Source organism: Channa argus, chromosome 6, assembly GCF_033026475.1.
Source record: "Channa argus isolate prfri chromosome 6, Channa argus male v1.0, whole genome shotgun sequence".
Lineage (NCBI taxonomy): Eukaryota > Metazoa > Chordata > Actinopteri > Anabantiformes > Channidae > Channa > Channa argus.
In genome coordinates, this window is record NC_090202.1 from 240,394 (window position 1) to 384,572 (window position 144,179).

Here is a 144,179-nt window from a genome sequence, read left to right on the forward strand (position 1 = left end):
TTGGCAGAGGCATGAGGGGGGAGAGGGTTAACCAGCCTATCAGCAGTATGAAATCTGGGATTTTGACGATTGGCATATACGAGTTGAGAGAAGTAAGAGGCTCTAGCATCCTTCACCATCCTATTAAAAAGTAACAAGTTTTCTTTCATTATAATAAAATGTACTGTAAGACCAGATATCTTCCATTTCTGCTTAGCCCTTCTACATACAGTTCTGTATCTTAAAGGAGCTATAACGGTCTAAGGTTGACACGCAAAGTGAGTTAAAAGAATCTAAGTTTAAACAGGAGCACTTTAAAGGAAGACAATTCACTAGATTATAACTATTTACATTTAAGGAATTTCCTTTAAGTAGAAACAAGTCCACCACATCGTCCTCTGGCTCTGGGGAAACTAAAGTAGTCATAATTGGTCCTGGCTATAACCCGGTTAAATTTAGGTCCATAGAGGTGATGAAATCATTAAGAATGTAAGTCTTATTAGAGAGAAATCTCACATTAATCAAACTCATGTCACAATCTTTATGAGGTTATTATTGCAGTTTTGTGAGTTCATCCTCATATGTTTCACAGTCCTATTAGTGATTCTAACTGGGATAACTGAGCTATGTAAATTAGCATAAAGATTATATAAAACAGAACTAGTGGGGCGAGCAAGATGAGAGGTAGAGGAGAAGAAATGACCTGGTGAGCAGGTTAAAACTGGAAGTGAACAGCAGGAGGAGCTGCTAACATAGGAAGACAGATTCATCGCAGGTTTGTTTCCCAGTGGTAATCTGGAATGAGCATGGGTGGTAGCAGGTGGTAGTGGACCTAGATCGGTAAGAAACACAAATTCACGACTGCAAAGGCGAAAAAGAGTGGAATAATTGGTGGGGGGAATAGATGTATGAAATAAACATGAAGCCGAGGAGACTGAGGATTTTAAGTGGCGAGGTAGTCAATCATGAGGGGTGGACAAAACAGAATGCTGCCCAAACTGTTAGGGTGGATCCCATCACTCCTGAGGAAGGAGGATCTTCCCCAGAAGAGATTAAAATTGTCAATATAACCAAAATCTGAGAACTGCAAGCAGACTCGAGCCAAGTGTGGAGGCTGAGGATTCTGCTGAAACGCCCTATTCCTCTATTTAATGTGGGAATAGGGCCAGAAATAAAGACAGACTTGCCACAGGTACTGAGAAAGGTGAACATGTCATTAAAATCCCTTTTTGTCAGCTCAGACTGTTGATAGGAAGTGTCACATGACCCTACATGGACAATCACTCGAATGATGGAGGATGGGAGACACTTTTCTAAGTGTAAATTTTATTTTCGTAGGAGCCAAAAATAGGAGACAACAAGGGGAGGTTTGAATTGTGAAAATGGAATTTAATAACAAAAGGGTAAACAACTCAAATTCACTCAATGAGGAGGGCAGGATTAACACATGTAGTAATAACTAAAGTAAAACAGAACATGAACTTGGGGGGAAAAGAAACTAAACAACAGTGCGAGCGAACTATAGTAATTCAGTAACTGAGGGGAGGCGGACACGTACAAACAAGCGCTGACATACTGAAGGGGACAAATGAACACTCAAACATAGAACCGTGGCCTAACAAGCGGAGATAACAAAAGACAAATCCTAGACCAGACCAAAACCTAAGTGGGAGAGTCCAAACACAAGGATCAGGTAGGGCATAGAAGTGGCATGTCCAAAAGTGTAGAATCAGCACAGGAATGTTCACAGAAGAGGAAGGAGAGACAATCTGGCAGCGAATGGTGGGGAGAGCTGGGTATAACGACAAGGGGGCACAGGTGAAAACAATCAGGGTTAATGAGAAACAAGAAGCTAAAGAAACTAACTGGGAAGTGGTGCTGAGGGTTAACAAAATAAAAGCCAGGAGAAGGAAGTAAAACTAAAGAAAACTGAAGTCCAAAAGTGGGGACTTTGACACTCAATATAACTACTCTTACCATTATAAATAATAATGGTGAGCTACCACATCCCTGCCATATACTTCTTTTAATGTCAAATCTTGAGCAAGTGGCGTGTCCTAAAGCTATAGAGCTATTGATTCCCTTATATAACAATCCAATTACATTAATAAACTCTTCATCAAAACCGAAATAGCGTAATCTTTTCAATATAAAAAGTCAAATGCTTAGATAAAAATCTAAGAATAAAATAAACCCACAAAATATTCCTTACTTTCAACCTTATTCTACATTTTGTAATAGACTGGCATTAACTTTCCCACATCCCTTATTTTTTTGGTTTTGGTTCATAGTGGGTTTTAATGCTAAATCTGTAAAGCAGCAGTCTGTTAAGTGGATAGTTTGTGTTAGTCTTTTACCTGCCATGAGCCTGTTTCTTTGTACCCTCCTGCTAGGAGCGATTTCTGTTTGTCATTAAGTTCTTATCATTAAACGCCTTTTGTTAGTTCAGTCCCTCTCACAGTCTCCTCACTTGGGTCCACCCTCGCCCTAATTGTGATAGTAGGATCTGGCCAAAAACAAGGACCTAGAGACGTGCAAGTGTTTTTTTTTTTTTTCTTTTTCCCCCTATGGATGCCACAGAGGCATTTATGTCCTTCTTGGGGTAAAGACCCCAGGCTCATAACCGGACTTGGGTCTTAACCGGTTATGAGGGGACCCATCTTGCAATCTGTCCTCTGGGCATGGGCCCCCGACGTAGGAGGTCCAAACCTCAGACCAAATCACTAGTCTCTGATACTGCCCCTGTTCCTGGGCGTATTTCTGGGCCGCTGGACGCTCATTCTGGCCCTGACACTACCCCTGAGCCTGCCACAGCACCGCCTGTCTCCAAGCCAGGCAGCTGCCGACTTGTTCCTGTTTTGTTCCCCACCAACGCCTGAGATGTCAGCTCCTGATTCTGGACTAGCTTCGTGTCCGGTCGACGCGCTCCCTCACTTGGTCCCAGAATAACAGACCAGGAACCCCCTCCATTACCACCCAAAGTCTGACACTCCAGCTCTGGACACTAACCAACCGTCTGGTGCGGCCTTAACAACCTGGAGGTCAACACGATCAAGACAGTGGAGATGATCGTAGACTTCAGGAGAACCCCCCCTGCTCTCCCCCCACTCACCATCATGGACAGCACTGTGACTGCAGTGGAGTCATTCAGGTTCCTGGGCACCACAATCTCCCAGGACCTGAAGTGGGACATTCACATTGACTCCATTGTGAAAAAGGCCCAGCAGAGGTTGTACTTTCTTCGCCAGCTGAAGAAGTTCAACCTTCCACAGGAGCTGCTGAATCAGTTTTACTCTGCAATCATAGAATCCATCCTCTGCACTGCTATATCTGTCTGGTTCAGCTCAGCTACCCAGCCTGATCTCAGAAGACTACGGAGAGTGGTCCGGACTGCTGAGCGAATCATTGGTATAGCCCTCCCCAGTCTCCAAGAACTGTACTTATCCAGAGTGAGGAAAAGGGCAAAGAAGATCACTCTGGACCCTTCACATCCAGCACACTCCCTGTTTGAACTGTTGCCTTCTGGTCGACGCTACAGAGCCCTGAGTACCAGAACGACCAGACACAGGAACAGTTTCTTCCCTCAGGCAATCATCCTCATGAACACTTGACCATCACAGAACACACACTATTGCACATAATCTAATTAAAACTCATACTCATTTACTTTTCAAGTTGCACACATAACTACTGTATTCACATTTGTCAATTTTACATTTTGTTTAGCTTTTTGCATTTATCTTTATATTGTATATTATTCTTTTATTCTTATTATTTGTTCTTGTATTGTCACTGTCATTCTGTTGCATTGTGAAGCTTTGTCATCAAAACAAATTCCTAGTATGTGTAAACATGCCTGGCAATAAAGTTCTTTCTGATTCTGATTCTGATTCTGATGTTTTGTCTTGAAGTGTTTGCAGTTATTGTCTAACAGGTGACTATCCCACAGTGTAGTGACCCAGAGTCACGGGTGCTTATCAAAGCGCTGAAAAGGGAAAAGGTTTCCATAAAATGAGAAAAGGGCTGGGGGCAGTGTCCTGAGGGTGGAGAATGTTCTGCCCAGCAACAGAAAGATATAAAACTAATGTGCGATGTATGAAGTTTAGAACTGCATACACACTACGTGTGTGAAGGAAATTTCAAAATCTATGTAACACTGTTTCACTGTTTTCACACTTCTGGCAGACCCAGTATCAAACTTGCTTACACCAAACTCACTACTGGTTGGGTAGTTGACAAGACGTTGTCTTGGTTGAACTGTTGTGCTATTGACTACTGTTGTATGCAGCGCAGTAAACTCTGAGTCGCATAAGGAAAGGTAGCACTAGGGAAGGGCAACTAGAGGACGGGTTTAGTACTTGGTACTAGAAGAGAAATAAGCGCCTGGCCTGGGCACAGTCTACCAACTGATTTGTCACCATTATGTGAAGAAATGTCAAAAAAATATAAGGGTGGTTGTAATCAATTGACTGTATGGTGGGAATTGGGGTTTCCTAAAGAGGGTAGCCTGAGTAGCAGACAGTTAGCTCAGTTAAAAGATAAACTGGAAAAGAAAGAAATAAAGAGTGCAGAGCAACACAAGTCCTTGTCCAAACGAAGTAAAAGAAAGCACAAGGTGTTATAACCTGACTGGAAGGTATTTAGCATGTGGAAGGATGAATGTCTTGTGAGGGAGAGTAGAATGTTTAGACGACAGAATATAGATGAACATGAAAGGCCAAAACAGAAAGAACCAGAAAATGGCGTTTATAGACCAAAAGATTGTTCTGACACTGAACCTCTGTATCCTGTATTGTCGGAGTTTCACTAGGTGGATCCAGATCTGGACTCTGCTCCTCCACTGCCTCCCCCACCATACCAGAGTCAAGCAGCACAGCAGGGGGAAATCCAAGCCAGCCCTCCCCCATCAGAAAATGCAGCAGCCACACAAAGAGCACAAAGGGGCAACACCTCTGAGTCATCACTCCTGGAGCCCAGCCCTGGAAGTGTGAAAGGAGACTCCATGCACACCAGATCTAAAGGACAGAACTTTCCCCCCAATCTTGAAGAACAGATAGGAGATGGTATGCATGTCCTGACTTTTCCTATGATTGAGATGGGAGGAGTTCATGGCTCCCAACTTGTTTTCCGCCCCTGGACAGAATTGGACATTAAGGAAGCCATTGAGAAAGTCACTCACCCAAAAAGAAATGCAAACAAGTTGGGAGAGGACTTCCAGAACATGGTGCAGGACTACAAACCAACCTTTCAGGAACTGGAACGACTGTTGAAGCGACAGTTGGGATGTGATTTTCACAAGGTCAGACACTTGTTTACCAATTCCAATCTCAGGCTTCGTCTGAAGCAGCAAGACTGGGAACATGAGGACAATGATTTATACAGGAACGATGTAACACTACTGGTGCAGGGTGTGCAAGCAAAGTTTCCACTTAAGCAAGACATGAGTTTGATCAGTGCCATACAGCAGGAGCCAAACGAGTCTGTGGGAGCATTTCTCGCACGGTTAACTGAGGCATATGACATACACAGTGGTCATGTTCCACCAGAAGATGGACTGGGAAGGAACCCCATGAGTTCCTATGAGGCCCATCTTAAGGATGCATTTCTAAACAGGACGAAACCAGAAATTGCAGAGGCAGTAAAATAGAGTTGTTTGACTTGGAAAATCTGTCCACTCAGAGACATTCTGCAACATGCAGAACACTTAGAAAAAACACAGAGGCGGAATGAAGAAAAAAGGAAACAGAGGCGCCAACATAAGCTTGGTTCTGCACAATACACTATGTTCAATGCCATGTCCAACATGACAGCTCATGGCCACGGACAAAGAAGCGGACGTGGCCGGGGAAGAAGACGACACCACCAGGACCCAGAAGCTTGTTACCGGTGTGGTGAGAAGGGCCACTGGGCAAGAGACTGCTCTGTGAACAAGCAACAAGCTGACTGAGTGGGAGAGCAGGGGGAGCAGACGCTGGATCAGGTGACACCTATACAGGAGCACACATCAGATCAGATGAAGCGCACCCTCACATTCACACACACAAAAACAAAACCCAGATATGATCTGCATAATTTTACAATGTATAGTCATTCTGTTAAATACAAGATATTCCCAGAGATTTGACTTTTTGTTGAAAATGATGAAGTGATCTCCTTAGTTAATTCGGGAGCTACAAGCGCTGTTCTGAAGACATGCTCATTACCAAGTCCTCCCAAATTGAGTGGTAGATCACAATAGGTGCTAGTGGAAAACCTGTGTTGTTTGGGGAAACAGACTATCAAACACTCATTCATAGTGTCACAAAACTGTCCAGTTAATTTATTAGGGAGAGATTTGATGTGTCAGTTTGGAATAGTACTTTGTTCAACACTTGATGGAATCAAAGTTTTAAAACAGGGAGATGAAGAATATCCATCACAGCTCAATCAGATGATTAACATCCATTCATAATATGCATATAAATGGCAACTTGTTGAAAACACGCCTGTTGCACAGAAGCTTACAGATTTTGCACACACACACAGCACACACGCAGAAACAATCCAACATCATAAGACACTACACTGCACAGCACACGTAAATGAAGGACCAGAAAGTGAATGTGAAAGTCAGTGGTATGGTGAAAATGGGGAATCAGAAGTGATATGTTTGACAAATGTGTATTGGACAAGGACTGCTGTGGTTGCCTCTGTCTCACTCTCCTCTAAACAGGAAGTACTATTTAAGGGGGACACTCCACATATCCCATTGGCTAAACATTCTGACTGGAGTTGGCAAGAACTGGGCCCATGGTTGCAGAGCCGGCTGCTCCTCAGAGGATTTCCAACCAACAGCAACAGATCCTAGGAAGGAATACAGTAGGAAGGGTGATGTACATCGTACACAATTTAAATCAATTGTGCAAGCTTTTAGAACAGTTGAGCTCATTGATGGCCATGACACCGCACAGGCTGCAGCCTATACCATCACAGAAACTAGTTTACCACCAGAGCTCGAGAAAATTCCAAAATCTCTTTGGGCAGCCCATAAATATGATGCAGGTCTTATGAGAGATGCAGAACCTCTGACAGTACATCCAAAATCAGAGTACAAGCCATGTCAGAAGCAATATCCTTTAAAGCAGGAAGCCATCGATGGCATAAGGCCTGTGTTCAATTCTCTGCTAAAAGCAGGTGTAATAATTCCATGTAGCAATTCCCCAGTGCGCACTCCCATATTCCCTGTTAAAAAATTAGAGACCAAGGTCAAGCAACTGAGTGGCGCTTTGTGCAAGATTTGCAGGTGGTGAACGCAGCCGTTCACCTCCGGGCGCCAGAAGTAAGTAATCCCCAAACCATTTTGTCTCTGGTACCACCAAATTCAACTTACTTTTCAGTAATAGATCTGGCCAATGCCTTCTTCTCTGTCCCTGTACACAAGGACAGCCAGTACTGGTTTGCTTTTTCATTTGAAGGGAAGGTTTATACTTGGACCCGTTGTCCTCAGGGCTATTCTGAAAGTCCAGGTTACTTTCATCAAGCTCTCAACAAAAACCTCAAAGATCTTAATTTGCCGGCTGGCTCAGCGATCTTACAGCACGTAGATGATCTGCTGATTTGTAGTCCAACTGAAGATGCATGCAGAATTGATACGGTCCACCTTTTAAAACATCTTGCAGATAATGGCCATAAAATAAGTCTTACAAAAATGCAATTTGTGCAGCATAAAGTGACGTATCTGGACTATGTGATCACCCCAGATGGCAAAACACTGTCACCAAAACGAATTCTTGCAATTCAATATATTCCTAAGCCTGTTACAAAAAAACAGATTATGAGTTTCCTTGGCATGACATCATTCTGCAGACAGTGGATCCCAAATTACTCTTTGCGCGAAGCTTCCCTTTCTGCTATGGTGCATGGTAAACAACTTTTAGTACGTGATAAATTAAGTGGACTATTGAAGGAAAAGAAGCATTTAGTGATCTTAGGGCAGCACTCACTGTAGCTCCCACTTTGGTTCTGGCTAATCCTAACATGCCTTTTACTAAGTTTGTTGATCAAAAAAAGAGTTACATGACCTCTGTGTTATGGCAATCTCACGGGGGTAAACTCCGGCCTGTTGCTTATTTTTCATCAAAGCTGGATCCAGTAGCAGCAGGTCTGCCCCTCTGTCTGAGAGCAGTTGCTGCAGCAGAAAAAGCTCTTTTATCATCATGTGATTTGGTTGGCTATTCTGATTTGATACTTATGGTTCCGCATGCTGTTACACACATATTGCACGCACAGAAAACTGCATATCTGTCAACTCAGCGTTGGTTGAGATACCAAACTGTATTGTTGGAAATGCCTAACATCACTGTGAAAAGATGTAATGTGTTGAATCCTGCTACTCTTCTTCCTACAGTGGAGGATGGAGATCGTCATAACTGCAAAGAGGATCTTGAAACCATATGTACCCCCAGACCTGATCTCACAGACACACCAATCTTGAATGCTGACTTAGAGTTATTTGTTGATGGGTCTGCTTCCCGAGATGTCATAATGTCATTTCCAGTGGTACACTACCCTCTCACCTGTCTGCTCAGGCAGCCGAGCTGATAGCCCTTACGGAAGCTTGTAAATTGGCTGAAGGAAAAACTGTCAATATTTACACTGACTCACGTTATGCATTTGGTGTCGTCCATGATTTTGGTTGTCTCTGGAGACAAAGGGGTTTTATGACATCAGCCGGAACACCCATTGCACACCACACTCTGGTTGCAGCACTCTTAAATGCTATCCTGTTACCTAAACAAATATCAGTAATAAAATGTGATGCTCATACTAAAAAAACAGATCCCATTTCTACAGGAAATTCAGCAGCAGATGCCGCAGCAAAAGCTGCAGCAAATGTTTCACCTAACTGTGCTTTCTCTTCCACAGGAACTTCAACCCACAGGCTGACCTGTCAACCATGCAATCATTGGCAACCATATCTGAAAAAACTCTATGGAGAAAATCAGGTGCAACACTACAAAATGGGGTATGGCTTGGCCCAGATGATAAACCTTGCTTACCTAAGGCTTATATCCATTTGTATGCAAAATTAGCTCATGGTAAAGATCATGCTTGCAAGGGGGGGATGTGTGCATATGTCAACACACACTGGTACACCAGGGGTTTTTCAACATATGCAGCTGAATACTGTAGAAAATGTTTAATCTGTGCCGTAAACAATCCCTCTGGTGCCATTAAAATGCCATTGCAAGGTCACCCCCCCACCTGACGGGCCTTTTGAACATTGGATGATTGACTTCATTGAATTGTCACCATGCCAAAACAAAAGATATTGCTTGACCATGGTTTGCATGTTTAGCAAGTGGGTAGAGGTTTTCCCTTCTTCCATACAGGATGCATCCACAGTGGTAAAAGCCCTAATAAAAGACATCATTGTTCACTGGGGTATTCCAAAAAAAGATCAGTAGCGACAATGGTCCTGGGTTTGCCAACAAAGTGTTGAAGGATTTGTCAAATTATTTTGGGTTTGAATTCAAATATCATTGTTCTTATCACCCTCAGATTGCAGGTGCAATAGAGCAACAAAATGGCATCCTCAAGACAAAACTAACAAAATGCTGTGAAGAAACAGGTTTGACATGGGTTGAAGCATTACCATTGGTACTATATGCGTACGAGAGTAAGAACAACACATGGGTTAAATCCATTTGAGATTATATTTGGAAAACCTCCTAGTATAGGGCTTGATCCCATCAAACAAAGTCTGATGACTGGGCATCTTGAAGATATGATGCTGGATTATTGTGCAAAACTTTCTGCCTCTCACTCAGTCCTTCGTCCCCAGGTGAAAGCAGCCCTGTCTACCCCTGCAGACACCAACCTCCACGATCTCAAACCAGGTGACTGGGTGCTCATCAAGGACCACCGGCGGAAACACTGGAGGCAGACACGTTTCACAGGACCACATCAAGTACTGCTGACTTCCAGTACAGGAGTGAAAATAGAGAGACGCACCACCTGGGTCCACGCCAGCCACTGCAAGAAGATCCCCACACCTGAACCAGAAAAGGAACTACACCCAGGACAACACCGACTAGACAAGGAAATAACCGCCGTGGAAGACGACCAGCAAGGTACAGACAGTTAAATTTGTCCCCTGAATTGTTCACCCCGGTGAGGGGGGAGAAGTGCCGATTGGGCTCAGCCCGCACTTCAAGCTCCAACAAACGTCAAGAAGGGTGAATACAGGAAGGTGACAAAGGCGACATCTGGTGCCCAACGATGGAGAAATCTGGCCATGATGACACCAGCCCCTGGGGCTGGTTTGACGTCATGTTTGGAAAATGGAAGGCCTTCATCTCGTCCCTTTTCACAGGTGTTGTTTTAGGCATTACTGCCCTAACCCTGTGTGGGTGTTGCCTTATTCCGTGTGCACGCGGACTAATAATGCGTGCAATAGACCATTCCATCTCACACCAAATGACTATACAAAGTATGCCTTTACTTAGAAACAGTGCTCCCAGCAGACCCACTATCAAACCTGGTTACACCAGTGCTTCCTCACCTTTTGCTCCCCAGCAAGACATCATGTCTCTGGCCACAAATAGAAGTGTGTTAGGTAGATATCAACTATAAAACTACCTACACCTGAACATTTGCTTCCCAGAAGGGAACCAGCACAAATCATGGATCTCAAGGACTTAAAAGACAATGAAGACAAAAGGACAAAGTAACATGAACTTGCTAATTAAGACTCCTGACCACATTGTATGAAGATATATTTGCATTGACTCATCCCTTTGTTCTTTGTGTGAACCCAGCTGTTGAGTTGTATGTATAAAAGGGCTGAAAAACTTACACATCTTGGTCAAATCTGAATCTGAATGTTCTGCTCTGCATGTTTCTCTATTTTGCTGATAAAATTCACCGTTATCATTCACTTGTAAGTTGCCTTTTTGCCTCCTAACTTGCCTTACAGTTTTTTGCCACGACAACGTGGAGGCTTGATACTCTGTTGATGTACTTCTTTGGCAAGATAATAAAACCCTAAAAGACATCCTGGATGTTGAAGCTTCTTAACGGAATACACTTGAGTTGTCTAAGACCAGATATTGTCATTTTTGCCATGACAGCAAAAATGTTACATATCATTCATATCATATCAGATGTATTTTGAATAAAATATCGGTTGATGAGATTTGCAAATCTTTGCATTCAGTTGTTATTTATGTTACACATCTTCCCACATTTTTTAAATTGGGGTTGTAGTTCCTCTCTTTTTCAGTTGCTTGCTTGGCCTTGGTAGGAGATACCACTACTCATAAAAAGAATGGTGTCCACCACTTTGGCCAAGTGCCTGGTCTGTTGCTTAAAGGAAAAGAAAAAAACACTTTAAAGAAATAACTATCCAACTTTGCTTGTTTGGAGAGCTTGCAAAAATCTCCTAATGTCTAGTGCTTGCTAAAAAACAATTTAGTGGCTCATTTTTTTCTAGAGTTTATTATGTGTAAGTTTATAGTTTCACAACTTTTTTTCGTCAAGAGTTAGACAAGACAATCAATCAATCTGTTGTCTAACAATGGTATCTGAAGCCAAAGACAGGATATTGTTTTGTCCTCTCTGTGATGTTGTCTGGCAAACTGCATAAACCCTTGAAAGTAATGATCTGGCAAACAGACAAAAACTACAACAACCACATGACAAAAGCAAAATTATGTGCCAAAAAAGACAGACTGAACATAGCCTTCTCTAAACCTTTTTAAAAATGTTGACTTTTTCAATAGCTGCTTGGCAATATTAAAGCTGTCCCACCTAACCTTCAGTGAGACAAAATGGCTGTTATGCTCCTGAGTTTGAGGAAAGCATTAAAAGTCTACAAAACAGTCGTAGAAACATTTCTTTAAACACAAACATTTGTTTTAAATATGAAATCCTCTCAACTTTAGTTCAAGCTAAATTTTCAAATGGTAGTTGACTCAATATTTATTCATTGTTGGACTTGGTTGAGAATCTGTTTATACCACGTCCAAAATCTTCATCTTCGTTATTTCTTTTTTTTAAATTCAAAATTAAATCAATTTTTTAAACAAACATTTAAAAAACATTGAATAACTGATACACTGATTATTAAAAATAACAAGTGCTTTCAATTTGGTTTTAACATTAGACATTAACGTAGTAGTTCAGTTCTATTTCAGTCACATTTCAATCGGATTTTGCTATCTGGGTGGTTACAGCAGCTTCTTGCTGGACAATGTCATGTTGCGTTGTAGAAAAAAAGGACCTTAACTATTCTACAGCAGTGGTCTCCATTGAATAAGGGAGAGTCTAGATTTTTTCCAACCTGGTTAAACCCAACGTGTAAACCCTCTTATTTTATCAAATACTGTCAAAAAAAAAAAGATAAACAAAGACAGAACATATTTTAAGACAGCATATAACAGGGAGGCAGTTATTGAGCATACTTAAGGATCCCACACAAAGAAGCAAAAGCGGGGTGGGACTATTGTGTCCTTGGTCCACTGACTCAAAACAACAGTAGAAGCATAATCACAACATTACCAACTAAGATAGCTGCAACTCATAAACTGGACATCAACACAGGTCACTGGCAATTGCTGTTGTGCATTTTAACCTTATGTTAAGACTTAACCTTCCACCCATACAATGTAGTGGTTAGAAATATATCATATACTCTAGTATTATTCCACAGTATTATTGCGATATGTAATTTTGCACATTGCTACTATATTTTATTGCTTAATATGTTGTTTCTTCAGTGCAGGGAAGATTAGTGTGCGATAGTAGATCCTGAGGTTCAGGATCACCTGGCGTTTGTCCCAGGATTAAACAGCTCCCATCAACAGTACGTGTGAGAAGACTTTTGGCAGAGAGTAGGAGAGTAACAGGATATGGTGTTTGTCCCTGGAAACTATTACTAAGGAGGAGAAAGTTGGAAGAACTGGAATAATAATAGTGTGTTGCGACGTGAAGGATCTTTTGCATAAGAGTATAAGAGTCTTGGTTTCTGTTGGGGAGGTGCTCTATTGACTGGCTCTCTCTATTTGTTCTTTTTGCTTTTTTGCTTTTTGCCTTTGTGAGTTTTCCATCCTGTCGGATACAAATTGAAACCTCTCTGTACCATTGTAAAATAAATCTATTTTGTTGATATATGAACTTGTTGTGGTCTGAGTTTATCCACGACAACAAAATCTGATACATCCTCTTATTAAAGCCGCCCTCAACCATGTGGCTGGAGAACAAATATAACTCTTCTGTTATTGTACTCTTACATTAAATTCAGCATTAAAAAGGTCTCTTCATTGCTGCAATAGCACACGTTTATGGCAATATTAATTTGTTTGCTTCTGCCAATTTTTTTTCAGTCTTCTCAAAAAGAGGAACTAAAGCAATATGCCTGCTATCAGAGGTGGAACAAAGTCATTGTTTTGTAAGGCTCAAGTCTTGGCTACAAAGCCAAGTCAAGTCCAAGTCCTGAACTTTAAATCTTGAATCATAAATAAGTAATAAGTGTGTAATTCACCAAAGAAATTAGTACATAGTTAGTACAGTAAAGTACAGTAAATGAGTAGAAGTAATAAGTAGAAATAATTGCTACTAAAATATATAATTAGTTTTTTAAAATAAAAGTTAATTTTGGAGCAACTGTGGTTCAACTGCTCAAGGTGGTCAACAATAATTACGGGGTCAGTGGTTAGATTCCCAGTTATCTCATTTTCGCTCAGGCACTAATGTCTATTAATTAAATTCAAAAGAAAGAACTGCGTATGATATGTTTACGAATGTTATCATTGTTTCATAGTTACAACTTTCCGATTTTAAAATCATACAACTTAAACTCAGAAAGTAATCACTTTTTAATTGAAAAGCTTAATTTAGTCATAAATATGGCAAACTGAAGTTGATATCCCTTGAAATATACAAATCATCAAGATATTTGCATTAATAACAATAACCTACTCTTAGTGTATAATATACATACCATGGCATCATTCATGAAATCTGAGTTTAATCATTTACAATATGTATAAGCAAAGATCTAAATCTAAGATCTAAGTTACAGGAAAACTCAGAATCAGAAGAGAGAATTTCTTTTTCAATATGATGAAATCAGTGACTACACTACATTAAAGCGGCAGGGGCATCCAAAACGTACTTTGTAGTCATGGCACTGCTGTCCCTTCTGATCTCTGTTGCGACAAACAAATCCTTCAGTCGGACTGTATCTGAAAGAACGCGGAGTAGTTTAGCGGTTCAGATTGGTCAAACAAATTCTACAAAAGATGTATAATTAATTTGTTATCCAAGTCCTGAGAAGTAGTAAACTAGACCAAGCAGCCAAAACATGCATACACACAACTGGCCAGGTCCCATTTCTTCATCAACTGTACATAGGCAACATTTCAATTTCAAATGTCCTTTCTTAATAAAAGCATTCTTTTGGGGCACTTGGTTGACCTATACACCACCCTGTTAAGCTGTGTGTAGTGGAGTTGTATCCTTAACTTATAAGAGTCATTACCAGAAGTCTGCTGCAGGGCTTTAAACAATGTTGTAATTTCAATTAAAATGATTAAGAACTGCCTTTGAACTTACATAATGATTGAATGCCCAGTAAAGGTCGCTGGGGTGTTTGTGTCAGCAGTGAAAGCGTCAATGTAGAGAGGGCTTTCACAGATTTCTCCTGGATAAACTTTCCTCAGGTTTTTCAGAAGCTCCAAATCCCCAATTCCACTGGGATTGTCCTGGTTAAACCACTTGGTCCAGCAAACTGTCCAGAAAACACAAGAGAGATAGGATAACTGAATGACGCATGAATGAATATTGTTGGAATGTTACATTTGGAAAAGGTTGTATGGACTCATGGTTACTTTTCTGTCTGCAGAAATCAGTGGGACACATAAATCGAATGCGATGCTGATGGCACATGTTCTGGTCAGCTCTAAAGAAAGGAACAAAGAAAGCACAGGACAATTTACACAGTGATCCAGCTTCATTATTGACTGAAATTTGTACATGATTTAGGCATTTGAAAATACGTCTTATTCTGCTATTAACTATACCGTCCAAATGTATATTAAAATGCCTGAAATATCTAAAAATTACTAATGACATTATATCCAGGGAGACCAGTATGTGTCAGCACGTACCTATCAATTGAATTATCTGATTCTGTGGCAGTTAGCCTAGATTTAGTTAGGACTTCAATCTGAAGTGGATTATTGCAGATCTGGATAGATGGATTTTCACTGAGCAGGGCACTGAGGGTCTCCCAAACATCTATTCCAGAAGGACCATTTCTGTCAAACCAGTCTGTCCAGCAGTCTACATATCAGTCCATTCAGGACAAGGAGATGGGAGGAGGTTAATTCAGACAACTCTTGAATGGACATAGGAAATGTGAATTGTACCAAGTAAAATATAATATGTAGATATGTAAATCCTAAAACTTCTAATCAAAAATGTTTTCAAAATGGGTTTAAACACATAGTTCCCAGCACACATCAATTTAATAGGCCTAAGACCAATTTAGCACATACACACTCCAGGAATCCACGGAACACAAAAAACAGTCTAGCCCCAAGCCTGACATAAAGAGATATGATTAGCAAAGTTTAAGATATATAAATCCATTGTAAATGTGATTAATGTTTTATGAATTTCTTAAGAGTTTCACCAGTATCATGTTTGTCAGACTGCTGATTGCATCCTGGTAACACTGGGGAATCATTTTCTGGTTGATATGGGTGCCCATTATTTCCTGATCTGCTCCTGATTAGCAGCTGGTCATTTTCAGGATTTAGTTTCTGATTGTTTTGTGCATTGGCACACTTCTGCTTGTTATCTAGATGGGTGGGATACTGGTTATTGTGTAGGTTGGTGAATTTTTCATTGTTCGGTGAATTTGAGTCCTGGTTGTTTCCTGGGTTGGTAGGTTGCTGGTTGGTCTGTGGATTTTCAGGCTGGTTATTCTGTGGGTTCGTAGGTTTTTTGTAGTTCTGTGAATTGGAGTCCTGGTTGTTCTGTGTGTTTGTAGGCTGGTTATTTTGTGGGTTGGTGGATTTTTCGTTGTTCGGTGAACAGGAGTCCTGTTTGTTTCCTGGGTTGGTTGGTTGCTGGTTGGTCTGTGGATTTGCAGGCTGGTTATTTTGTGGGTTGGTGGATTTTTCATTGTTCGGTGAACCGGAGTCCTGGTTGGTCTGCGGATTTGCAGGTTCGGTATTTCTTGGGTTAGTGGGATTTTCATTGTTCTGTGAATTGGACTCCGGGTTGTTTAGTGGATTTTCAGGCTGGTTATTTTGTGGGTTGGTGGATTTTTCGTTGTTCGGTGAACTGGAGTCCTGGTTGTTTCCTGGGTACTTGTTATGCTGGTTGTTTTGTGGGTCTGCGGGCTCATTATTTCTTGGGTTGGTGGATTTCTGTGAACAGGAGTCTTGGTCGTTTTTCTGGGTTGGTAAGTTGCTGGTTGGTTTTTGGATTTGCAGGTTGGTTATTCTGTGGATTGTTGGATTTTTTGTTGTTCGGTGAATTGGAGTCCTGGTTGTTCTGTGGGTTTGCAGGCTGGTTATTTTGTGGGTTGGTGGAGTTTTCGTTGTTCTGTGAACTGGAGTCCTGGTTGTTTCCTGGGTTGGTTGGTTGCTGGCTGGTCTGTGGATTTGCAGGTTGGTTATTCTGTGGGTTCATGGGTTTTTTGTAGTTCTGTAAATTGGACTCCTGGTTGTTTAGTGGATTTTCAGGCTGATTATTTTGTGGGTTGGTGGGATTTTCGTTGTTCTGTGAACTGGAGTCCTGGTTGTTTCCTGGGTTGGTGGGTTTCTGGCTGGTCAGTGGATTTTCAGGATGGTTATTTTGTGGGTTTGTGGGATTTTCGTTGTTCTGTGAACTGGAGTCCTGGTTGTTTCCTGGGTTGGTGGGTTGCTGGTTGGTCTGTGGATTTTCAGGCTCGGTATTTCTTGGGTTGGTGGATTTCTGTGAACTGGAGTCCTGGTTGTTTCCTGGGTTGGTTGGTTGCTGGCTGGTCTGTGGATTTGCAGGTTGGTTATTCTGTGGGTTCATGGGTTTTTTGTAGTTCTGTGAATTGGACTCCTGGTTGTTTAGTGGATTTTCAGGCTGATTATTTTGTGGGTTGGTGGGATTTTCGTTGTTCTGTGAACTGGAGTCCTGGTTGTTTCCTGGGTTGGTGGGTTTCTGGCTGGTCAGTGGATTTTCAGGATGGTTATTTTGTGGGTTTGTGGGATTTTCGTTGTTCTGTGAACTGGAGTCCTGGTTGTTTCCTGGGTTGGTGGGTTGCTGGCTGGTCTGTGGATTTGCAGGCTGGTTATTTTGTGGGTTGGTGGATTTTTCGTTGTTCGGTGAACTGGAGTCCTGGTTGGTCTGTGGATTTGCAGGCTCGGTATTTCTTGGGTTGGTCGGATTTTTGTTGTTCTGTGAACTGGAGTCCTGGTTGTTTCCTGGGTAGTTGTTCTGCTGGTTGTTTTGTGGGTCTGCAGGCTCATTATTTCTTGGGTTGGTGGGCTTTTCATTGTTCTGTGAATTGGACTCGGGGTTGTTTAGTGGATTTTCAGGCTGGTTATTTTGTGGGTCGGTGGATTTTTCATTGTTCGGTGAACTGGAGTCCTGTTGGGTCTGCGGATTTGCAGGCTCGGTATTTCTTGGGTTAATGGGATTTTCATTGTTCTGTGAATTGGACTCCGGGTTGTTTAGTGGATTTTCAGGCTGGTTATTTTGTGAGTTGGTGGATTTTTCGTTGTTCGGTGAACTGGAGTCCTGGTTGTTTCCTGGGTTGGTTGATTGCTGGCTGGTCTGTGGATTTGCAGGCTGGTTATTTTGTGGGCTGGTGGATTTTTCGTTGTTCGGTGAACTGGAGTCCTGGTTGTTTCCTGGGTTGGTTGATTGCTGGCTGGTCTGTGGATTTGCAGGCTGGTTATTTTGTGGGTTGGTGGGCTTTTCATTGTTCTGTGAATTGGACTCGGGGTTGTTTCCTGGGTGGTTGTTCTGCTGGTTGTTTTGTGGGTCTGCAAGCTCATTATTTCTTGGGTTGGTGGATTTCTGTGAACTGGAGTCTTGGTCGTTTTCTGGGTTGGTAGGTTGCTGGTTGGTTTGTGGATTTGCAGGCTGGTTATTTTGTGGGTTGGTGGATTTTTCATTGTTCGGTGAACTGGAGTCCTGGTTGGTCTGCGGATTTGCAGGCTCGGTATTTCTTGGGTTAGTGGGATTTTCATTGTTCTGTGAATTGGACTCCGGGTTGTTTAGTGGATTTTCAGGCTGGTTATTTTGTGGGTTGGTGGATTTTTCGTTGTTCGGTGAACTGGAGTCCTGGTTGTTTCCTGGGTACTTGTTATGCTGGTTGTTTTGTGGGTCTGCGGGCTCATTATTTCTTGGGTTGGTGGATTTCTGTGAACAGGAGTCTTGGTCGATTTCTGGGTTGGTAAGTTGCTGGTTGGTTTGTGGATTTGCAGGTTGGTTATTCTGTGGATCGTTGGATTTTTCGTTGTTCGGTGAATTGGAGTCCTGGTTGTTCTGTGGGTTTGCAGGCTGGTTATTTTGTGGGTTGGTGGAGTTTTCGTTGTTCTGTGAACTGGAGTTCTGGTTGTTCTGTGGATTTGTAGGATCGGTATTTCTTGGGTTGGTGGGCTTTTCATTGTTCTGTGAACTGGAGTCCTGGTTGTTTCCTGGGTTGGTTGGTTGCTGGCTGGTCTGTGGATTTGCAGGTTGGTTATTTTGTGGGTTGGTGGATTTTTCGTTGTTCTGTGAACTGGAGTCCTGGTTGGTCTGTGGATTTGCAGGCTCGTTATTTCTTGGGGTGGTGAGCTTTTCATTTTTCTGTGAATTGGACTCGGGGTTGTTTCCTGGGTAGTTGTTCTGCTGGTTGTTTTGTGGGTCTGCAGGCTCATTATTTCTTCGGTTGGTGGATTTCTGTGAACTGGAGTCTTGGTCGTTTTCTGGGTTGGTAGGTTGCTGGTTGGTTTGTGGATTTGCAGGTTGGTTATTTTGTGGGTTGGTGGGATTTTCGTTGTTCTGTGAACTGGAGTCCTGGTTGTTTCCTGGGTTGGTGGGTTTCTGGCTGGTCAGTGGATTTTCAGGATGGTTATTTTGTGGGTTTGTGGGATTTTCGTTGTTCTGTGAACTGGAGTCCTGGTTGTTTCCTGGGTTGGTGGGTTGCTGGTTGGTCTGTGGATTTTCAGGCTCGGTATTTCTTGGGTTGGTGGGATTTTTGTTGTTCTGTGAACTGGAGTCCTGGTTGTTTCCTGGGTAGTTGTTCTGCTGGTTGTTTTGTGGGTCTGCAGGCTCATTATTTCTTGGGTTGGTGGGCTTTTCATTGTTCTGTGAATTGGACTCGGGGTTGTTTAGTGGATTTTCAGGCTGGTTATTTTGTGGGTCGGTGGATTTTTCATTGTTCGGTGAACTGGAGTCCTGTTTGGTCTGCGGATTTGCAGGCTCGGTATTTCTTGGGTTAATGGGATTTTCATTGTTCTGTGAATTGGACTCCGGGTTGTTTAGTGGATTTTCAGGCTGGTTATTTTTTGAGTTGGTGGATTTTTCGTTGTTCTGTGAACTGGAGTCCTGGTTGATCTGTGGATTTGAAGGCTCGGTATTTCTTGGGTTTGTGAGATTTTCGTTGTTCTGTGAATTGGACCCCGTTTTGTTCTGTGGGTTTGAAGGCTGGTTATTTTGTGGATCGTTGGATTTTTCGTTGTTCGGTGAACTGGAGTCCTGGTTGGTCTGTGGATTTGCAGGCTTAGTATTTCTTGGGTTGGTGGGATTTTCGTTGTTCTGTGAATTGGACTTCTGGTTGTTTAGTGGATTTTCAGGCTGATTATTTTGTGGGTTGGTGGGATTTTCGTTGTTCTGTGAACTGGAGTCCTGGTTGTTTCCTGGGTTGGTGGGTTGCTGGTTGGTCTGTGGATTTTCAGGCTCGGTATTTCTTGGGTTGGTGGGATTTTCGTTGTTCTGTGAACTGGAGTCCTGGTTGTTTCCTGGGTTGGTGGGTTGCTGGTTGGTCTGTGGATTTTCAGGCTGGTTATTCTGGGGGTTCTTGGGTTTTTTGTAGTTCTGTGAATTGGAGTCCTGGTTGGTCTGTGGATTTGCAGGCTGGTTATTTTGTGGGTTGGCGGATTTTTCGTTGTTCGGTGAACTGGAGTCCTGGTTGGTCTGTGGATTTGCAGGCTCGGTATTTCTTGGGTTGGTCGGATTTTTGTTGTTCTGTGAACTGGAGTCCTGGTTGTTTCCTGGGTAGTTGTTCTGCTGGTTGTTTTGTGGGTCTGCAGGCTCATTATTTCTTGGGTTGGTGGGCTTTTCATTGTTCTGTGAATTGGACTCGGGGTTGTTTAGTGGATTTTCAGGCTGGTTATTTTGTGGGTCGGTGGATTTTTCATTGTTCGGTGAACTGTAGTCCTGTTCGGTCTGCAGATTTGCAGGCTCGGTATTTCTTGGGTTAATGGGATTTTCATTGTTCTGTGAATTGGACTCCGGGTTGTTTAGTGGATTTTCAGGCTGGTTATTTTGTGAGTTGGTGGATTTTTCATTGTTCGGTGAACTGGACTCCTGGTTGTTTCCTGGGTTGGTTGATTGCTGGCTGGTCTGTGGATTTGCAGGCTGGTTATTTTGTGGGTTGGTGGATTTTTCGTTGTTCGGTGAACTGGAGTCCTGGTTGTTTCCTGGGTTGGTTGATTGCTGGCTGGTCTGTGGATTTGCAGGCTGGTTATTTTGTGGGTTGGTGGGCTTTTCATTGTTCTGTGAATTGGACTCGGGGTTGTTTCCTGGGTAGTTGTTCTGCTGGTTGTTTTGTGGGTCTGCAAGCTCATTATTTCTTGGGTTGGTGGATTTCTGTGAACTGGAGTCTTGGTCGTTTTCTGGGTTGGTAGGTTGCTGGTTGGTTTGTGGATTTGCAGGCTGGTTATTTTGTGGGTTGGTGGATTTTTCATTGTTCGGTGAACTGGAGTCCTGGTTGGTCTGCGGATTTGCAGGCTCGGTATTTTTTGGGTTAGTATGATTTTCATTGTTCTGTGAATTGGACTCCGGGTTGTTTAGTGGATTTTCAGGCTGGTTATTTTGTGGGTTGGTGGATTTTTCGTTGTTCGGTTAACTGGAGTCCTGGTTGTTTCCTGGGTACTTGTTATGCTGGTTGTTTTGTGGGTCTGCGGGCTCATTATTTCTTGGGTTGGTGGATTTCTGTGAACAGGAGTCTTGGTCGTTTTCTGGGTTGGTAAGTTGCTGGTTGGTTTGTGGATTTGCAGGTTGGTTATTCTGTGGATCGTTGGATTTTTCGTTGTTCGGTGAATTGGAGTCCTGGTTGTTCTGTGGGTTTGCAGGCTGGTTATTTTGTGGGTTGGTGGAGTTTTCGTTGTTCTGTGAACTGGAGTTCTGGTTGTTCTGTGGATTTGTAGGATCGGTATTTCTTGGGTTGGTGGGCTTTTCATTGTTCTGTGAACTGGAGTCCTGGTTGTTTCCTGGGTTGGTTGGTTGCTGGCTGGTCTGTGGATTTGCAGGTTGGTTATTTTGTGGGTTGGTGGATTTTTCGTTGTTCTGTGAACTGGAGTCCTGGTTGGTCTGTGGATTTGCAGGCTCGTTATTTCTTGGGGTGGTGAGCTTTTCATTTTTCTGTGAATTGGACTCGGGGTTGTTTCCTGGGTAGTTGTTCTGCTGGTTGTTTTGTGGGTCTGCAGGCTCATTATTTCTTCGGTTGGTGGATTTCTGTGAACTGGAGTCTTGGTTGTTTTCTGGGTTGGTAGGTTGCTGCTTGGTTTGTGGATTTGCAGGTTGGTTATTCTGTGGGTTCGTGGGTTTTTTGTAGTTCTGTGAATTGGACTCCTGGTTGTTTAGTGGATTTTCAGGCTGATTATTTTGTGGGTTGGTGGGATTTTCGTTGTTCTGTGAACTGGAGTCCTGGTTGTTTCCTGGGTTGGTGGGTTTCTGGCTGGTCAGTGGATTTTCAGGATGGTTATTTTGTGGGTTTGTGGGATTTTCGTTGTTCTGTGAACTGGAGTCCTGGTTGTTTCCTGGGTTGGTGGGTTGCTGGTTGGTCTGTGGATTTTCAGGCTCGGTATTTCTTGGGTTGGTCGGATTTTTGTTGTTCTGTGAACTGGAGTCCTGGTTGTTTCCTGGGTAGTTGTTCTGCTGGTTGTTTTGTGGGTCTGCAGGCTCATTATTTCTTGGGTTGGTGGGCTTTTCATTGTTCTGTGAATTGGACTCGGGGTTGTTTAGTGGATTTTCAGGCTGGTTATTTTGTGGGTCGGTGGATTTTTCATTGTTCGGTGAACTGGAGTCCTGTTTGGTCTGCGGATTTGCAGGCTCGGTATTTCTCAGGTTAATGGGATTTTCATTGTTCTGTGAATTGGACTCCGGGTTGTTTAGTGGATTTTCAGGCTGGTTATTTTTTGAGTTGGTGGATTTTTCGTTGTTCTGTGAACTGGAGTCCTGGTTGATCTGTGGATTTGAAGGCTCGGTATTTCTTGGGTTTGTGAGATTTTCGTTGTTCTGTGAATTGGACCCCGTTTTGTTCTGTGGGTTTGAAGGCTGGTTATTTTGTGGATCGTTGGATTTTTCGTTGTTCGGTGAACTGGAGTCCTGGTTTGTCTGTGGATTTGCAGGCTTAGTATTTCTTGGGTTGGTGGGATTTTCGTTGTTCTGTGAATTGGACTTCTGGTTGTTTAGTGGATTTTCAGGCTGATTATTTTGTGGGTTGGTGGGATTTTCGTTGTTCTGTGAACTGGAGTCCTGGTTGTTTCCTGGGTTGGTGGGTTGCTGGTTGGTCTGTGGATTTTCAGGCTCGGTATTTCTTGGGTTGGTGGGATTTTCGTTGTTCTGTGAACTGGAGTCCTGGTTGTTTCCTGGGTTGGTGGGTTGCTGGTTGGTCTGTGGATTTTCAGGCTGGTTATTCTGGGGGTTCTTGGGTTTTTTGTAGTTCTGTGAATTGGAGTCCTGGTTGGTCTGTGGATTTGCAGGCTGGTTATTTTGTGGGTTGGCGGATTTTTCGTTGTTCGGTGAACTGGAGTCCTGGTTGGTCTGTGGATTTGCAGGCTCGGTATTTCTTGGGTTGGTCGGATTTTTGTTGTTCTGTGAACTGGAGTCCTGGTTGTTTCCTGGGTAGTTGTTCTGCTGGTTGTTTTGTGGGTCTGCAGGCTCATTATTTCTTGGGTTGGTGGGCTTTTCATTGTTCTGTGAATTGGACTCGGGGTTGTTTAGTGGATTTTCAGGCTGGTTATTTTGTGGGACGGTGGATTTTTCATTGTTCGGTGAACTGTAGTCCTGTTCGGTCTGCAGATTTGCAGGCTCGGTATTTCTTGGGTTAATGGGATTTTCATTGTTCTGTGAATTGGACTCCGGGTTGTTTAGTGGATTTTCAGGCTGGTTATTTTGTGAGTTGGTGGATTTTTCATTGTTCGGTGAACTGGACTCCTGGTTGTTTCCTGGGTTGGTTGATTGCTGGCTGGTCTGTGGATTTGCAGGCTGGTTATTTTGTGGGTTGGTGGATTTTTCGTTGTTCTGTGAACTGGAGTCCTGGTTGCTCTGTGGATTTGCAGGCTGGTTATTTTGTGGGTTGGTGGGCTTTTTATTGTTCTGTGAATTGGACTCGGGGTTGTTTCCTGGGTAGTTGTTCTGCTGGTTGTTTTGTGGGTCTGCAAGCTCATTATTTCTTGGGTTGGTGGATTTCTGTGAACTGGAGTCTTGGTCGTTTTCTGGGTTGGTGGGTTGCTGGTTGGTCTGTGGATTTTCAGGCTCGGTATTTCTTGGGTTGGTGGGATTTTCGTTGTTCTGTGAACTGGAGTCCTGGTTGTTTCCTGGGTTGGTGGGTTGCTGGTTGGTCTGTGGATTTTCAGGCTGGTTATTCTGGGGGTTCTTGGGTTTTTTGTAGTTCTGTGAATTGGAGTCCTGGTTGTTCTGTGGGTTTGCAGGCTGGTTATTTTGTGGGTTGGTGGAGTTTTCGTTGTTCTGTGAATTGGACTCCTGGTTGTTTAGTGGATTTTCAGGCTGGTTATTTTGTGGGTTGGTGGGATTTTTCTTGTTCTGTGAACTGGAGTCCTGGTTGTTTCCTGGGTTGGTTGGTTGCTGGTTGGTCTGTGGGTTTGCAGGCTGGTTATTTTGTGGGTTGGTGGATTTTTCGTTGTTCGGTGAACTGGAGTCCTGGTTGGACTGTGGGTTGGTAATTTGCTGGTTGGGTTGTGGATTTGCAGGTTCATTATTTCTTGGGTTGGTGGGCTTTTCGTTGCTCTGTGAATTGGACTTTATGTTGGTCTGTGGATTTTCAGGCTGTTTATTTTGTCGGTTGATGGATTTTTCATTGTTCTTTGATTTGGACTCCTGGTCTTTTCTTGGGTTGGAGGTCCTTTGTTTGTCCTGTGAATCGGACCTCTTGCTGTCTTGAGGTTCATCTTTGTCTTCATTGTTTTCTGGTTTGGCCAGCTCCTGTTTTTTTGGTGGCTCTGTCGGCTCTTGGCAATCTTTCAGATTGGGCTCCTTGCCATTTCTATGGTAAGGCTGTTGATTATTTGGAGGGTTAACAAACTTATTTTTGTTTTGTAAATTGGTAGGTTGCTGTTCATTATGAAGGTTGGTGGGCTTTAGGCTGTTTAGGTTTTTTCATTTCCTGGGTTGTTGGGTTCCTCCTTGTTTTGTAGCGTTTTGGGTTTTTGACTGTTGTGTGATTTTCTCACTATGTTTGAGGGCTCTTGGTCATTTTCTGAGTTGGTGGGCTCCCATTGATTTTGTTGTTTGGCAAGTTTCTTTTTCTGTTCTAAGTTGGACTCCTGAGTTTCAGGATTGGCATTCTCTTGGGTAAGTTTTGAGTTGTCAGTGTCCTGTCTGTCCGTTGAGTTGATGTCTTCTTGGTTGTTTACTGGGTTGGCAGTTGGTTTACTTTCTGGTGATTAAAAATCCAAGTATCAGACGATGACGTACACATGACACAATCGAGAGAAAAAATATTATAAAAATATAACTTTTTATCTTTATTAGATATGTACATACCCACAAACAGGATGACAAACAGAGCAATACTTAACTGTTAGGACAAAAGGAACATAATAATATTAGAATATAACAGTAAAAAAAAATATAACAGCTTATAGTAGAATTTATAGCAATATAAGATTATCATGTTCAACATGTTCACTCTAGATTTCACATATTTTGTATAATGTAAAAACAATACCCATTTAATCATTGTTGCAGACATTTCAGAATTTTCATCCTGTATAAAAGGAAAGTTAAAGAAAGTTGAAATGAAAAGAAAGTTAATCAGAACTAAAACTGCACATATTTAAGACTCTTCAAAATGTGCAATGAAAAACAATACAAAAAGCATTGAACATTAAAGTGTTCCAACCAATATCAATAGACACTCACCAAAAGTTGTCCTTGTGGGTGCTGTTCGTGTCAGTACAAATGAATCATATTTTGTGACCCTCAATCTGTCTCACTGAGAAACTGTTCTGAACTTAAATACTTCACTGAGATTCAGGAAGACATCTATTTAGTAAGTAAACACCCACATGGATCTGAATCTGTGTTATAGTACACACCCCAGCGGAAATAATCACTCACTAACAATTATTCTAATTATTCTCATTGTTCAATACATGGAGGAAGAAAGAAAATTATTGGAACAAGTGCTGTACTTTCTAATGTTGGCACCAATCTAAAAAAGGTTGTTTAAGTTTTGTGGATACCAAACTCTGCTCTCATCAACCAGCAGCAGATGACATCTGTTTTTTGGTGGGGTGAAAAAAAAAACACCTGCGCCGTGTCAGCCAGGTCACAGTGAGATCCAGGGCGGGGAAGATAATGAAAACATCTTTTCCAGATTAAAAAAAACAACAAAAAAATCTGTTGTAGGGGAACCTGTTTTTGGTCATCCACATCTGAAAATGACTAAAATCATGCATTAATGTTGCAATATGACTGCTGAATTTAAATAAGCTGTTTTCGAACAACCCTTGTAAGACATGTCTAGACCTAATTTGCTGGATATTATTTTTGTTTTTTTTACATGGTGGGAGACTTTACGCCAAATGCATTCTCACATGGAGGAAAAACTTTACTTGAAATTATTTGTGTGTGGTGGTACCGAGAATGCTGGAGGAAATACCATGATATAAAAAAAGTATGCTGCAGGAAACACTTTGTTTTATATACACCAATCAGGCACAACATTATGACCACATGTGCAATTTAGTGCAATTGCAGTTCTACTTTTACACTTCACTTCAATTATTTTTAAATAGGGTGGCCAAAACATTAGAACCATCTCTTCTTATAATGCAATCCAGTATGACTCCACTAGCCACGTCAATAATAAACACAGAAGAATTATCATCTTCTTACAGTTTCAACATAAAAACTGAGAAATTTTAATATTTTAAAAGTAGAATTCAAGGCAGAGCTGCTGAATTGAATTGCTTTAGATTCTACAGGTGGTCATAATGTTACGACCACCTGTAGATTGGTGAACAGTACAGTGAAACCATGCCAGACAAAAAAGGCAGCATCTTATGAGACTTCCCCTGCCTTTCTGTTGTTTCTTTGCTTTGGATTTGTCTGGGTTTTAACTGTCACGACTCTAAAACGTGGTGCCCTGTTAAGTCTTTGCTACTGCCACAGTAGTACTAAGCCCCTAGAAAATTGTTAATCTATTTATCATTAGCAGGCAAGGGTAAAGAGACTGCATAGATCGCAATATGGCACCCACATCCCCCAACAGTTAACATGGCGTGACAACTCCACATTCTATACAAACCTAACCACTGTCACAGAAAAAATGATAGCACGCCTACACTCGGAACACCACACCTGTTCACATTTTAACATCTAATTTAAAACATTGCACTAAGGTATAATTTGCCAATTGACCCAATTACCTGACCTCAAATATCCATATTTGTCTGTTCTAAATATTTGTTTCTTATGAAGAAAATGTGATGAAACTCAGCCTGGATCTACAGCCAATCAGTGCTTACATTCTGTCCCACATGCTGATTTGGAAGAACCTGATGTAACTTGTTCTGCTTCGTGACTACTTTACCACTAGTGTGTTTGTGATTCTGTAAATTTGGCTGGTCACCATCTGCCTGAGAAGTTGGACTTTGTTATTAATCTGCCATCAAACCTATTTCTGTAGGTCATGAAGAAACTTGGTTTTCACCATGTGCTTAAAATGTAAAGATCATGTGGACAAAAGAAGAGCAAAGTAAAAACATTAACAGAGTTACAATGAAACAGAAAAAACTAACTGAGTTTAACTAAGATAACAGTTAAGAGTATAATAGGGTAATAATTTTCACATATGAATTGTCTACTTTAACCCCATTGAATATGTTTGGATCTCCTGGTGAAAATTTTGCACAGTGGTCCAACTCTTACATCATAAGATCTTGGTGAAAAATCCAGGCAACTCTAGAGGGACAGCAATGTTGTGACACTGTATAAGCTAATCAAAACAACACCACAACAAAGGCTGTAATCAAAGATGCTACAAATACAAAAAAGTCTAAATTCTGGGTGAAGGTACATCTTTTTGGCCACCAAAAGCAGCCAGGAGAAACCAGGTGCAATGTGGAAGATAGTCTGAATACATTGTTAGGGAGAGGAATGATTGCAATTACATGATTATTGATGTGTTATTTGAAACATTTTTAGCCGCAAATGAATGTTTTACATGGTGTACACTCATGACAGTCAATATCAGGCTTAGACTAATGATTTCTGAACTTTTTATTTATTTGTTTATTTGTTATTGTATCACATACACATTTATTTAAAAAATGTCCTTTAAATTACAGCCCTCATTTGTTGTACCTACTGTATCACAACTGGTAATATAGTATTTTTTTGAGTAAAGAGGCGGCAGCGCTAATCCAAACCTATCATGTGATATTTCATTATTTATCAAAAAGTTGTTTACAATACAATAAAAATTAAATCATACAGTAGATACAACAAATGAGGGCCGTAATTTAAAGTGCAGCCTCTTACCCCCTTCTTATCTGTATTCACAGCTATCATGTAATTACTGTAATTTTTACAGTAAAAGTACAACTACCTAATACTTACACTGTAGATATTGTTCTTATTCTCATCTTGTTACCCTGTTGTTCCCTAAAGTTTACTTATTGTTATCAAATAACAACTGTGTGTATCCAAGTATCAAATGTATCCAGATGAACTGTGGAGGTTCACCATTGTTATTAATAACTACACAATAAGTTCACTGTATTTACCCTGTAAATTGTGGGCTGTAATCTAAAGCGTTACAATGAGGAACAAGTGGACATAATCCACCGTCTGTTAATATTATTTATTTTTGTTTCTTGTTGAATATGTCCTGTGCCTCAAGTTTGGCTTTACTGTGCAGCAGCAGCTCTTAGTCTTAATTTGTTTGCTAAATTGGGTCTTGATTTATAGATAACTGTAGGTAACAGACTGGTTCATGTTGAGTTTTGCTGGTTCAAAAAAGTGAATCAGCCCGACACTGGCTTTTTTCAAAAATCATAACTTTTAACAGTTGTCTTTTAAATTGCAGCTGACTCTTGATTCTTTTGGACCACTATAAAAAGTTTGTAATTTTTACTAAACGCTCCCCCAAACCATGCAATATTTAACCAAACACTGCAGGATTTTTAGTGTAGGCAGCGAAATCTACAGTACCAGCCAGAAACCGAAATAAGGCACTTTAATCTGTGATGAGATCCTGTCCAGTAGTATTTTAGGACTCTCGATTAGAAGCCGGAACAAATTCAATCCAAGCTTTAGCCATACCAGTAAGATGCATAATGCAAACAGAAATTCAAGACAGCCAAATCTTTACCACGCTAATAGATGAAAACATTGCTCTACTGGTAGGAAATGAAACATGACTGGGCACAATAAGGGAGATTTTTATCTAAGAAGCACAGATGATAAAATCCCCAACTTCTCTGCAATTTTAAATTGGGAAGGCATTGAAAATGCATTTTTTTCAGTGATGAACAACATTTCAACATTTTATTTTTTGTGTTTTGTACAATTAAAAATAAATTAATTAATTGCAAATCGTTCCTTTTTATATTCACATTTTAAGGATTTTTTTCTGTTTTATATGCTCGAAGAAAAAAGAAAATGTATGTAATAGGAACTTTTTTAAGTGATGGAATATTACATGACAATGTGATTTAACTGTATAAAAAAAAGGAAATAACCCTTTGTAGCACTTTTAGCCTGTCCTTAATTAACCTGCATATCAGGGTGTGATAATTGTGCAGGGATGCGATGGAATGTCTGACAAATCCAACCACACTGACGGCTCATTAAAGCATTTTGAGTGTGGTTTTGTTGTTGCACAGTTCATAATTGGGACTTACAAGCACAATAACACAAGACACAAAAACAAAACAACATCTATGAAAGCATCATAGTTAGTTATGGTAAGAGGCCATTCACTGTCCTAAATACGTGATTAAGGTTTAATAATGCTGACTGTTGGCTGGAAACAGGAAATAAACAGAGGTCTCCTGTATCCCCACATTTTGTTGGACTATCCATCAACCCTGTTCTCCTTCATACATGGTCAGTATGACTATCACCTGCATCTTGTCATGGTAAATACAGCTACTAGAGGCTGCTCTCACATGATTTTAGGGCCTTTTGCTAAAATGAATCACACTGACTTCATGTCACTTAACATTTAAACTGGCAAAAACAAACTAACAATCAACTACCTGCAACAATCATATAGGACTTTTCCCCTCCACAATGGATATACTTTGTATATAAAGTATGTATCTATTCACTGTAATTTATATTTTCGTGGAGCAGATTTAATGGAAATGATTAGCACTTCAGTTATTTCAATCCCTTCACCCCTGAGTAGGGTTGCAATGGGGCTGGAGCCTAATCTTTCTCAGGGCCAGTACAGAGAGACATACACAGACAGACAACCATTCACACTCACATTCACAACTACTGGCAACATTAATCTAACAGGCATGTCTTTGGACTTTGGGAGGAAACGGAAGTACCCAGAGGAAACCCATGCAAGTACAGGGAGAACATGCAAACCCCACACAGAAAGGCCGCAGTCAGTCGGGGATGCGAACCCGCAACCTTCTAGCTGTGAGGTGGCAGTGCTAACCACTCCACCAATGTGCAGCCCAATCTCACGTTTCTCTACACGAAAACAGGAAAAATAACCCACAATGCATTTGGGGTGTGATGAAAAACCTACCCAATAACTGCCCCTTTCTGATCACAATCCAAAATACCAAATGAGAATTTAGCAACTCTAAATCCACACATAAGCCACAATTTTGACACCATCTGGTAGTTTTAATATAAAATATTTTATAAATATTTTGAACTTAAAAATGCTGATGTATCATACTGTCAGCACATAAAGTGGTTAAAATGAACTCCACCTTTACAAACAGTGACCTTTGGTCAAAAGTTGGCATGTTGGTCAAAACTGATGAAGGCTTTTGGATGACAGTTGAAACATCTCCAACAACTACAGGCAGAAGTCCAGTTCCCACTGAACAGCACCTTTCTCTGACCCTGCAGTTGTCTGGGTTACAGTGTTATGGAGACTTTGTATTCAGTATGTTTTGCTTCAGAAAAAAAAGGAAAATTAGTTAAATTGCAATGCAATTGTCCAGAATTCCAGTGTACTGAAAACCCATATGAAATCAAGGAGCAAAATGAACATTGTAATGACATAATCAAATAAAAACACATAGTACTTTAATAATCAAAGTAACAGAGTAGTTAATAACACACAAAATTAAACAACAGTAAATATGCAAAAAATCCTTTAATTTACACATCATATCTAAATCAACCTGTTAGATGACACAGGATGGACATTAAGTTTCTATAAAAATAATATGAAAAATTCTTTTCAACTCATAAAGTCTGGAAATGTTATTTATCCATCAGAATTCAAGAAGTAACAACATACATATATTTGTCTTGGAAGAATTATTATAGAACTCAGCGTGATGAACCATCTCAGTTTAATACATGCCGGCATGGAGAAGAACACATGGATGTTGGTGTCTTTTTCTGACTTGTATCTCTCAAACCCCTTCTATTTATACTCAAACCCAAGAAAGGAACCACCCTCACAAACCATGACTAAAGAAACCAGGTGCATTCAGTTGACAGTCATCACTCTTGTCCCTATATAGGTTATCTGAAGATGTCAGTTGAGAAGCAATAAAACCCTTTTCATTGCACCTTCTTGTAGATCTTGTGACCCCAGGACTCACTATCTACTACATTACTTTGGGCCTTGCAACAACAAAGTGCCTACTGTGATCTTTAGCAGTCCTCTAAGCACGAAACACCCTGTGACCTCTTCAACAAGCCCATCTTGGTGGACTATTTGCCAATTATCTAACCATATTAATAAATTGACTTTATTCCCCCACAGGTTATTAGTCATAGTTTGTAGTTTATCACAGTTAGAGATTAAAACTGCTGATTTTCTTATGAACCTGAATTAAAATCCTTTAGTTCTGCTGTAAAGAGCAGGTGAACTTTCAGTGACCACAACCTGTGTTCTAACATGTTATTCAAGACAGGCTTTAAAAACCCTGAATCTTATTGTTATTCTGCTTAAAGCAGCTGTACTTCCATCATTCATCAGCAGCAATCACCTGCAACATGACACATGTTGCATAAACTGAACTTCAATAAAAGTTAATTCACTGTAATAATTCTATTTATGAAGAGAAGCTAAGGATCATTTAATGTGGCTGATTTTTTTACATTCATTTATTTATTCTTTACTGTGTTGTTTGTCATTGAAGAACATTAGGACATTATTGAATGTGAAAACACATTATCATGTGACAGTTCAGACAAGATCCAACCTAATGTGTATTCAGAACATACAGTATGTGCACCGCATTTTTTTTGTATGTGTCACATGTCACTGAGACTCAACAGTGTGTGAATGTGTAAGTGCATCAACACATATTATTACCTATTGTTAATACTGTAATTACTAGTTTCAAAAAGATGAAAGGCTTTTGGCTTGTCCCTTCAGGGGTCACCACAGCGGAACGAGTTCCGCATGTTGCCTTTCCTGTCGCAACCCTTCCATTTGGTCCAGGCTTGGGACTGGCATCAGGGTGGCCCCCTACTGTAATTGCTACTTTCTTGTGTGTTTTAATAATAAAACCCTATCGGGTGTACCACACCCATGCTAAAGGAAGCTATTATTATCTCCTTAACAAAGTAATGAGCTGGTGTCAAACGACTTAACCTAAAACAGATCTGCGTCACATGGTTAAAGAAAACAAGAGGCAACACATCGTTCCTTCTGGTTTTACTGGCAAGTACAGTACAAAAGGTATTTAGTTCTTGCCACCGTAATAGATCCACAGCCAGGCAAACCTACAGCTTTTTCTGTTCACTGACTGATGTCAAATGGCTGCTCTCCTATGAAGCTAATTTTAATAGATCTTGGTCTATTAAACTTTAGTCTAGGCTATATTTAAAATTAAGGTTAAGGTATTTCACATTTCAAGTTAAATGTTTAAAATACCAGAACTAACATTAGTACACTTGATCATTTAGGATAAGTCTGTCCACTCATTCAGTCCTTCATGACGCTTGAGGTAAACAGTAAGGTTTTGCGTTCGCTTCTGACATCTGATTAATTATAGGAATTTATTAATCACACAAGTACCTCCTAACAGAACCGTCCAACAGAAAATTAAAATGTAGCACATGGTATTTATGTATTGTAAATGGCTCCTGCTTCCTTCCATCTTTGTTTTATTGTTTTTAACCTTTAAAATGTTCTGTAGGTCAGACTGCTGACAGTGGAGGCTGAAGGTCCGAGTCCACATATATTTGAATAGTGACAGAATTTTTAAGAATTAGAATTAGTAAGTTACTACAATCAATTTCACAACGTGCTCTACAAGTGTAGAGTCTCCGCTTTTAAAAATGTACAGTGGGGTTGCTCAGTCTACAGGGTCTGTGGTTCAATCCCCTGTCCTGGCTACATGTCAAAGTGTCCTACGTCAAGGTGGGTCAGGTGAGTGCCTTGCATGGCAGCCACCGCAATGTGTGTGAATGGGTGAATGAGAAGCAACATTGTACAGTGCTTTTGATAAAAGCGGCACTTTACCATACACGCCTCATCCCACCAGAAAGTCATTGTATGTACAATATTAAATGTTGCCTAGTGTTGGAAAGTAGTAGAAACACTTTCTTTCTGCACTTAAGTAAAAAAGGAAAAACTCTTCAGCTCAGTGATTCCACGATGGTGGAACGAGGTACCAAACCCTGCACGCTCAGCAAACTCACTCCCAATATTCAAAAAACTGCTGAAAACAGAACAATTCCTCACCTTCCTATGCACTTAAAGCTTCCTTTCTGCTCTTTCTCACACTTGCATCTCATGAAATGTAAAACCTTTTCTGATAGGACTTTGCTTTGATGTTTTCTCCTTGACTTTGATTTTTGCTGCCTTATACCTCACTTGTAAGTCGCTTTGGATAAAAGCGTCTGCTAAATGGCTAAATGTAAATGTAAGTACATTTTTATGTATCTGTACTTTACGTAAGTACAATTTCTGATGGCTACTTTGACTTTTACTCCACTACATGTAATATATGTATACTTGTCCAGTACATTTGTATTGAAATTGGTGTTACATGTTACATGATGTTGCTTCGCACATTTCAAAATATGGCAATTTTTCTTTTTGTTCTTAAAATTGAAAGCAAATAAACAGTGAGACAGGGATCGTTTTACTAAAAGAATCACCACAGGCAGACATAGCATTAGTTCCTCCTACCACAGACTTATTTTAAATATTTATTGGACATATTAGATTGAAGTAAAGAGGAAAGTTCTCGGTAAAAACACTACAGTTGTCATTTACAGTAACAAGTTTCCATTTAGTCTGTGTAATGATTATCAGTTCAATTTTGTATTTACAAATTGAAAAATAAGAAATAAGAAAAATCAATTCACTGTTTTAAAATTTTATTTTTCGTTTATCAGATTAACTCATGCTGTCTTGCCATGTAAGTAGATGAGGATATTATTTGGCACTGGAAAAGGATTGTTTAAGAAGCAGTTCAGTAGGCCGGAGTACACGCAAAAAAGGTGGTTTATAATAACCAAACGTTAAAAAGAGGCAAAACTAACTCCCAGGAAGTCAACCAAACTCAAAGGACCCAAAAAACTAAAGAGCAAGCCCCTACCTAAGTGGAACCGACCTCTACAGGAAAGCATGACATGAGGTTAATCACAGCATAACACATATTACCTCAAATAATGGGCAAATATAAAGACTAGACATCTACTGCCAACACCACAAAGTGCCTATCGCTGCCCAGACCGCTCTATATCCTATTAATTAGGGTGTATTTAATCTCCTTCAGCTCAATTGTACATCTTCTCCCTCAACTTGGTAGCACCCAGCCTCATGCTGCTGAGAAGATCTATTGACGCAAACCTGCCGTAACTCTCTTTGATTAAACTGCTGATCAACTCAACCCACACAGTAGAAACAACACCTAAAGGGGATTAGGGGTGTTAGGGTGACAATTGTTACATCTTAATGACTCCACCCTGTTCTGTGAATTGGACTCCTGGTTGTTCTGTGGGTTTGTAGGCTGGTTATTTTGTGGGTTGGTGGATTTTTCGTTGTTTGGTGAACTGGAGTCCTGGTTGTTTCCTGGGTTGGTAGGTTGTCGGTTGGTCTGTGGATTTTCAGGCTGGTTATTCAGTGGGTTTGTGGGTTTTTTGTAGTTCTGTGAATTGGACTCCTGGTTGTTCTGTGGATTTGCAGGCTGGTTATTTTGTGGGTTGGTAGATTTTTCATTGTTCTTTGAATTGGAGTCTGAGAACCAGAGTAAGTATCAACAGGCCAGAATACTTTAAAGTCCATCAAAGACAGTTCTACTCCAAGTACTGTGTATAGACTAGGGAGAGAGAGGAGAAATACAATTCTAGAAATCTAGGGGTGCTTAAGTGGTGTCAGAAAGTGAATGGTGGTAGAGCTGGTGCAAGTAAACTGGATTTTGGACATGGATTCACGTAACACCCAGCTGGATCCTGAGCAGTCTGGGAAGCTGCTATCTAACTGACACAGGGTTGACAACTATGGAAATATGGAAAGGATCCACAAAATGAGGCGCCAATTTTCTGCTCTCCAGAAGGGAGATCAGATGAAGAAAGCCACACCTATTGTCCGACTTGATATTTGGGTGCTTGCAAACAGTGTTTATTGGTGCAGTTTTTAATAACCTTGGACAGAGTGGAGTAATGGTGGCACTACCATTAAGAGTCTTGGGCTTATGGAACTTCTGATGCTTTCTCTTGGATATCAAACAATTGAGGCTGGCAAGCATAGATGGTCTAGAAAGGAGTCGGCACTGTGGTAGAGGATGGCAGGGAGTTTTGCACGTAATAAACCCAGACCACATTCTTGACCCAAGAGGTGGGATCCCAGGAACAGAGAAGGCCAGTCTCAAGGTCCTATTTAATCTAAACTGAAGGCAGTTGCCCTTCAAGGAAGTTTTCAAGGAAGGCATGATTTGCTTCAGAAGTCAGAGTAAACTCTTTTTTCATGGAGGTCAGATGTTGGAGCGGGGCAGCAATGGAGCCATAACCTTTTATGAATTGGTGGTAGAAATTGGCAAAGACTAGAAAGTGCTGTAATTGCTTTCAGTTTTTGGGTACAGGCCAATCCTTGACTGCCTCCACCTGAGACGGGCCCATTTGATGTTCCCTAAAGAGATGAAGGAAGGAAACTAGGTAAATGGAATACAGACTTGTCAGCCTTAGAAAGTTATTTTGGTGCAGACGTTGCAGATCCCTTGGATGTGTTGTGCATGCTCAGTCTTAGAATGGGAGAGGATTAGGATGTCGTCTAGATATGTATGTACAAATATTAATTTCTTAATAATTTTTCCCAGTACATTATTGACCAAGTTCTGAAACACTGCTGGAGCATCGGTAGCAGAAGGCACTAGAAGAGAGGACAGAGAAAGGCAGCTTAATTGCTATGTCATCATTTGGATTTTTGAACTCATTATGTGAGAGGGATTCCTTTGGATTTATACTGGGGGCAGATTATACTATCAGCAATATGATTTTGTGAACCTAGAAGCAGACAAAAGATAAGTTGGCTTTGGAATTTTTAATTAAGCTAGAAAGAGTAAGTAAGCCACGCTTATCCCTACTAAACACAGGAGACACAGATAAATAAAGAAATAGTAATGGGATATAAAATGGATGTTAAAATTGTGATTCTTACCTGTAGGTAGGATTATCAATATTGGCAGACAACAGTTGAGTAATGGGAATTGGCAGCCAACATGATAGAGTATTGAAAGGCCAAGCTGGCGTCGCCCAATTAGCTTTATGTAGCGAGGCTGGAGCAGGCTGGAGAGTCACTGAGCGAATGCAACAGAGGCCAATCTGGCAGAGAACTGAAGGAGAACTGGGTGGTAAACAACAGACTGGTAAACGATTACATTGAATAACCCAAGAGTAAACCAGGGGCGGCAGTGGCTCAGTTGGTAGAGTGGCTGCGTACCAATCAAAAGGGGATGAGGATCCTAAGCCTGGGAGAAATTGGGGAGGGTTGCGTCATGAAGGGCATCTGGGGTGAAAACTGTCAACATGCGGACAAATGACACCGAACTCACGGGATAGTTTGAAAGGACAAACAAAACAAAACGAAAACGAAACAAAGAAACAGTAAACCAGGCAGAGGAGAGAAGGAGCAGGTAGTAGTGTAGTGGTGAGTGTAATAGAGTGAAAGGTGGTAGAGATGGTGAAGGTGATCTGGATGTCAGACACGTATTCTCACAGTATCTATCAAACCAATGAAAAACATTCCACTTATTATGCAATAAAAGCCATCAATATATCACGTGTAATAATCAGGAAAATGCTCAAAGTAAGAAACATAAACCTGCAAAGTTTAGAATCACAGAATTGGTTTAAATTAAAAAGAAAATCCTCCACTGTGATATTTTCATCCGTTTTAATATTACTCATTAATTATGACTAATTATCTTAAATAAAATCTAAACAGGGTTCACTCATTTGACAGATCACTACAAATGGTTCTGGGGATCACTTAGAGGCCAACTTTTCCAACAGAAATTGCCGATAGTGACCCGTTTGCCCGAAAGGTGCAACTTGTTCTTATCATTGAAGTGGGTGTGGTCTCGTTTATACTGGGACTGCTCCTTGGGCATTTGGTAGGCCTGTGGTGAGTGAATATGGAGAGTATCGGCCTTCACTGCAGGGCACAGCTCAGCTATGCAGTCCATAGACCAGTTGAAAATATCACATAATATCCCGCTCTGCCATGATAAACGCTTGAACAAGAGCTGGAAGCTGCCCGATTAGTCTATCAATAAGATTTACAACCTAATTAGGATATGATCGAATTTCTCACAGGCCCCATTCCCTTGAGGATGATAAGCTGTGGTGTGGCTCTTTTGGCATCTGTACAGCTGGCAATGCTCATCTATTAGAGCAACTACATAGGTGACCCCCCTCTAGTCTTGACAGGATGTTTTCTGGGCAGCTGAAAGTCTGAGCAAGACGTCTGTACAAGGCTTTGGCAGGTTGGCAGGATTCAGTCAATTCTGTCAGATCTTGAGTTGTCCTGGCCCAACACCAGTGCTGAGGCCACGCTGTTCGTGTCCTCTCTGCACTAGGATGTTCCATCCTATCATGATAACATTTAGTACATACAGACAAGGGTTAACAATAAACTACGCAGCACTGGTTTACAGAAAGGGACACTGAGACATAAAAGTACTTTTATTAGTTTTAGAAAATAAGAAATAGTTTACCTACTTTTACTGAAGTAGATGTGTCAGTGTGGTACTTCTATGTTTCTATGTTTAGTTTTACTCCCCGATGGATGTGTGAAGTGGTCTTAATAATCTGGGGATAGATGAAGGGGCAGCATGGAAAATGGGAGGCCTCTTCCTCTGTGAAAATAAGGATTCCCCACATGAACATGTATATGGCTTTGCACAATTCTTATAGCATATATATATTGTCTGTATATAATTTAGCTCCTCCTGTGTAGATGCTCTAGTCTCTCCAATGTAGAGCTTGGAAAACTTCTGCCTCATTGTATTACGTAGACTATGTTAGTCTTCTTGTATTTTTAGTCTTTAAATGTGTTAGTCAAGTGATGCTCTGCTACACCTTTATTGCAAGCTGTCTCTAGAATCTACTTGTTCTTGTGACAATGAAAATGAAGCTCAGTTGGATAGAAGTCATGTGACTGAATTGGCGACTGCAGGACATTCCCCTTTTATCTGTGAAACAAAAGTGGTGAGTTTGGGAAGACTTAAGAAAAGTTAGGTGGTGGATGAGTGAATTATTCTCCTGATGAGGAAAATATAGACAATGTGTCAAAGTCAACAATTAAAACAACACTTCAACAGAGTAAGTACAGCGGGTTTAAACAACATGTAAACTGTTAATAAGCCTCAAAACAATGAGGCAAGATTTGATTTTGCCAAAAACATTTAAAAAGTTTGTACTCCATTAAAAACGATTTGATTACCTTGCATCAGAATGATGGAAAGAGAATAGCAAAGGAACTCATCTCAAGCATTGCACCTCATCAGCCAAAGGGTTCAGAACTCATTGGACAGTTGTCCTCAGTGCAGATGGACAAGAACATAAAGCATTTTGTAAAAGCAACACAAGTCTTTTTTAAAACAAAATACTTTCATATTTTTGCAATGGCCAACTCAGTCACCTCCACTGAATGCATTTCTTACTGACCGAACTAGAATTGAATTAAAATAAATCTGAAGGTACAGTATGCTGAATATTGTGCAGTAATTTACGACACTGATGATGAGCTTTGCGGTATCACAGAGTCGCACATTGTAGAGAGCAAAACATTTTATTACTAACACTGGAATAGTTAAATTTGTATATTATTATACAGAAAGTAACTGCTTTACAAAAACAAAATGATACAATATCACATGTATGTACAGTGTAGTAAATATACCATCTCAAATTGTACACAAAGTATTTACAATTGTCACACATACTGCATTAAAAACAAAACTCAGACTAGTACACTACAGACATTAGATTTTGCATAACATCAAATAAAACATGCCACATTTGGAGGTTTTACATTTTACAAACCCATGACTGTTTTAAATTAGTGCAAGTCGACCACTTGTTTAAGAGGTTATGGATAGATAATCCTCAATATTTCCATTCACACCCAAGTCAAACTAATACCTGGAAACAGTGGTGATCTTCTTAAACTGTCGTCAGATAAAGCTTCCTTTTTTGAATCTATGATTAAGTTTGTGGACATAATTTCGACAGAAAGGGGAGTGTAGCTTTAAGAGATGGTAAACCTATAGATAATGGAGTGAATTACATAATGCTTCTGTGGAATCTGACACTAAAATCTGAATACACTTTACAGCCCTAATCGTTAACTATCTTCACAGCCACGCTATACTCACATCTACAAACATCCTGGGTGTTAAAATTCCATCTCCTAACACCTTAATGACGTGATGAAAATCCATGTTTAACTCCAAAGCTATTAAGACCTGTTAATGAGAGCAAAAGCTAAAGCTACTAGCCAGCTGTGCTGAGGTGTGGTGTAAATGTATCCAGCTGTGAGCTACACCCACAACGCTTATCAGGAGCAAGTATGTGCTATTATTGCCATTGGTATAATTCCTTCCTCTATGACATGAGGCTTTGTGTTTAAGGTTAACAAGTAGTAACACCCAGGCGTTCAGATGCAATAAGACAATATATTGACCCAGTTCTTTTCAATCGTATGAACTCTGGTGGCAATTATCCACTATTCTGTAGCAATGTTTAGACTTGGAAGAATAGTTGATTGGTTTGCTTTACTTTACATAATAAAAGCCAATATAGAAGTGGCAGCATGCCTCAGATGGAGGGCAACAAAAAAGTCAGGTTTCTCCTTCGTCCCTTTATGTTATTCTTTAAGGCCAAAATACTATTTTTGTATTATTCTCTTATAAAATCATCCCTTTCCATGGCATTTATGTAGTGATCATGTTTCCACTGAATGAAGTGCTTGGACAGCAGGAAATAACACATCCTGTCAGATATCTGCAATAAAAAAAAATCAAAAACCAGCAGTGAACTGAATCACAAATGTACCAACACAGTGACAAACGCTTTCTACTAACAAAACGAGTGGAGATGCTGCTCAAACAAAAGTAAAATTAGAGTTGTACAACAATACTCAACTCTTGCCATGCATAGATGTTAAGGCAGAAAAGAACCAACCCAGGACGAGCTGTTTGCGCAGGCTGCACAATGCAGCAACCCTGTCAAACACGCTTGCTACTGCAATCACTGCTGGTTTACGTTTGAACCCATTTAACACAAATCCAGCCTTTCTTCTGTTGAGGAGGCCCATCAGTCTAAGTCAGCTGGGTCAGTGGTATGATGACCTGTGTGATGATGTAGAGTTAGTGCTCTGGAATCACTGTGAGAGACAACAAAACCAGATTTGTACTGTTTTGCATAAGGGGATTTTTCCCCATTATTTTACCACATTGTAAAAATGCTGGAAAACCCTCAACAGTATTGGAATAAGATAATACAACAGATAACAGGGCGGTGTTGTTTCTGACTAATGACTGAAACGTAACCACTGTGTGACTTACAGCACTGACATCTGGCACCAAACCTTAAATGAAGACTTCAGTCATTTTCTAAATAAATCATATTTTAACAATCTTCTTACACACACTAACAGCAACAATAAATTGCCTATACTCCATGGATGGAGTACTCAGACACACTGGGCAAAGTTTCAGGGGCCCAAGAGGCAAGGGGGCCCTTGATGAGTCCTGATATTTTTTGTTTGAGAAATGAGCAGAAATACATTAAAAAATGACTAAAGACACAAACAATGATAACTTTAAAATAACACACAAAATGAACAAAGGTCAAACTGACAAGAGGCAAAAATGAAAGATGACAGACACACAGAATAGCTGAAATGACACAAAAATAGCTGGAAAACAATTAAAATAAGTAAAATAGATGAACACTGACTAAAAGAAAAAACAAAGAAACAAATAAGGAAACAACGAACAAAACAACAAAATACAAACAAACAACTGAATCACCAGTATAACCAGGGGTCTGAATTAAGTCATCTGTGGCTCTGTGATATCTGGTGGACATATGGTAATTTACTCAATGTTTTGCAAAATTAAGAAAATTATCAACAAAGCGTTTTAAGAATAACAAATATGTTACCAAACAGTGTGTCTAGCTGATATCTATCTAATTATTTTTGAGCAACAACAGGTTGCAGACTGATAAGACTAAGTAAGTAAAAACATACAGCAAGTTGAGACTATTTATCATTTGCTGTTGTCTTTATGGGCATTGCTGAAAATATGAGTAATTGAGAAAATGACTGAAGTAAGTTACTTCTCAGATCAGATTACGTATGACTGGCTATGATCACACATCAAACTGTGTCATGTATCTGAAAATTTCGGTTTAGTCAAAGTTTGTTCATGAATTTAAGAGTTTGACATCCCTCTGACATGTTTTGTTGGAAACAGGAATAGTACCATGGTGAGTCAGGAGTTGGCTTCATATTGCACTGAGCTGACATAGTGATGTGATCCTGTCCCTGTTTGTATCACAAATAAAATCGGTGGCTGACGAAGGTGTTTGAGAGTTGAGGATTATTGCCTATTATACAATTTTTCTATTCACTGAGTAAACAAATTAAAATTTAATGCTGCTGAAATTACAGTTTATACTAAAATAATAAAAAGAAGGAAAAAGGTAAATAAAAGCAAAAATGCACAAAAAACGAACAACAGAAAGCTTGGAGCTATTTACATGGTTACATTTCCCCTAGTGTTTTCTTCATGTAGATACACTGACGTGTTGGAAAAGAAGATTTTGTAGCACTATCTAGCTGTATAGGATAAATACTTTCAGGCAACAGGGTATATGGATGATTGTATATTTGACGATCATTGGAGGCTGGCCATGATGCAGCTCGTGTGAACATTTGGTGATATGGACACTCGCCTCCATAATTAGTACCTGTTCTTTGTCCTTAGCAAGGTCTGACTTTTACTTTACACATTGTACACATTGAAAACCCCTGACAAAGGCACACCATGGAGAAAACGTCGACATTGAAATTAGCACTAAGGACTAGTTATACATAATCTGTCTATGTAAAATATGTACAGGACAGAGAGAGGGGAGGCCTGGAGTCAAAGTCCTGTCTCTCAGATCCACCCCTCTTCACCACTGCTTTGATTTGGTCCATCTCGCTGACACATGAGTGTTTAGCCAAATGATGTGTGACACATCAAAGCTGAACCAGAATGTTCTGGATCCTCAATGTGGGCACTTTTAGAGCCCATGTCCCATGTCACCCTTCATGTCCAACATTTTTATAGTTTCACATGTGATGCCCCTTAGTGCTGATGAACACTGTCCATCTGTGAAGAGGAGCTTGAATATGGACTCCAGGGGAGAGGAGAATCCGAAGCTGCTCCACCACACGCTGTCTCTCAAGCAGCACAGATAATATTCCTCCTCAATGCAAAACACAAAAACACTTGTTCTCCTGCAAAAGCAACAAGCATGGTGGAGGAGGAAATCTAAAAAAGTGGAGAGCAGCATGAGGCCTGGGAGGCTGAGGGAGGGGCACAGAGGAGGAGGAAGTGACTGAGGGTGGGGTGTGGATGGGGAGGTATTTCCCAGCTGATCAGACAATCTTCTTGATGCTGGGTCTCTTGAAGCTGCCGGCACTACGCTGCTTCTGCACCTGACTGGCTGAACCGTGGCGGGTGCGACCCCCGCTGGACAGAGCAGAGCTGGGGGATAGCTGGACATTCTCCTTGTCTACACCTGGGGGACCACAGGGAGAACACATCAAACACGGCTTGAATGTTTCTAATGACCATGATCAACTTATATTATGTTTCAACCAGCCTCCTTTGTGAGGGACTTGACATCTAAGTCATGTCTCGACTTAGGAAAACCAAGTCAAAGTCTAGTTGTGTCTCAACAGTTTTAGTCAAACAAGTCTCAAGTCCTTAAAACTACCACTTGAGTCTGACTTGAGTCAAGTCATGTAACTTGAATCCCCTACCTGTAGTGGCTCATGGTCTAAGACTGGAATACCAGTTCATTATTTATCAATGACTAGAAATATGGAGAATAGGGATGCATGATACATCGTTTCCACATTGTCGTTATGATAAATAGTAACATAAAATGAGGGAAATTAACATCAACATCAATCATGCTATAACATATAATCATAAAATAAAGTGAAGTATTTCTGATAAAACAGAATTTACTCTGATTTAAGGGTTTTTGGTTACACAAATGCCAGTGAGTGACATACAATCCACCTGTACAGCAGACATTTTTGATCAGTTCATCATATATCAGTTGTATGGAATTAGTTGTATGAAAAATATTGACCAAAAAGAGGTTCTTTTTTTACAGCAGCTTCATGATAAGTCTGTCAGTGTATTAAATTAAAGTGCAAAAAGGTCCAGTCTGTTCCCAGACTGACTGTGAGGGATGTTCACTGTCCTTTGAGCAGCTAGCTCTCCCCATCCTACCTCAGCAGAGAGGCATTCAGAAACCATATCATTCCCATCTCACTTCAATTCATTTTTTTTTCATATTTCTGAAATTAAACGCATGCTGTTAAGACACCTACATTTTTCATATTGCAGAAAAATAAATATCTTAATATCTTTTTTTTTTTCCATTGTTGTGGAGCTATAATGGAGAAAAGGTTAATGCCCCACAATGTAGCAAAGTATTGAACAATATATATCAAATTCTGCTTTGCTTTTGACACAAGTTCCAGTATTTGGCATTAAATTGGATTAGTTCAATACCATCATCAAAACTGCAGCTGCTGCATTAGCTATTAAAGCTCTAAGACTTAGGACCATGTGTGAGTTCCATCACATGCACTTGATGCAAATGAATTCCTGCTGTCACACTCTTAAAGTCACTTCCTCCAAACACTAAGATGTTTGGACTGTTTCTCCTTTACTGAGATCTTATTTTTTAATGGTAGTCATCTGATATCAGCAATTGAAAATCAAGCTCAAATTCTGAGCAGTTTTCTACTTAATCTGGTATGTAATTGATGAAACAGCAGAGGGAGCACTCTAGCATTAGTGGTTGACTTGCTCCTTTCCTCCATTATCAACATACCCTCAAAGAAACTCGACTGAGAAATCTAATATTAAGACTCAAATGCAGGAACTTCCGGATCTTCAGTTTAGATATTGAAAGGCTTCAGAGAGAACAGGGAGCCAGGAAGGAGGAAAACCCAGAGCTTGATTTTTCAGCAGTTTCTGTATAGCCATGCAGAAATTCAGAGTAAGGGTCTTTGTCTGTGTGTGTGTGTGTTTGTGAGAAAGAGACCTGGTGAGTGCTGCGATGTGGCCAGTGAGGTCATTGAGTTGGATAGGTTGAGATTGGCAGTGATGCTGAGCTGGCTCTGGCTGGTGGGGGGGTATGGGGATGTGGGCGTTCTCAGCTGCTCCTCCCCTCGCTCCTCGTCAGCTGCTGGCAGGTAGCTGTCAATCAACGCCTCCAGAAACTTGACAATCAGCTCAGCATAGTCCGGTATCTGGGTTTGCTGCATGGTAAGCGCGCGTGTGTGTGTGTTTGTGTGTGGTGGTGACAGACAAGAGGAAAACTGTTAGTCAAACACTGCTGCTGATCTAATGTTTTCAATTAGTGTAAGCTAAGCCAAGTATTACACCCTAATTGAATCAACATGTTAGTACAGTATAGGAAAACATAACCTCAAACACAATTATTCCTTCAAATTAATATTCTTATATAATTAGCCATGCACAGGAGTTCTAAAATAATTAACTAAAATAATTAAATGCAACTTTAAAGATGACACATTAGGCTCATATTCAGGGGTCATCGAGAAATGTTTTAAGTGCTTAAGGTTCATATATTTTCCTTATAGCGTTATTCAGCAACCCTCGTATTCACTCTCTAAAGTCTTCTGTTCTAGGTCCTGTCTCCCTGCTGCTGCTGTGTGTGTGTCCACTCCCATATATCACTGCACCAATTGGCAGGCTGGTTGCACAAGTGTAGAGTAATTGCATAGTAAGCTGATTTTATACTGCGCGGCAGCCAAGTGTGCCTGAGAGAAAGGGAAAGAAATGACAGGAGGGAAAGCATCATTCATACCTTAGAGAAGGGTCCAGCAAACCTCCAAAGTCCATTAAATCCAAAGCCTGTGAAATATGAGGGGGGGGAGGAGGAGGAGGAAGAAGAGGTGACTTACACACAAAGAGGTGTTAACCATTTCAGTGAACTGCAACAGCTTTTAGAAATTACCTATTTTAGGCAACACACTGTACTGTAACTGTACAACTGGTGAAGTATTAACATGCTTACTTTGTAAATAAGAGGGCTGGTATGGAGGGGGTGACTCCTCGTGATACACTACACTTTGGACAATTCCGTGGACAGGGTTCAGAAGGTTAATGTCCTGGCACATGGACAGGACAGTGTTGATCTTGGAGTCCAGCAGGTTGTAGCTGAGGACAAGACAAACAACTTTGTTACACCAAAGTACTGTATGCGCATGACAAGAGGTTGAGGTTTGTTCTGTGGCTTTGATGAGACTTGTACATAGTTTTTTTATATAACGAGTTTGTTGCTGATGGGCAGTTATATCTATAGTTTCTTATGTCTAAAATGGGAAACATGAAGTAAGGTTATATTTGGTTTGGAAGATCGACAAGTCAGATCTTAGTCATTTACTGTGTCACACCTTTACATCAGACTTAAAGTTTTCACAAAGCAGCATCTTTGTCCAGGAATATTTTGAGTAACTTAGTTCCTCTACCTGCACTTCCACATTTCAAAAACCATGCTAAAATTATAAAAAAATTCTCATTCATAACAATGCCAATTCACAACAATGTCATAACAAACAAACAAACAAAAAAAAAAAAAAACAAGAGCAACCGAAACCAACAGAAAAACACTAAGCAGGTTGATAGGAGCAACAACTATACATAGTAAACACAGCTCCAAAGTTGTTGATGAAACTAATTTTTGTTGTCAGATTGATTCAAGGTTTGGGGGCTACAATGTAGTAGTGGAAGTTGAGTGTGTAGCTGTGGAGGTACGCGGTTTCTTACTATGTTCTGTGGATTTAGGAATTACTTTGAGAAACTTGTTCTTTGGAATTACTTTGTTATCGGCTCAATTGGAACGTGGTCAGTGTTTGTCACACAAGGGGCTCAGGAATGGATCATTTTTGGACCACTGGACAGGAGTAAGATCGCCTCTACACTGGGGATACCTGCAGTTGTTGAGTTTGAGAAACTGAATGAAAGTGGACTTTCATAACACTGTTTCCAGTCGACATATGTTAATTTTACTTTTTTAGAGTAGGGATGCAGTGCCAAAAAGATTAAATGAGTTATGGATATATGAAAGTAAAAAAGTATGACTGTCATGTACAAAACGGTACATGTGCAAAATGTGACTTAACATTGGGGCTAACTGGCTTATTGACATTGAATGGGACTATGGTAGGAGCTTGAGTACTAAAATCATTTGAATCTGCTTAAAATACAGAAAACAATAGAAAGGCTTTTATGTTGCCTACTCACACAACTGGGAAAACCTTTGGAAAGACAACACTAGCTTCAGCCAAGTACTCGTACAGAATCCTTTGGTCAAAGTCATCAGTGGTGTATTTGACCTGGGTAGCCTGTGAAAATCACAGCAACAGTTCATTAACAAACAGTCGGTCACTGAGAGACAATCAACTTGATAACAATCAGTCAGGTTCTTCTGGTTTGAACTGGTGTGTGTCCTCACCAGCACAGTGAGCAACAGGGCCTGGATCTTTGGGTCAGTCAGAACCTCCTCATCCAGTAGAACATTGGACTCTGATACAGACACTTTACGAAGGTGAGAGTTTCTTTGTGTCTCTGTTATTAGAAAATTGATATTTTAGAATACGTATCTCAACTATATTAAAGAAAATCCCAGGATTGTACTCACCCATTTCATAGTCATTCTCTGCTACACGCCTCATCTTAGGTGGGGTGGTCATTCCCGACTCCATGTCTGGTCTCTTTGGTGCTTTGGAATCTGATATTAGATGATCGAAACTCTTCCTGGTGCCTATGTAAGAGGCAAACAGTTAAATTTATCATTTATCTGTGGATGCTGCACTTAAGGTAAGATGCACTATGTAGTGTAATGAGCAGCTACTTCCTACCCAGGAGCTTCTTGGTGTTGGCTTGTGAGGGTTGACCCATGTCCAGGCTCATGGACTTGCGTGTTCGTGGGCTGATCTGCCCCACTGTGGGGTAGTGATGGGCTGAAAGGTAGCGATCTGACACCTGAGGTGATGCCCATGGCTGAGTCTCTCGCAGAGTTCTGTGTGGAAGGTGAACAGACAAAGGTCAGAAAACAGAAGGCAAACACTGTTTACTTAATGCCCACTAAGTGACCTGATGTCTGTTGAATACAAAAAGAGATGGAAGTTGGATTCTAGTGAAAATAGAAGCCTTCATCTTAACCACATCTTAACTCATCTTCCAACTACATTGTATTTTCTGTTATTATGAAAGTGAGGAAGTATGACTAAGTTTTTAGTTTTTCTATTGAAGTTTGTGGTTGTCATACAAAATGGAGAAGAAGAAAGACTTAGTAAAGATGAAGAGTGTGAAATAATGTCTTGCATAAGTCACATGAACCACTGAATTTTGCAATAACCAAAGAGAGATCTTCTAACTATGATAATATGAAAGTGAGCAGAGAACAATTTGGTTAGATAAAAGCTTGTTAAAGAAAGATCCCGTCACATATATTAATAGTTTTAGTAGCAGCTATAAAAGCCACACTTGAGCTGCAAATACAACTAAATGTAGCACTAGGTCCTAACCAAAACAGAAACGTTTGCATGGGAGAACATACATGAAGATTTTTGCTGTTTAAATGGTTTATTTACCGATGAATGCTGTGCCAACTAGTGATGGTTACCAAAACCCTTTATTAAATGAGCTTTGGGGCTAAATTATGGAGAATAATAGGCTTTGACATTACTGGTTCTGATACTGGTACTAAAAATATTAACAACATAGATTTGTTATTTATTATTGCTACTTAACGGTTGTCTTACACATTTTATCTCAGCAACTCTATTTCTGTCTGTGATGCATTTTTGCAATTTCTACAATTTCCACTCTTGACTAGCATCACTGTGGGCAACGTTCATTGTTACAAGTGGAAAAACATGAGCAATCTGTCAAACCTGTGAAATGTGAACTTTCAGAAATTCAGTTTCAGAGTGGGTGCTTAGTTAGTGATTTGGAAGCTGCAGCCAATTTACCAAACAGCAAAAATTCATCAAATGTAAAAATCCATGATATTCTTTTTTGAAACAATGATGTAAAGTGGTGTTACAAGCAAAATATAAATACGCTAACTCCACATCAGTTAAAGTTGATGCTTCTAAGTTGGAATAAAATCTGTGGCACTATGCAGAGTGCTCTGATCTGAGATCAGATTATAATGTTGATTTTATAAAACACAACCATATAAAGGTTTTGCCATTTTTTTAAGTTCTAGCTACAATGAATTAACCCACTCGTCCTCCAGCTCGGTTCATTTAATTCAGTTTAAGTGAGCTGACAAATTTTAGACCTTACTGCTTTTTATGAAAAGTCTTAATATTTTTATAAATTGATTTTGTGTAAAAACAATTTGATGGTTGACAGGATCACCTGCAGCTAGGATCAGTGATGTGACTGGAGTAGTCCATAGGGACTGGATCCATGGATAGGTCAGAAATCAGTAGTGACTTCCTGTGTTTGAGGCTGCAGCGACTTCGGACCTCCTCGGATACAGTGAGCAACGCTGTGTTAGACAACAAGGAGATGGGAATGACTAAACCAACCAAACCACCGCAACCAACAAAAACTAACTGCTTAAACATGACGACATACATACAATCTCAAAGTCAGTGTGTTACGTACCAGCCAAATAGGCCACACTCTGGGTGTTGACTTCAAACTTGTCACATTTCAAATGTTTGCTAATAAGAGCCAAAAGTGTATGCAGGATTCTCACTGTCCTTGCTACCGTGGTAGGTGATGGGTGTCTGTAGCCTATAAACACAAGTTAGAATCTTTAGACATGAAAAGACTTTTTTTCTCCACGAGACTAATCTGAGCAGGTACAATCAAAGACCAACCAACACACTGTTGAGAATTGCCTGACAGTTGCTTATCTCTACCAACAGCTACTTTACCTTTTAGTAAGTGGCCAACCAGTGCAAAGTTGAAGTTGGCACTGAAGTTGAGGCCTACAAAGTGATCCATTTGCTTACAGTGCCACTCTAAAGGACGTCTTATCTCCATAAACACTTCTTCTGGACTCTGGGGCAAAACAGGAGGAGAAGAGGTGGATGAGGAAGTTGCACTGTACTGTAAAAACGTTCAGTATCAGAGGCCGCACTAAAATAGACCTTTTCTATGTGATCTTCTTCATGTACTTGACAATGAGTCAGATGTTAGTCTAAATAAAATTATATTGTGTACAGGGGTATTTGGTACATCAGCTACTCCACACTTGAATGTCAAACACACAGGTCATTTTAACTCAGTCACACAGGTAACTAAATTAAATCAGATCAAAGTTTATTTATATAGCACTTTTAAAACAGGTTGACCAAAGTGCTTTACAGTAAAAAATAATAAAAGATTTAAAAAGTATAAAATGCGAAAATCTAATTAAACACCATAATCTACAGAACCACAGATAAATGCTTAACAAACATTTGCCTTTGGTAAGTACCAAAGGGAAACAGAGAAAGCACGGTCAGCCCATCTCTTGTATCTGGTGCAAGGGACTGCCAGATACAAGAAAACATGACTGCCTATATGGCAATCATTTTTAAAATGTCTTTGCTAAAGCATCAAAGAAGTTGTTATACTTATTGGAACATATACTGTGAGTTTGTCTGTGTGTGTTACCTTGTCGTTGAAGACACGCATTGAGTCCAGAGTGTGTAGGTTCTGCTCTAGCAGGGCAGTTCCAGCGGAGTACAGATTTACTTCATCCAGCTGCAGCACAGCTACTGCCACCCAGAACAGAGCTTTGTGCATGGGGGAATCCTGAAAACACACACCGTGGTCTGGCTGTGACTGTTCCTTCTTCCCTCCCATTCTTCCAACATGAAGAATGAGAGGGAAGAGACAACAAATAGAGAAAAATTGCTATATACAGAATATGGTCCTGGTTAACTACCTTCGATTTTCACATGTCAGGATTATGCAACAAAACAGCCATAGAAAAATAAAGCACAACTTTGATCACTTCCTAAATGAACTGTATTATCAACAATGTAATGCCTCTACTCCTATTTACTGTCAATCTGCAACCTGGATTAGCTTTTTTTATCTGTCCCATAGCCCTTGGCTTATGTCCAAACTCTATTAAAAACACATCAGCCAAATGTTTTCATTTCAGGTGTTCCATTTCAAAACACAGGGTTTAGATGTTTTTTAATAAGTTGTCTTGATTCTCTGAATCACCATAAGTTTGGACAGGGTTTCTGAAGTAAGCAAGATTTAACTGCAGATGCGTAACATCACTGGTGGAATTATGGTGATTTGGAGCATTAAGGACACATTTTTTTTTACTATCCTTTGACTTCTTACTAACAGCTGCAGGTTAAAAAAAAATCTAGAATCTAATAATACATAAGGTTCACTTTAGAAAACAACAGCAGTGAAAAGAAAAAAAACTACTGCAGCAAGAGGCATTTCCTAATGGAACAGAAGTATACCTTGCTCAGTAGAGGCTGCAGCTTGGTCAGAGCAATGACGGTGGCCTCTATTAACACTTGGCTGTTGTAATTGTCTGGTCCCTTCAAACAGCTCTCCAGACCCTGACATTGGTATTAAGACAGAAGAGATTGAAGTAACAGGAGCAAGAGGGAAGGCAAAGGGGAAAAAGGAGCATATAAATACATTATATAAAAATGTATTCTATGTGCTAACAGAAGGAAATACTCAACAATCAAGAGAAGGTTGAAACTGCATGGTATGGCATCTGATATGCACTACTGATATGGCATTGTTTTGCCAAACAGTATCAAAGTTAGCAGTAAGAGATCTACAGTAATAACCACAGATGTCTGAAGCAATCCTAAAGAAGCTTGAATCAACAATACACTTTGTTGGTGAATGTTCACCGTACTGGGAACTGAAACACTTGTCAGGTTCGTGGTTCAGAGCTAACGTCTGCAAAGGTTTTGCAGGTAAATGTGTGCTCTCACCCGGTCTATGCTGAGCAGGGGGCTGGCTTTGCTGAGGATTCGGATGATCTGCTTGATCTGGCCATGGCTCACTCTCTTACTGATGCAGCCAAACACCACCAACGCTCTGGGCTGGAGAGATGGGTTGTACTGGAATGCAAACCTAAAGTCCAAATACACACACACACACACCCAAACGTGATCTACTCTGCACAAGTGTGTTCTTAACACAGATGCATAACAATTGGATAGAGGGGATTCATACTTCTGTGCGAGCTCTGTCCACTGGTCCAACCATTTGCAGGCTGGGATGTCCCTCATACAAGCCTGAGGAAAGACAACAGAGAATAAATCATCTGCGATTTTTTATTTTCAAATTTTTGACAGGACTAAAACAAATAATTCAAACATATCAGCAATAGACAACACGTTAACCACGTGGAACATACCAAGTTGAAGGTAAATGTCCTTTTTTCCCCACTTTTGCTTTTATTACATCAGTATGAATAAACTTCTAAATTTATTTGTCTGCCTTCATCTATTAAGTATGCCCGCAAATATATCCACTTCTGCTAAATTATTGTTTCATAAAGCCTAAATAAAGAGACATTACAGAATTAAAATTCATCATGAGATAACAAAATGATTATATCCATACAGTTTTTTTTTTTTTGCTTCATCAAAACATTGTACAGCAGTCTGAGGGAAGCCAATAACCCCGCATGCCCAAGATCTCCCAGTGGAATTATGGTAGTTTAGAGCCACTAGGGCAGCATCTGTTTAAAACTTCTCCACCAAGTGGTTAGTAAAAAAAAAAAAAACAGTTTAGTAATACCATCTTAAAATGTAAAACCTATCATAATCAAAAATACGTTTAACATTCATAACATTTAAAGATGTTTAAAAAAACTAAAGATCTTTATAACATTTCCTGTAAAGTTTATAGGCTTTTGCCACATAGAGTATGGCAATAAATAAGCTGGGAAGACAGATGTTAAAACACTGATGACTAGTGTGTCTGGCATTCTTGCTGACCTCCATGATCTCCAGTAAGGCCTCAGTTACAGTTTCCAGGGAAGACAGGGCAAAGGTCTCCCTCTCGTAGGAGCCTGGTGAGAAGGAGCGGTCTCTATAGCTGGAGCGGAAGGCAATGACGGCGGCTGACTTGACTTTGCTGATGCCAAACAGCAGGTAGAACTTGGGCAGGGAGAACTCAGTCAGGCTCAGCCTCAGGATTTGCTTTGTCTCCTCTGGAAACATTCAATAAAATAACAAACATTTATTATTGTAGAACACTACTTACTTTTTTGGTGTACTACCACAGATATGTGTGCGCTCCCTACTGCTATTGCTATACAATTGTGACCCCCCCCCCCCATCTCTGGTGGTTTTTATTTGGCTTTTTTGACACAAATCCACAAATAAGAGACTTTCCTCTACAAAGTATTCTAAATTAATCAAAAATATAGAACTGAAAATATTTTATTGCATGAACCCCATTTAAAATAAACCCTCAGATGAAGGAGGCAGGAGATGTTTTTTAAATCATTCACTGTATACACCATAGGTCACAACATTAGGCACACCTGTACAATCTAATACAATCCAATACAACAGCTCTGCAACTTTTGCAAGATTATTATTTCTCAGCTTGGTGTATACAGGATTGTTTTTTCCATAGACTGCAAGGTTACTAAAAATGACAAAAGGCTAAATCATGCTACACACAATCCTCACCACTGAAGTTGAGCTGTGAGCAGGTACAGAGGGAGTGGATGATGTTGATAACCAAACCGTGTGTGGAGGCCCTTAGGGACAGTGGCCCGGTAGCTACCAACAGGGTCACCACATGGAACAGGTAGGGCAGGTGGGCTGCAACATCCAGGGAGTTGTTGAAGGACAGCATGAGCATGTAGCGTGCCAAAATGGCGATGTCATCCCACATCAGATGCTGCTCGAGTGTAGGCGTTGGTGATAAACATGTTTTGTCTATGATCTTGCACATTCGCCCAATAACCTGCATTAAACCAACATGAAAAACCCACAAACAAAAGATAAACAAATTAAAAATGATTGTGGCCTATTTGAAGTGTTTTATTTTACACCCGTCTTCTTCTTAGTGAGCCATCATTACAATATTGATACAGTATAATTGCATAATTAAATAACATCAATGAATATAATCAATGTAGCACTGTCTTTAAGTGGGATATTTCTGCCTTTAGCTGTTAAAGGCTCCATTTCGTTTACCAGCTGAGTTTCTAACGGAATGTGTCTGCTGTTTGCTGCTAACCACAGTATCTTTATAAATTTTAATTCTATAAAATCTTAGAATTAGTTTAGACAGGTTTCCAAGCAATCTCAAAAGCTTTCTTTGCATGTTTTTGGGAGGTAAAAACTTTCTCACACGCCATGAAAACTAACAAGGGCATCAATGTGAAAATGTGTTTTTGTGGCTGAAACTGCATAAATTGCAAAATTAATCACCACAAAATGTGAACTTTTCCAAGTTAGCAAGGGCTGTGGATTTTACAAAGGCGTAAATGGATTCATACTGGGAAAGTAAGAAGAATGTTCACAATTTGTGTTTGATGCTGTTTAATACACCTGGCTGGAAAGATGGAAAATGTAGCCTATTCTATTAATACTTTTGCTAAGGGGAAAAAAAAATAAAAAATTTGTGTACAGTGTCTGTGTCAGATCATGAAATAAAATACAGATTAAATACTGTCTAAAGTAAAGTGCCCATTTACACTGCGGTCATTTCTAATGAGTTTCTGAATTAATGTAGCAAAAGTGACATGTATATGAACTCTGGTGTATTTTACAAGAAGATGATTATTATGATATATGCAGATGTTACACATATAAACAATAGACTAAGGCAGCAGAGCTCTGAACATGTGCATAGCAAAGAGCATGAAGTTATGCTTCTGTGTTTCTAAGTTTAAATCGTGCTGTCAGTTGACAGAAAGGCCATTTCTAACTGTCAAGCTAAATATGTGTATAGGCTTGTTTGTAATCTGCGTTTAACCCCCTTGATGCACATGCATAGCAGAGAGACCTGTTTATAAAGCTTTGTCACTATCAGCCACTCTTTACATCACATACAATAATGATAATTTTTGATTTAAAGATAATTAGTGTATTTTAACTTTCCACACAACTGCAAATTCAGCATCCAAATGTTGTATAGAGGTAATATCAAATAAAACAAACTTGTTTTAAGTTTTATTGATAGTGTATTATGCTCTGATTCACATTTTGTGCCAAATCCTGTACAACAGTTCAGTGACTTACTGTCAAATATGACTCTAATGAAGTAATCCACTGTGACCTGTGAACACTGTGCATGTCTTAGATATGGAGCTGATACTTGGCCATGGTTATAATCAGTTAGAAAATAGCAATTATTCAACTCTTGGTTAACAAAGAGTTCAAGAACAGCAGACAAGGCTCCATTGTTCTCAGTAGGCTGTCCTGCTATGACATCAGAGAGCAACCCTGTGGATAACACCAGCACAAACACTCGGGTATTCACCAACAGATATGTACACTTGTCAATCTGATCGTTCTTAAATTCTGTACAACAATTTGGTAAAATTAAATGAAATCACTGATAGGAGCAGGACTTCCTCTTTAACACAGATTCGCTTTTCTTAGTCAACAGTCTTCACAATGGCCACTATTCAGTGCTGATGTCTGCCATAATAGGAGCCAGGGCCTGGCTTTTCTTTTGTGTCTTCTAGTGTATGTTGTGTTTGTTTATCTCACTAGCAGGCAGAATTAGGATCCAGAGTGCACAGATGATGGATAGTGAGTGGATGAGTTTGCCTCTCTGGGTGCTCTAAGTCAGGAGAGATTTACAGCTTCCTTTCTTCCAATACAAGTAAGTCCAAAACATATTTAATGCAGTGTTCAAAAGTTTGTGTCAACTTTGTGTAGCAATTAATGCGTTAACAAAAATGTCATGCATTTATTAGGTTATCTTGTCATTAGATAGAATTAAAAAATGTGGTATTAGTGTATTGCATCACTTTTGTAATGCCCACTTGAACAATATATTATTCATTTATTAGATTTTAGCTTAGATTTCAAGGTGATATTTCCTTTAATGCCTTTCAAAATACTGTGGCTTGGGTATCTGAGAATAGAGTTATTTGTACGCAGCCTTGCAAAACTGAAGTGCAATGGAGAATTCAAATAGATGGGAAACTAAACCGCTGCAACAGGATCTAAAAAAATGTACTCATTTTTACATGACATATTATTTTAATTTGTAAATGAAACAATGTATTGCATTGCAAAGTCAAAATAGAAGCAAATGAGAGTGGCACAGCAGAGACAGGCTGACTCATAACATGTTCACAAGCATTTCTGTATTTTTGTCTAAATTGGGATATCATGTGGTTGTGGATGCTGTTGCTGTACTTCCTCAGAAACTTCTCTCCTGGAGAGTGAAACTGCTTGTAGTGCAACACAGTCCTGCACTATGTTGCATTATGTCAGCAAATAAATAGTTAAAGTCTGGCTAAAGTAGCAGTACAGACAGATTAAATTCACTTGCTGTTAATATAGATTGAACTTATAACTGTATTTATTGAAGCAGAAAAGCTAAATCCCAGTGAGAATAAGTTATCCTCTATACCCAATAGCTAGTTCTGGTTTGAACTCACTAGACCACTCGAAAACGTTAATTTACTTCTTTTTAACACATTCTGAGGTGGACTTACAGTACTCTCATGCTAGTTGGCTACAGTCTTTGCAGTATGTTCAAATGTACTTGAGAGCGATGTAAAGTGTTCCAAGAGATGGCTTTCATCACCACTAGTTCTTTGACTGCTTGGTGTGTCTCTGCCCTAAAATGTTTGAGGCTCATCTAGGTGTGTTGTGGCAGAATTCAGGCAAACTTTGATGTTGGTCTGGTTTGGCAGTGGTTTTCTCCACACCACTATCACCATGGTTGCCATTTCTATCTTGAGCCTCTTAGATAGTGGACTCATGAAAACTATGGAAGGCTACATTTCTTTGGATGGCTTCCTTGGATCTTGGAAGGTTGGCCACTTCTGGGAAGGTTTACTATACCAAGTTTTCTTTATTTGTATATAATGTCTATCACTGTAGACTTGCGGATTCTCAGAGCCTCAGAAACAGCTTTGTGACACTTTTCAGGCTAATTAAATTCAGTTTAGTAATTTTTGGGATATAGTAAGTCAGAGGGCAAATAGTTTTTCCCGTAGGGCTAGTTGGTGGGAACCTTTGTGCTTCGATAAATAAAATGTGTAGACTACACAAGTAATAATAGAAGTAGTAATAGTACGACCTAAAAACCTAAAGGTTTAGGGTAACATACTTCATGCTGTGCAGATATTAATTCTGCATTATGCTCACCTTGCTGGAGACCAGTTTGACATTGCCTGAAGCCAGAGCCACTGCAGTATCAGCCATGACCTCTGCTTTGATGGAGCCCAGGCCTCCTGTCGCACTGGTCTTAATGAAGCTGTCCAATACCACATCTAACAGATCTGTTATCTGATGACACAGTGAAAAGGTTAAAGGTCAAATCTACAAAACACTTTCACCGCTCAAACTGTTAATGTGGTTAAACTGACCTGGCCCAGGCTGCCCCAGATTTTAGCCTGAATAGATGGATACATCTGCTTTTCATTGATAGTCATGGTGATAAGTTTGTCCAAAATAGCAGTGACACGCTGGCGCTTGGCGTCATCGTTGTGCTTACAGAAACGAACCAAGTTTAGCAGCCAGGGCGTCATGTACTCCAGGCAAAGATGCTTCAGCTCAATGCCTGCAACAGATCAAAAGCGAGACTTATCAACACGGTTCCTGGTTTACTTTCAGCTTCCGTTTACTTCACGAAAGCTGAAAGCTATTGATGAAAGCTATTAGAAAGATATGAGGAGCTCACAGTAGTTCACATTACTAAACTTTCTTTTTACAGTTAACAATAAGACTAATATTTCAGCATAAAAGCGGGTAAACACTGACTTTCCACATAAACATCAGTTTACATCCGTTTTTTTTCACAGGCTTGCCGCCTGTGAAAACATTGCATAATGTTCTGAATTCTGACACTGTGTGTGTGTGTATATATATATACACACACACACTCTCTCTCTATATATATATCTCACACATATCTCTCTCTCTCTATATATATATATCTCTCTCTCTCTCTATATATATATATATATCTCTCTCTCTATATATATCTCTCTCTCTCATATCTCTCTCTAGAGAGAGAGAGAGAGAGAGAGAGAGAGAGAGAGAGAGAGAGAGGAAGTGTGTAACTTCCATGACCATTAGACTCAAATGCAGAATATCTACATTCATGACATGGTGAGACTTTTTTCGTACTCACAATTAGCGTTGTTTCTTTCGCATTCCCTTAATACTTAATGTCAAAATCTATCATGTAGTGTTATGCAGCCCTTGTCAATACCCGAGAAAGTATATCTCCAGTACCTATGGGTGCTACTATATTACTTTTGTACCTAATACCACACAACTGCCCACTGTATTTGTGAGATCAAATGTGTGTCTGCCAGCAACTATGTTGAGTGGACTCACTGGACTTGCTGAAGCCTGAGATGCACTCTTCCAGAAATTCTAGTGTCAGATGAGGCTCGTTAGCTGCCAGAGTCTTGCTGATGGAGACTATAAAGAGGGTGTTGTTTGCTGGGATGCACAGTCCTGATGTCTCCAGCAGTTGGCCCTCTATCTTTAGGTTGAAGGTGCAGGTCAAAGCACACAACAAATTGTAAGCTGCAGACCTGAATGAAGGAAATACCAATCAAAGGTTTAAGTTTTGGTAAAAGTAAGGCAAAAAGTGCTCAGGTTTTACATTTCTGTAGTTGTTTTCTTCAAACCACAATAGATTTGTCAAAAAAAATTAAACTCAGATTTAATTCAATACTTTTAAACCCTGAACCTTCACGAACAACAAGCTATAACTCAGGATCCACAGGCATAATGTTCAAGTATGAACATTTGGTCAGGTATCTATATTGCTAAAACTACAAAAATAAAAGGGGTCATTTGAAAAGCTGGTACATATAAATTCTTACACAGAACAAAGGATGCAGATAACAGCCACAACCAACTGCCTTCTTCCCACATTTTCCTTTTAGTCAGTATGGATGTTTTCTTATATAAAGGCAACTTCCTCTTCCTTAGAGGAGTCCACCCTTAAAATTACACCTTCTTAATTAAAGCTGTAAAGATTACAGTTTGGCATAACTTAACCTGCAGGACTGACCTGAGGCTCGGGTCAGAACTGCCCAGGTTGAGCAGAGCGATGTTGAGCAAAGTTCCAGGAACATCTTTTGGTCGGATCTTGGTGTGCTGTGGAATGGAGTCGGGCTGTGACAACTCCCAGCGTGTTCGGATATGGATGATTGACTGGACGATGGCGTCACACTCTTGGTGCATAAATGTAAGCGGTGTGCCCTGGTTGGCCATGGTGAGGGTGAACTGGCTTTCATCCACCAGGCAAATCTCCTCAATCTCTGAGGCATAATAGACATCATTGAGGAAGACAGGTTGGCCAAGCACACGGGTCCGCTCGGCTGAGGTTACTTGAACTGCTGTTGAGCCCACCTGGGCCATAAAAAAACAAAACACAAATTGCTTTAAGAAATTCAAGTCTTGAACAAGCTAATGATTTTGCTATACGTACTGATCTCTAAACTAATCCAATCAATTAGCATCTATTAGTATAATTTCCAAGGCAGTACTCTTACCTTTATTGAGACCTTGGTGTCTTTGTGGGCCAGCTTGAGGGCATTGTGAAACACTTTAAGATCCTCCTCCAAGGTAAGTGTGGCTGCAGGCAGCTTCTGTTGGTCTGGTTCAATGTGTTCGGCCAGCTTAGCAGGAGAGTCAATGAACTGGAGGCGCTTGCTACCCTTAAGTCCAGTCAACAGCCGCTCATGGTACTTAGTGTACTCCCTAACCCAGGTGTTGCAGTTATAGACATACACAGCTGCAACATTCTCATAGGCAAAGCCAGGAAAGACCACAAACCACTTGGATAGGAAGTCAGTCTTGAAACGATTACTGGGTCCCACATGTGTTAAATCTACTACAATTTCGTAGGGCTTGGCATAGTAGGGTTTAAGAGTGAGAAGGACATGGTAGATGAGTAAATCACCATTGATCTGACCTGTTTTGAACCTAAAGAAAATGAAGAAGAAAAAACACAATTAAAAAAATTACAATAAAAAATAATTACAATAAATTAAAATATTTTTTTTATATTTTTAATTCTGGCTGGGCTAGGTTTGGGGTTTGTATACATGAGCTTCCTCATTATTGTATAATATAATTATTGTATAATACGCAACACAAATGAAAAGATGTTGGTTGGTTTCAAAGCAAGTACATCTCTATTTTTGTCTCTTGTTTCTTGTAAGAGTTCTTCAGCCAGGGGTCCTGAAATAAACAGACTACAAAAAGACCCTGTGACAGGGTCAGGAAGTAAATTCACTACATCTCAAGATTATCAGAAGCAGGTGTCTCATTCCATCCCTCTGCCAACGCTACTACCATAAGTAAGTACTGGCATAATCAGGTTATACTAATTCTTCATGAATGGCATTAAAAGTGAACCCTGTTCCTAGTCAATATCATAGTATCAAAAATCTGAGGTATAATAATTATGAAACAAACTTCATGTACAATTCTTTGCAATTTTTTTTTACATTTATTAAAAATCCTTATGAGTATGCAGCAAAAGATGTTGAAAGGCTAAAGTTGTATTTATTCTTTGCTAAACTTAATTTCAGAGCACAATGAAAGGCACCAGGACTAGTCTTTGGCTGTTTCTCCTGCTCAACAAGCTGCTTCTCTGTCCTATTAACGCAGACCAAGGCCTGTCAACGATGCAGACGCATTCGTACACAACAAAAGGTGGCAGCTCGGTCCCTGCAACAGAGCCCAGTCTTACTGCCACTAATTATACTAGCTTTCATTATGCAGGCACCAATGGCACTGAAGGAAACTGCTTGATTGATACTGAGATGGGTTTGATTGCTATAGGTTCAGCAGGCGCGCTGATTGTCTGCCTGCTGGTTGCCACTGTGGTGCTGGCATGCCAGATCTGCCACATTCAGCGGCGGATTTATGCTCCCCGAACCTCCCGCTCAAACATGGACTTGGTGAGCAGTCCTGGCTACTGGGACACTGACCCGCTAGAGGCTGGAGGACTGATTGGGCCTTGCGATGCCAGTGTCGTGCTTGAAGAGGTAAAAGCAGAGAGCAATATGGACGGACAGGCTGAAACACAAGAGACAAAGGAGGAGGCTGGGGCAAAACCTTGGGAAGGGGCAACAGCAATGGTTTTTGACCCAGAAGATAAGGCCATTCAGCTGCAGAGCTCCAGCTCCAGGGACTCTTGTCTTGAGATTCCCAGGGATCTAGAGGACATGCCTCTTGTTGTGTGAGGAGGTAACCCCACCATGGTGCACTCCATCCACAGGCACTTCACCAAAGGCAACTTAAACAGTTCAGCGCATGTGCATATGATTGGCAATGGCCCAGACACTTGTCAGATACAATTTTTAATGAAATCCTAATTTCACCAAGAAGACAAAGTTCACTATAGAAGTCAAATTTAATAATATATAGCATAAAACCGACAACAATTCTGTTTTTAATCATGAACCATCTGGTCAAATACTAAGCAAGTGAGTTTGCAAAGCTGAAATTGCATCCAAAGGCATATATTCAGCGCCAGAGTCCTTTTGGTTGTCCAGTCCTAATAACGTGTACACATTTTGATGTAATGCCACCAGTGTGATTTGTTCTAAATGTACAATTTAGAATAAAAAAAGAATAATTAAAAAAAAAAAAAAACACATACAAAGGAGAAAAGTGTTTTTTGACAACAATAATGTTAACTATTGATCACAACTTTGGTGAAGTTTAACAAAATGTAAAGGGTGTTCTACCTTAAACCATTACAGAAAAAGCATTTTTAAAAGAATGAAGTCTACATGTCTCATGAGAATTAGTTGAGTATATAACTTTTAAATCCCTAACACCTATAGGCTTAATAATTTGCTTAGCACTTAATTCAGCGCTTACTTCAAGACTGCTTGATCTGTCTCAGATCTCTTGTTTTACATACTACATAACATACAATAATTTCAGAAACAAACTAAATATGGTATATGTTACAGAAGGGAAAGTATCTGCTGCCAAATCCATGTTAGAGTGCAAAAAAGTCGTGTACAATGTTTGTAAGTAGTTTTTGAGCTAATACAGTTGATGTCTGTTGAGCTTCTGTTAGTTTAGGAGTCTATGACTTCTTATCTGTACTGGATACTTTTTAAAGCAAATTTTGTAACCTAACCTACCTACCTAAGCCTATTAAAATTTAAGGTTTTAAATAAATTGATTTTTGCAATTTTTCATCATCTCATGTTTTGTATAATTGTATAAGTTCTGCTTGACATTCTCTATTTCTGCTTGATGTATCTGACCATCTCGTGAAGTTTAAACTCTGGTCCGGTGCATACTACTAACATAATTCATAATATTTATATTATGATCTTACCAAAAACCATTAGCTAAATGATGCATACAGAAGTACTGCATGTACTTAATATACATGTGGTAAGTTAGTTGTGGTAAGCAGAAATAAAATAAAAAAATAATGTGTTCTTATTACTTTTTGCGAAAAGTGTTACTCAGTGTGCAAGTCTAAAAGTGATACTGTCAAAAAAACAAGTAGAGTGAAAGAACACCAAAATATAAGTGCTGGCCATGGCATCACTCTGCAAAAACTTTACACAGATGAAAATATATCACGTTTATATTATTTAATTTCAATTGTAGCTGCTACATTGATTGAGAATCTGGATATGTCAGAATCAATAGAAAAAAGGGTTCTGTTTATGCAGAGGATCAGTCCTGCATATACCGTCCATATTTGCTTTAGTTACTTTATGTGCACATGTTGATACAGTTTAATTCTTCACAATTTTGTATTTGTGTTAAATGTTTAAATGCAGAGAAGCTTTTGTTTGAGACGTGAACTACTGTGTTTAGTTCAGCCAAAGGGTTGTCAGTTTCACAAGCTACATTTCCTGTAAGTGAGGCAAGAATCACGCTTTCAGCAAAGACAAGCCCTCAGTATTTTTAGTTCCTGATTTCATTCAAGTGACATGCTGCCAAACAACCAACTCTTACGACTATTTACTCTGAACATATTGTGGAACCAAGGTTACAGAGGTTATCTGTATAAAGTCATAGGTAAGTAAAATTTAATAATTTGGATAAATAATGTATTTTAGTCTAGATGCACCTACTATCTGGAGTGATTTGTGTTGATGCTGAAGCCCAAGGTCAAGAAATGTAACAAGGCAATAGTGTTTTCAAACTAACCCAAGGATATCAAATCTATATCATGAAACTAGTTAAAATAATAATAATAAAAATAATAATAATAATATTTTTATAATGTAAAATGGAACCTAACTAAGTACCATGATTAGTAGAGATGTTAAAGTAATTCAGATAAAACTCCTAATTGTTTAAAAATACCTAGTGTGCACCAATAAAACACATGTAGAGTTGCATTTTGAGAAGATTAGGCATATCACAGCGCTATCAACTTCTTCTCATGTTCCCTTCGTCTATTTCCTCATCAGATGGCATTGCTTCATATTAGGTGATCTGCACCTCTGATAAAGTAATTTCCTGTTTTCCAGATACAAGACACAGTCAGAAGAGAAAATAATGTATGTCAGTTTTATAAGCCTCGTTTTTATATGGCTGCTGCAATGGACAGCAGAGAGCACAGTGACATCTGTTAAGACTCTGAACTTCACTACTGTGATGGCAGGTGAAGTAACAGGACATTCTACCCCGGGCCAGACGTTGATGCATAACTTGTCCACCACAAATCCACCCATAGAGGCCTCAGGTCAAACGATAAAACAGCCTACAATAGCTGATGCAACTCCAATAGTGACTACATCTCGTACTAGAATGCTGCCTTCTCAGACATTTCTGACAAATACACAAACTGCTGAAACGCAAACAAGTTCGTTATCATCTCAGTTAATCAGCACTGCAGTAAGTGAGAAGTCCAAAACAGAAGTACAATTCAAAGCCACAAAATCGGCAACTGTTGTAACAAGTCATGCAAGCAACTCAACTACAGCTACAACTGTTGCTCTAGAAGTAAGCAGGTTTCAAAACACAGGCAAGACAACAACAATCCAATTTACCCGTGATCAAACAACTCATAGACCTACAACTTCAGCACAGATTACACACCACATCTCTACTATAACCAAATCTACCAAGCCTCCTGTCAAATCAGCAACAACAAGCCCAAGATCAGTCACAATGACCATGACAAAGACAACAGTCATTACCACTACCAAGGAAAATCAGGAAAGAAAAACAGTGGAAACAAACAATGGGAATATAGTGGCAGGGTTAATAGGTGGTGCTCTGCTACTGATGATAGTAGGGTTCCTGGTCATCTTTGTAAAGAAACGGAGGTTTCAGAAGCAGCAAGTAAGTACTACAGAGTGGGCAGGTCCTTCGCCATTTCTAGAGGGTGGAGCTGACAATGACCAGATAACGCAGCGATCATCTAAGCGAATTTCACTGTCCAGCTTCCTCCCTCAGAGGATGTCCAAACGACTGTCCTTGCTCCCAGAGACAGATGAGGAGTTACAAGAGATGACATTAGGTACTACATTTGGAGATCAACATCAAGGGTGTACATTTGGTCGAGAGGTGGACAGAGATGATGTTAAAAAAAGCAATGGAACTGCTGTAGATGTTCAAGAAATAAAAATCACAGGAGATGATCCCGAGACTGTTGAAAATTCTGTCTCAGTGAACTCTTCAGATGCTGCAAATCACAGTGAAGATCCTGCAAATCCTCTTATTGAATCTACAGCTAAGGAAAATTCTTTGGTGCAACAGAGCGATGAGTTAAAGTAAACACAATGTCCCAACAGATTCAGCAGACACATGCATTCTCTAAACAAAATGTGGTGGTGAAAAGACATACAGTTAATCTCCTTTTCAAGTAATATAGTCAAAGTGCACATTTATGTTTTCTTTATCTATATACAGAATAATGTATGCCTAGCAGAGAGGAGAAAGTATTCAACAACTTCTACCATAAAGTTACACACTGTTTTATTTAAATTTGGCCAAAAATACATAAATATTTCCTAAGAGCAATTAATTATCAATGTCTGACTTTTCGATTACAGTTATTCATAACTAACGTAGATATATTAAGCTTGTCTAAAAATTCTAATAAAGTCCTTAAAGACAAACTGCTTCAATGAGGGTCCCATAATAAAACAGAAATTACTCAGACGTAGCCCATTTCTTCCCTAGGCTCAGCACTTTTCAGCTCCCAGCTGCACCTATTGTTGAGTGTTAAGTTTTTTCTACAGTATGTGAAACAAAAATGCGCTATAGTCAAACAGTGTATGGCTTTGTAAGAAAACAAAATAAAGTACATGAATGTAAACATATTCAACAGCAAATGTAATACAGGCAATGCAATATGGAAGTCTCCTTTTACTTTGTTAAGCATGAATTTCAACTAATAACTCTTGTATATTTGCTCTGCTCAATGTGGTTATCATGTTTTCCCAACGTACCGTTTTAAGCTCTGAATCATAAAAAGAGTTTCGATATGTATTTAGTATTGCTGCCTGTTCACATTTGTTTCTTTGCAATTTGGAAACAATTCTGCTAATTAAGCTTTTATTAAAGTGCAAAGTTTTTTTAAAATTTGCTTTGGGTTTCTTTTTTGAGAATTTATAATGTTGGCAAAGAAAAAGAAAAAAGCTTAGTGAAACCAGTTTCAGTCACATGTGGGTTTGGATGCCACACTAAAACCTCCGTAGGCAACCACTACAGCTGCAAATACTAAAACCTGGCAAAGCAATATCAAAGGAAATGACAGCCATCAATGCTATGAAGCTTTTTTTTTTCCCTTTTTCGCTCAGTGGCAGTTAACGGTTGTGTTACTGACAACTAACATTTGGATTCTAGGTCACGTGCCAACCATTAGGCCATATGCTACTAAAAGCTCTACAGCAGTAACAATACACTTCCAAGAATAAATAAGTCTCAGTCAAAGTTTACTCCTGCATGCATGATTGTGCATGATTACTCATTTTCACACAGTTTACACAGTTTCACCATAATTTCAACTTCACTAATTTCTGATTACCATATCATAATTTTAACCTGCATCAGTTGGTATTTCTGCCTTTGACATTATATCGCCTCAAATAGTTTTAAATTTGTGAACAGCTGAATTTTTTCTATCCACAGATATAGAGCAACTTCCCGTGTATACTTATTTAAAGTAAAATGTTTGCCTAGAATTTCTTCTCAATTATACTGTCTCTTTGATTTCATCTAAATCTTATCTTTATATCTTTAGTTGCTAAATGCCCAATTATATTCACAAGCTGGCTGTTTGGCTTTTTAGCGCTCTTCTTTGTAATCAGTTGGTTGCTGCAGTCATTTACTACTAAAATATAAAAGCAGTGAGACTGAAATAAAGTAATAAAACTATGGTCAAGACACTACACAAGTGGTGTGTACATGGGCTTAAGTAACAAAGTTACAGTAACTTTCAAATAAATATGAAACCTGATTACCGTAACTGGAGAATAAGGGAAACCTTATTCGAGGGGTAGACTTCTCCAAAGGAATATCATGAAGTGCATTACTGCGTGCTGATCAGCTCTCATCTTTGGAGTGCGTTCTAGTGCCACATCTAAACTCAGACGTAGGCAACGTAAGCTGAGATACAGTCCTCAGTCAGTGCTAATTCTTTCACGCTGGCTTGGTGTTCTATGGCCCTTTGTTAAACTCTTCTGACAAATCTAATTACTTAAATGCATGTAAAGAGAGTCTATGAGTTGAAACTCATGCTATTTTTCATAAAGCCGATAGGAGTTGGGGATTCAGCTGTCAGTTCTGTGTAGGTTCATCCATTACAGCTACTTTAATCTATATACAGTAGTATTAGAGGTTCTTTTAATGTCCTCCTTGCAGTTGCTTGTTCTTGCTGCTGAAGAAAGCAGAGAAAGTGAACCAAAACAATAAGCACTGTAAAACCAAAAATAATTAGCTGAAGGTCTGCTTCACAGATAAGAGGGGGTGGATAAATGTAGAGTGTCACTAGCATTTAATCTATTTACAACAATACAAATCCACATTAACACTGTCGATGAGACCATTCTGTTTCCACTGACACGTGATGATTAAGAATGTTTTTGTTTGTCCATAACAGAAATAAAAATTGCGATGTTTTCCTTCAAATGTGTATAAGTATACATATGTATAAACAGTACATGGAGAGAGAGAGAGATGCTGTGAAGCATGCTGCTGCCAGCGCACACACAAACACTATTCCAGCTCTTTCTTGCCTCATCAGCAGCAGAGTGGGCCGGCTTGCTGCTGCATTCCTCTCTGTCTCTCTCTCTCCCTCCCTCCATTCCCTCTATGCCTCCTCTTCTCCTAACCCGGACCTCCAGCTGCAGCAGGTTCCTGCAAAGTGGTGAGCTGGGCGGCAACGGCAATAGCAAGCAACATGATTAATGCCATGCCAAGACATCCACCTTTCATTGGAGGAGAACCGATAACGCAAAAGAAAAAGTAAACAGCTGGAGCAGGGTGAGGAGACGACAGGAGAATAGCAGAGATGACAAGATGAGGTGAGTGATTACTAATAGAAATAGAAAAATGCACGACCTATTCTGAATCATGTTAACTCAGTGAACTACAGTTTCATTTTGTGCTGGCCCATGAAGAAATGGATCCCTGCTCTGTGACTATGCAGATTTCTTCTTTAGTATTTTAGAGAGACAGAGAAAGTGATATTCCAGCATTAAAAAAAAAAAAAAAAAAAAAAAAAAAAAACACAGAAGAACTCAGTGATGTCAGGTTGAATCTCACCAGAGCTTCGTCAGCCTTAATCAAACAAAATGTGAGACAATTTCTAGAAACATTTCAAGGGTGTTAACATGTCCCACGGTCATGTGCTTGACGACACAAACAAACATGGATGTCCAGTCTTTAGATTAAAATATCTGCAGTTAGGGAGCCAGAGTAATACAATGTATGAATCGAGTCTCACTGCAGCACTCTGAGCTTCGGTCCCACTGGCAGAGGTTCAAGCCGTTTGGCAGTCAGACTGACTAGCAGCCAGACTGACTTACAAAATGCTTTGCGAGCAGAACACTAGGATTCATGTCCCTATTCAAAACAGGACTGGTCCAGACAGAGAAGTCTGATGGATGATCTGGATTTAACAATTGCTGCTGCAGTTCATATGCATCAGCATCTAAATGGTTTCACACCGTCAGTTCAGTAACAAACATCATCAGTGGTGCTGCATGATAAGGACAGCTCAAGACTCACATTGTTAAAGCTCAACTAATCCTGCGTTTTGGTCTGAGTCTATGTGAAACAATTGAGATTGCAAGCAAAATCTCAGAGAGAGGGGGGGGACACATTTGGATATTTGGTGAGAACGTCAGGCACTTGATCAGATCATTTGTGATGCCAAATAATTCCAAAAATATTTTTAGGACATCATAGAGGAAAATTACTCTTTTAAAAATATTAGGAAGCAGATATATTTTTTGAGAATAAAGATTTAGGACTCATTATCTTGGAACCATGCCATGGAGTACATTTTACTGGGTAATCAAAAATTCTAATGGTATTACATTCAATGTCTTCTCACATGCAGGACATAAATGCTGTACAAAATGTGTCATGGCCAATAATTCCACAGCTGGGATACTTCAGCATTCTGAAATTCAATCACACCTTATACTATGTACCTCTGAATTGACTTGTTTACAGAAGACGTTGAAAGTATTACTTTATGCTAACACGGAGTCCCAAGAAAGAATTTTTGTAGTATAACTGAAGCAGTGTAAGCATACAAATTAAATGCTGTATTACATTGCTTAAGTTGGTTAGACAAATAAAAAAAGCCAGCATTTTTTTGTCAATGGCAGAACACAACATGATTTTCTGGATAGCATAAGAATCCGGTCCAAAACAGGACCCTACACAAAGAACAGGGCAGAATTTAAATAACCAAACAAATCTGCATAACCTTGTATGTAACACTTTTCTCTGATACTGTAGAGCCCTGACTATGCCTGCCTGCTGTTCCTCTGTGCTCTGCCTGCTCCTCCTCCTGCTGTGTGGGCTGCTAGGAGGTTGGGTTCTCTCCATTTGTCCCTCTGTGTGTTCCTGCAGCCGAGGACATCGCGTTGTGGACTGCTCCTCAAGAGGCCTTACCAGGCTCCCACCTGGTCTGCAGCACAACATTCGCTTTCTCAATCTCTCTTTTAACAGGTAAGCTTGGCCGTGCTCTATGCATGTTAAAAGCTGTCATTTCTAATCTGTCTTCAGCAGTTTAGGGTTAGAAATATGTCATTTCACAAAGGCTTATGTTTTCAGAATTAGAGGCTACCAACAGACAATTCAACTTCCACAATGTTCTTCCTACCAATGATATTCTCAGAGACACTGTATGTGGTAATCTTTATTTTTAAGCACTGCAACACAGTGACTGTTTAAGAGCAAACTATGTCGGCTCCTAACAATACTGTGGTGTTCTGAAGGTTGCAGCAGACAAGACCTGAACTGAAAAATATACAGCCGCCCCAGATAATGATCTTCGTGAGCCTCTAACATGACTAAATTAGATCATCTCATCAGACACTTTCACACTTGCACAGAAAACTTTCAGGGTGATAAGAAATCAGGTATTATGGCAAAGGACATATACTTTAAAGAAGAAATGGCTCCTTCAAAGACTCTAAATGTATATGAATGTATTCTTTTGACAGCTTGCAGGGTCTAGACAGTCAGCTCAGCCATTATGCCCACCTTCGAACCCTGGACTTGTCCTACAACCGCCTGGAGAGCCTGCCGCCTGCATTGCCAAGGTCGTTGTGGGATCTTCGGGCAGCAGGTAACCATTTACGCTCACTGGACAAAAATGACACAGCTTACCATTGGAACCTGAAAGTACTGGATCTGTCTGACAATGAGCTGGAGAGAGTGGTTTTCATCAACAACACGTTGCCCAGTCTCCAAGCGCTTAACCTCAGTCACAACAGGTTTTGGACTGTTCCTACAAATATGCCACACAACCTGGAGTGCATTGATTTGTCATTTAACTATCTGGTACAGATCCTGCCGGGATCATTGGACCGACTGCCCAGGCTGGCTCAATTCTACTTGCATGTCAATCGCTTCTCTTGGTTGTTGGAGGGGATCTTTGATAAGCTAACAGGGCTACAGATTATGACTCTTGGGGATAACCCCTGGGCTTGTGAAGAAGAAGAAAACATAACAAGGCTCCAGAAATGGGCTGAACAGACCCGTGCAACTATCTTAGGCTGCCCCTGTTATACAAAACCCATCTGTGGACAAACCCATCTAGGAACACCAGGGAGAGACTGGCACTCTGTGTTGTTCACAGAGCCACCTCTCTGGGTTCACAACAGAGATGTGGGACATGATGGTCAATCACCCGCAAGAACTGCAGAGGTCACTTCATCTTATCAGGCCAAATCTGCACTTTTTGATACTGGAATGTATCAGGAAAAAAGAGGGGTGAATGAATCTGGAGACCACGTAGTGTTTGTCTGGACATCTTCAACAAGTTTTAATAGTTTCTCCACACACACAAGCACAACAACACAGCCACGTTCTTTAACGAAGAAGCCCAAAGTGTCTAACTCGCGGAATAAAGGTCATGGATTCCTTGTGAAGACTGAACAAAGTGTAACCCTGACGATTTTAGTAATGACAACCACACTTAATACTTACTAACTACAATACTTGCCAGATTATTTTGTACAGCGACTCTATGACCAAGTAACTGACAAACTGTCCATTTTCAATTCCCTTGTAAAGCCTTTTGCGACTGTTATTGCACTCTGTCACTGTCATAACAATTACAACCGTTTCATCTAGATTGCCATGTAAAACTTCTGACAAATTCCTGTAAACTGAGCTGTATACATTTATAAAAAGACTTCTCAAAATGTCTGAATATATGATTCAATTGCTACAGTATGCTAATGTCAATGCTCAACTCTAAGAATTATACTTGCAACAGTGCTCTGTGCTTTCTCATAATACAAATGCTTGTGCTGCTGAGCTATTCAAAAGAGAATTTACAATATACTATTGTAAAATATTCCATATATGCTATAGGTACCCCTGGTTCATTCTGTCATGGAGCAGTGAGAAGCAAAAACATGTCCACAGAACAAATTAGTTACCAATAAAAGGGTTACTGTGATTAAATGAAACAATTCAAAGATTAACATTAAAAATTTTGAACAAACAATCCAATGCAATGAAACTATGAAATTATGGCAATAAACAAAATTAAGTTAATGAAAAAACACAAAAACATAAGAAACATAGATCATGTAAAAAAGACAAAGATGGCCCATCAAACCTTCAGCAAGATCTGTTTTGTATCTTTAGTGTTGACTGTCAAAGTTACCCCAGAAAGTATTTTGTTTCATTTATGTGGTATATTAACTAAACTGTTACTGTGTTTCTTAATCTAAATGTTGGTGCTGCTTTTTTATTGCAATTGAACAGTCCATTCATAATTAAGTATTCTATTACCCTATCCGACAAAACCTTCGTGTATGGCTTGTACTGGTAATGCCATGAAAAGCAGTGGTAACTGCAGTGGTAATCGCAGTAAAAGCACCGCAGTATCCTGGAATAGAATAATTGACCTTTTGACCACTTCTATTTGATTTCCAGTTATATATAATATGTTGTTAATTGTTGTCCTTGGGGACTATTCCACCAATCAATTAATGTTTTAGATGTTGACTTTGAAAAAAATGATGTTTGCACAGTTTCAATTTTTCCCAAACAAGCAGGACACATGACTATGTGGTTACATGGACTAAAGAGGAAGCAGCTCCAGCAATGTGTCTGTGAGGCCTTTTTATTTAGTTTTTGTTTTTTGAATAAAATTGACTACAACTATATTAATCATTGTGTTGAACTGTCACACCAGCCTCAGGTGGAGAAGATTTTCTTCGGGGACCATGAGCATGCCTAACTGCAGAGATTATATTAGCCATGTTTGTCAGAATAAGTCCTTGAACTTTTGCCTCAATAGTTACATTTTTGTTCCATCAGACTAGATAATCTTCTTTTGCTGTGAGAGTCCTTTTCAATGCCATTTGACATTCCGCTGCTCTATTAAAATATAGAGCAGTGGATGGCTGGAAGATGCATATGTCTGTTCTCCAGTGAAGTTCCAACTTATATCACAGCAGTCTCTATGCGGATGAGCCACATTATTGGTGTATGTTATGTTTTACATGCCAGAAATCTGAGAGGATCTCTGGTTTTAATGATGCTGATCAGGCAGCAGGACAGTGCTCACCACTACACATGTCAAACAACAAAAAACAGTTGGGCCTGGTCATTCTGCCACGTCACAATTATTGAGGCCACTTTGCTCCTGGGAACACTTAAGGTTTTACAGCTTTGTACTGATTTATGGCCCTCATTGCTATTTTATCATGTATACAGAGGGGCATGGTTTTTGTTTTGAAATGCAGTGTGAATTATTCGACCTTATATACACACAGGAAACTATGTCTCATTTTTTCAGTTTTGTTGTAATGAGGTTTTAAACAAATCTGTAGAATAGAATGCAATAATGATTTAGAATGATTTAACCAGAATTTGGAACCACAGCAGATAATCTGGATACGGTCGTAAATGACAGATTTCAGTTAATTTTTAATAAATGCAAATGGTTAAAAAAAAATGTGTTTTCACCTTTTTTTATGGGTCATTCAGTGTAGATTGATTGGCAAAATGGAAAATGTATCCATTTAAAATTCAATCATTAACAAAATATGGCACAAAAATAAAAATGAAAGTGTCTGAAAACTTTTTGAATCCTCTGTGTAATAGCCTCCCAGGCTGCTTTTCTCTATACCCCTGCTGATCAGTTTCAATGCAGCAAAAATGTTTGTGCACTCAAAAACAAAACTAAGGAAATGCGTTTGATGGGAATTCACAGAAGACCAATACATTTCCCTGCTTTCGGAGAATTCAGACATCAATCTGAAATCTGGATTTGTTTAAATATTTTACGGTGGTGACATCTAAGCAGATACCATTACCAACATTTTATGTCAATCCTAACAATTGATAACAGGGTTGCTCCAGGACTTATTTATTAGCTTGATTCATGTTGTGGTGATAAATCTGCATAAGCTACGTAAGTGGCTTATGCTGTTGTGAGTGGCCTACATTGTTTTGAGCATTTACACTTTATATGCTGCTGTGTCTGTGTCTCGCTTCAAATATTGTGCCAAACTGGTAGTTGGTGGTGGGGTTTTGTGCCACCATGTTAAGTTTTTTGTTTTTGGTGTTCGACAAACAATAGCGACTGAGTCTGAGCAAATAATGTTAACAGCTAACAGCAGTTAATTTTACTGAAATTACAGCGAGACAGAAAAGGAGAACAACCACTGACCCAATTGAGACAGATGATTAGAGCTATAAAATCTATGTAAAAAGCTCTCTGGTGCTGTCAAATGTAGCTGTTAATAGTCAAAAAGAAGATAGACATCAGTTCTTACCTGCGGGCCACATAGTAAAAAACTGGGTTCCCAGTTTTAGATGTTCCTGCCTGGTAGAAGATGTTGAGGGTCTTTAAGGCTTTGAACTCTTCCTTCTCGTGGACCTGGTGCCTGTTAAAGAAAACCAGGGAACTGACGATCATTCACATGTTTATTTATTTGACAGGGTCTATGTTGTGCCGTTTCACCAAACATTAGGCTTCATACAATGAGAGTAGGTTAGTATTCTGGTTTTAGACTACACTTTTAGCCATCCTAGTGAGGAAATCTATGTATTCCATTCCACCAACATTATGAATTATAACTGTTTTATGGTAAGGCCATGACTCATGTACTTTATCCCACTGTTAGAGTATGTGTTTTTACCTTGTTTTATTAATGTTTACATTCTCAGCATATGAACACTGACAGTGTTTGTGAGGTTTGATAATCTGCTATCAACTTAATAGCAGTCTTCCTGTTTTTGTGGCATGGCAACGGTTTACCTCTGTATTTCCTCTGGTGAATTGTTATAGCATATATTGACTTGAACATAAATTTGCCTAAAATTTAGAAGGGTTTGTTCTTAACACAGACCCATTATGTTTGCTATTGTCACCATTATTTAGCCCAATCATTGCTTGCTTCACTTGCTGTGACAGCTGCTTGGACTTCATACTGACAGTTATCAACAGATTTTACTTGATTTTGCAACAGCATGCTGAAGCACACTGGCACGGTGTTACGGTGGTTTGTGCTGAACGGAAACCAAACAGGAAACAGCCCTAAACCCAGGAAGCCACTGATAGATGCTGTCTTTAACCATTACTGGTAGCAAATTAAAACCTGACAGTGAACAAAAAATAAAATGACTCGAAATACAACAACTGATGCCCGTCAAGAAACTATGAATAAGCAAAGTCAGAATAGAAAGAATCGTGAAAAATGAAACCTCTGTCCATGTATACAACTACACTCCAATAAAAGAGACTAAGATAGTAAAGTAAGCTGAGTGTTACTTAAGTTAATCAGTGAAGCACTGTAACCTTCACCTCACCTATGGTCTAATCCCACAATGTATGTAACATTGCACAAAGTATGTAAACACATTTCAACCTTGGTGTATCAGCTGATGTTGAGGTAAATAATGTATCTACAGACTTAACAAAAAAGATGAACCTCAGCACACGGGGGGGGTACAGGGAGATGTGATGGAAGGGGGACCTTGACAAGCCAGCTCATAAGCAGACATTAAGTTATAGGCTAGTAGGAAACCCACCTTGTCATGAATTCCTCAAACTTGGAGCTGGTCAGATTGAGACTGGACCAGTGAGTGTCAGCCACAGGTTTGTGTTCAGGAGGCCCCAGGTAGGCTAGCAGGGTGGCCATCTTGTCAAAAGGTCGCCTGCCCACAGCCTTGTGATCCCTGGCAATTACATAATAATAAACACTTTCACACAAGTAATTAATTAATTAAATAAATGATTTTAGGACCTTAGGGCAGCTAGTGTTGCGTGTTACATACAATTATATATCCTCACCTGTTACTAGAGAGGTACTGGCCAATCCTCTCCTGGTTGTTCCACAGCAGGCGGTGGAGGGCCAGCACATTACCATCACTGATAAAGGACAAGCTGTGGTTGACTGAGTCGCTGGGTGGAGAGTCAGATGCTATGTCTAAGAAAAACCTGTGTTGGAGAGGGAACACTTAACCTACAGATAAAAACTCCAGGCATCCCAGTGCATTGGTTACAAAAACTCTGTGGGGTATACCAGTAACAGTGTACTGCAAGGTTGTTATTAAAAAGGTTTCTGTATTTGTTCATCATCTTCAGCTAAGAATACACAGGATAAGCATCAACTTGTCCTTAGGAATACATTCTTATACTATATACACTATACATGCCACAGAACACTACAAGTTTTTCTGATGTGCTAAAATCACTTTGTCAAAATTCCTTTCAAAAGGAAATTGTAAGCAACAAATAAAGAGGATGTGCAGTCCCAATTATGATAACTATTGTGTAAACATTGACATGAAAAATAAAACTTAATATCATATAAAACAGGAAACAACAACTTCAAACACATGGTAAAAAGGTCAGAGCTAAATTTGCCATTCTAATGCTTCAATGCAGCATTTAATGATTAATTTTAGGTAAATCTTAATTTGTACAACTTCTGCCATCAAATATCACACATATCAAAGAATCTCTTTCTGAGTAAATTTCCATTCAGCCTCGTGCTTAACCATCACTACAAACAGACCTCATCATCACTGTGCAACAACAACAGGGAGACAACAGTGGCATCTTGAGGTCAAACTAGGAAAAAAGTACCTGCTGCCCAGCTTTATCTAGAATACCGTAAGGGGAAAACCCCTCCTAATTTAGAAAGGTGAGCATCACGCTCCAAGTGTCTTACCTCCGGGCTGAATCAAAGTTGCTCTTCACAAAGTCATTAAAAGGCCTCATGTGTTCTTCTTTTGTAAACAAAACATGATTGGCAATGCTCTGTAAAATCTGAAAAACAAAGAGGTACATAAGTATTTTCAAAGGTGTGTTGAGTTATTGACCCTGCATTAAAGCAGCTGTGGAGGCAGTAAAATTCCTATTTCTATGCTGGCTTCACCTCTGTCTAAAAGAAAAGAGGTAATGTAAACTGTGACTTTTGATGATGTATAATTTGTGTGACCTGCTGTCTCTACTGGACAACTCTAAGGACTGTTAACTAGTTGGGGTTGGAGTTAAATTGAAGTCCGGTTAAGCAACATGACTAATGACAGGTTACCAAAAAGTAGAGGACTACCTTTTGTCGTCACACTTGCACATAATAAGCTTTCCTTAGCTAGTGTCTCTGGTTCTCCTTCAACTTACATCTTAGCCCACGAACATGTCGATGTACAACAGGATACAGAAAATGTTTGCTTGAGTCAGAATTAAGTCATAAAAGCTCATCAACACATCCTTCAACTGGCATTATTCTAAAAGCAACACCAGCACATGTTAAAGGCATTGGTGGACATCATAGTGATGGGTCAACTTACAGTAATAGCAATATAATGAGATTTCTATCTGTAAAAGGCTTGTGTCCTTGGGTAAAACGTAAACTTTGTGCTAGACTTTGTTAACCCCACTTTGGCTTAATCTAGAGAGGAGCCTCCCACTTGGTAAAATGCCTTACAAATTTTGCCCTCCACTTTATTCAAACCAGTTCTTTTGAATCCCAGTTCATATAATCACAGTGTCAGTCTGTGTGCTGCCACTGTAGAATCCTGTAGTACTGTAGTAATTGAATTTGATCGGGACTAGAGCTCTAACAACTGTATGGCGGTAACATACAAAACTTGGTTATAAAAGATCCAACCTAAGTATAGGAAGCGGGAGCAGATGATAAGAATTGTGGGAAAATGCTGTATCATGATGCCTTTTCCTAGAACAAATCACTATTCTATAACAAGAAGCCTTACCTTAGACATGAGTTTGAGACCCCGTTCTATCCTGGGCAGGGGCTTCTTGTCCAAGATGCCGGCCTCATATGGAGACACAATAGCTGGATTGACAAAGCGCAAAAACATGGCACTGCCCACCGCACCAATGCTGTTCTGTGGAAAGCGCTGACTCACCACCTGTGTGATGGAAGATGGAGGAAGCAGGGGAAGGCAAAGGAGGGGAAAACATAGGGATAATGTGGAACAGATGGAACCAAAGAGAAAGGGTTCAGCGGGGAGCAGGTTTGAATAAAGGGAAGGAGAAAATATTGAAAATGGATTTCAGTACATCAAAGAGCAAAGGAGGAAATGATGAGAACAAAATATACATGTTTTAAAGTGTGTAAAAGAGCAGAGTGAGGTGAAGATATAAGGCTGAGGAGGAAAAAAAAGTAGAGGAAGACGAATGAAGAAAAAAACATTTCATTCTGGGCTGTAACAAGGGCAAGAAAGATTCTGACTCCAGTTGCAGCCCAAGAAAGAGTCAAGAGAGGACAAACAACATAAAGAACTAAACCATCTCCTCTATGCTGGTGAGAATGCAAAGTGGAAGTCGTCACAAAAACGAAACTAAAGACAGGTGACAGATGTAGAACCATGAGTTGTAGCAAAGCAATGGATGAACTGTCCCATCCAAAATAAATAAATACCACAACCCACACATCGCATGTTGCTTTGAGGCAAAGCAGGGCTGTGTGTGACATTTTCAAAGGTGTCAAAATCTAACGTCACAGAATCCAAAATCGGACACAGTTCAGTCTATCACTCATCAGTTCTTAAAAAACCGAAGTGTGGCTGCATACAGTTGCTTGTGGCATGGTGACAGAAAAGTCTCTCATACAGACTATTAGACCTGCAGCTAGTGTCACTTCACTTCCCCAACTGTCTATTAAAAGGATGTAGATTTGGCCTTTACACATGCTCATTAAAAGGTTCTGAATGGTTTATTACAACCTAAGCCTTTAACTTGATGTTCGTCTCATTGCCTGAGTTGCTTGTTGTGTTGGACTTTTGTTTCCAGATTTACAGTCATTTCAAAAAGTATTCAGACCCCTTACGCAGAGTTAGTTTTGTTTACATTGGTCACAACTTGCATTCCCTATCCACAATCTACAATACTTGCCACAGATCTGTAAGGCAGTTATTGCTAAAAAGGACAGTTTTGTTTATTAAAAGTAAAGTTTAACATTCAAATTTGACTCAACCATTATTTTCTGCTTAAATATGCACTTTGTGGTCCTTTCACAACAATTTGGATGAATAAAATCAGCAGAAGAGAATAGAAATGTTTGTAGGGCTTTCCAAATGTTCCTTTATGGGTTACAGTGGAGACTAAAATGTATTTAAAATACATTTTCAACACAGTTAAATATGCAAAAACTGGTCTGAATATTTTCAAAGCAACTGCAAATATAAAAAGTACCTTAATATCAGACTTCATAAAAATGATGGCCCAAGCAATGAGAATAAGAACTACATTACTGCAGTTATTCTTACCTAACACTAAGTTTATAAAACTGAAAGTAAAGTAAAGGCAACCACAATGTGTACTACTAATCTTTATCTCAATTTAATAATTATGAAACTCTTAAAAAACAAAATTAAGTGTGACAATGACAAATACCAGCAGCATTACCATCTACAGAAGCTTACAAATATTGTCTATTTGTTCACCATCTACCTATGTACTGAGTATCCAACCAACACTTTATTCAACTAGATTTTCAGTTTGTGACCTGTAAATAAAATGTACAGTACGTTAAGCCTAGGACGCTTGTAGGAATCATGTCCGATAAAGGGAGTAGTGACGTTAACCAGCACAACACATACTATATTTGCATGCATGAGAAAAAGAGCCATAGATTCAATGTCCGAAAATTGAAAATTCTATCTCAGCAGGATAACATTTTCCAGCAAATTGTCACTTTTATATAGCCTGCTAAAAAACAAAAAAAAGGTGAGAGCATGTGGTAGAATAGCTGTTGTTGGCATGAGGATCAGTCAAATCCATCACTTTCGATGAACTCATTAGATTTCCCCCACCTTGCAACCAAATGTCACTTTACTGCACTATCAAGACTAGGACTGTATTTATTGTTTTTATCTACACAGATGTTGACTGAAAAATCGACAGATTAATTACAACCTAAAATTTATCGATGTCACTACATTATCTATCTTGTACATAGAAATAAATGCTTTATTGATAAGAAATATGTCATAAGCCAAAAAAAGAAACACTAAGCACTAATGTTTTTCACAACTACCGAGTGCAGATAGATGATAGAAATTCATAGGTTATCGATTTTAAAAGAATCTTTTTATTTAATAAAGTGCAAAAAGCGAGAGGGTCTGAATATGAAACTACTTGTAATGTAATGTTCACTAGAAAACAGAACAGAACAATGAGCTGACAACAGCAATAAAATACTTCTTTAGCACCAACCCATCACAAAAAAATTATACATTACTTTCTATAATTATGGTATATAATTATGGTAATTATGGTCCTTTGCCCTAACAAAGGCACAAGTTATGTTGGTTTCAACGAGGGGGCGGTTTTGGCTGTAGCCAATTTAGACCATATATAAGGCACCTGTTGGGCTGGAGCATCAGTCCTTGTCTTCAGCCCTCCTTGTGTGAAGACCGACGGTGTAAAGACAAGCGAGTTTACGTGCACGAGTCCACCAAGCGAGGACGTTAGGTAGTTTATTTCCAACTTCTTTTACTTCCGTTTCTCTACTTTGCTTCACATTAAACCTTTCTAGCCTTTTTCTTTATTATACTATGTGTTTTCAGCAGATCCCTGTTCTCCTCCGCAGACGCAGGTTTCTCACCTGCTTGCACTTACAGAAACCTGGATCATGCCACAAAACACGGCCACCCCAGCTGCACTCTCCACCAATTTTTCATTCTCTCACAGTCCTCGCTCATCAGGTCGGGGGGGTGGGACTAGACTTCTCATTATTGATACCTGAAAGTTTTCCCCGACAGCGCCACTCAGCAATCTGTCATTTCTGGAATATCATGCCGTTAGGATCACAGCACCGATTGCAGTCCAGATGATTGCGATATATCGACCACCGGGCCAGCTGGGAAACTTCTCTGATGAACTGGACATGTTGCTGTCCCACTTCCTGGAAGATGGCACTCCTCTCATCGTCACGGGAGACCTGAACATCCACCTTGACAAACCACATGCAGCTGACGTGTTTGCTCTTGTAACCACGTTTGACCTGAGTCTGGTCTCCACTCCCCCGACCCACAAAGCTGGCAACAACCTCGACCTCATCCTCGCCCGGAAATGCACCACAGACAACATCTTGTTTACTCCTCTGCATGTATTGGATCATTTCTTCATCAGAGTCTTTATCCGTAGACCTTCGCAATCTCCCACCACACTTGTAACATTCCGGCGTGACCTCAGGTCTCTCAACCCGGATCGATTCTCCTCGCTGGTCTCCGCAACTCTGCGCCCACTACCTCTCCATCCTCAATGCAGATGCAGCCACAGACAGCCTCTGCAATACACTTTCATCGTGTCTGGATTGTCTCTGTCCCATGTCATTGAGACCCGCTCGTCCCTCAGCTTCTAATCCATGGCTCACTGACTGGATACATGAGCAACGCACCCACTTAGGAGTGCTGAGAGGAAGTGGCGCAAATCCAAGACTCCATCTGCCCTTGCTGAGTATCAGGATCTGCTTGGACCTTTTTCTCACAGTGTTACCAGGGCAAAGATTGATTACTACCAGGAGAAGCTCAGCAACACCAGGGTCACCTCCGCCATCTACCTCTCTCACTGCTGACAACTTTGCCGACTTCTTTAACAACAAAGTGGCAGCCATCAGCTCACAGTTCTCTCCTCCAGATGATGACATCCGTCTAACTTCTTCCAACAGTGCATTGCTCTCATCATTTGCAATTCTGACTGAGGATGACATATCCACCCTCCTCCTCTCTTACCATGGATCCAATCCCTTCCACTCTTCTTCAAGCAGCTGCTCCCGCTCTAAAGCCAGCTATTACACTAGTCATCAACACCTCTCTCAAAACAGGGACTTTTCCAACCGCTTTCAAGCAGGCCCAGTTTACCCCACTGCTCAAGAAGCCTCTTAATCCCTCTGTAGTGGAGAACTACCGACCTGTCTCCCTCCTTCCTTTTCTGGCCAAGACAATGGAACGAGCTGTCTTCAACCAACTCTCAGACTTCCTTTCCAGGAACAACTTCCTCAATGTCAACCAGTCTGGCTTCAAGAGGGGTCACTTCACAGAAACGGCACTCCTGACTGTTGTGGAATATCTTTGAGCTGCAAAAGCCACAAGTCAGTCTTCTGTCTTAATTATACTTGATCTATCATCAGCCTTTGACACTGTGAACCATCAGATCCTCTTGTCCACACTCTCTGATTTAGGCATCTCTGGATCAGCCCTAGACTGGCTTCATTCTTACCTATCCGAATGAACCTTCAAGGTATCCTGGCGGGGGCATCTTTCCCAGTCTCATAGGATCTCTACCGTTGTGCTTCCTTTTTTTACACTAATTCATCCCTAGGTGCCATCATTCACTCACATGGTCTTTCCTATCACTCCAACGCTGATGACAGACAGCTCTTCCTGTCCTTTCAACCGGACGACTCCACTGTCTTATCACGCATCTCTGCCTGTCTCTCAGACATCTCAGCCTGGATGAGTGAGAGAGATCTTCAACTCAATCTCTCCAAGACCGAAGTCCTTGCCTTCCAAGCCAGACCTTCGACACAACACACCATCAGCATCAACATGGAACCTACAGTGATTGCGACTGTGGCGCAGGAAGTTAGAGCGGTTGTCCACCAATCTCACAGTTGTTGGTTCAATCCCCACTATATAAGTGCAGGCCATTGTCCCCACTAAATCGGCCAAAAATCTGGGGGTCATCATCGAAGACTACATCTCCTCAGTCTTTAGGACATGCAGATTTGCTCTCTACAACATCAGGAAGATCAGACCTTACATCACGGAATATACAACCCAACAAATTGTGCAGGCGTTGGTCATATCTTGTCTCCATTACTGCAACTCTTTGTTGATGGGGTTACCTGTATCCAGCAGCTCGCCTCATTTTTAATCAGCCAAAAAAGACCCATGTCACACCACTCTTTAGATCTCTACACGGGCTTCCTGTAGCTGCTCGCATCAGGTTCAAAGCTCTGTCTCTCGCTCACAGGGTGGTTAACTCGACAGCTACCGCTTACCTCAACTCACTAATTCAAGTCTACAATCCTTCTCGCCTGCTGCGGTCTGCCATCGAACGACGTCTGGTGGTCCCAGCACCACACAGAAGACACCAAGAAAAATTATTTAGCGCAATGATCCCACGATGGTGGAACGAGCTACCAAACTGCACGCTCAACAGACTCTCTGCCAATATTCAAAAAACTGCTGAAAACAGAACTCTTCCACATCTTCCTATGCACTTAAATCTCTTTTATTTATAAATAAATAAATAAATAAATAAACAAAATTCCTTTCTACTCTTTCTTGCACTTGCATTTCGTGAACTGTGAACACTTTTCTGATGGGACTTTGCTTTGATGTTTTCTCCTTGACTTAGATTTTTGCTGCCTTGTACCTCACTTGTAAGTCGCTTTGGAGAAAAAGCTTCTGCTAAATGACTAAATGTAAAATGTAAATGGTAAAACCTACACTCAACTTTTTTCTTTTCATGACATGTGACCTGTAGCTGTCTTTGTACCTTTTGCTCTTACTGGGTCATTCAGCGTGAAAAACAGTCAACACGCGCAGGCTTCTATGTTGTTAACAGAATTTTTAGGGAACCTACTATACACTGGTACATCACTAATACCAATGTTGGGTCCCCACATCCACCATTTTGTGTTATTCAGCACAATGAGGCAACTGATTGAAAAAAAACAAAAACAAAATCTGACTTTTATAATCTCTCAAAATCAAAGAGTTTTGATCAACAACTGCTTGTTTGAGGGATTTTCTTTTTTACATAATTTTACATTTACATTATGTCACATGTAAAATCTGCTGCTTTTCTATATTTTAAATTAAGGTAAGCTGAACAACTGCTGAACAAACTTTAGCCTGACTTAAATTAGAACTTCAAACTAAGTCATAGAAACTGGGCTTCTTTCTGGTTAGTTCAAAATGTTACTGCTCATCCAAGTAGCTTCTTTTAATAATTGGTTGGATAGTTGGTCAACAAAAACTCTAATTTATCCTCCAGGTTGAATACACTGTGTTGAAACCCTGTCAATAAACAGAGTTTGGTAAATACCAATCACAAACAAATTGTCTCAAAAAGGTTATAATGTAGTTTTTTTCCAGAAAACTCTCAAAATGTTTGGAGGCTCTTCATTTTGTTCAGCCCGATTTTGTTTTATAAAATCAACTCCTGTTTATTCCTGACACACTATATTAGTTGCATGGGCTTTGAGAGCAAGTCCTATTTTTCTGTGCTCTCTCCTCAGAGCCTGTCTTTACACACAAATATACCTTGTATGTGGTTTCTCAAAACTGCGTGCAGTCAAATAAACCTGTGTTTCACCTAACCTTCCTGCATACTCTGGGTCCAATTTTTAACAACCATTCTAAACTCCCTAAGATAAATAAAAGGGTGCGGTTTGAACCTATTAGCAAAGTCTCTATACTTGTGGATAATCAGCCACTGTTTCTGTTAATTCAGCCGAGTGTGAAAAATGCCAAAGACTGCCAAATGTCCATTCAATGTATTTGGACACAAACCTGAATCTCAAATGCACTGACTTCCAAGACACAATGGAACCAAGACTTATGTCTTGGGGGGGAAAAAAAAAGGTGTCCAGAGATGTCATGTACCACATGGTTGATATTAAGATGATCTGATACATCATCAACTGCCCTTTATCAAATAAATAAAAATACTAAAATAAACACTGACATAGAAATACATAAATACAGATATACACAAAGCAAATAAAGAAGGACGTTAACACCCTGGATGACAGGGAGAGTGACTGGGTATTAAAGAATACAAATCCTCTGATATACACTTGCCAGCCGCTTTATTAGATACACCTTGATAGTACCAGGTGGGAGCTCTTTTTGTCTTCACAACTGCATTCATTCTTTGTGGTATACATACAACAAATAGCTGGAAATATTCTTCAGAGATTATGGTCCATCTTGACATAATAGCATCATACAGTTGCTCAAGATTTGTCTGATGCGATTCTCCCTTTAGACTACATTGCAAAGGTGATCGAGACTAGATCGAGATCTGGTGACAGTGGAGGACATTTGAATAGAGTTTATCATTGTCATGTTTAAGTAACCAGTTTGAGATGATTTTAGCATTGAGACATGGTGCATTATTCTACTGGAAGTTGCCATCAGAAGATTGGTACACTGTGGTCACAAAGAGGTAGATGGGTCAGCAAAACACTCAGGTTAGGTCGTGGCATTTAAACTAGTGGTCACGTCATTTGGGTTTTTCAATGCCCGATGCGGATGCAGACTTTAGAGGGCAGGGAGGCTGATGGCCAACTGATATGAGTAGATATGCTCAACTTAAATTCACAATTGATGTCTTTAGAAAATATGTGAATCACTTCAAGAAATAAAAAACATTTAGAAAATTTAACCTAGTTCTAAATTCATTATTTACAAAAAAATACTATTTGCAAAGCAGCAACAAGACTACATTTTCAATTTCTCATTATTAGATACTGAGTGTAATTTAAATAGAAAAAAAATGAATTTAAACAACTGTCCTTGTAGGCTGCATCATAACAAAACTGAAAAAATTAAGAGGGTCTAAATGCACTGTATGTCTGCACCTTTTGTTTTAATTCATCGGCTGCCCTGACCAAAGGTCTCGGCCAATGAAGATTTATTTAAAAGTTAATTTAGAAGTCAAAGCATTGCAGAATGCCAGTTAATCGGCTGAACAATTCATTGTATGCAAAATATCCCCCACACCATGACACCACCACCACCCTGAACTGTTGATACAAGGCAGAATATTACATAGAGCCGAAACTGATATTCATCAGACCAGGCAATGTTTTAAATTTGGTGAGCCCTTGTGAATTGTGGCCTCAGTTTCCTGTTCCTAGCTGACAGGAATAACCGGTCATGGTCTTCTACTGCAGTAGATTATCTGCCTCAAGACATTATGCACAATCAGAGGTGCTCTTCTGTATATCTCAGTTGTAATGAGTGTTTATTTGAGTTACTGTTTTCTTTCTATAAGTTTGAACCAGTTTGGCCAATCTCCTCTGACTTTTTGCATCACGAACGTATTTCCCCCTTGAGATTGTTATCTGTAAACCCTAGAGACGGTTGTGCATAAAAGTGACAGTAGATCAGCAGTTTCTAAAATACTCAACCAACCATGTCAACAGTAAACTCAAAGAGCAGTTGCCACGTGATTAAGCAGGTGTACCCATTTAAAGTGGCTGGTGAGTGTAGTGCTTACAATTCAGTGCTTGTGCACACGATGCCTCTCATGACTTCCTTCTGCACTTTGTGTCTTCAACAGTGCATTAAGACAAGATTGGAAGACAGCTTTTCTTTTCTGCTGTGATCTCACTGTTGATGTACCAATGTTACTATGTTTATATACCAATGTGTTTAGAACCATGTTTCCAATAAGATGGGGCAACGTGTAAATGTGAAAAAAAGAAAATGCAATGATTTGCAATTAGAAATCATACAACATATTTAATTGTAAATAGTACAAAGACAACAAAAAATGTTGAAACTGAGAAATATGAATTTTTCTTTTTCTTTTATGTACACACTTTGAATTTGATGCCAGCAACACATTTCAACAAAGTTGAAAAGTTCCTCATAAGGGATGAGGTGCTTCACTAAGTGGACACATAGGTTAAAAACTTACAATATGCAATTAACGCAGGTTTAAACTTGAGACTTAAAAATCCATCCACTCCACCCTCTGTCTGCTCTGCTGTGGTCTTCTATCAGCTGCTACACTCACCACACACTGCCCAGCACTTAAGGTATTACTCATTATCAAATTATAGTCAGTAGGAATGCTGTAAAACTTACCAATTATGCACAAGTAATTCAAATTTCGACTCAAAACAACCTGCTGCCCTTGTCCCAACCTTTTAGAAACCTACGATGCAACTAATTACCAATTTCTTAAAAATAAAAAAAATTATATTTCTCAGTTTCAACAATTGATATGTTTTTGTACTAGTAAAATTTAAAAAAAGCTTTTTAAATGACTTACAAATTATTTCATAGAAATTGGGTTTTGCATCAACAGTGCAGCTTCATAACCAATGTTCATGTAGGGAGGTTGCGGCCATGTTACTATAAAGTTGAGTTAGTTTTTTTGTGAGCAGGGAATTTTTTTCCCCACAAATGCTATTTTTGAGGTAAAAACATGTACCGTACAGCTAAGGAATCCAACCCATGACAGATTGAAGGAGGCCAGTTTATCAGAATATTTCATCTATTGACCACTGTCATTTATACATCCATGTGAGCTGAGCCACATGAGATGTACAGGTGTGTGAGAGCTGATTTATTAAAATAAGTCATAATATGTTGATAAAATGTTTTTGAGTGCAGATGAAAGTTTCTGAAAAAATGTCTCCTGGAGGGCAAACAGAGAGTCCAGATAGAAAAGAAAAGAGAGAATGCCACCATTTCCTGGAAACTGTTAATTGAAAATACATCAAATGGCGCCGATATTAGTACAATGATTTTAAGAGAGGGTTGTACACAAAGTTGAATATGGAGAAAAAGAATACAAAATTTTCATTTTAAAAAAATGAAGAAATAAAAATTAAATGAATAAAATGCAAAAAAGGCTTTTTTGCTTTAGGGGGAAAGTGTCTGAGGTAAAATAGATTCTCCAAACTTACTGCTTTTTTGTTTTCCTTTTTTTCTTTTACTGTTGCTTTATTCAGTAGAGAGTGGCAAGTAGCCTACAGAACAGAGATGAGCACAATCATGGTCACAGCACCAGCTACACACAGACACAGCCCTAACCACTCGAGGTGTAAACACATTCTTATCTAATAAAACACAGGAAAAATTAAAGCTGCAATTAGAAACGTTGTCATCACTGCTCAGGGGACTTGAAGCGTGTCCATGCATGAGCTGGTGAGGTTTTACTTCAGCAAGACTGTGTTAGTGTGCGTCTGCTTACACACTTGCAAATAAAAATCCAAGATGGAGAATGAGAAATAAAAGATATCAACACATGGAAAATCAAAAACCCAGACCACTTGTTATGGGTGTGGGTATGAAATATTTGGAATTATTAGTAAATGGAACACCCTAATGTTGTTAATTCTGTTCATTGAGTGTAGATGGATGGGAACTGTGGAGCTTCTTTTCAGTTTTGAGAGGGTGTGACAGCAGCAGCAGCAGCAGCAGAAGCGGCAGCAGCAGCAGCGGCAGCATTTGGACGTAAACAGGAAAGACTGTGTTCATAGGGATTGTTACGTGTGTATTCAGGTTAGACAGGCCATCATTCCCCTATGCTGTGATCAAACCTAATCCATGCTTTTAACAAAAACAATATTGTCATTTGAACGTGAAACAAGTATCTGTATATTTCCCTATGAATGTGAGATTTACTGCCAAAACGTTCAATGAATGCCCTGCTGGCCTTGGGGCCACAATTCACATCCAGCTGGAGACCTTTGCGTCTCAAAAAAAAAAAAAAAAAAAAAAAAAAATCAGACAAAGGGAGAGTACAACTGTGCAGATGCTCATTTTCTCAACTCATTTGATACAGGGGAAACAAAAGGGGGACTCTTATGAGATTTATGTTGACACCATTGTGATGCACAAAATTAGGCGTGATCACAGTTTTGATGTTTTCACATACCAGTGTTGGCCAGATGATTCAATGCACTGTACCACGAAACCTGTCTTACCCAATAAACTACATTTCTTTTAATACACTTCTTTAAATACAGAGCTGCTGCTCACTGGGATTCTCTGAAAAATATCAGTTTTTCCTCTTTCTATTCTATTAATGAACTGCCTTTTGACTGGACTACTGGTCAAACAAAATAACCCACATACTTCATCGTGTTTTGCTATAAGAAATGAAAATAAGTGTTTTATGAATATTTTATTCTGTTATCGACTGATGAAAGAACAAGGGACAAAAACAGGTTAAAGGCAGAAAAGGTAGATGAGCAGCTAGGGTCAATCTCTACTGCATGGTACTAGCTCAACTCTTCTTGACTTCACTTGGCATTTCCAGATTTCTATTTTAGAAGTACTAATAGTACCTTGTATGTGTTTTAGTTTAATTGCCACTTAGTTTCCTTGTTGTCTAACCTCTAGAGAAAACTTTCCCAAACTTTCTTCATCCAATTTTCTAGCATTTCTTTTGGTCTAGCTGCGGCCAATTACCGAGAACAGCATTGCTGTTCTTGCATGTATTGCCTTGAGGAGGATGTCATGGCAGTTTAATGCTGTGACCAGCTACACTGAGAACGTACTATATCAGCAGTGAAAAACAAAGTAGGCCTACCTGGTACCAAAAGTGAGTAAAGTTGAGTTGAGCCCGTACCACATGGTGGATAAATACTAATATTGCAGTTCTACTTGGTAGAGACAGTGGGAGACACTGTGGAGCTGTGGGGCGAACTTGCTTAATGAACCAACGATAGCTAAGATAGACTGCTAAGTTCTTCCAGATCAAATTAAATGCATTTATAAACCCAGTAAACATGTATGGTTACTGGTTTCTATGTCTACTATGCCATAACTAGCTGCCTTTTGTCTAGACTACCGGTCAACCCCTCCCCCCCTCAAAAAAAAATCCATATACAATATCACATTGCTTTAGGCAACAGTTATGAGTTTTATATAAATATTTTATGACATTCTATTTATCTGATGCTCAATCAATAATACTAAATAATACATTTTGGATTAATGGGTAATGAAAAATATTGTTTGATGCAGCAATGTGTGTGTAGTATTATTACACACAAACAGTACTTCTATTTTCAGTTTTTGGTCCCAGTGGAAAGCAGCACTTACATAGATTGATTACATTACATCATATGGTAAAATCTAGAAAAAACAAGGTCCTGACTTAGTCACACACAAGTTGTCCCAAGGTGCTTTAGAGTTATTAAAATGTTGGGGATTAAAGACTGAGCATGTGGAATTTTAGGCACATTAAAAAAAAAAAAATCAAACATAGATGCCATAATACATCACTGTGGAAGACTGTAAAAAGTTGAAGGGTTTGTTAAGCTATGCATTGGTGTGTGTTATGTAAGAGCAGTGAGTTGAGTGGCATCTGGAGACCTCAGAGTGGAGAGGTGGGAGCTTGAAATGTGAAAATGACACTGCACACAGGTCAGGGCAGAAAGGCTAGGTGAGCAGTTGGGCAGCAGATTAGAGAGTGTGTGGTTGGGGGTCTACCTGGTACAGACAGTGGCAGACGCTGCGGAGCTGTGGAGGGAACTCGCTGGATGAACCAATGATGGCCTGGAAGAACCGCTCGGTGATCTGCAGCAGGTTCCTCTGGTTGTCCTCCAGGTTTTCACCTTGTTCCAGCCTGATGAGACAATCAAATAGCTTTTCAGTGAGGATATGTGTTCTGGGCCAGGATAGATAAACCCTCCATTGCAACCTGCACCAAAGTCAAATACATATCCAAGAAGGGCACCTCTCTGTTCTTCAGAGACATGTCCTACCCTATGAAAGAAAGGGATGTAGATGTGGGCAGATGTGGACTCATACACATATACTCATACATAGGAGCTACTAAGAGCTTTTGATTCAGGCAGAAGTCATGGACAGTGCTGGTTTGTGTTTTGTAATTGTTTTTGTTGAGGTCCCAAGTGAACCTGAAAACACTGTGGACTACTTTACGATCCGAGTGAGGCGTCACTACCACCGTTGCATTTAAGTAACAATTGTCTTGACATTTGAAATTGGAACAAGTAACTGCTAAATTCTCCTTATTTTTAGTAATCTTTCATGTTGTTGCCTCACACTTGCTGTGAAAGACGTGTCTCCTTGCTGTGACAAACAGCCACCTGCCAAGAATCAGGAGCAGCATTCCTTCAGCATCTTCCATTGTTCCTTTCTGTGTTGGGTTGATGATGATCATATAATTATGGTTTCATGTGGCATTGCCATGTCGAACAACTACCTTGTAGGTGTATTATATCTGCAGAGGGAAAAAAACAGTGCCTGGTACCAGAATAGAGCAGAGCCAAACAGAGTTTAGCTGGTACCATGCTGTGTAAAGTGCTACACGTGAGCTCTTCTACCACACCCAGGTTAAAGATAGATCAGTCACAGCAGTCTAGACCTCGTTTTTCTCCGGATTACTTCTATCTGTCAATAGGAATACTACATGCTGTCAGAACAGCGATGTAGGTGCTCACCTGGTGGGGTCCACCTCAAAGCTGATGTGGTCGGGAGTGGTGATAACCCCTCTTAATAAAGGTTCCAGTAGCTTCTGTAAGTAGGCAGCCCCATATACCTGTCAAAAGATGAAATAAAATACGATGATTTTATTTATAAATACACATATATACACAGAGACACACATGTTTTGATGTAGAATATCTGAGTTTCAGAATTTCACAACACAAGTACCTTGAAACAGAAGGTCATAATTTTACTGGCCAGACTGTTTCCTCTGAAGAGAGTCTGCATTGAGTCAGCCAGCTCCACCTCTTTCGAGAACATGTTCCAAAGCAGCTGGTAGAGGAGGTGACGGGAGTCAAAAAGTGTCACCAGGACCCGGGCTAGCTCATCCTGGGAATAAAGGAAACACATACACATTTCTGATAGAAAAAACATTGTATGGCAATACATTAATTTAACATTTTATACCTTCTTATCTCATAAATGCTACGTGTGGGAAAAATTCAATGAACTACAACACCACCTACTAGCCTAGCCACACATCGTTCAGTTGCCATGGTAAAATATGCATTTTATGTCAACATGTTTGAAACCAATCCTAAACCCACGAGTGCTACACACCCACTGCGACCCAGGGACCACATTGGCCAGTGCCATAGCAATGGGCAGCTCCCCCTGGTCTCCCATCATAGTGACCAACTCCACCAGCCTCTCAAAGCGGTCAGCTAGTACAGTCTCTGCAAGCGTGTCAAACTCTGTTCCCTGCTGTAGTATCTTGGTCAGCACCTCCATGAACGTGGCTCGAGTTTGCAGATCCTTGTGGTAGCCCAGACCTTAAGAGGGAAAAATCAACTTTAAGTCTCACAGGAAAACTCAAACTCGAAATTAGCTTATTATTCAGCTGAGCTGTAGTAACAACGTCTGACTTACCAATGGAGTGCATGAGGCCACTGTCAACATTAGCATTGAGCAGGTTGGACATTGCGAGGACGGTGCAGTGACGGAGGGAGGCCAGGCGACGGGACATTCCTCTCTTTCGTCCTCCCACTGCCTGACCCTCATCCTCCACTTCACTGCAGTCATTCAGCAGGTTCATGAACAGTGTGAAGTACCTGCACACCATCATCACAACAACAGATTAGACTTGTTGATGCTACAAATTTGCCACTAAAACACAAAAATATCTTTTTCTGTGATTTTATACGTCATGATTTTTTAATTTTCTTTAGATTCAGTCTTAAAAATTGACTCATCAACAGTGTATGAGTTTGGGTTAATCGAATCTCAGATTGTCATGATTTTGAACCAGCAGTAGGAGTACTGCTAATTATAGAGTACAAGCTGATTGGATGCCACTCAGTCCAACCAAATGCACAACACACCAGTAAGAACCCTACTACATATAATGGAGTTATTACCCAGACCCCCTCATTTAGAAGTTGTGTCAATAACCCATGATATAAACATGTTCACAGAAATGTTAGAAAATTTGGTCTCTTTTGTTATTGCTTCAAATTGTGCTCAAGTGCTTCCTGTTTGCTTTAATGTTCAGAACTGATTGGGCACAGTTTAAAAAACAAAAAAGCACACACCTCTTTAAATAAGGTCCCACAATTCCCACACCAGTACAAAACTAAACCATGAAGATATAGAGGTAAATCATTAAGAGGATTTGACTATTTCAAGAACAACTTTATGTCTGAGCAAACCAATTACTGCTCATCACCTGGCTAATACCACCCCCCCGTGGTGATGAACAGTGCTGACAGCATCATGCTGTGGGGGCTCGCTTTTATTTATTTATTATTATTTTTTTAACTTTGTCACTATGTGTTACTGAATGAAGAAAATGTCTATTACATATATCAAGTGTGCAAAAAGTGAAGGGGATAGGAATACTTCTTGAAAATACTTTATGATCAAGACACTGCTGAAAGACATTCTGCATTTTGTCACATGGCCACCATCACTCCATCACTGGCTTTATGGTTCCCTGACATGTCTAAACTACAACATCCAACAATGCTCAATGCTCATTATTTTTCATATATTTTGTGACTTTTTGGACAGAGTACAGACGACTAATATTACCAGTTGTCCACGAACCAAAGGGTCTCCTAGTGACTCCTAGTCCTCCTCGGCTGCATGTGTGTCTCTCTGGCAAGACTGTCTACTACTCACTTGCATGTTGCTTTGGATATAAGCATCTGCCAAATGACTTGTAATGACTAATTGTAATATATAAAAATGCAAATTCCCCAAATGTATACCCAATCACAGTGTGTTTGCAGCACTGTAAAGACAAGCTCCAAGTAGTTGCATGCAAGCATTACATGGTTTCTACAAAATTGAAAGGGGCTGTGGGCAACAGATGCCAGAATAACATTTCTTTAAATTTTCTTCTGCTTTAAAGAGTTCCTGCTTTAACCATGTTAGACTAACTGTGCCGATTATAAGTGGATCTGTTGGTTATGAAGCATTTGAATACATCATTTTAAATCAGCAGAGCGACCTCGTTACAGAAACAGATGTGGTTCTATAACTGTAATTCGTCTATGCAAGGTCAGGAAATGATGAGTGGTGTGTCCCATGAGTATTTAGGTAATAAGCATGCTCAAGCCTCTATATAAAATAAGGTCTGTCAGAGATTCACCTGTTATTTTATGTATCACATACATTTTAATGAGCATTTACTGTAGATACAGTACGTGCAATGCATGCACAGGATGCACAGTATTTTGACCTTTGTGTGTTTGCATTTTGTCAAAGAACATCCCGGTAACCTGAATACTTCATTGCACCTGTTTAGTGACACATGGACTATAGCTGGTATGTACAGGAAACAAGTGACTGAACGAAACTCAGATAATTCTCTAGACTGCTAAACTGAGAATCTATGACTAAGATTAACAAGCCATAATTAAGTGCACATGTCGGAGGTGCACTCCTGTATCTAAACAAATGGCCCTGTTAACCAACTTACTGACTGAATACAATTACAGTTTTTTTACTCAGTCTGAAAATGACAGTTAAAAAAGATGTTGTTATGCAAAAAGAGAAAAAAGCTCTGCTATAATGTTTGACATGCCGATATTGGGAGAAGGAGGTCAGCTCTGTGTACTCTAACATAATTTAACCCATTGTAATCCATCAGATTTGTTATGTTTGTACGTAAGTAAGTTGTAAGTTAAATTTAGAACCAGCTGTACAATTCCACACAGGTGGCAGAGGGCAGATATGCTCTTACTTGAGGAAGAGCTGAGATTTGGCCTCCATCAGTTCTACTCCGTCCCCCTCTTCTGGCTGCAGAGGAAGACCAGCTAACAGTGACACAACTGCCTCCATACTGGCTTGGTCCAGGTCCCTGCACATCACAAGCACATCACAAGCACACACACACACACACACACAAAAGGAAAAAAATAGTGAGGAGGGAGCGCTCTCATTTCTGTATAATGCACAAGTTATTATGAGAACAAGTAGCAGAAGGGAACCTCGTCAGGCACTTGATGTCATCATCAGCAGCTTGGTTGGATGTTCCCATCACCCAGTCTGTCAGGTACTCCACCATCTTGTTTCTATATAAAAACATTTAACAGTAAAGAATTTTAGTATTTTCAGATGCCAGCTTTTCAACTTTTCGTTTACTGGAGTGTGTTCAAATAGATAAGCTTTTATCCTTTTTTAAAATTTAGGGAACACAATGTTATGTAAAATAAAAAAGAAAAGAAAAGCCGTACTAGTGGCTTTGTCCAACACCCAGGGTATCCCATGTATACCTATCTATTACTGACCTGAACTTCATCTCCTGGCAGAAGGAGAGGTCATCTCTTCTCTCCATCATTACCTCCACCAGCTGACACAGCTTGGTTTTGATCTGGATAGCATGGACCACATTGCCCAGGATACGCACATACCTGGAGATGACATTGAATTTCAGAAAGTCATGTCCTGTTTTTAGGGTTAGGGTGGTTAGGGGCAATGAGACGTAAGGCTTTTTTGGCTGATGTCAGGTAGTTGGTGAAAAACTTTGTCAGCATGGCAAATCAGTATTGTTCATGTCAGTGAGAGCATTCTTCTTGTGTGTTCAGCTACATTATGCAAATCACTGCATGAAAAGAGACCAGGTGCCATTTGTAAGTTCTAATCAGACATATTCTCAATTACAAGTAGCTATATACAGTCTGCAGTGAGCAAGCAGTTTGAAAATATGAAGCTATGCTTTGTGTATAGTTGGTTCATCCACAGTTCTATGTCTTTTGCTTTTCTTTTCTCTTTCCCAGGTGCAGAATGTATGTGCTAGTTGGCCACTGGCTAAGCTCTTTGGAGTGTGGCGATAAGGCTGACATGTGGCAATGCAACATTTGTCCTTCATTGCCACTAGTACTTTCGTGTCCTTTTTGTGTGTCTCCACTCTAAAGCCGATGTAGTGTTTAAGTTTGGGACACACATAAAGACCAGCCAACACTTTCTAAGGAGGGACAGTTCACACAAAATGGCGGTTTCCACCAACTCTCACAGATTCCTCTGATTTGTAATGTCATTAGTTTTCAGTATCATTCATAAATCCTTAATGTGTTTGAAAAACAAAATTCTACTTCTATTGTGGTGTTAGCTCTTAAATTAACTAATTATATCAGCTTACAGTGGTGCCTGCTCTGGAGATAAGACCATAGTCATCACCTTCTAACTCAGATTCATTCCTTCAATCAATCAATAAAACACTCAAGGTGATTTGTCGAAATGTTGTAATTGGCAACACAACTGAAACAAGCTTTATAAACAGGTGTGGATCTCCATTATCATCCCACAAAAACTGTGTTTCAGGCTGTACTCAGAGCATTTCATATTACATCTGCATTGATCAAAGAATATGGTGATACATCATTGTTAGGTTTACCTTTATTTGATTGCAATACCTGGCCTTTATTTTTTGATGATACAAAATCAATTTCAATAAGAGCTGATTATGAAGTGGTATCATATAGAGCTGCAACTAACGATTTTTTTTGTCAACGAATCCATCGATTATTAGTTTGATCAGTCAATTCAATTATTTTAAATTCATCAGTAATTTTTATATTTTAATTATAATAATTCAAAGCATGCACTGCAGGGCATTACTCCTACCCCCAAAATAGGCCATTCTTAACTGGTGTTTTACAGACTGATGTGAAGTCTGTCCACAATATAATTAAGCTTGTTCCATTCAAGTTAAAGGAATGTTGTGCAATCTACATTTCCTCAATAAACCGTTCTGTTTCTTTTAGTTTAAATACTTTAACAGAATAGAAGAATGAACATGAAATCAGTCCCTATCACTGATCCCTGTCCTCTGTCTGCTGCTGATGGAGAGTCTCTGCTAACTGCTGCAGGGTACTGCTTGGTTCGGGAGTGTGACTGCCTCAGTGTCCACTAGAACATGTGGCATTTAGGTTGAACAGTGCATTAAGTGCAGCACATCAAACTTTTTATAACTTCCAGCTTAAGATGGATGTAAGCTAACATGTTCGTAGCAGTTAGCGATTAGCCAACAAGCTTGTTGGGGTGAACACATGACGGTGGATGGGGAAGCTGTAGGCACAGCTGAAATCATCACTTTTCTGCACGTTTATCATCATTAAAAGAGTGTTTGGATCATTTACTCTTATAATTTACGGAGCATTTTAGGCCTGTCCCCGAATGAGTACTGATGTTGTCCGGTCGAGTTAAGAATTAACTGCTCCCCTCTGCTGCAGACAGGGACACTTGGCTGAGCGCCGCCCTCGCTCATACTCAGAGAGAAGGAGCTGCTCCACAAAACGTTTTTTTAAATTTGCTAATCTCAGTGTAGAATTCATATGTGGTAATTCCTGAACACAAATACTTATATTTTCATTTTATAGTTACCTTTAACAACTCTAATAACTAAATCCTTACACTTTTTTTTATTGTACCAGATAATGAATCTTTCTGTACTGTTCATTTCTAGTTTTGTAAAACAACGTAATTTTGTAAATCGATTACGTTGATGCCTCGCCCAACACCTAGTATCTAACAATAGGTGGATGACATTGCACCTGGATATATCCGTTGTTACATACTGTCTAGGGCGACACTCCTAGTTGGTTTTTAGTTGGTTTAGGACTATGGAATATGAATACACTGGGCCAAAGGAAAGGTGCTGACCTGACCAGGTTGAGCATCATTGTCTCAATGCTGGCCTGTCCTAGGTGTTCAGAGCTGCCGTCTGTGTGGTTGTCTAACAGGTTCTTCATGATGGCTATAGTCTGCTCCACAAACTGGGTGTTAGTGTCGTTGATAGGAACCTGAAAAACAGTACAACCACTGAGTTTAATTCAGAAAATTTATAATGGTACCATATAGTAAGCAAATTAACATTAGACATGCAATTTAAAAACATTTTCCTTCTAATGATCTCTTTAGTTTACTACACTTGTCAGATCTATTTTTCTTAAACCAGCATTGCACAGCCTCGCCTCTGGATCCAAAGAACTGTTACATGATTACAAGTCCTACAACTAGACTCACCGGTCCCTGTGTGTCAAAGAACTTGCCAATGCTGTTCCTCAGCTTGTTGAAGAGCATGGGGTAGAGGGCGGGGCTTAACTCCAGTCCCAGCAGGTCTTTAACATTAGTGCGAACATGGAGGCCAACTCTGTCATGGCCACACACCAGCAGGGCCAGCAGTCGATCCAGGAAGCGGCTGACAGGCGTCTCGCTGGAGGCAGAGTAGGAGCAGGAAGTCGCTATGGCCATGGGGTTGGATACCTCGCAGGGGCCCATGGAAATCATGGAAGGTTTGCGCTCACTCATGGGGCCCATAGGTGGGCTGTAAGTGGCTGGGCCAGGGGTGCTGCGCTGCTGGAGACACACACCACCAAGAGCGCACAAGAAGCCTGTCATGTTGATCCACTCCTGCTGTGGGGGGACACAAGTGTGGATGTATTATTCCACACAATTTGTCTTCATGATGCACAGGTTAAAGATTTAAATCAACCTACAATTTAACACAATATCAATGTAACAGACAGACAAAAATGATACATTTAAGTATTTAAATTTAGACTTTCAGTCATGAGGCTTAAAGCTACTATATTTAAACTTATTCTGTGTTTAGGTTTTTAAAATTCTAAAAATCAGATAACTAATACTTCTCTGGTCTTACTATGATGGCACCCTCACCTGGCCACTCAGTATTTTTTTTAAACAAATATTCAAAGATTCCTGTTATGCAAGGTCCAATGCTCAATGTTTTTTTCAACAGTAGTTGTGGTAGTTTTACAAGGTAATGTAGTGTGGACACGGGTTCAGAGCTGTTGAGTTACTAACAACAAATTAAATGGTTAAAAATGGTTTTGTTAAATTAATTTAGGCTGACTTAAGAGTTCGGAACTACATCAACTACTTTCTTCATGATCATTCATTTGTCAGGTGACTATTTTTGATTGAGATGTTTTTATTTTAGTTAAGTCTGATTCATTCTATTCTCCATGACAGTGGTCCGTGCCACATTTGTAGAGCCGGCTCCCGGAAGGGTAGGTTTGTTTTGAGTTCCATGTAGCATGAGTGGGTGGTAATTTGATAGTGTTAACAGGACACAGCTCTGAAGCGGTTATGAAACACACTGCAAAACAAGCGCTCCGACAATCAGCTGGCACATCCTCCTGTGTATGCTTTTATTCTTACAGTGATGTGACAAAAACCTTTTAAGACCCATACAATCTGAATGTCAGACAGGCAAATAATAAGGCATTTGATTATTAAAAGTGAATTTGAATTATAAATAAAATTATAAAATATATAAAATATAAAATTATACTGCCTAATTTGCTTTGGTGATCAAATGTCATATCAAACACACATTTTTGGTCAGTTAGGCTATGGTTGAGCTTATATCTTGTCATCTGAATTTGACCTGAGCTTCACAGAGAGAAGAGATCTCTTGTATAACATGCCTACCTGCCCATCATCAGCCTTGTTTTTGGGGAAGTTGAGGATCTGTTTGGTGGCCTGCTCCCATTTAGCATGTGTGTCCTCCCAAGCCTAAAAGTGAAAAAGAAAAACAAAAACCTGACATTAACAACAGGCCATAGACAGCTAAAAGAAAACTGAGTGTTTAACTAATTTTAACAAAGCTAACATATCATAACACATGTGGTGTGTAAAAATCATATTGTTTTTGAGAATAAAAATACAAATGTAAGAGAATTACCTGCAGGTTAACTGACAACAATCAATGAATAAGACCGTAAAAGTCCCTGGAATTTAAAATGTTTATTACCTCAATATTTCCTGGTGTGGGGTGTTCTATCCTCCTTAACAAGGCCATCACCCTCTTTTGCAAAGTGGATCGGCCTATGGATCAAAGAGATACACTGTTACTGGTAATGAAGGTTGGGCCGTGATCGCTAACAAATGTCACAATGTTGAACCAGCAGCATGATTTACATTATGGTCACAACGCTTCTCTCTACCTAATGCAATTTTGAAGTAGAAGTGAGATGCAGTACTACAGCAAATTACTAAGATCAGACAGCAACACTGACCTGTCCCCATCATGTTGCTGACAGAGGCCAGTTCACTGAAAGTGGCGTAATTGGGGAGGATGTTCTGGACAGGCACCTCATCGGCGGCGCTGCGGATGTCAGCCTCCTCACAGAGGTGGCGGAAACACGACATTGCCACCAGCACTGCCTCTGTGTCTGGACTCCATAGAAACATGTAGAGACACACCTCAAGCTTGGTCTGTGCCTGGCGGCAGATGGGGATCCCACCCCCCTTGGTGGCACACTCCTGCAATAGTTGATGGCCAAACACACAGTTTATAAACTGATTCTTTCAACACAACAGGCAACACCACTTCTTAAAAATTTCTGAGAATTCATTTGTGGTCTGTACCACTGTGGTTTTGCTGGCTCAAAGGTAGAGTGCATCATTTGTTGCCATGTTATTTGCAACACTTGTATTAAATCTATATTTTGGCTGAATTTGTTTGTAAGTAACAATGCATCCTGTTAATACAGTTGAAACAATACTGTACCTTGTTTTTGAGCAAAAACTTGTTCCTGCAAATGAGGATCTCCCTCAGCCATTTGAGAACTTCTGTTCCATTAACCATCTGCTGACCAATCAGCTTACGGCAGATGAGAAAGAGCACCTGTGAACTGAGTAAAGAACAAAATATGATTGTAACTTTCAATGAAATCAGGGATTGATTAAAAACAGAATGCTTACCACAAAATCTTAAGCCAGTAATCACCATACTTTCATATACTTTCCAAGGCTCATAAAAGGCCAAAACTTAGAACAAATAATTATTGACTAGTTCCATCTGTATCACGGTAACATATTATAACAAACAAATTAGCACATGGACACCATGTTTATCAGCCGCTCAAATTACAGCTGTCCTGGCTGGATGGAGTTTGTCAAACATTTTCTCTGGATGGCCCAGTGGAGACACTGACAAACAATGCACTTTCTAGGATCAAATCAAACACACTTCAAGTTGGCTTCGATCCTATATCAACAAAAAGTGTCCAGATCCAGGCATATTTTTTATTTTTTAGCTTGTTGGTTAAAGTGTCTCTTTACCCAGCTGGTGTTTGTATTCAGCCAAAGACTAACTGCGAGGAAACTAATTTTGGAATATATTTCCTTGTTTATTGTGGAAAAAGAACACTCTTGAGTACCTGATGTCCCAAAATGTCTCTATGGGGGCATCAGGATTCCACAGCTCTATGGTCTCTGGTTGATGCAGAACTAACAGAGCCTGGGAACACAAAACAGGAATGGGAGAGCCGGAAGCAGGAGGTGGAGACACATGCAATGCTTTGTAGTTAGAGGTAATGTTCGAGTAAAGACAGATAATGTGCGCAGTTATTTACCTCCACGGAAAAGAATGATTTGTTGTCATCCTTAATAAAGACAGGTTTTCATACAGATTTTGATTTTAAGGTTCATTTTAAGGTATACATTCAGGTAACATTATTTTCAGGTGGGCACCCGTTTTCATACACTGAGCTTTAAATCCATCTGAACAACAACAACAACATGTCATACCCACCACCCATATTTTGCACAGAGGCTTCATATTCAAAGCTTTTTAGCAGAGGTACTTCAATTTTTACCTCCTTTTTAAAATTTGTCATAATCACTGAAGCAACTTCTACGCTATCCTACATTACGCACTGTGTGCATGAATAGTATAATTACAATTAAAATGTCTATAATGCTTCTATAAATCTGATTCATTTTGTTTGGGTGGGTTTGGTTTCTGACCTCCATGGCTTCTTGTGAGAGCTGGGTGGTGTTGGTTAGAGGCACTAGCTGCACCAGGCCGGTGATGAGCTCTGCTGTGCTGCTCTGCATCTCTGGAGATTGCTTCACGGGATTCTAACACACAAAAACATTCCAGTTGTAACAACTGAATCTGAACACTAGAATTCTACATTTCAATCTTTGTGACATGAATGCTCACATGCAACATGAGTTTGGGGTCAGCATGGATAAGTTTGACCAGAGCAAGAAGGAGGCACTTGTAACTTCGAGTGTCCAGGTCTGTGGCTTTCTCTTTGAACTTAAGGCTTGGGGTCATCTTCCCTTTAAATGTCAGACTCTGTGGGAGAACAGCACGTGACAGGTTGGAAGGGGCAATGGTTATATTCAAACAAAAATATAAAAATCCAGACAACTTTGTTAATTATATGATCAGAGTGGAACCTGATTAAAATAAAGGGGTGTTCCCAGTCTCAAATCCTTTATTGCATTGGAGAGTTATGTAAAAATACATGTCAACCCATAAACCCCTTAACCCAGAAAACATATTTTAAACATTTGGTCAATTATTGCCGCTGTGCACAGTTTTTTATGTCAACTCAAATTTTCTCAATTTTTGAGATTTCTAGTATACTAGGCCACTAAGTCTCAAACTTTACACTGAATATGTTTTAGTAAGTTGCTGTCCTCTTACTGTTGTCATACGTAGTGGAGCGTGTGTGCCTGGGCCTTGGATCACCCGGTTTAGGGTATCTGAGAACATGAAGCGAAGGTCTTTGGAGTAGCAGTACACTGCATCAATCTTAGGCCACCAGTCTAGATGGGACTGAAAGTAGACAACACATGGCACAAAATCACAAGGGACCTCACGCATAATAACTACTTTATAAAGCAGTGATTTGTGAGACAATCTGTTGGCTTACATTTGTGATTATTCTGTGCAACGAATTGACGAGTACAAAGTGAAAGGTGGAGGGGGAGGAGGCGGCCAAACAGACCTATAGTACAAAGAGAAAACAGAGGCACTGATTAGGGTGGACCCGCTGCATACTGTTAACTATGAGAAACACTACAGATAGTGCTTCTTCAGTTCACCTTAAAATGCTGGTTATTGTGAGGATTGATACGGAAACAGGAAACAAAGCAGTCCACCATGAGCTCCACGTCAGCATTCTGGCTGCCTGTACCCCTCCAGAAAGATTTGGCTGGGTTAAATAGCAGAGCCTAATAGGACAGGGAGGAGAACAGGTCACTTCAAGTTAATAGCAAAAATACAAATTTTGCTTGTGTTAGTGAATAGGGTGAACTTTAAAAATATTGCTACCTGCTGGCTTGAGAAACTATAAGAATCATTATTGAAAACATAAACGAAAAAAGGTAATCTTTTGTCTCATGACTATGATGAAAAAAGAAAAGACAACAGTAATGTCCTAAAGCAATAACTGTGACTAAATGTCTACCTAATTTTGCTGTAAAAAAAAAGTGGTTAAAAACAAAACTTATACAAAACAACCTTGACCCAAAATGAAGCAAGATAAATATATTGTTTTTAAATTTTCTTATGCTAAATGTCCTCCCTTCATTGGATGGCTGGCCCACCCAAATCTTCTCAGTGGTGACGCTGCACTCAAGCAGCCCCCTGTGAACGAAAACCCCAAATCTAATTGTTTTACAAACCCACAGTCTGGAACACTTGGTTAGTCGCAGGCCATTATTCTGATTTACAAATGTGTACTGTTGTTGGGATGTTGGCTACAGCAGATACTGGAGATTGTAGTGAGTAACATACGTTAGTGGAGTCTGAAGCTGCTTTGGCTCTGATTAGCTCTGTAGCAGCAATGGCTACTAGTTCGAAGTTAGTCCAACTATGCGAGCTCTCATGTGGTCACAACTGACCTTCGTCTGTTTTAGTTTATTTGGTTACATTTAGTTTGGTTCAATTATGCCGTTTTATGTGATAATGTAGTTGAATTGGTTCTTTTGGCAGTTTCTAGTATAGTTCATTGGAATTCCTGAGGGCAACATTACACTACACCAGCTGAAAGGAGTTGGAGACTCAAGTGCTGAGATCGACGAGATGTAGACAGTTTGCCTGTACAATCTGTCAAAATATATTAAAGATCATAATTTATAATAACTTTTTAAGCCAAATTAAGCAATCTACTAAAGGCAGCGACATTAAAACAACAGGACACCACTACTACTACTACTACTACTACTACTCCTCTGCCCATGGGAGATTAGCCCGACTAAAAAAAAGTCAGTAGCCCTGCTAGGTTGGCTATCCAGAGACCTGACCTCGAAAGCCATGCAAAAGCATGCACAACTTACCTGCCATACGAATTTAAGGCTAGGATTTACTGCAGGTTTGACAAAGATACCTTTTTACTTTAAACTAAGGGCTTGTGTTATACAAACACACGTGGCTAAAATCTAACTTAATGTTTTTGTCACTCTTTTAAATGCTGTGGCCAAGAGGGCGTATGAAGAAAGAAAACAAAAACAAAAAAAAACATAATAAAGGGAAGAAAAACTCATTTCCAGTAACTGATCAGACCTTGAGATCCATGACGATGGACTGGACGAGGAGGAAAATTGTGGAGTGATCTTCCCAGTTGATGTATGTGGAGGCTTTGCACAGTTTTACACAGGCGATAGCGGAACTCTCCATCAGCTGCTTGTTGCCACCCTGGCCTGCTAAAGCTTTCCGCAAACTGTCCATGAACAGTTTCTGCAGATACAATAGGACAGGAAGTCGCGTGTTTGAGTGCTGGAATTCTGTCTCTGATCTATGTGTGTATATATGCATGTTATTGGCTCCTACCTTGTTGGCTTTGCTGTCTTCCACAGTGTCTTTGGAAATTGTGTGCGTGATCTCTGGACAGAGGATGAGGAGTATGATCTGCAGTGGCCACACAGCTGCCTTCCTTTTGGCACTTTCCGCAAAGCTGTCCACAAGGTCAAACAGCTTCTCTGCAGCTTCTAAACACACACACAGACAACATACACAGACAGTTATTGACAGCTAGATCAAATTCAAACGTCTTACTGCGTATCAAGTTGTAAAATGTCTTTACATCGTCGACTGGCTCCATTCATACCTGCCATGTCTGCCTGTGGTCGCTGGTATAGCATGGTGAACTCATCTGGGTAATTCTCCACCCAGTTCCAGAATGCCTGAAGAATAAAAACAATAGTAGCAGGACAACGACATGTACACAGATAAAACTGTTACATCTGGAAACTAGTGCACAGCGGTTCAAGTTCAGTACTGCAGTTTGGAAGTGAAATGAGAAAATGTACCTTCTCTAAACTGTTGATGACTGCTAGTTGGGCAGGTTTCTTTAGAGCTCGGAACTTTAGTACAGTTTCTGAAAGAAAGAAAACACGCATAAATACACATGCACCACCATCTTTATTCTTAAAGATAACCTACTAAAAACACTTCCCTGTCCTAACAGATGGATACGTTTACTTATTATTGTTGCCATCCAGTGGGAAACCACCCCATGACCAGCACTCAGAAAATAAAGTTCCATCTGAAATGTGTGACACCTATAATGTATATTAGGACATTAAAACTAAAAAACTGAATCCACCAGAACCCACACGAATTCCTTTCAGAAGTCATGCGGTTTCCTGTGATGCCATGGTCGTACCAAACGCTTCACGCTCAGCTGATTCTCTCCCAATATTCAAAAAACTGCTGAAAACTGAACTCTTCCGCATCTTCCTATGCACTTAAATCTTTAAAAAAAAACAAAAAACCTTTCTGCTCTCTTGCACTTGCATCTCGTGAACTGTGAACACTTTTCTGATAGGACTTTGCTTCGATGTTTTCTCCTTGACTTAGATTTTTGCTTCTCCTTGACTTAGATTTTTCCTTGTACCTCACTTGTAAGTCGCTTTGGATAAACGCGTCTGCTAAATGACTAAATGTAAATGTAAATGTAAATGTAGTACCAACCTTGTAATAGTCTCTTCAGCTTGGAGCAATCCACGTTGATGTACTGCATCAGCTCTATGTCATGAACATCCACATTGTCTTCGGAGCACACCGTCAGCTCTTGGAGCCTGAGCCAAAAACACACAGAAATGAACTCTAGTCATTTCTAGCCTTTAAGTCAAGTTGTTTTTTACCGAGTGCTCAAGTTCTTTTGCATTTCAACTTCAACTTCCCTTCTTAAAAAAAGAAGAGTGCAGACTTCCATCACAGGTTTAAAACACGCTCCAGCAAAACTACGCAGCCTTGAACTAAAGCTACTTTAATTTACTGACTTTAGCTTGTCCGCTGTCACAACTATGTTCTCTTTTTCCCTCTGCCACGATCTCAAAATTAACCTCTTTGAATGTTGCTACTGAACTATGTGAACTGTCTAAACATATGATTGGGTAAACAGCAAGCACACCTCAACCTTGACAAGTTTAGGCTTTTTAGTTTCAACTTGAAACCCAACTATATGATAATGAATAGGCACAATATACAGTATGTATAATGAGCTTTCACCAGGTCTGATTCTCAAACTGTTGGAGCAGGTGTTGAGCTAGATGACGTACTTCTCATTTTGTCAAAGAAGTAGAGTCTGTTTAAAAGTGACCAATTCTCATAATGCCACTTGCAGACTTATTGATCAGAGGCTTTGCAGCAGATGTCAGCATTTTTGATGTGTCAAACAGTTTATCTTTACTACAACCCTTTCAGATGCGCAGAAAGTCCACGGTTACGTTTTGATGGTAAACCAAAGAACTTACTGTCATTGTCAAGCTCATCTGGTGATTGGTCACTCAATCATGATTAAAATAAGCCATTCTGTATTAGAAAAAATATCCCTAAATATCAAGCTCTATTGTTTGTTGCACAAAATTGTTTAACTTCATTTTGGTAACACTGGGTAGTAAAAAAAAATATTCTTTCACTAACTTCATCCAATTCCAGAAGGATCTGCAAAAACCCAAAGAAGCTACTTTTGGTTTTGCATCAAAATACAATATAGAATTTTACTATAAAATGTTATGTGAAACAGATTCTAGCTGTAATCCCAACTGAGCTGCTCATGGATCGTCTACTACTAAGAGAGGTACCTGGTGGAGATGCGGCTGAAAACGGCGTTGAAGTTGTTGCAGCTCAGAGAGAACAGAACGGCTGAGGCTGATGCCCGCAGTTCAGCAGCATGTTGGTGGCCCTCGCGGTACGTATGGATAAAATGGCAGATCTCCGGCAGCAGCTGCTTCACCAGCATGGTCTCATCCAGGCGCAAGCAGTCCTTGGATTGCTGAGGAGGACAGAGAAGTAGGAGAGATTCAGGAAAATTAGAGATCCTCAAGGTACAAACTAGGAAGAGGCTATTGATCAGCACCCAAAAATAAAAAATAAAAAGATCAGCAGAATGTTGGGTTTGTTAGTGAAAAGTAACACTTTGTACTAGTAAATGACAAAAAACAAGGTCTCAAAAATTCTGTATTTCCTCACTGGCTACAAAGAGTTAATCTAAATCCAGTATCACATCACCTCAAATAACCACAACATATACCGCACTTTTTTTGCCTTTTAAGTAAAAGTATTTAGTAAATATAAAAAAGAAAGAAAATGTGGAACCAAAAAAAAAAGTAAATTATTCAGTAAACACTTACAGATGGAACCATAGTTGCTCCTGTATTGTCTGTTGTGTCTTACTAGTGCATTTTGGTGACACCACAGTAACCCCGGGTTGACTGTTAAAACACTGGTTTGAACACAGCAACAAATGCAGCAATACAGGTTAAAATATAGATGCCCTGATGTCTTCGTCCCCACCTTGTCTTTAAATTACTGAATACTCAGTTATGGATCAAACATTTATAAGCCACTGCAGTTATTTCAAGTGTTCCTGTAGGTACAGGTACAGTTGCAGAGAACAGAGAAATAGGGTTTAATTTTCTAGGAAGTAAAATGGGGACAAGGCCCGTTTCAAGCATCAACACTGAGAAAACTATGAATAACAAAAGTTATTAGAATGCTGTTTTGAGGGACCTTTTTAGTTCCTACTTCATAGTAGTTACTTTTTAGTATTCCATTACTAATAAGAATTCTTGTTCACATTTTTAAGCTGATCAACAGAACACTGAGCCAATGCAACACAGGGAGGTGAGTTAAAGCTGTAATTATGTCATATACTAGGACTGCTGCTTTATTAAGTATGGCTGTTTATTTCCACAAGTAAGTCCCTATTTAGATTTATAAAATTATCAATATTACATTAATTTGATGTGCCAGCTCTCAGAGGCTTGTAGCCTGAGTATTAAGAGCACCGTTCGGTCTCAACGAGGACAAGCATGCAGTGTTGATTGGTGGTCTAGGCTCAAAGTTTCAGTATTTCCCCAATAAGTCCCCATTTAGATTAGATCTACCAGATGCGATCAGTTTATCAAACTTTTTAAGTTTGGAGACGTGATCGATGGCAGACACATACATTAACAGAAGTCTGTGTCTGGGTGAGCACAAACACAACAGCAGATATAATAAGTTCTGTGTTTGATTTCATACTAATGCACAAGGATGGGACACAAAAGCTCATCATGAAGGCATGAATTGATGGTCTTTAAAAAGATGAGATCACAGTTTCTGCCTATGACAGCAGGGTATGGAAAGGGGGAGACTCACTCCAGCCAGGCACTTCTCCAGTGTGTCCAGGATGATGAGCTGGGAGAGGTAGAGGTTCTTCTCAGAAGTGTCTCCATATATCCTCTGGAAAGACAATCACAGTTCAAACATCAGTCACTCAGCATTTAAACAATCAGGAAACCTTGGTGTTTATCTCCTCTAGAAGTATTGGAACAGACCATTTGAATGTAAATAAAATTTGTTGAATATCCCTTGATTGCACTAGAGCTTGATTTATAGTCCTGTGTTGAATCTATGCAGAGGCTGGGCCATTGTGCAAATTTATAGCTGTGCACTGATGTGTTTTTGTTGCACTCCGATTACACCACTAAAGCTGATGGTGGCGTTTATGTGCCACATGTTGAGTTTCTTTTCACTTTGGTGAGTTTTTTTTGGTGTTCTTCAAACGATGGTGACAGAAACTGAGATCATTATGTTGGAATTAACAGATGTTGAACAGCAGTTACTTTAACTGAAACTACTGCAAGGCAACAGAAAGAGCAGGCATTGTTAACGCTATTTAATATTTGATCAATCAATCTCACAGGACTCCCATGGGTAAAAAATGCCTGTCAGTCTCATGTTCCACTAATTACTAAAAATGTAGGTCATTTGATACAAAAAGTGCTATGTCTACACTGTACTTGCAATGTGTTGTCTCATATTTACATTTAGGCATATTCAATTTCCCATTTTGATGTTAAACACAATGTCTTCAGTAGACAACAAACACAAATCAATTGGCCTTGCCAAAGCCTACTTACCATGTTGTTGACATTTTTAAGGATGGTGGTGAGGCCACTGATGACAAGGGAGAACTTGTACTTCGAGATGTTGATCAGACATTCCTTGTTGTGCTCTATGCTGACTTTGGTGTGGGTGTTCTGATGTCCAACTTTAATGGGAAGCTAAAGGACAAGAGAGGTGGGTGATGCACTTAACGCAACCATTTTAACACATTACAACAGCATCGTCTTCTATTTTTTCTTTTTTTCAGAGTTTCAAGTTGTCCAAAGTCCAAATCTTTTACGCTTTCTGTAATAGTGTTTTTGATCTCTGCTTCAAAATACTCTGGCAAGGAAATATATTTTTTTACATAATTACAGTGACAAGACAATATTGAATGAATTACCTGGTTTGTGCATTAAATGGTCATGAAATGTGATTAGATATTCATCCAAGTCTAAAGTACAGACAAACGATGCGCTTAAGCCATTACACAAACATTTGTAACGATTCCTGTATTCAATGGAAAACCCCATTTTTTACATTTTAAGTCCTGATGGAAGTAGTAAGTACATCCCCACATACTGCTTTTACTATAAGCTAACTGGCGCAAACCTGGTGCTTTAAATAGTCAAAACACATTTTTAGTTTATTATTTACTAAAAGCCTCTGCTGATGTGAATTCCCTCACAATATTAGCTCAAATTCTAAGAAATGAAAATGCTGCAAAGCTTAACAATATGGAAGAAATTATTTAAAATGTATGATTGGTTAGAAGGGATTTGCCTAATAGCTTTTAGAAGTGAATATCTGCAGCTGTGGACTGACCAACATTTGTTTCTTTGTGGCCAACATGCTGTGGTATATATAACATCCAATTTCTGAATATCTGCTCATACACACCAATTTTAGCCTGCATTATAAATGTTATTGCAAACTTCTGTCAAACAATCGTCAGCTTCATCAGGCCTAAAATTTGGACTCCTAATTAAAAATCTTAAGACAGGAAGTCAATACATCATGAATTCAGACTCAAACCATCACTTTCACATAACACACACTCTGTATGCAGTCCATTGTAGTGAAGGCAGTCAGTGGGCTCTTTGTTTCATGCCGAGGACTAGCCATTCCTCCAAAAGGTCACACATGCACTCACTGTCCTTTTTATTACGCACAACCAATTAAAACTAAATTCGTGTAATAAAGCAGTAATAAATCCTCCCTCTTCTATGTTTTTGTTAAACTGCTTCAGAAGTTGTTTCATAACAAGCATTTCAAACCTGAACATTACAAGCTCTATGTGACAGCACTAATGGTCTCTACGGGCTGTCGACCAGTCAACATTGAAACTGTCCCTACTGACTTACAGATATAAATGTGAACTAGAGTGTACATATAGTCAGCATTGACATAACGGTCATGGCTGGCCCAAAATTACTGAATGTCGTCAAGAGGACCACTCACTCACTTTAAATGTGGATTTTGTACTAAGCGATTCACAGAATGAACTCACGATTATCTCAGGAACGTCTCACTCGGACATTTACATTCTCACACAATTATATATTTCAAGATTTCACTCCATGTGGGAAAATGGCTTCGAATAGGTTTTTTAACTGTCGCTGTAACTTCATGTGTCATTGTTCTTCTTCCGTGTTGTCATCCGTGTACCTTACATAATGGAGTCACACCTGATACTTTTCTGTGGACTCAACTAGTATTAGAATCCTTTAATTAAAACATATTTAAATTTTCATATGACAGGATGCATGTGTCTTAAAATTTCTTGAAACCTTAAATTGAGTCCTAAATTTTGAACTGATGTGTGACTCCTAAGCTTACTCCAAGCTCAATGTATTTAAATCATGGGTTGTGTGAATTTGCCCCCTGCACTTGTGGCCTAGTTCTGCACAGACCGCCACCTGCCTTTGTTATTTTCCTAAGTAACATAAAACTCAGAACAGGGACAGTTTTCAGTGGCCGCCTAATAGATGTTCACAACCTGCAGCTACAACCTGAAAATATCGACATTTGTGCTTTAGACCTTTCAAAAGCTTCTTGCTCCAAATACTGAAGCTCCTACTTTTAGAACTAAAGTTGATTTGTTTTTTTAAATGATAGCAATAAAACTTTACCTGGTGAAGCAGATTTAAGGCCAAGTGATAAAGAGGAAAATGTTGTGCATATGTTGCAACTACAGAAAGAGTCAGTCCATTCTGATTTCTCTAGCATCCTATACATTCTTTGGCTTCGTGGTGTAATGCCTGTTTTTTAAGACAAAGGCAAAGAATGCACACACTGAAAACAAGACATTTAATTTTGCTAAGTAAATAGTAATTAAGTACATTGCTGTTAACACTGGTATTTTTGGCACTGCCATTTGCACTACTCGTTTTGGGTTCCAATGATTTTATCATATCATTAAAACCTGTATGTAACAGAAGAGTGGCGAGTGAGTGCAGAAAGAGTAATGTCATTGTTTAATATTAATCTAAATATAAGCAGGAATTTTCTGCACTGTGAGTGATAGACTTGCAAGAATCATTGAAATGATTTGCAATTCCCGCAACCCTGCACTGAATTTCAGACTGTGAATAGCCTGGGGAGATATCCTACCAGTGCCACAACTTTATCAAGGCTTTTTTTCTATTGCAATATTGGCAAATTACATAAACTGTTGTATTCCGAAAAAGTTAAGCTTCAGGCATTAGGAATGGCATCCAGTGTCAAAACGCGTGTTAAAGGGTTTGTATTAAGTATTTGACTAGAAAGAGTTACAATTACAAGTGCACGCTTTTTTTGAAAGCTGAATGACTAGTTGTAAGGGGACACTAATGGCTAGAAACACTAGGGAAAACCTACATTTTCGACACGTAGACAGGAAAACCAGAAGTCACCGACTGCTTTACCAAATAAGCGGCAGCCACCCTCAACAACCATGACATGCAAGAAATCTTGCAATCTCTGCATGTAAAGTAAACAAAGCATCAGGATGCACCGTGTGTGACAGCCTCAGTAACCTGATACTAAGCACATCAGCCAGCAGTATGCATTTCCTGGCCCCAGCAATGAAGAGACAGTTGTGGATGACAGCAGTTTTTTCTTGGGTTAGAACGCTGACTCCAAATGTTGCATTTATAAAGCAGAGGACAATTGTAACATGTTTAATTTCTGTAATATGACACTGTAATATATATATATATATATATATGTCATATATATATGTCATATATATATATATGTCATATATATATATATATATATATGTCATATATATATATATATATATATGTCATATATATATATATATATATGTCATATATATATATATATATATGTCATATATATATATATATATATATATATATATATATATGTCATATATATATATATGTCATATATATATATATATATATGTCTATATATATATATATATATATATATATATATATATATATATATATATATATATATATATATATATATATATATATATATATATAGGCCTTAATCAGTGTCACTTGTTCTAGTATTGTATTTTCAAGTTTTAAATTACCCAAACCTATCACATACAGCAGTGGTCAATTGATTTCTCTTAATTTGTGTCATATGTCAGCATGTGCACATCAGACCTGAAAGTCCAGTTCTCCAGTGAAACAATTGAAAAAGAAAAATCTAATGTAATAGAGTGGCATTATATGGTGAAAATTGTAACAGCTTTTTTGATCACGTCTTCCAAATCTGAATGGGTACTTTGCTGCATGGAAAATATTAATAAGAGTGTTATAACAGGGAGACAAAAGTTTAAAAGCTAAGAGCAAATTCTCTGACCACTCTGGCCATAGAATTGGCTCAGAGTTCAATTACCATACACCTATACTATACCTAATAGAAAACTGAGTGCAAGTATATTAAGAAGTGGGATCAAACACTTTCTCAAAACAGTGTTCCAAGGACCATTACCCTGTCTTTGGTCAATTTGATTTGGACTCCAACTTCTGCATGGTAATTGTTTTGGTAGTCCATAGGCTTGTAATTATGAAAATGATTATTATTAAGTTTAGAATTGTTTTGATAAAACACAAGATCTGAAGACATGGTTTTGGACTCTTCTAACTACTAAACAACCAAGTAATCAGCAGATGAATCACAAATAGAAATAATTACTAGTTGCATCACTGGAAGCGGCCTATTGATGATAGCTTTAAGTAGATAGGTATGCATTGCAAAAAAAAAAAAAAAAAAGTCGGCTCAAGTGTGAACAGCAAATGTGAAAAAGTAAATGAGTGCCAGTCAGTAAAGTCAGTTTAATAGGATTATCAACAGTGAGGGAGTTCACATTCCTCAAGTTGCATTAGGAAGGCTCACATTCTTTATAGCACATCATTTGGCTGAAACAGAGTTGGCAGTGAGGACGTAAACAGGAAGTGGGCCACATCTCTAATGTTTTCTCCAATCTGCATCTGAGATTCTCATTGTACCTATGATCAATGTACTTTACTTCTTCATGGCCCTTCAGTTTCCGGCTTGCAGGCACATTAGGTTTTAGAAATGTGCAGCGACAGTGAAAGGAAAAGTGAAATAACCATTTGCAACTATTTTAAGACCAGAAGCAGAGAACACATAGCCCAAGTTGCCTGTTAGCTCCCATATTGATTTTACAATTCTTGCATTAGTTTGTGAGACACTACATAGTTTAGCACCAGGCTATCTATGCATGTAACAGTATTTACATTACTCAACATTTAGCACAGTAAAGCGTGCAACAAGTCCTATTGATTTAACTTCAAATACAGGAAAATACATTCTTTTGGATGCCATTTTTAATCCAAAAGGAAAATAAAAAATTATACTATTGTTATTTATATTCTAAATATCTACAAAAATGAAATTTCTCCATACCAAAATTATCTAGGGCCTTAAACTTGCCTTAAGCTGGACAAGATTCTTTAGCAGCATTTACAGCTTCAAGTCTTCTTGGGTAAGTCTCTGAGTTTCTGAAACCTGGACTTGGAAAGTGTATCTAATTTTTCCTGATAGATCCTTACAAGTTCCGTCTGATTGGATGGGAAGTTAAGTCCGGGCTTTGGCTGCTGTAATTTTGTCATCTGCCAATGCAGACATCTATGTTCAGCCAAAAAATTGAGTCAGCACGGACTTTCCGCATTGGGAGCGTGCTGACCACACATGCCGCACAAATAAGCTGGAAGCTTGTTCTGTTTATTTCCCACCAATGGTTTTGTTGTTAAGCATTTTTTGTCTTGTTAAGGCAAAAACACACACACAAAAAACAAGAAGCTTCTTCTTGCTGTTGAGGTCACCTTCATATTTGCTAAAGTAGATGTGTAGATTGTGTCTGCATACTTCTTCGTATACAAGTCCATCCTTACGAGTGCGAGCAGAAATAATTTAAGGAACTTTAGCCAGGTGATGAGCAGAGACCGTTGTTCACCACACACAGTGCCAGGAGTTCTGCACCAAAGGTTTCATGCTCTCAGAGCCTTTTAAATGGCATTTAACAAATCTTTACCAGCTGTGGCTTCCATTTACAACAAAGACCAGACTGATGGAGTGTTACTTTGATGGTTGTCCTTCTGCCAGTTTTTCCTATCTGCAGAGAACTTCTGAAGTTGTGTTAAAAGGGCTGTTGGGTTCTTGGTCACCGACTGACTAAGGCCCTTCTTGCACAATTGCTTACTTTTGGTTGCTAGCCATGCCCCCCCCCCCCCCCCCCCCCCCCCCCCCCCCTTGCAAAATTCTCAATTGCTAATACTGGCATATTGAATTTTAATTATTAATCAATTTATGTGATTGATTAGGGCTTGTTTCCAAAACGATATTGTCATGTACCAGAAACATTTTCTAATTACAAATGGCCACAAATGTTTTTCAATGTTAGAGATTCTAAACAATCCGAGAGGTTTGTGACTATATATAAATGGGAGTCTAAACACTAAGAAATTATCTGTGCAACAACTAAGCTTTTCAGAACAGATATGATGCCCCTCAACACAGGGAACAAGACTTGATCAAAGTACTTTGTAAAGATGCCAGACAAATGGTATACTAGCCCTGATACACATATTTCAGTCACACTGCAATGCTGATACAAAAACTGCACAACAAAGAGCAATCTCAAAAATGCTCAAAAAAGAAATAAAAACATCATTATTATTATTGTTTTTGTGTCATGTGTCTTAAAAGTTTCAGCAAATGTTAAAAGGTTAGGATCAGATTTGGGTAAAAGTAAACCTCGCCAGGGTACTGAACATATAAAACTCAACACGTCTATGTTGTTGTTTTTTTCACCTACTAGCAAACTACAGACTTAAAGTTAATGGTCCAGATTACGCCCTTGGCTGACAGATCCCTTTTACAACGCAACAAAATAATAAAGTGAACATCAATAAAATTAAGAAAACTATACAGGTTCCAGCCCAAATGTTTATATTCCCTGGTGCTGCTGGTCCTGAAAACTGCAGAGGAACAGTATTTTCTTCACAGTTTTAAAGAGGTTGTCCTATTCATTTCCCTAGATGATGTTAAGCTAGTTATTAAAAGGGGAAACAGTTCAGTATGAAAATATTTAATTTACCATCCGAATAAAAGAAAAGAAATGAAAATAAAGTGGCTTAGGGTAATAATGATCAAGAAGTGGGTATACCACCTAAAGCCACTTGCTTCTGACAGTAATAATCCATGCTGAGCTGCTAAACCCCTGCTACAATCCACGATCTGTGGCAACTAACACCAGGCGCTAAGACTTCTGGAGACTGAACAAAGCCAAATTACTTTTAAATGACAAACACTGGCTGTCAGATTTGCTTTTTAACAACAAAGGCAGTTAATTTTGGTAATGCAAACTAATTAGGAACACTGACATACAGTACACTGTTCACATAGTCTCTACTTTTTATGCCATATAGAGTTTTAAATGAACAACAGTAACAAGTAAATAAAAATCATGGGATACTTCTACTATAGCCATAAATTCCTTATGAACATAATGCATTACCTGCCATGACCAATAGACAACATGGCACTAGCTAACAGACAGACACACACAAACAAACACACACACCCACAGAGAGAGACACACACACACAAAATCATTACAAATTATGTGTGTTTTTTCTTTTACCTGAGCTTTGGGACTTTCAAACTAAAAAATATTAAACATTCACCATAGCTCTGGGTTAGGGCCCCCAAAGGCCCCCGGTCTATGCAGGACGGGCCGGTTCAGTGAGCCAACCATAGTGCTAACCCTGTCACATTTTAGATGTTTACATTAGATGCTGGGCCTGCTAAGGTTAGCTAGCTCCCACAAAAGAGCCCGTTAGCTAATGCTGCTTTAACGCTTCCATGGACGTTTGAGTGTAGGTTTAAACCCCCCAGACACGTGTCTTCATTGGAGATTTTTACAATTATGCGGTTCGCTAAGCACAAAGCCCGGGACAAATGTGGGAAAAGTGTGCTAATTAATGGTGGAAGCGGCGCAAGCTAAAAAGACCTCCTCCTCGGTGTTTTACAGCTGGGACAAACAGTACAGACACATCTCAGTGTTCCCTAACGGGAAGGAGCTCTTTAAATCCGTGTTTTTAAAGGACCCGGTCTGTGTACATGTAGATAGCTGGACTGCGGGGCCTTAAGGACGACCACAGCTTGCTACACCCATCCCCTGAATCAGCCCATCTTACCTGCTCATCAAATCTAGTAATCACGGCCTGGACCCACTCCACGGGTTTGTGAGCCGCCATGGCCGGGCGGGGGGACACCGCAGCGCTGTGCTGGTTAAACCAAGGTGCGGGGCCGGAGCTGGCACGCTTACTTCTGCATGAAAATATGCCCTGAATCGATGGGTGCGGACCACAGGGGCGAGTATTTTTCCCTTTCTGTAGGATTCACCATGCCACCGCCATGACACACCACCGGAAGTCTTCTTCAGAGAAATTGATGGGAGTGTTGGAGACCAGGGTCAAGCTAGCTGCAGCGACAAACCCGACTTCCTCATCCAGTCTCCAACGTAAGGACTGTTACAGACGAAATGTTGTCCCAAATATACATACAAAATGCGGCATTCTCATTAATGCTTTTTAAATAAGCCAGAAATCCATCCGTTTCGGTTAATAGATGTGTTAATGTATTTCTAGTCCATTTTTAACATGTAATAACATCTTACAAATGACTGTAACGCTTGTATAATTGTAAGGTCGACACTAAAACATTTGAACTCACTGTAAAAAACCCACATAGTTTTGTGATTAAATGTTCTGCAAAACGATTTTAAAAAACAGCTTTTCATGTTTATTTTGAAGTTGGATTTTTCTTACTTCCTGGGATACTGGCCGAAAGTCAGCTACTCTGGTGCGCACGCGCTGAGCAGGATTTACTCACAAAATCATTTGATTGTTTTCACGAATAATTTGTCGTTTACCTGGGAAATAAAGTCTGACCACAGTTGTTTAAGTTCTCTGAGCACAAAACCAAATAAAAATGTAAATGTAGAATGTAAATGTAGAACTATTCTTTTAACACAGTGGCTACTGATGAATGGATGGATTTAGAAAGTGTTGTAAACACTAGTTGGGGGCTCATCCTCTTGCCCCTTTCTCAATTCACATGTATCAAAGTGCCACTCTCAATAAAAATAACCCTCTATGGTAATAGACATGTTTTCTTTTACAAATGTGTTACCCTAATATCAGAAAAGTTGAGATGCATTGTAAAATGTAAACAAACAGAATGCATTAATTTAAAAGACAATATATTAAAGGTAGAAACTGTTAAACCTGAGAAAATTATTTTTACACCCTCAAAGAGGCTGGTCTTTGTCCCTGGAAATGATTACGAGGCAAATGGTCCTTCTCATCTTTGCCATATAAAACATGGTATCCGTCTTTTCCAAAAACAATTTCAAATTTTGACTCATTAGATCAAAGGACAATATGTTTGTTTGCAGAATCACATTAGATTATATAAAGTCAAAAGAGTCAGAAGAAAAAGTAAAATGAAATTGGAATTATTGGTTACAAATACGTTCAGATATTTACTGTCTTCACTCTTTTTAAAAACTGACACTCTGCATCTAAGAATTTCTCTGCACATCCTAGATAATGGGAACTAGTTACAGTAGAGCAAATCAAAACCAGTAACATTTTACCCATACGACAGGTCCTTTAGTGTTATTAAACAGTCATCATTAGTAACATGGCTAACATAATCACCAAGCGCTCTGGGTTTATGCTGACTGTGTTGTTTCTGGGAATATGGGGATTTTTACAATATGACAAAAAGTGTGACATCACACTGGCACACAAATCACACACGGGATGTATCTAAACCACTCACTTATTCCTTTTTTCCTATGACTGAGTGGTTGAGCAGTAAATTGGAAGTTGACACTTGTCGGTTGTCGTTGTCTTCCTGCGTTATCGCCAACCATTGAGCCAGATTGACACATTGCACAGAAATTCAAAAAGTCAACTGCTTTCAGCTTGTCCCTTCAGGGGGCACCACAGTGGAACGTGTTCCTAGTGTTCCACTGTGTTTAAAATGTAAAAAAAACATATATATCTATATCTATAGATCTATAAATATTTATATATCTATAAATAGATATATATATATATATAGAGAGAGAGAGAGAGAGAGAGAGAGAGATAAATAAATAAATAAATATAAATAAATAAATATCCACCAATCTCACAGTTGTTGGTTCAATCCCTGGCTCCACCGGTCACATGTCAAAGTGTCCTTGAGCAAGTGTGACTTCGACACGACTCTGAGTGTTGGCTCCCCCATCGGTGTGTGATTGTGAGTGTGAATGTGTGAATAAGAAGCAGAGTAAAGCGCTTTCATGGCCAATAGGTAGAAAAGTGCTATATAAGTGCAGAACATTTACCATTTCACTTTTTGTTGGTGTATTTAATCACATGGTTGTAAATGTATTGCAAAACACACAAAAAAATTAACAAATTATTTTTAAGTGTATTTTAGCACACATTAAATGAAAATACAAATTTGCATGTTGAACTTTACTTTCATCAAAAAAAAAAGAAACTTTGCCAAAACTGATCAGTCGAAAGCTACGGATTTGTGAGGCAGTTATTGTTGCAAAGGGCAGACATTCAGCTTTTAAGGAAATCTCTAATTTCTTGGCTGCAACTCAGTGAATAGACTTCCTTTCCCAAGAGAAGTATAGACCATGAGTTTCTAAGGAAAGCAGTTTTTCTTTGGCCATTTTCAGTTCTAATTTACACTGAAAATGACAGAACCAAATATAAACATCCAGTAAACCGATATACTGGTTTACTGGATGTTAACTTATTTTAAGATGTTTTAACATCCAGGAGAGACACACACATAGACATACACAATCAAATTAAGAGCACCCACACAGATCAGTAGAAGCCACAGATTTGTCAAGCAGTTATCGCTAAAAGTAAAGTTTAACATGCACATTTGATTTGACCATTATTCTGTGCTCAAATGTGTTTGATTTAGTTTTTCTATAGAAATATTGGTTTGTGCCACTTTAAACAGGACTTTTTAGTTAAAAGAGTAATTTAAATAAATCCAGTCAGTTTGGAGAGGAGCAATATGGGAGATAGAATTCTCATGGCTTGAGGAGTCTAGGCAGTTCATCACAGTATGTCTAAAATCCTGGCTATGGCCCTGCATGGTCCTATGGACATGATGATGGGACGGACAGAATCACTGGTGGTGGTTAAGTGAATACATGTTCTCAGTGCAGTCAGTCAGGGCTAGATGACCCATGTCCTTTCCCTCCTTTATTGTTTACCGACATTCTGAAAAGTGATCCATTATATTTTGTGTGTATGATTATGTTGTGTTCAAACCAGTTCCATACACAAGTCACAAATTAAAAGTTTACTGTACAATACCCTTGATGCCCACAACTATGATAAAGCAGGGTGGTTGACAGCAATGATTTGTGCCAAGGAGAAATAACAACATGATGAACATTACTGCACAACACACACAGTGCCAGGAGCTCCAACAGCATAACGTTGAGATAAATAGCAGATAATGAGGTTACCTTTTGACATCATGCGAAAAACCTTAGCATTAGCATGCTGGGCAATATAGTAATCGATGGAGGGAAAGTATGTGCTGCAGGAGGGAAGGGAGGATCATACCCCAACTACTGCATTACATAACAATAGTAGAATTACAGAGTTAAAAAGGATTAACTGAGGTCTGTAACTTGATGGCATTGATAATATTGTGCTCTGTATAACAACATGCTATACATAGAAAGCCTGGTGACTCTGGTGATATTCCATCTTCTTCGCCTGTGCCACAGATATCCAGTATTTGTGAAGTCACCTACTATGAGGTTAATCTTTTTTGACCAGAAAACACTGAGATATGCTTTTTATTGGCTCTAGTAACAGAAAAAAATACAAATAAATGCGCAGAAAATCAAATTGTAAATGACAAAAGCAGTTTAAAAAAAATCATTTATTGAGCTAATACAGTTGGAAAACATTTAAGGCACTTAATTCCATCTGAACAGATGTGATGATTGATTAAAAGGTATGGCAGTAAATAGCTTAGTGGAAACATGAACATACTGGGCCTATGGGAAATCATTCAAAAAGATAAGTTAGGAGTTGTTTCCAGATAAATGGAGGAGAATCTTTCTAAAAAACTGTTCATACACTTTATTCATTCAGATTTGGTTGGGGTGTGTGCTGTCCATAGAGCGGGACATGTCTGACACCATGCTCATGTATTTGCTGTACAGCAGCAACCGGTAGGAAGTTTTCTCGACACCTCTAGTCAAACTTGGCAGGCTGAACACAAATCCTTTGGTTTGCATCAAATTGTAATGTAAGACATTAACATATATCAGTGACAGAGTCCTCTTCATTCATCAAGTCAGTTGGATTTCTTTTGTCTGTAGCAAAAAAAAAAAGCACTTTGGAGAAGGCTTTGATTAAGACAAATCAGTCACTGTAGAGGGACAGCTGTCTCATCATGGAGTAATCCTTTGGGTATAGCCACTGTCAGTTTGTCAAAGCCCAGCCGCTTTTAGTGGGACTTAATGTCTACTCAATAGCACCGGGTCTGGTAGCCACATAAACAAAGACCACGATGAGCAACACCAGAACAGCTAGTGTAGGCAGGACTATGGTGCCCACCTGCTGTCGAGCTTCCTGCATGGCCTGCTTACGCTCCTTCTTGTCCTTGGATGTTTCCTTCTTGGGTTTGCCTTTGAGCTGTCTCATGATGTCTCCGGCCGCTTTATGTCTTCACCGTGCTGCCCCTGAAAGACACATAATCATACTAGTATGAGTCATTCAGTTCAAATCTCGGGCAACTGTCCAACTTGTTACTAACACTTTTCCTTACACAATGATGGGCAAAAGTCATCCTGTGGAGTTACAGATTTCAGCCTTCACAAACTATTACACACACTTATCTTCAGTCTTTTCACAATGTGAACAGAGGCAAGTCTTCTTCTCACCAGTGACTAAATCCACAGCTGTTCTGTTAAAATGTATCTATAACTAACAGCCACAGAGTAACATTATGGAGCATAATGTGCCACACTATGCTGTATTTTGTTCATTATAGCAACATATTGACAGACAGTAGTTGGTCAGTACTAAGTGTATCACTGATTTAAAAAAGGTAAACAAATAAGACAGATGTTCTAATAAACTATATACAGTAACTAAAGCTTTTGTTTCTGTCAGTGTTTCTGAGGTTTGTCCAACCTTCTGAGATCTGTCTTCAGGAGCATTCCACCTGAAATTTTTAACTGGGAATGCAGAATTTCAGATTTCCGTGTACAAATGCAATGCACCACTAGTGCTGATCCAGGAACATAAGTTTGTCATTGCAACCCTGAATTAGACCTGATATGACATTAACAAATTCTGTGGGAGCAGAGGGAAACAGATTTCTGTACAGTGCTGTGTGAGTAAATATACACTGATCAGCCACAAGAATAATGCAACCTAGTGGTGTTGTGATGCTGAGGTCAACACGCAAAGAAATTATTGCTAGGTATGAATGATGATATTCAGAACACAGCGCATAATAGCTTGTTGCATATGGGTTAATGTGGGTGATTAGTGTATACAGTCTCCATAAGAAGTTTTCATACAGTCATCATGGACATTAAGGTGTTCATTCATTTCTTTGAACTGTTCTTATTGGGGCAAAGTGATTGTTAAACATGTTAAATTTGGTTTTACACCCCTTCACTTTTTGCCTTTTTTTGAGTTCAAAATTGATTTGAAACTAGAAAAACTGCAGGACAAAAACCAAGACACAATGTAGAAGGTACTTTCTGTAGACATCCACAGTAACATTTAGTGGTAAGGAACAGATCAGGATGATCAGTGTATGAAACCATTTCCAGGGGCCCTGCTACACCAAGCTAATGATCGGTCGTCAGATAGGGTCGACGTAGTTTTTAGCGCCGTGTTCCATGCTAGTAAGACCCTCTGGCCTACTGTACGAGAATGGGAGCTTTGAATGACCATAGAAGATCATGTGCGATAAAACGTCTCTGGTGTTCTGGAGCCTTTGTAAGAACATTTGGTTGTGGGATATGAAAAAGTAACAGCATAAAGCATAAATATATACAATGGATATATACAGTGCAACAACACTCTCATAACTTTTAGGTTAAATTAACACTGGGAGGTGAAAGTAAACCAAGTTATCATCAGGTAAGTGCTGAGCTCCAGTCATGTGGCAACTTGGAGACAACACAAACGTAAATGCTCTGAATGTCTTGGCTGGAGCAATAAGTTGTCCACTAAAAGACACATGAACAATAAACCCTTGAATAGACCTTTTCAGGTAAGGTTTAGATTGTGTCTGTAATATCTGGATATTGCTGTGTTGTGTTTCACCATTATTCCTTTAAAAAACAATTGTGTATTTTATCCTGTGGGAAACAAGCCCAATTTCCTCTGCTTAGCAGGATGTTACCTGAATAATTTAGCATCCTGAACATGAAAAGTGTGAGGAAGTTTGGCTCACACTGAACATTCTAACACTCTAAACATTTCTTTTTCAAATGCTGTATAAGTTATCTGTAATGTTTTTACTGTTGTTCTAAAACCACCGACTACACACCAACACAGGGTGCACAGTGTTCTAGTAAAGAACAGAAACCTCCAGGAGTTTTCTCTTGTCATCACAGAACCCGCTTCCACGTGGAAGTTTTGGACGATGGCGGTCCACGCCCATTCCGGCACTGACCGGCAGGGTGGGTTCCGCTTTCAGACAGCATAACCTCATTAAACACCACTGATAAACTGACTTTGCTCTCGTCTGCCGCAAATCCTACAGTAACGCAGACTGAACTCCAACTTGAGTTTAGTGAATTTTAAAGGGAAGCACTTACATTCACATTTAGTCATTGAGCAGACGCTTTTATGCAAAGCGACCTACAAGTGAGGTACATGGCAGCAAAAATCTAAGTCACTTTATAAAAGGTAGTTAAACTTACTTTGTTTGCAGAAATGTGAGCCAATAGCAGCTCAGACGGCCGGACACACGCACCCTGAGCACCATACCAGCCTGGAGGGTTAACTATAAATGTCGACGTAACAAGATCCCACAAGTAAAAAGTAACAGGCTGAGTTGCAGAAGAGTCCCGGGCCCCAGCAGCTGTTAAGCTAACATGACACAATGTGTGTAAGCTCATACCAACACAGATAACACACACTACCAGTGGACTCTTGCAGACAGACAGCTACCTGACACGTAGACCCATCAGTCTGTTAGCTACACGGCTGCATACTTTACTGTCTTTTTGTCTTGCACGCTTTCATAAGATGGACAGGAAGTTGGCGTTGCGCTCCCCTATCCGGTGGCTTCACTCTCTTTTGGACTTAGGTGGCTTCACGTGCTAGTTGACATTAGCATTACGTATCTTTACAAACTGTGAAGAAACTAACGTTACAGCATATACTCAACAAGTTACTGATGGCGGTCCAACAAATGAGGACGTTATCTTACAGCTGGACTGGAGCTAGTATCGGGCCCGTTCCGGAGAGACGTCCGGTCTATCACAGCACTAAGTACAGCAAGTTGGAAACCGGCTGGTCCTCACGGAGCTCGACGTGGCATTTCGTGAAAGAGCTGCGGGAAACACGTTTTCAAAGGTGGAAAAGTGACAACGAGGACACTTCCGGTCATGCCCTCCACAATAAAGCGGTACTGACGGTCTGGCAGCGTGCAGGCTGTTCGCAACAAGCTGTTATCTGGAAGTTGGTTCATGTCAACAAAAGGGTTTTTGAAAATGCAGCATAGTAATAGACTGACTGTCTGTTTAAAGTGCTTGATCGGTGTTATCTGCCTTTTTAAACTCCAAATTGTCATAAACAAATAAGATTAGGAAATGTAAACGTCTATCATTTAAAGGGGAATTATCCGCCTGGTTACAACTACTCCAAAATTCTGTGCTCACAAAATATATGAAAAGGCCTTAAATGTACACAATAAAATTGTATCGATTTATAAAACCTGATTCAAAATACATTTGTATCTAATTATAATACATTTTATTTGTTTTGGCTTCAGATTTTGTCAGTTCTCCTTGTGCTACAGGTTCTACAGGTACCTACAACCTTGCCACTCTGGCAGGAGGGTGCCACCTGGGGTAGCCAATCAGATTTTGAGGGTGGTCAGGACCAAGCCCAATCACCCCTCTGACCTCAGTCCTGCCCCACCCCAGTCTTTTAGTTTTAATCAACATGGTTACTGTTAGTACCTTATCTACTGGATCTGTATTTTTCACTACATAAATGAAGATTAATGAATTACAAGAGCTAGAACATGTCCATTTCCTCCTCATAGCCTTTGACACTTATAAAAACTGTATAGAGGTCCACCTTAAATTGAGGACAAATCACAATTTACATTTCTTCTTTCATCAGGTCCAGATTTTACTTCAAAAACCTATTTAACTGTGCCCAGGATGTTTGGAACAGTAAAAAGGTCTTTGTTCAGGATGCTAAGAATGGCCAACACTAGCTGTCCAATCCACTTCAGATTTTAACAATGTCAAGTTTCCTGGGTTTTTCAGCATCTACACCTACCTAAGCTTTAAAAAGTCCTAAGTCAACTGCAACCTATAGTTGAAACAGCAGATTGAAAAAAAAACAACACAATACAGTTTATAATACAAGTATCACTTAGAACTCCTTTTTCCTCAGTTGACTATTTTATGTTCACACTTTTCCTATTTAAATAGGTAAACTGTCCCTGTCCACAGGGCTAATTATATTAACAATAGTGCATGGCTGATTTGCATTTGTCTGTCTGTGTATGTCTCTCTGTGTTGGCCATGAAATAGATGAGCAACCTGTCCAGGGTGTTCCGCACCTTTTGCCTAATGACAGCTGGTATAGGATCCAGCCGCCTTCCCACCACCCTAAACACAATAAGCAGTAATAAATAATGGATGATACATGATTTTCATTAAGACTGTGTAACTCCCTAAACTATTTGACCATTTAACGTACACGATTACTATAAAACCCCCAAAGACACACTCACTTAGCTAAATAATTAACATTAGTTGAAGAAGCCAATCTCCAGGGACATTGCTGGCTTCCCCAAACACTCAGAAGGACATGACCCTACTATCAATGAGCTGAGAACTTTAACTGGCAAGCTATGTTGTAGGACATATTTCAAATACCAAACAATATGTGTAAGCGCCTCATATAGATAATGACAAGGACATTGAAAAGAATGTTACACAGAAGCAATACATGAATCCGGCAGCAGGTTTACTTTTCTGGCACATGCAAAGTTGGTGCACTAGGGCTGCTGACACCCCACACGGACACAAATTCTTGTTTTGCATCCACTCGTCCACAGAGTGTCTGTCTGTACCCTAATAAAGTGAGGACATGGCAAAACTACATGTCATAGATGTAAACACACAGATGCTGAAAATATGAAGTAGCCTTTAGAATCATCAGCAGTTTATTATCATAAAGTCAGTGACATTTCTTTAATTTGGCTACAATTTACATGCTTCCCTTTATTACAAAGTATGAAAAACCATTCGGTTCATAGATCTGCATTCTTTGTCAGGAGTTTCTCTATAGGCCTACCTGCCAACATTTGTATTTCCTCCCTCCTCAGTCCAGGTGAGGGATGATGTATGAAATTCACATATAAAGCTAACATGGAAACAAAATTGTTCTGATCTAAAGTCAGTTATTTTAGCCAGGAAGACTAGATGTTTATAAGCCAAACATTTGGGTCTAAAGGGTGCAACATTGTGCAGAGCTAATTTCTAAGCCCCATCTTAAGTTGATTTTAAGATACTTAAGACCAAATGATGTTACCTGCACATATTTTGGGCTGTCTTACATTGTACATGCATTTTGGGTTGTTTTTGTTGAACTGTCGTTATGATAGGAATTAACAGCTTATAGAGTGCTGCAGAAATGAGAGCTAAAACCCGGAAATCAGTAAGCATTTTTGATCTTCTGTTTCCTTTGTAAAATAGGTCTTTGGTTAAATACCTTAATAAAGTGTGAATATAGCACAAGGCCAGGATATATATATTTTTTATATTCTGACATAAAAGTCATCTAGTCATCTCGATACTTAGAACTCAATTGCAGTGAGTAGTACATATTGTCCATTTTGGCTGGAAAGTGTACATTTCACACATCTAACACTCAACCGTCAAAGGCAGGTGTGGGGGTAGAAGAAATCTATTAATACATTGAATTTGTAATTGCTGTGCGTAGATTTTATCACGAGTTTTTAAAAAACACCTATAATGAGCGCCAGACTTCAGAAACAGCCTTTTGAAAGTTTAATGAAAGAAAGCCGCCAATCAGGCAATTAGGTTGTTATAAAAACTAATGACTCTAAACATTAATAAAAGTATAAACACATTCAGAGACTAGATGTTAGAGGATTTTGGAATAAGTGGTTAAAGATAATAGATGGACAGATGGATGGGTTCACTTTAAAGTAGCAGCGTGTGCTCCTGCAACATTAATGCAGAGCTTGGTAGACAAAACTCATAAACCCTGCAGTAAACAAACCACACTCACATTTACACTCATTAGACCTACTGGATATTCAGCCCCAGATGATTGGAAACACGTCACTCAAATCTCATCTTTGTGTGGCTTATCCACCGTGGCATCTTCTCCTCCTTCGGATGCGCCAAGCAGCAATTTGCACACTACCACCATGAGACTTAACACCAGAATGAGAAGAAGAGAACACCAGGGCCACTTTTTTAACTAGTTATGAAAATGAACATAAAATTCAGTAGAAAACTAAGGAGTATACATAAACAATACAAGACCACACAGAGACAGCATAAAGCAAAACTTTTTAGAAACAGAACCACAAATTTGCATCAAATGAGACATTCTTCCTTATGTGTGTACTCCAAGATTGCATTAAAGATAACCTGGCACATTTGGAGTTATGATGACTGAGGTATTCTGATCACAATCAACCAAGGTAAAAAAAGAAGGGGTTAAAGGTATGTAAGATTCAATATCTGTTCTCCCTTATGCCCCTTAAACTACCCCAGAAGAGTCTTTTACTTACATTCATACTCAATAAACAGCAATGCTGGCTATAGACCAATGTTTGCCACAGAAACCTTAGTCATGATGTTTAAATGAACACACTTTCTAAACCAAGTCTAAACACAACTGTAATGACATAATTTACTAAAGCATGTGCACTCTGTACACCATTTCAAGCCCAGTTCAGACATGCTCTGGAATCCTGAACTTATCCAGATATTATCTGGAGGGACTGTAAGTGAGTGTAAACATCTGTGTCAGTTGAGCAGCTATGCAGATTTTACCCAGTCAGCTCCCTGATGCATAGTCCAGATAATATCCAACTGAGCACATTTGAATAAAGCAGGTGATTGTTTGGTAAATTCACTGTGAGCAAGTGGGCCTGTTTATGATGTCTATATGCTGCAATTGCCACGAAAGCAGACAAATTTACCCAATGGCAAAGAACACTTGTTTGTATGAAGATGGTAACAACAATGGCTAAATGGAGAGATGTCCTGTAAACAAAGCACCACAATTTCTGCAGCATACTTTTGGTGGCATGTCCTGCCCCCTACACTCTGGCACCACCCCTTGGCCAAGTAAAAGACAGCATTTCCACAGAAGTGACAATGCGTCTCACATGCAGGCTTAAACCAGAGGAAGACCCCCGTATTGGGGAAGGGGTAATACAGAAACACTGTGTGTTATCACTGTGTGGACTTTTCTGTCACACTCCAAAGTTGACCTTGACCTGGTTGCACCCTCAGTCTCTGGACATAGTATAACTCCCTTAAATGATAACAGGAAATGGACTATTTGACTTCTTCTCAGCACATAGTTCAAAAGCCAGGATCTATGATGGTCTAAGCACAAATAAATGTTGAAACTGAGAAATATGACTTTTTCTTTTTTAATTTGATATACTGTCTTTGTTAGTATAAAAACAATCAAAAGGTTTTGAATGACTGGCGAATCATTCGATTCTCTTTTATTTACATTTTACTCAGTAAACCTTTCTGCAACCGGGGTTTATAGGCTACATAAACAAATTTTTACATAGCAAAAATGTTAAGCATCAGTAATGCAAGACGTCTGCACGTGCCTGGTTTTCAGCCCCACTCAGTTCCTGATGCTGGGCTCCTGAATAACTGACTTTAGTGCCATCTTTGCTGTAGCCCCCACATCCTTCTCTCTGAACTTGCGTTCGGCTCTGGGACCGTACAGCTGGTATCACTGGGTGTTCACGTGCAGGCGTCCCCGCTCTCACCCCAGCACTCATGCGCCACTAGCTGCGCGCGACAACGACGACGGCGATTATCCCAATCTCCGTGACGTCACTGCGGTGCGGCAGGTGATTGGCTGAAGGTCCTACATCATCTCACCGCCGAGTAGCTCAGTTTTGTTCACCATGTTGAATCCGCTGTTCATCTCAGCTGTCTTGTGACCGATAGTTTGATAATGTCAGCGGCGGCGGAGGGACTTGAGGCCGACGTATAGAGCTTCAACCAGCTGGCTTCCTGTTCCACCGCTGACAGCACGGGTCGCCGACACGGGACGGAAGGACGGCTGTTTTGATGTGGACACACGGACAGCTCTCAGCTAGCTCCAGGCTGTCAGGTTCATTACTGCTTGCTTCCCTCTGGCTGCTGGCAGCAGGAGAACTGAGCCCACATTAAAAGGGTTTAACTTTGTCCCCCCGCATGGTTGTTTTTATGGGAGTATCAGTTGATGTTAGCCGCAGGAGGACCCAGTGAAACATATCAAACACACACACGCTGCTTTCGATGGGAAATAAGTTGTCTGGCAGCCGTCTGCGAGGATTTCTCTGCTCGTGTTTTGAGTCGTGGGCTGAAGCAGTGATGGGGGGGTTGTTCCCAGGCGCACTGCTCTGTGGATCGGTGTAATAATATGTGAGTAGAGTGACCGGTCGAGGCCTGGGCCTGCCTGCTTGCCTGCCTGCTGTACTGTGGCCTGGCTGGGATATACCTCCTCTGCACCGGATCAGCAGCGTTAATTACGGCCCGGAGATTAGCCGTGTTTACAGACGGGCTGCTTGAAGAAGATTCAGTTTGGACGAGTAGATGAGATTTCTGGACCGCACGGAGTCCCGGTGGTGGGAAGAGCAACCGTGCTGGATCAGAGCGGGGTGCCAACTTGGACTCTTTTAAAGATGAACGCCCTCCTGCCCCACATGTGACAGGCGTTAGATCACACTGTTGTATCAAGACGGGGAGGCTGACTGTCATCAGGAGGGTGGGGGCTCCATCTCTTATCATGAGGGACATCTAGGGCCACCGACTTTTTTTTATTTACTGAGGGGGGTGCGGGTTATTTTCTATTTAGTCAGTTTGAGTTTCATCGTTGGTGGCGGCACCACACAGGTTTTTGTAGCGACCCGCTCATGATATGCTCCCCGTTATTAGCCCCGGGCTACAGCAGCCTAATGGTGTGCAAGCAGGAAAATTAATTTAGAGGAAGTGGGTCAGCTCTTTATTAGCATTATGATAAAAAGCCACACCGTTGTGGTTTCTGTCCCTGTAGATTAGAAGTAACGTTAGCTGCTGCTGGGTCATTTAAAGCTCAGATTAGTTTTCTCTATGTCCAAGTTTCACGAGTCGTAGCTATTAGCATCTCTGTTAGAAACTGGTTCTGACAGGACGCGTCCCAGCGCCGGTGAATGGCTCTTTGCGGCCCCGCGGCTACAAATGTCACAAAAATGATGGCTGCTTACAACGGTGGCCCCTCGGCAGTGGCTGCCCATCATCCACATCACCACCACCAGCTCCAGCACCTCCCGCCTCCCCACATGCACCACCACCACCACGCGGGCCAGCATCACTTGCAGCACCCGGGCTCCGCCGCCGCCGTGCACACGGTGCAACAGCACACGTCCACGGCTGCAGCTGCGGCGGTGATGCTCAACCCCGGCCAGCAGCAGCCCTACTTCCCCTCCCCTGCCCCCGGACAAGCCCCCGGGCCGGCGGCAGCTGCGGCTCCTGCCCAAGTGCAAGCTGCCGCTGCCGCTGCTGTCAAAGCTCACCAGCACCACCACCATCACCACCATCAGCAGCAACACTCACAGCACCTACAGCAGCAGCTGGACATAGAGCCTGACAGGCCCATCGGCTACGGAGCGTTTGGTGTGGTCTGGTAAGTTCAGTAAGGTGCTATTCGACTGTTTCACTACAAGTCATGCAGGCCAAACTGTGCTTTTTCTTTTCAGGCAAACACTAATATCATTAAAAAGTGTCTTTTGTCGGTAAAACTATGCTTGTGTGGTAATCAGGAATACCTGATTGCAAAACACTGGTGATGGTAATTGTAATAAATGATCTTGAGCAACTCTTAAATCTCTGTCAAACTGGTGACTGTAATGTGTAGGAAATGACTGGAAGCAGTAACAGCAGATACAAAAAGTGAAAGTATGCATTCATGCATTACACAACAGAGTGTTTGTAGTTAAACAGGTATGCACACTCACAAGGTAGGAAGGCTCTAATGAAGGATCCTGCCACATTGAATTATGGAACAAGTAGGATCCAGCCATGTTTTAAAATTTAGAATGTCAATTCCTGCTGGTTTGTTGTCAAGAACACTGAAATAATCTGCCTTGAGCTGTTTTCTGCACTGATGTGGACACTTGGGATTAGCCTTGGAAAAACATAGCTGTGTCTTAGTGTTTAACTTACTCCGTATGACAGCAGCACTTTCTTCATGTATGTGTGGTCCCTGATGTCCAAAGCGGGAATAGTGAAGTACGCTTACTAGTAAACATTAAAAAAGCTCTATATATCTTTTTAACTTTTAAAACACATGAGTCTTTTCTGTTTACAAAGTAACAGCACATCTGATCTGTTGCTCTTTATTAAGAAGATGTGAACATTCATGTGTTAAAGGTGTCATGTAGGTGAATACAGCTGGAAGAAACATGTACGTAAAAAAACATGATGGTAACATTGCTTTTCACTCTCAATGTTTCTCACCAAATCACAACAAATGGATCATCTAGGCCTGATACACACACTCACACACAAGGTGAACACATTTCCTCCCTTATAGTATAGTAATAGTAATATAGTAATAGTTACAGTCCTACAAACAACATCAAACTTCAGTTTTTCTGCTCTTCCTGCCTGTCTGCGTAGTCCATGTGCAGCGAAGCATTTATTAATTTGTGTGTGTGTGTGTGTGTGTGTGTGTGTGTGTGTGTGTCATTAGCAGACGGTCTTTTGCGTGTCTGTGTGTGTGGGAGGCAAACTAGCATGCCACACACACTCATTATCCATCATTGTCCCAAAGCATTCCCAAACCACACACTTCCCCATGACTCCCCTGCTAGTATGATCCTAGTCCACTGATTGTCAGCCAGACATACCATCAGCATTCTCACACACCACCACCACCAACAACAACAACAACAACAACAACAACAACAACAACCTTGTTGTGGGTCAAACACAAAGGGATCAAACCACAAAGAGGTACAACATTAGTAAGCAGCTTAAAGAAAGTGTTGTTTCTCTTTACTCGTGGTCACACTGAAGCTGATTCTTTCACTGTCAAAGGTCTATAAAGAGGGTAGACACAACCAATCCTAAAGTGAAAATGGATTTCTAAAGCCAAATGCAGAAATGATTAATATGATCAGCAGTTTTCAGCTTGTCCTTTCAGGGGTTGCCACAAAGGAATTGGTTCTGCACGTTGATTTAGCATGAGTTTTTACACTTGATGGCCTTCCTTCCCTCATTAATTTAACTAGGCTCGGGCCCCTAGGTGGCCCTTGGTGGCTGGGAGGGGCCACACCTCGTGGGGTGGGATTTGAAGCTGTGGCCTTCTGCATTCCAACCCAATGCTCTACCACTGAGCCACTAGGCCCCTACATGATAAAGTCATTAAACAACTGAAAAAATAAAATTCTTATTTAGATAAAAGTCTGTAAAGTATAATTGCCAAAGTGTATTTAAAATAATAAAAAACAAAGCATTCGTTGCAGAAAAATGTCCTGCACAACAAGATCTCATTGTTATTATTATTATTATTATTATTATTACTCGTGTATACATTTATAAGCAGCTTTTTACTGTTGTGGTTGGTTGAGGTGGAGCTGAATGTAACTGCTTTTTGTAGCACTGTTAGTCCAAATTTAAAAAGCATAAACAAAAAATTGTAAACCACTATTTGACAAACTCGAATCATGACGTTTTCTGCACGAATAATTACTTCAGTTGATCAGTCAGCTGCCTATTAACTTTCTGTATTATTCATTCTAAATTTGCTTTGAAGGACAGTGTGTAATATGATGATATAGATACTGTTTGACAATAGAATTTTTATTTTTCCATCTTGTCACATTATACTCTATTGTTTGGATGGTTGGGCTGCAAATAACACTTTTTCTTTCTTCCACATGTTTTTAGAGATAAGATTTGTGTGAAGCAAAAAAAGCAGCATTTGAAACATCTATTCTGAATAAAACTTACAAAAGTTATGTTCATCTATGAAAATGCTGTAACATTAGCAACACAGCTACAGCTGCTGAGTGGCCACAGGCAGCTACAGGTAACTTTTAAGGTGAAATGTTTTCTTATAGTTTACTTCATGCATGAGTTCACAGCGTGAATCAGTCAGCCCCCTTTTAGATTTCCCCTTTATATATTTTACAACTTTTACATGCGTTTTTATTGCTTCTATTGCAAAAAATAAACTTTAATGATGACTGGATAGTCAAGCGCTTTCATAAATGTAACTGAATTACCCCGAGACTATGGAAATCTTTGTCTACACTTGTAGGAAAAAAAAGCTGGTGAAGCCTGGAGCCTATGTGCTTAGGCAGCACTATACCTGTGCCCTTATCAGATCGATCCCAATACCACCTACACAAGAATCATATCAAACAGCACGGAGATGATCTACGGAAGAAAGCCACAAAAGTTTGTTGTATATTTTGTGATGGTTACTGTAATAAGAACTTGGCTCTTTCAAGTGATATTTTAATTGAATTTTTACAAAATGTGCTCTAATGTGATATATATTGTTATTGAGATATGAAAGTCACTATATTGGGATATAAAATTTTGGTCATATCGCACAGCCTATGTATGTGAGTAAAACTACTTTTGTTCTGAACCTTCAGCATCTGTTTCCTAACAAACTAATGACTAATCAAATGCTGGTTGCATAATCTATCTTTCTGAAACATTTACGCACACAGGTGGACCTCTTCACTGTCTATAGATATGTCAAAACTGTCTGTGGGAGCAGGGGGAGCCTCTTTTAACAAAGAGTTAAAGAGTCAGTTGAAAGCAGCACCAAATGTGCAAACACGCAAAGCCACAAAGACAAAAGTGAAAGTGTGTGCTGGCTGCCTAGATCCAGTCCTGGTGTAGCAGTTTTCTTCTGCTCTGCCTTTTTGGCTGTGTTACAGTAACATGTACCCAGTGGAGTTGACCTTATGCAGACCACCCCTTGTCGGTTTTATTTATTTTCTTCCGGTTTCTGGTTTTTATCTTCATCGCTTGTGCCACTTATGTTAAACCCCTTTTCGTGTGTGTGTGTGTGTGTGTGTGTGTGTGTGTGTGTGTGTGTGTGTGTGTGTGTGTGTGTGTGTGTGTATGTATATATAAACTTTAAAAAAAATTCTTGTGACTGTTGTAATGCCAGGATGATCATCCTGCTGGACAGCATATCCCGGTGCTATGTGTCACTATGTAAACAACACAACAGTGGCATGGTTGGCATACTTTTGTTAAAACTAGATAAACATTTGCCAAAATTTCACAACCAACAGGTCTCAATGTACACAGTGTGACACATAGCCACACCCAGAGCAGTTTGGAAAATTGGAAGACAAAATAGCCTTTTTGGGGCATAATAGCATAATAGTGTGCAATTATTGGCAGGTGTGGCATGTAAATGTGGTTCCTTATGCATGATAACAAACTTACAGTGGAGCCACTCATAAATTACTGCGCTTTAGTGTTTAAGTGATCAAAAAGAATATCCGATCACAGGTTAATCACCGGTTGTTATTGTTAACTTGGACATGACCTCTAAAGATATCACACCAAAACTTACAAGTTTTTAAGATTCGGACATCTTACTTTTCTCAATATTTCCTATTTTTGTATGCTTCCTAAAGTTTATGAGAATCTCACCAAGCCACCAGGAAAACCTTTTGTCTGAGTGAATAACTCATTACTTGAACCATTGAGTCCATTTGCAGTCTTATTAAGGATCTTATTAAAACCTTTCCATCCTATGTAGCAGACACAAGTTATGTAATAAAACTTTTAACAAATGTTAAAATATCTGAAGGATCTTTTCTAGTAACATTTGATGTAAAATTGTAGATTGGATTTGAATTATGATTATAATCATATTTTGTCACGTTATTTGCACCTAATTATGCAAATCTATTTATGGGATTATGGAAACCCAGATATAATATATAATAAAACAGTATTTTTGGTCATAACATGCTGTTTTCATAGATAATATCTTTCTTTGTGGTATACAGGCTTAGAAAAAAATTTCCTTAAATTCAAATCTAATATTAATAGCACATCCAAAGTTAAAGAAGCTGATGCATATTTTTTTATCTCTTTTTTTAAGGTTCAGTAAATGAGCATACATAATCAGAAATGCCACTCTTACAGAAATTAGTACTATTCTGGACTCCCACAGTTATAATCCTAAAATGGACAGTTTGTCACATTAAAACAAATTTGTACAAAAAAGCCAGATTTTGAAACTAAAGCTACAGAAATTTGTATGCACTGTAAAAAGCAAGGCTATGATGACAGAATTCTTTATCATTTTGTCACAGTTGAAAACAGATGAAAAGTGTAAAGCTGATTTCAAGCATGAAATTTGCATTTGGAATCAGGGGTTAACTGTCAACACAAAGTCCTGCCGCCAATGCAGCTAAACAAAGATTAGGATGACAAATCAAACAAATCTACCAGTAATCTATAAAAAAAATGTACACCAATTATTGTTGATATGGTATTATTCCTAAAAGGAGAGAACACACTTGTGAGCTTAGGGGCATTGAAAAGCTCAGCAGACCACAGAAAACAACTGATGTGATTGATGAATGTCTTATCTCTGTCAAAGTCCAGAGGAAATAGAGGGTTTACCGCAAGATGCAAACAATTGCTAAGTGCTAACAATTGCACTCTGTGTTTACCACAGAGCAAGTTTATGATGCAACAAGCTTTTAAATGTTACCTGTGAAATTCAACACTGCTGTTTATTGCTAAATAGAAAAACTATTGTTTGAGCTACAGAATTAGAAATCAGTGCAACACCTGCTGACCTTAACAGTTCCCAGGTCATGTCATGTCATCTGGCCTCTGTTGTTTCTGTTACATATCATATTGAAAAAAAAAAGGCTTCTGCCGCTCACATCTCAAGTTCAAGTTTTGAACATGCAGTTGTGAGTGGTTGTGATTCTGTTTTTCTAGTCAACAGACACTGACAGCAGATGTAAATGAGACATCAGGATAGAAATTCTAAGGATGTGCAAGTGTGCATGTTTTATTGAACTTCTACATAAAAAAAAAAAAGTGTATACACAAAACAGACTAGAAGAATTCTACTCAAAATAATCCTGAGTTACTAGTTTTGATTCATGTAATTAACATAGATTATCTAGTAGAATTAAAATGAAGTACTACAATGGCAAAAACATATTGTATTAAATATTTTAATTATGGTGCCATAACTACATTATGTGTTACCTAAAACAAAACCTCAACTAAAAAAGGAAACATTGACATTGAACATTTTTTTATTGTATTGGCACTAAAGAAAATTATTAGTACTGAAAAACTGCACAGAAAATAATACCACATTGGTCTTTAGTTCATTAAAAATGAATAAAAAATGTAGCATATGTGGTTATGTTATGTGACCATGTACTTAGAAGCTTAAAAAAATTCTGTTTATCCTTTTTGGATCTACTGTTTTCTTCCCCTCTTCCTACTACACTTCCTACTCATTTTCATTGAAGAATTGCAGACCAATCGAGTTAATTTAATAGAGAGGGCAGAAAAAAGAAGGGATTTTATTACTACTGAATAGTATGTTGCTGAAGCTAAAAACAAATAGGTAACAAGGTATTGCATGAATTGTTACTATCTAATCAACTGAAGCAATTTATAAAGAGCAAAAATACTGAAGTGGATAACAAAACTTAGCTTGAGTTTTTAAAATCGGACATCTTAATTTTCTCAATATTTCCTGTTTTTGTATGCTTCCTAAAGTTGAATTCTTTCTCATTTTGTCACAGTACTTATGAACAGCAGAGTGGTGAATTTGACTCTACCCTCTACCCTTGTACTGATGGATTTAGTGCTTTAGAAATGTAAATTACTGTACACTGAATCTGCAAACACAAGAGATCAACATGAAAGTTTGGTGAGTAAATAAGGATGAAGCCTCATTTAAACTAACCCCTGTAAAATATTAGGCTAAAACCTAAGGTCGGGATAATTATTTAGCATGAGTCTCTCAAACTATTCACATTACTATTCCACTGCACTGTGGCCACGGTGTATTCATTTACAGGTCCTGTGGTTTGGGACTCCAAGCTTACTGGTGGTGTTTGGACTACAGTGCTGGCAAAACCTGGGTTCTTAGTCCACAGCCATCTGTCTGCCTTGACTGATCCTATTTAAAAAGGTTTACTGAAGGTTGCACTCAGAGGCCTTTAGTGTGTTGAGTTGAAATGCTCTTACTTACACCTGCTGTGTTCCTCCCAAGCCTTCAGCTCTGCATTTCTGCACTTATAAACAGTCTTTGCCTAATCACTAAGACAGATGCTCTACCTAACAAACATGATGAAAGACAATAGTCTATTTTGTCTTTCTTTTTCTCTCACTCAATTACTTCATCACGCTTGTCCCTTATCCAATTGCTGGCTAAACTACCAAGCTTGCATGCAAGAAAATATATTAAGGTTAGAAGAAGGGTCACCAAAAATATTAGAAATCTTCCTGTGAGGACAGAAAATATCCACACTATATTCAACAGAACTTTAGTCATTACTTTTCAGCTAAGTTTGGTGTTTATAAAAACGTGTTTGCCGTAATAGTGGAGCAAAGGAAGAGGGCAGTGGGTCAGAAAAATGATTACCAACAGCCTCTGTGGCTCCTGCATGTCTAGACAAAATGTATGAAAATCTGACCTCTGTTATATCTTAGTGTGAACCAAAATGTTGGTTATTCTGTCTCTGAATTACTCAATAACTGCTACAACACTACAATTTTATCTGCCAAACACGAAACAATACGAAATTTCCAACTTCACATTAAAGCCACTCTGCTATATAATATACTTACATTCATTGGTCTTCTTCACCCAGGTCAGTGACAGACCCCAGAGATGGAAAGCGAGTTGCCCTCAAAAAGATGCCCAATGTCTTCCAAAACCTTGTTTCATGTAAGAGGGTATTTCGGGAGCTAAAGATGCTGTGCTTCTTCAAACATGAAAATGTAAGTATGTAGGCTTTGTACAAGGCTCCCTTTTCACCTAATGTGAGGGGGGCCCATATCCGGAGGCAGGTGTGTAGGACTCCTGTACAGTTCTGCTTATAGGGAAATACTATTGATGCATGTAAATGCAAAGTCTCTGTGACGGGATGGCTTCACCCATCTCGATATAGATACCTGATATGAACCTGAAAAAGTTTAAAAAATGTATCTCTCTTCTTAGGTGCTCTCTGCTCTGGACATACTGCAACCTCCACACATCGACTACTTTGAGGAAATGTATCCTTTAACATCTGCTGTTGCAGTAATACCTTAAGTGATTTCAGTACTGTACACATACAGTAAGTATGCTGTAAGAAGTAAGTTGGATAATTATGCGTGGGATGTTTCTACACACCATAGCTACACCATACCTCCATCTACATGCTGAGGCTTCTTACACAGTCGGCTTTTGCTTACTGTCCATACATTTATCTTGATCTTTATTGATTATGTTAATGCATGTAAAAAGGAACAGTACACCTACAGAAAGTCGTTTGTGAAAAATCCTTTTTAAGTCCTCTGCTGATGAGATCCTCTTTTACGGTTTGAGCATTTGGCTCTAGTCCAACTTGGCACGCATGCTACTGACCTTAAGCAACCCTAAACCCTTATTTACAACCTACCTGTATCTCTCTATGTAGATAGGATTTGGTTTGAAATGGTCTGGTTTGGAGATATCTGCCTCCACCTCTGTACAAAAGAAGAATCCACATACTTTGGGAGCTCCTTAGTACAAAGTCTCTGTAAAAGTCTCTCTGTTTAGAGTTCCAGGGAGGCTGGATCCTATCCCTGGTGTCATTGGTGGGGGACACCATGGGCAGGGCACCAGTCTATCACAAACAAATAAATTCAATTCCCATCCACTGTGTTATGCTGTATACAGAAATTTCAGAGGTAGATATCTCTAGACCTGGACAGATCAACCTAGAATTGATCTGCATGAACAGATGCCTCCAGACAGGAAGAGACTGATGGTTGCATTTTGCCTCAAGCATATTTTTCCTATGCAAACTCTAAAAACAGATTTTTAGAATTACTTCTTGAAGATCTCTCTGTTTCTCAAGAATAATCATCCCTAGAGAAAGATTAAACGTGTGATGTGATTTGGTCACACCACATGATCAGGGACTCGAGAGGGTTAATCCTGAATATCTCTTGATATCCAGTCTGATCTGATACATAAATTGACCTAATGGTTAACTAAATGACTGTAGGTGCAAAGTCTGACTCACCTTAAATTTTAGCTCTAAACTCTCAAGGCCTTCACTCAATAGGATAAAGTTGATGTGCCTAAATTATTGTTCTGATATAGCTGGATAATGTGGCTTCTGAAATTGACATGACGTGATCAGTCTCCCTTTGTTGAAGATGTTGAAACTGAAACATTTTTGACTGAGGCCAGGCTCCAGGAGAGAGCCCATTAACCACCAGCAGAGGAGTTTTCTTTAACATTGATCATTGAGACTGGTGTGGGATATCAACTATTCTCTATATTTTATATCAACCCACCCTCCTCTCATGTAGGCTGCAACACATAGCTTTCAGTCAGTGCATTCACATGGAATTGGAACCAGATAACAGGCTAACGGAAGGTTTAACTGACACAAAGAGCTTCGTAGAAATCTAAATAAGTCACTATCCACTGCAGATTGTGACACTGTGTGTCTCTTTTCTTCTCTCTCTCCCTCTGTGACTCCAATCTGTGTGTGAGGCTCCTAAAATATGTCTGAGGTGGATGAGAAATCTGAACACTTGTCCGCTTGCATGTATGCACAGATTTCCAGTAACCAGGTTTCTTTGGCGAAATGTAAACATAGTTCCTTGATTACCCGAGACCTGGTCTGTGATGTGAAAAAACATCCCATTTTTACACACTCCAAGAAGTAGTGCACCGTGGCAGTAAAAATGTCTGTTACAACGGCAGTTTTGTTTATTTCGCTACACTGAGACTGTAGCTTAGAACTGACATCTAAGCATCGCCCTACATCGTGTTGTCAGCAGTCACACTGCCCTCTATTTCGATTCAGTTTGTAGAATTAAATAGCCTGCCATTCTGTTTCACCTGCGCTGCATACTGCTTCCAGCTTGTGTGTGCAGTGGTTTGACAGAGAGTAAGAAAGTCAACCTTCAATCTACGTGATTGATGATTTGAGTCCTTGACTTAAGGGGAACTGAAGTTCCAGAACTTTAAGCATGATTATATACAATATAGTCGTATGATAATAGTTGCAGCTGGGATGTGTAACATGCTTCATAACCCTGAGTTGCTCATTGTGTGTTAACACAGGAATACACATTTCAATTATGTGTCTTATGATAAATATGAGTTTTAGTCTTTGTTGGACCAAGTCTGTTTTTGTTTATTGTCCAGTCAAGATGTGTCATCTTCCTCCAGAAGGGCAGTGGTTCAGTACTATCAAGTCGTTACTCAGTCATAAGCTTATGCTCCTGCCTCACAGACACAAATCAGGAGCATGTAGGCTGTGCTCATAAGAGATAATTATCAAGATTTGTTTTTTACCACCTTACTTCAATGCAGCCTTTACCAGCTGGTTTTCCCTTTACAGCTGAAGCAGGATGCTGACTCAGGAGTCTCCAGCCATGAGGGCCCTCTGGAATATTGTCTTCCAGTTAGGCTTTCTTCATTATTCATAGAGAACAGGAAGCAAGCCACTGTGGAACAATTTGAGTTGTGCAGGGTAAATTTATGATTGGTCCTACCTGAAATCATGAGGATTTATAATTATGGTGGGACCATGAATATTACTTTTGTTATTATTCTTGTACTATAACATTACTGTCTTTTGGGCTCTACTGTCTAAAACAGATGGAAAGTTCAGCGAAAAATCAGGAGATGTTATTGTCAACCAAAAGAAGTTAACAGTAGATAGCACAAAGAGATAAGGGATTATCTTCATCTACAGCTACACTGGAAAAAATGTTTAAACAAAACATCTGCAGCACTGTGGTCACAGCTGTTTTTTTGCTAGTTTTTGCAACTAAGAGCAGTGTAGATACAAGACAGGGATTGACCACAGATAGTCCTTCTGTTTATACTGGATCGTGTCTACCCATCTATTGAGATCTAAATATTGTGAGGGCAGCAGTAAAGAGCAGTTAGAGTCACCTGGACATTTCCACAACCTGCGACTGCAGCTGTTAGCACACCGCAGTGATCAAGGCTCAATACTACTCTGCTGCTTTCTGTTCCCAACACCACATACTGCTTATGAGAAAACACTAATTACCAATTCCAGTGTATTTCTGGTGCTCCTGGGAGCAGATATAAAACCCATAATGACATAAGGGAAATGGGTCAAATTAGGCAGAGTGGAAACAGGAGCCCTACTCAAAGCTACTGTAGTCTTCATCATTGTCTTAAAACATACAGTACAGCTGTTATAGTAGAAACTATTACCTTAATTTCAATCAGCTATGTGGTGACTGAACTGATGCAAAGTGACCTCCATAAGATCATCGTATCGCCACAGCCTCTGAGCTCAGACCATGCCAAAGTTTTCCTTTATCAGATTCTACGAGGTATGTTCTTTTTCTTTCGTGTGATCTTATTGTTATTAACATATTTATCTAGGTTCAGTGGTTCACACTTAGGGCTGGGACACACAAAGCCATTTGTAGGACCTCAGCATTAAATAATGTCAGATTTTGCCATGTGTGCCATCTTTTCTTCTGAAAAACTTTTAAAATGGGTTATGGGTCCACAAGTGTTTAGTATTACACAACCTTTCTAGTCTTTTGTTGACCCTGTCTCAACTTTTTAAAATTCAACATCCAATTACAAGAAACTGATTTTTTTCATTATTCATGTTAAGCAAATAATCACGGATTGTGACACCATGCTACAATAGCTTCAGCATATATAATAACTACAGAAAATACAAATTCTTCAGAATCTTTTCCAACCATTTTGCTTTCATTCTGGTATTTGCCAGTTCTGAGAACACAATATTTTCCTATTCCATTCCTGTCCTTTGGGACCTGTGTCAGAACTGGCTCAGTATCCAGTCTAGAAGTTGGACAGTGTTGATAGACATTGGGTGTCCATCTGTGGCAGAATTACATGTTGTGGTAATAAATAAAGTATGATGATATTGTACACATGATTGAGGTCTGACACAGGTAGGATAATTGAGCAGGTAATAGAACTCCGCTGCTTGATTGTCAGTACATTGACTCAGCCTGTTTGGGTCATGAACGATATGTGACATAATGGCCTCTTCCTCCTCCACTGTCACCACCAGGACTAAAATACCTTCATTCTGCTGGCATTTTACACCGAGACATCAAACCCGGTAACCTCTTGGTCAACAGCAACTGTGTGCTCAAGGTGAGTGGAACAATCTAATGTGCTACTGTATGTGAAAGAGAAATACCCGTTCAGCCTGAGATCAACAACACAACTTCAGACCTAGTTGGTAATTCAGCTTTGTTTATTGTGCAACTGACAGCTTTTTTCTACTCTTTTTGTCATCAAAGGAGCTATAAACAGTTAGAGGAACACATTTAAGATCGAATGGACTGATGAACAAACTCCAGTTTCATTGCAGATTTATTCATCCACCTGCTTGTCAAACTGTTTCCAACATCCAAGTATATGTTTGTCTTCAGAAACTGATTTGTTTTACTTGTTGCACTATTGTTAGGAAGAGGCATCTTCTATTTCAATGACATGTTGTCACTAATGCTAAAAGTGATTCTCTTTGAAAGAAAAGAGAAAGATATTAATGAACTAAATTCATCCACATTTTCACTCCAAATTAGACAAAAAAGAAGGGACAAATCACAAACACGTGCAGGCAGCACATGGACCTTTAGAAAAGGCACCCAGCCATAAACTCAGGCTGTGGCTGGAATGTTGCTTTCTTTGGGCTATATTTGTGTTTTTGGGCTAACCAAATAAACTGTAGCCCACAAACAGAGTTTAAATGGGACAGAATAAATGTAGGCAGCCGTTAAAATACATTGGTGGACTGCCCAGTACAGTCTAATGTGTGGGAAACACATGATGTAACACTTGTTGTGCTCTATGAGCAACACCGGTTATTTCCATATGAGCAACACCGGGTTAAGCAGAGGAAACAAACCTTCTTCATCTCAGGATAAAAAGAGAAACTTACAGCATCACCTCCAGCATTCACTGGTGGTAGCTTGCAAAAGAGACTTTGAGTGAGACTTGACTGGGGTGATAATCAACAAGTCCCAGAAAATAGTGGATTGCTCTCTTTGGGAGGAGTGAGTTGAGTGAAGGAGTTCAAGTATTTCAGGCTCTTGCTTACGACTGAAGATACACGGGGGCAGAAGATTGGCATGACGTCAGCCTTAGAGATAAGTTTGGACATCTGAAGGGAGATTGGAGTAGAGCAACTTCTCATTTGATTTCAGAGGAGTTGGCGTGGTTCAGGTGTCCACCTACATGCCCTACACTGGAAAGATTTCTGGACACGTCCAACAAACAAGTGATCCAGAAGTAGACCCGTAACAGGCTGAGGACATTATACATCTCATCTGGCCTGGAAATGCCTTAAAAACCTACCTGATGAGCTGGAAAATGTTGCTGGATTACTTTGCTGTACCAGCTGCCACCATGACCTGACTCCAGATTAGCAAAAGAAAAAAAAAGTATTGATAACAGCAAGTGTAGTAACTGTTTAAAGTAAGTGACTGTTTTCCAGATCTGTGACTTTGGCCTGGCTCGAGTGGAGGAGTCTGATGAGTCACGGCACATGACTCAGGAAGTGGTGACACAGTACTATCGAGCTCCAGAGATCCTCATGGGAAGCCGCCACTACTCAAACTCCATTGATATCTGGTCTGTGGGCTGCATATTTGCTGAGCTCCTGGGGAGACGCATCCTTTTCCAAGCCCAAAGTCCCATTCAGCAGGTACCTCCTACTCCCTGAAGATAACATTCATTTCTTCATCTTTTCATTACTCATGTAGGCAACTGTTGTGGCCAAGATTTTGACATTAATGAGGATTGCTTGTGAGACAGTGTTGGATACTTGTGAGTTTTTTACAACATAAAGAAGCACAGTTATGATCTCCTCCTATCTGTGTGTGTGTGTGTGTGTGTGTGTGTGGGGCCCTGTAGCTGGACTTAATTACTGACCTTTTGGGGACTCCTTCTATGGAGGCAATGAGGACGGCGTGTGAAGGAGCTCGTGCACACATTCTCAGAGGACCTCACAAACAGGTAACTGTTTACTGGGCTCTTCTGTTTTACTAAGAACAACTTCCTTTTAAAAAAGGTGAAATGTGCACATAACAAGAATCACATGTTATTAGTTTGCCCTTATACACAGTAGCCAGTAGATGGTAATGTAGTACAGACTGACTGCTCTACTTTTTCCACAAGCTTGTCTCCCTTTCTCTTCTGTTAGGATTATTTTGGCTGCTGTTCTAAAACCATACGAGAAGCAACCTTTATTTATTGAATGAGAGTTCAGTCCATACATCTCTCAAATCTCCTGATTCTCTTGATTTCCACAGATCATTGGCCAATCAGACGCAGTCCTCATCACGTCATTGAGCGCCTTTACTATTTGAAAGGCTATTACTGTGTTTAACGTCAAGGTGCCATAAAACAGTTTTTGCTCGTAGGAATTACGTAGCACATGAAGTGGCTGATATGATGATTTTTTCACACTTTTTGTCTATACTTTAATAAACACACTGGGCCTCATACGAGAACAATTTATATTGCTGACCGAATGTCTCTTACTCTTTTCTGTGAGGCTTGTTCGTACAAGTGGTACGATTAGGACTTACAAAACATAAATACACAAACATGTGGTAAATGACAGGTCTCACATGAATGAGTACCATCTACCTCTGAAGAACTGTGCTTTCAGCTGTCATTAATTTAGCCTATGTGTGATTAATACCATATCGATTTTATAAAATCACATTTGTCACACGTGAGGCCTAGCAAACATATTGGGAATTGAAGTTGTGAGCTTTCTCACCATCTGCTGGCACATTGCTGTTCTTCATAGCGAGTCTCTAAGAAAAGAAATTAATTAAAAGGTGTTGTTTGTTTCATCTGCAGCCATCCCTTCCTGTTCTCTACACACTGTCCAGCCAAGCAACCCATGAAGCGGTCCACCTCCTCTGCAGGATGCTTGTGTTTGATCCTGTGAGTTGTACATTCGAAGACATGCAATGTACTACGTGGTATACACTGACTTATGAAAACAGTGGGGGTTTTTTTAAACAGAATGTCACCTTGACCAGTATATGTGTAAGTTAAGCACATATAAATCTTTGCTTGACTTCAAAAGATTTGTATTTGTATCAAATTTCTAGCCATGTTTTTTGAGTTCATCCTGAGCATGAAAATCCAAGATAAATTTACGGTGAGGGCAGAAACACCAAGCTGACATCAAACAACTAGCTGTGATGGCAACCAACTGCTGTGTTGGCTCAATTTGGCCTTGTCTCCTCCAAAACTGGGTACTTGAACACACAATACAGACTAAAGCCAACTAGCACAGACGTTTTGCGCCTGCGTGAGAAAGCGGAAGATCTAGCTGTGAATATACAAACTGTGAACAAAGCAGCATTAC

At 39.7% G+C, this 144,179-nt stretch overlaps 4 protein-coding genes and 1 long non-coding RNA gene across 13 annotated transcripts in view; 3 read left to right on the plus strand and 2 right to left on the minus strand.

Annotated features, from left to right (window-relative positions):
* Positions 1–14,095: 14,095 nt before the first annotated feature.
* LOC137129133 (homeobox protein 5-like) lies at positions 14,096–37,259 on the minus strand. Its single transcript, XM_067508030.1, has 9 exons — positions 37,094–37,259; positions 24,633–24,838; positions 21,121–24,456; positions 16,537–20,931; positions 15,656–16,397; positions 15,129–15,303; positions 14,850–14,920; positions 14,575–14,749; positions 14,096–14,204 (listed from the first exon to the last, which is right to left on the minus strand). Exons 1-9 carry the CDS (start codon positions 37,257–37,259, stop codon positions 14,096–14,098), a joined length of 9,375 nt encoding a protein of 3,124 aa, XP_067364131.1.
* Positions 37,260–38,847: 1,588 nt separating this feature from the next.
* LOC137128400 (neurofibromin) lies at positions 38,848–115,552 on the minus strand. Of its 8 annotated transcripts, none has more exons than XM_067506317.1 (57): positions 115,205–115,538; positions 107,546–107,689; positions 106,782–106,865; positions 105,224–105,414; positions 104,109–104,215; positions 103,445–103,512; positions 103,243–103,318; positions 102,966–103,123; positions 102,699–102,872; positions 101,237–101,365; positions 101,065–101,139; positions 100,836–100,967; positions 100,344–100,481; positions 100,145–100,258; positions 99,556–99,635; positions 98,904–99,027; positions 98,410–98,656; positions 98,145–98,218; positions 97,823–97,906; positions 96,392–96,778; positions 96,029–96,168; positions 93,655–93,777; positions 93,355–93,438; positions 93,108–93,224; positions 90,791–90,972; positions 90,482–90,693; positions 90,089–90,250; positions 89,875–89,972; positions 88,901–89,036; positions 86,365–86,427; positions 76,454–76,612; positions 75,409–75,506; positions 74,526–74,672; positions 74,264–74,410; positions 73,006–73,116; positions 59,074–59,506; positions 58,590–58,930; positions 57,902–58,104; positions 56,926–57,119; positions 56,705–56,845; positions 53,051–53,330; positions 52,349–52,563; positions 51,579–51,640; positions 51,335–51,476; positions 50,843–50,944; positions 50,028–50,168; positions 49,304–49,430; positions 49,029–49,160; positions 48,777–48,909; positions 47,267–47,427; positions 47,047–47,169; positions 46,861–46,973; positions 46,650–46,750; positions 45,421–45,563; positions 45,211–45,302; positions 44,422–44,638; positions 38,848–42,873 (listed from the first exon to the last, which is right to left on the minus strand). In XM_067506317.1, the coding sequence occupies exons 1-57, from the start codon at positions 115,262–115,264 to the stop codon at positions 42,731–42,733; spliced, it is 8,364 nt and encodes a 2,787-aa protein (XP_067362418.1). In that variant the 5' UTR covers positions 115,265–115,538; the 3' UTR covers positions 38,848–42,730. The 8 variants fall into 8 exon arrangements, with proteins under 8 accessions (XP_067362418.1, XP_067362417.1, XP_067362420.1 ...); XM_067506316.1 differs by having other exon boundaries at positions 96,392–96,781; XM_067506319.1 differs by having other exon boundaries at positions 45,211–45,257; positions 115,205–115,537.
* On the plus strand, positions 54,844–61,744 carry LOC137128403 (uncharacterized). Its single transcript, XR_010914559.1, has 3 exons — positions 54,844–55,202; positions 59,746–59,883; positions 60,118–61,744. It is a non-coding gene; the product is annotated as an uncharacterized lncRNA (long non-coding RNA).
* omgb (oligodendrocyte myelin glycoprotein b) lies at positions 62,439–70,413 on the plus strand. Its single transcript, XM_067506324.1, has 4 exons — positions 62,439–62,587; positions 63,046–67,050; positions 68,498–68,710; positions 69,208–70,413. Exons 2-4 carry the CDS (start codon positions 67,046–67,048, stop codon positions 70,196–70,198), a joined length of 1,209 nt encoding a protein of 402 aa, XP_067362425.1. The 5' UTR covers positions 62,439–62,587; positions 63,046–67,045; the 3' UTR covers positions 70,199–70,413.
* Positions 115,553–127,460: 11,908 nt separating the features above from the next.
* Positions 127,461–144,179, plus strand: part of nlk2 (nemo-like kinase, type 2) — a 26,631-nt gene continuing 9,912 nt past the window's right edge. For both annotated transcript variants that reach the window (XM_067506705.1, XM_067506706.1), the window contains exons 1-8: positions 127,461–129,208; positions 136,425–136,554; positions 136,775–136,830; positions 140,027–140,133; positions 140,856–140,941; positions 142,287–142,496; positions 142,706–142,807; positions 143,663–143,749. In XM_067506705.1, coding sequence (XP_067362806.1) covers positions 128,736–129,208; positions 136,425–136,554; positions 136,775–136,830; positions 140,027–140,133; positions 140,856–140,941; positions 142,287–142,496; positions 142,706–142,807; positions 143,663–143,749 — 1,251 coding nt within the window. In that variant the 5' untranslated portion in view covers positions 127,461–128,735. The remainder of the gene's footprint in view (positions 129,209–136,424; positions 136,555–136,774; positions 136,831–140,026; positions 140,134–140,855; positions 140,942–142,286; positions 142,497–142,705; positions 142,808–143,662; positions 143,750–144,179) is intronic.

What these genes read in the sequence shown, in the direction of transcription:
- LOC137129133 (XM_067508030.1), bottom strand. Translation starts at nt 37,259, where the DNA reads ATGGACTGCATAGCTGAGCTGTGCCCTGCAGTGAAGGCCGATACTCTC. An exon ending in ACCAAGAGCCCTCAAACATA is followed by an intron (nt 24,457 to 24,632) that starts GTGAGAAAATCA and finishes AATAATCAACAG; the next exon opens with CCTTACCATAGAAATGGCAA. An exon ending in GTCTGACAAACATGATACTG is followed by an intron (nt 15,304 to 15,655) that starts GTGAAACTCTTA and finishes ACTGATATGTAG; the next exon opens with ACTGCTGGACAGACTGGTTT.
- omgb (XM_067506324.1), top strand. An exon ending in CTCAATCTCTCTTTTAACAG is followed by an intron (nt 68,711 to 69,207) that starts GTAAGCTTGGCC and finishes TTCTTTTGACAG; the next exon opens with CTTGCAGGGTCTAGACAGTC.
- LOC137128400 (XM_067506316.1), bottom strand. Translation starts at nt 115,264, where the DNA reads ATGGCGGCTCACAAACCCGTGGAGTGGGTCCAGGCCGTGATTACTAGA. An exon ending in TTTGAGGTGGACCCCACCAG is followed by an intron (nt 89,037 to 89,874) that starts GTGAGCACCTAC and finishes TTGTCTCATCAG; the next exon opens with GCTGGAACAAGGTGAAAACC. An exon ending in ACACCAAGGTCTCAATAAAG is followed by an intron (nt 58,931 to 59,073) that starts GTAAGAGTACTG and finishes TTTATGGCCCAG; the next exon opens with GTGGGCTCAACAGCAGTTCA.